Source organism: Eublepharis macularius, chromosome 15 (assembly GCF_028583425.1).
Source record: "Eublepharis macularius isolate TG4126 chromosome 15, MPM_Emac_v1.0, whole genome shotgun sequence".
NCBI lineage: Eukaryota > Metazoa > Chordata > Lepidosauria > Squamata > Eublepharidae > Eublepharis > Eublepharis macularius.
The window spans coordinates 30,959,616-31,103,469 of NC_072804.1; the positions used below are offsets into that span (position 1 = coordinate 30,959,616).

Sequence of the window (143,854 nt, forward strand, 5' to 3'; positions counted from 1 at the left end):
GCAGCGCCTGGCTCGCCTTGGTGGGGTGACGGCAGAGGCTGATGCAAGAAGGGCTCCATCTGGAAAAGTGGAGCTGGAACGAGGGGGGTGGTGAAGGGGGAAAGTAGGCCCGGAGGAAGAGAGCGAAGTTGCAATAGTTGCTAGCCCAGGACACATTTTATTAATTAGAATTTTAAAAAAAAAAAAGTGGTTCATACCTACCAACTTACTGGTTGTCCTGGTTGCAGTTCTCATTAGGCAAGCAAGATCCAAGTATCACTGATTTGAGCTGGAACCAAACTTGTACTCCTGGCCCATGCAAATAAAATGATCCCTATCAAATATGTACAGTCACATGTACTTTTATAATCCTCTGAAAGGAACCCATGGAAATAGTTTCAAGTGGGTAGCTGAGTTAGTCTGCAAGATGAGCAAGGTTTGAGTCCAGTAGCGGCTTAAAAACCAACAAGATTTTCCAAGGTACTAGTTTTTGAGAGTGATTTTTGAAAGTTTATACCTGGAGATCTGGTTGGTCTTTAAGGCCGTACTGGACTCAAACTTTGCTCATCAAAGAAACCCAGTGCAGAAAGGAACCAAGAGCTCTTCTGTTTTATCTGCAGATAGGTTAGGCTGAGACAGTGAGTAACTGACATATGATCACTGAACTGAGAGCCAGTGAGGTCTAGTGGCTAGAATGATGGACTAGGATCTAGGAGACCCAGGTTGGATTCCCTGCTCTGCCATGGAAGCTCGCTGGGTGACCTTGGGCCAGGCACTCGCTCTCCGCTTAACCTACCTTGCAGAGATGGTGTGAAGATAAAATGGAGAAAAGGAGAATGATATACGCCACTTTGGGGGGAAAGGCAAGGTCTAAATGAAGTAAAACAAGGTATGTTAGACCGAGAGAGTGAGTGACGGGCATGTGGTCATGATGTGAGTTTTATGGCAGAGCTCGAGATGAAAGAAAAATTAGGCTATGGCTAAAATGTCACAGATAGTCCATATCATTGCATTGGGCTGGACCCAATTAAAAATACTTTCCCCCCCCCTCCCACAATCTTGAACTCTAGAGGTTAGCTATACAAGCACTGTTGCCTGGAGAAAACCATCCTGCCCTTTAATATAGGCTTAATTGGATCTTTACTTAATGGGTTGTTACATCCATGCTATGAAAGGCTTCAACTGCCCATTTCCAACATTAAGTCTCTAGCCAAGGGACAAGATGGTTTCCTCCAGGCTGACTGGCAAGGGAACCCTTTCTACAAGTATTATATACAAAGCCCCAAGAGAGAGACGTTAACGCTGAAACAAGTTCTCTCATACTTTTCCGCCATCAAGTCACAGCCAACTAAGGTGACCTCATACAGTTTTCAAGACAAGAGGTGAAAGAGGTGGTTTGCCATTGCCTGCCTCTGGTGGTATCCCATCCAAGTACTAACCAGAGCTTTTAAAATGCCAAAAACTTTGGCTTGGTACCAGCCAGTTTCCAGAACGTGAGCAGCTGCAGGCACGTGACACTTGCATACCAAACTTACAGTTTCACCACACTTCCTCTGGCCAGGAGTTTCTATTTGATTCAAGGATATTTCCATCACCCAGTGATTGTTACTTGTATCTACGCAACAGCAACCTGGAGATGGCTGCTAATAATTGTGCAAACAGGAATATAAGAGGTACCACCTTTAACTCTTCAGTTAATAGACTTTCTAGTTAGTCATCCACTTTATATCAAAAATCTTAGGAGCAGTGAGAAAGAAGCAACTTTTCCCATTTATAAAAGCTTTCAAACAAGAAGGCAATTTATAGTTGCCAAACGGAGCCAGCATTACAAGTCCGTATTAATGAATATAATGTGATATGGTAGCATCCCCGATTCCTTGGTGGTGTCCCATCCAAGTACTAACCAGAGCTTACCTTGCTTAGCTTCCAAGATCTGATGAGATCTTGCGCTAGCCTGAGAAATCCAGGTCAGAGCATACATTCACCTAGCCTATTGTGGGGGGCAGAACTTTTTTTGCTCCTCAAATGTTTGCCTTTAAAAAAGCTTGACTGACGTTTGAACAAAACAGCTTCTGTAGCCATGTCCATCCCATGAGATCCACTTGCCTACCTCTGACCTAGAGTGTCCAGGGACCAATTCCCTCTTGAAATTGGCCCATTCCCCACCCTGAATTCAGTACGGAGAATTTTTAGACTGTTGCAATAGCTTTTCTTGTATTTGGCAAATTAGACTTTACCAGTATAACTCGGCACAAAACGGTTCTTTGCCGTTTTTATTCTGAAATACTTTTAAATACTTGCTTCCATTTGCAGTACTGTCACTCCTGAGTTATCAGAAATGTCATTTTGAGGTGACTCCAGAAAGATCCAGTCACATTCCATTGTCACGGAACAGGCTGCTGCCCACCATGGAGTCCTTGGGCCATCTTTGGTGTTCAGTGCTCTGCTTCTGTCACTGCATTAGTCATAGATTTGGTCCTAAACCTCCAAAGAAAACAACATGAGACTTAAACCACACCCTGTGCTCATTTGGAATTGTGTAGACTCTGTTTTTTCTGTATGGAAGACTTCCAATTTTCCTGGGTGGAGGAGGGACGCAAATGGGCCGCCACGCTGCCGGTGTGAGGTCCAATGACTTAATGTCTGGGATCAGCCTGTACATTGGGCCAAGCCTGGCAATTTCCCCTTGCTTCTCCTCCGTGCTGCAGGACGTGATGTTAGAAATATTTCTTGGAGCTGCTCCTGTAACCTATGAGACAAATTAACTTTTCCTAACACAAAGTAATCTACTTTTTACCCAATCACAGTTGAATTCAGTGGCAAAAGACCCACTTTTTTTGTAAGTAGACCATAGCTGTATAAAAACACCCAAGATGGCTTGCAATTCTATAGTAAAAACCATTAAAATGCAAATCAGAAATACAAAGCCATACAAATGCAGTGCAAAATACCTAAGTAACTGCCTTTAATGGAGTAGAATAGCGGTCCCTGATTTGTATAGCTTCCTTCAATCAGTTTATGGGGCAGATCAATCACCTCAGGCTTTCCTGGGATTCTTCTGTATTATTCTAGCGGAGAATTACAGAAAATATAGTTAAATACAGGCTTTGCTTCTAAGAAAGTGACATTTTATGTATTAGACGATTAGCATTGCAGCTGCCCCAGGCAGGGGTGTAATGTTTAGAATAGCATTATTAGGCTACAATCCTGTATGCTATTATTTAGAAGCAAGCCCCACTGAATGCAATATTTATTTAATTTATTTATAACCTGCCTTTCTCCCCAGTTAGGACCCAAAATGGCTTACCTTGTTCTCCTATCCTCTATTTTATCCTCCCAACAGCCCTATAAGGTAGTTTAGGCTGAGAATGTGTCACTGGCCCAGGGTCACCCATTGAGCTGCCATGGCAGAGTAGGATTTGAACCTGGGTCTCCCAAGATACACTCTAACCGCTTCATCATGCTGGCTTTTCTGAGTAAACATGTACAGGACAGGGGTATTAGGTAGCAAGCCTAAACAGGTATACTCAGAAGCAGGGCTTTTTTTCAGGGAGAACGCGGGGGAACGGAGTTCCAGAACCTCTTGAAAATGGTCACATGGCTAGTGGCCCCGCCCCCTGATCTCCAGACAGAGGGGAGTTTAGATTGACCTTGGGCAATCTAAACTCTCCTCTGTCTGGAGATCAGGGGGCGGGGCCACCAGCCATGTGACCATTTTCTCCGAGGGCAACCCACTGAGTTCCACCACCTCTTTTCCCAGAAAAAAAGCCCTGCTCAGAAGTAATACCCATTTCATTCAGTGGTACTTAATCTCAGGACAGTTTCTGAGCCACTGCATCTTTACTAAGTCCCATTGTATTCAAATAATGTTCCTCCCAAGTAAAAAAAATACACCAGATTGTTTTTTATTTAGTAATTTCAACAGGCACATGGGTGTGTATGTGCCATCATGTTGCAGTTGACTTACAGTGATCCCAGCAAGGGACTGTCAAGGCAAGTGAGAAACAAAGGTAATTTGCCACTCCCTTCTCTGCAGAGTTTTCCTTGGTGGTCCTCCATCCAAGCACCGACCCTGCTTAATTTCTGAGATCTGACAAGATCAGGCTATACCACGCGACTTGCCTCCCCAACAAGCACCTAGGACTTTGGCTAATATTCCCACTTATTTAAATTTAATGAAATCAATAACCTGCATTTTAATTGATCGATGTGCTTAACCTTCAGTAAATCAGCTTACAGCTGCAGAGTCTAGCATCTGCAATTTATTCAGCATGGTTAGGCAGATCATCTACTGTTGTTGATTTTATTGTGTTGATATGGGAAGGACGGTCTTTATAACAGTGGTTTCAAAATTTTATCACAGAATTTCGTTGTTGATTGCTAGCCTCAAGCATTTCCGGTGATGGTCTATACATTTTAAAAATAGATTAATACACGTAGCACTGTCAGTGCATAATACAAGGTATGCAGAAGAGATAGGTCCCTGCCCCAAGGAGCTTACAACAGAAGACAGCCGAGGAAGGGAAGGAGCTTGCCATGATCCTCTACAAGAGGGCTGCCAACAGGCCTAAAGAAAACTCTTCTGCCTCTTTAACAGAGGATGAATGGAGGTGTGTATTTATCAGGTGATATCTCTTTGCCATCAAAAGCCTCAGCTGCCCATTAAGCCTCTGCTAAATGGAACAGGACAGTTTTATTCAGGCCTGTTGGCATCTCTAGTTGGAATCCTGGATGAGGATGTGAGAGATCTGGGTTTGAATCCCTACTCTGCCATGAAGCTCACTGGGTAGCCTTGGGCTAGTCACTTTCTCAGCTTATCCAACCTCCCAAGGGTTGGGTAAAAGGGGGGACAGGGCTCATTTTGAGTGGGAATGCGCTGGAATGCAGTTCCGGCAGTTCCCCAAAGAGGTCATGTCAGGTGGCCCTAACCCACCTGACCCTCGGCCATTTTGGGCCCGTTTCAGCCTTGATTGGGGCCAAAACGGCCCAGATCAGGCCTCTTGACAGGTGGTGGGTCACTCTCCCACTCAGTTGTAGCCCAATCCTGACCATTTTGGGCCCCTTTTTGGCCATTTTCAGCCCCCTTTTGCCATTTTGGGCCCAATTTTGGCCCTGAGTGGCCAGGATTGGGACCAAAACAGCCAGGATAGGTGATGTGGGGGGGGGGGGCATATGAAAATCAGTTATGCTAATGACACACTTCTGGTGATGTCAAGGGGTGTGGCATATGCTAATGAACTTTTTCTACAGAATGACCCCGAGAGGGAGAAAGGTAAGAAAGGAGGGTGCGGGTCAGCAAGAGGGAACCAGGTGGTTAGCAGTGGGAAGGGCAGGATTTCGCTTCCTCTGCAAGTCCTCTTGTGCCTTACAACTTGTATTTTCATCCCTTATCAGCAGGCTTGGTCCAGAGGACTGACATGCCACTTTCGCTGAGAGCTGCTGAGAATTTCTTCCTCTGCTGAAAAAAACAGCTGTGTGTCCTGCTGGCATGCCGAGTGGCGATCCGCCAGCTCCCTTCTGGCCAGCTGTTTCCTTCTGACATCTGCTAAGCTCTTTTACACTTGTTTGCTGGGCTGACCTTTTCTTCTGTTTCAATAGGTTCTTTTTCCAGATTTTGAGCTCTAAGGCTGGGGCTTGGACAGACGAAAAGGGCAGCTAAAAAATCTTCCTGCATGAAACTCGCAAGATCAGGAACTTAGGGAGGTTCTAAAGTGCAATCTGACCCAGAGGGTAGAATGCAGACAACCAGTGGACCACTGGCCAGTTTCCGGCAGGCCACCTTGCCCCAATCTGGTTGCTGAGATTGTTGCAAAGGACATGGAGCCATGTGGACCTTAGCTTTATCCAGCAGATGCCTTATGTTCTTAACCAAGAGTTTAGAATCACTGGACACAAACTAGACATCCTTGGCATGGAACCCACGGGTGACATGGCACCCACAGATGTGTTTCTTGCCACCCACTTACTTATTTCGATATTTATATCCCAACTTCCCCACCAAAGCAGCTTACAAGATCTTTCTCCCCTCCTCCATTTTATCCTCACAACAACACTGTTGCTGAATAGTCCAAGGACACTCAGAAGCTCCCAAGGCAGAGTGGGAATTCGAACCTGGGTTTCCCAGATCCTAGTCCGCCACTACACAAAGCAGACAGCCAGTTCTGGCTTTCCTCCATCTCATTGGGACAGGAAGTACATCAGAAGAGGCATCATCTTTGTGTCTGCAGGGATCAACCATGGTCCCATGACAGCCATTTTGTGGCCGCACCCACTCAGTGCTCTCAAATTTTTAAAAGTACCTACAGCCTACAACAAGGCTGGTGACTGACCACCAGACCAAATGAAGATGCCCTGGATAGTCAGTAAAGTGCATATTGCAGGCTCTTGCAACTTCAATTTGCCTTGGGTCTGTGCAGGGAAAGGGGATTTAACCCTTCAACCTCTATTCCTTTCATTGTTTGAAATTGGATTCCCTACTACGTTTCTGTCACAAATAACGATGGCAAGCCTAGAAGCAATGTATTCACCATATTCCCATCACCTGCTGTGGGGTATCCCTGAATATCTCTTCAGGAAACATGGTCCAAGATCCACATCAAAGAATATCAAAGAGACTCTTACTTAGAATCATAGAATTGGAAAGGGTCTTATAGACCATCTGGTCCAACCCCCTGCCCAATACAGGAGCAGCCTGAAGCACCCCTGACAAGTATTTGTGAAGCCGCTCCTTGAAGACTGCCAGTGCGGAGGAACCCACCACATCCCTAGGCAGCCTAAGTAGACAACCCAAGCAGGGTTGCCAACTGACCTGGAACTAAATTTTATTTATGTCTTTTATAATCCGCCTTTCTCACTGCAACTCAAAGCAGATTACATAGTGTGAGATTAGTACAATCAATATCAAGGACATTTCTAGAAACAATGCCATAGGGTAAATAAATACAAGTTCACAAAGACACAGCATTAGCAAGAATCTCATACAGAGTTGAGGAAATGCTGAAACAGAGCTTAAGTTAGTCTAGGACTGACATTAGACGACATATAACTACCCAGTAGGATCATACTTGAAGCACAGGTAGCACATACTTAAAGCAACAGAAAGGATGCAAGGCAACATAATGGTGAAGTCTATGGTCCCTAACTCATTAGCAATGCATCTGAGACCCCCTCCCTACAATCCAGCCCTCCTATTTGAGTAAAAAGCTTTTTTGAATAATTCGGTTTTGTGTCTTTAGCAGAGAGCCAAGAGAGTGGGGGGCTCTACTGACCTTCTCAGGCAGACCGTTCCACAGGAGAGGGGCCACCACAGAGAAAGCCTGTGTACGGACTGCTGTTGATTTCACCCATGTGCAGGGTGGCACCCACAGGAGACCCTGTTCAGATGAGCAAAACTGTTGTGGAGGAAGTTAGGGAGGGAAGTGGTCCCATAGGTAGGCTGTGCTTTTCACAACAGCTTTGACCTTCAGAAAACAGGTGAATGTTTTTGTGAAACAGAGATAAGCCTCTTCCTGTTAATATCTGCTGCTCAGGCTGTCGATACAGACACAGAAGCAAAGGTGAGAGAGAGAGAAATTAGCCACCCTACTTCAGAGTATCACTGCACCATTGATCTGAAAGCAACCCTAAAGCAAAACCCAAGCACATTCATTCCTAAGCTCCTGCACTCCAGGGACAAAGCACTAAGGAAGAAACAAAATTGAATTGTGGCGGAAGGACCACTGAACAATCCACACCGTTCTTCTGAAGCCACATGGCTTTCCATAGAGGCTTTGATGCAGCCCTTGCTTTCCTTGGAGAACTGTACACTGCACAACCAAAAAAAGCTCACCCCAGGCGGAAATTTCCAAATTTGTGCGATTTAAAGGTGTAATACAAAAATACAAGGAACAAACGTAATGCCAGAAAGCAGTAATTATGCAATATTATAGTCAATGATGGCTGAGATAAATTTAATCCCCAATTTTTATGAAGGGGGCAACGATTCTAGTAGACATATAACAGCCGTAGTCCAACAAACTGTCCCGTTCCAATATATGTAGAACCGATTTAAAGCCACTTAGTCAAGATAGCGTCCCGGTCCGACGCTGGTAGGAGCCGCTGTAGAGGGAGCGGGAACAAATGAGTAAGGCGCAGGGCCAAGCACAAAAAACAAGCCGTCTCAATCCGACGCTTGCAAAAGCCGCTGTGAAGTGAGCGGGACGGAGAGCTGAGGCGAGAGCTGAGGCCGAGCAAAAGCCGGCCAATTTTTTCTCTTTTTCTCGTTTCAGACCCAGATATGTCTTTCATCAGGCCATAACATAGCATCAATTTCAATTGTGAACTCCTAGAAAATTATCCAACCATATGCGGAGTAATTATTGCATAATTACTGCTTTCTGGCATTACGTTTGTTCCTTGTATTTTTGTATTACACCTTTAAATCGCACAAATTTGGAAATTTCCGCCTGGGGTGAGCTTTTTTTGGTTGTGCAGTGTATGGTTGAATTGTGGTTAAGCTTTCTACCCCCTTTGCATTTGTTCCTTGGAGAACTGGGCAGGAAGAAACTTGTGCTTTTAAGGCCAGGCGACCAATTGTGCCAAAGCAACACAGAAAGATGCAGACACAAAGGAAGCATTGTTCGCAGCCTTCCTTGTCTGGGTCAGGTCCTTGCATCAAAGGCCGGAGTAGATCGAGGCTCACACAACAGGGCTGGTACAAGCCGAGCTGCTGCTCTAGCAAATTCACAGAGAAACGGGGGTAAAAAGGAAGACTTGCATGTTATTTTCTCACAAGGCAGGAACCAAAAATAATAAATTGGGAAAGGCAATATACGTATTTTTAATTAATACTTTAATCAGGGCAGGGCATTTGATGAGGACATAAAAATAAAAAGGCAACAAAGATAGTCATAATGACTCACCCTTAACTACAAGCCAGGCTCACAAAAGAAAACAACAGAACACAAATGGGTGTTACTCCTTCCCAACTAGTGTTACCAACCTCCAAGTGGGGCCTGGAGTTCTCCTGGAATTACAGCTGATCTCCAGATTTCGGAGATCAGTGCCCCCAGAGAAAATGGCAGCAACAGAGGTCGAAGTCATCACATCCCTGTTGAGTTCCTTCCCCAAACTCCAGGAATTTCCTGAGCTGGAGTTGGCCACCTTACCCAGTTCTCAGTAGTCCTGCAACTTGGGTAATGACGATGCTCTCTGATGGGTAAGGTTGCCAACCCCTAGATGGGGCCTGAAGTCCTCCTGGAATTTCAACTGATCTCCAGGCTACAGAGATCAGTTCCCCTGGAGGAAACGGCAGCTTCAGAGGGTGGGCTCTGTCACATCACCTTCCTGCTTAGCTCCCTTTCCTTCCTACATTCCACTCGCCCCAAACTCTGCCCCCAAAACTTCCAGGAATTTCTCAAGCTGGAATCCTCACCTCGACTGACAGGGCTTGAGACAGCTCTTTCACTTCTTACATACCACCCCCTAATCTGGAACACCTTCTTGTCAACAACGGGTCACCTAACAGAGATGACAGTTCAGACCCTGCAACAAACCCATACGCCAGCTCTGTCCCCCAAACCTGCACTTGTCTGCTTCTTCAAGACCTGAAAACCATAACCTAATGCCATTCCCCTCCCCTCCCTTTTCTTTCTTTTTTTAATATCCAGCCTGATGAAGAGTTCTGGAGAATTTGAAAGTTTGCATACTGTTTTGAGTCATTTTGGTTGGTCTTAATAAAAGTTATTGTGTGGCTTTTGTTACAGGACTTAAAAACTTCAGCCATACCCATTACTGCTCAACTGCCCATATGATCTCTGTCCTACTCTGCTGTCTAGAGAGGACAAACTGGTAGAAGAATAAATGAACACAAAAGGCCGTTCTGCGGCTGCTCTATGTGGGATCTGTTTACTCTTCAATAGGAGTGTGGCTCTAGCACCAAATTCAGAGTGATAAATGTTCAGATTCAGAATTTCCAAATATTCAGAATTCCATTAAAATCAACAGGAAACAGCTGTTTGCCACTACAAGGCAAACTGCTTTTTAAGACGTTTCCCTCATAAGTCCCTTGACTCATTCCGAGTGCCAGGGCCTATCCCAAAGAGCGGAGCCAATATGGCAAGGGCACAGCAATAGCCACAATTCACAGTTAGCATTGCCTGGGCAATGCCTGCAAACTTGGTATTCAGAACCCTGAATTCAAAGATCTAACAAACTGTATCCTTATGCCTAATATACCCAGGGTAGCTAGGTCCCCTGAGAGCCAAACCAGAGGATGGGGGGCATTGGGGGGGGCAGAAGGGTACATACATCATACACTCCTGCATCGCAGGAAAATGGCATTGTTTGGGGCATGATGTAGAAGCAAAAGGTAGCACTGATTCTATAAAAATCAGCCCCAAATGTAGTGTTTGGCCCCAAGTTTTAGAGAATCAGTTCCCAGCATGACCCATCACTTCTACATCACACAGGAAATGACATCATTTTCCAGCAATGTGGGAAATACTTAAATATTTAAATAAAAATCAAAGGCTTTTCTCCCTCCTTGGTAAAACCATAGCAACATGTAGTGCATTTTTGTTAAAAAATGGACTAATACTCATATGTTTGTGTCAATTTCCACTAATTTCCATTTCCCCTTCAAGACTTGGAAGAGCCTCGGAAAAGGCAGGTACCCTGTGCCAGCAAGTACTGTCATTAAAAAGGGGATGGCAACACCAGTTGGGGAATCTCAGCTCTCTGCCCCCCGCCCCCCAGCTCCTGCACACACACTCGGGGTGCCAGGCAGTCTGGGGCACCTGTTTCACTTTCATTTCCCAGGCAGCTCAGTGGCATTCTGACTCAATGAGATTTTGATGATCCAGAATTTTTCTGATGATTCAGAATTGTACATTTTAGATTCAGAGAGACTGTAAATATTTTTAAATGGTACTATTGTCTTTGATAGAATTGGCTTACATTGTGTAATCGATCTTGAGTCTCAGTGAGAAAGGCGGATGATAAATAATGTAAATAAATAAATAAATAGTCAATATTATTCCAAATATTTACAAATCCAAATTGCATATCCTTGCTTTGCAGCTGTTCATCTTTCATTGTTTTTAAATACAGGACCGTGTTTTTAAACTCACTTCTCAAGGCCTAATGTGGAAAGGAGCTTTGGCTCAGTGGTAGAGCATATGATTTGCATGCAAAAGGTCCCAGGTCCAATCCCAGACATCTAAAGTATTTGAGGTAGCAGGAGTGGAGAAAGGCTTTCGTCAGCCTGAAAGCTTGAAGGGCTTCAATAGAAGCTAGGTATATAATTTGACTACTTAAAAGGCCATTTCCAGTATTCATAAGTCACCCTGGCCTGTTTTGTAAAATGACTCCCCACTTTAGGCTTTGATTCAGCCTGGTCATTGATGGGGGATAATGGGCAGTTGGTTTTTCCAAGAATCTAGAAGGTGAGTCATAACCACTCACTAGGGTGGAGGCTGAAAACAGTTCCCCTGGCAGAGCAAGAAGGGCAGAAAGGAGCTGTTTGTGTGACACCTTATGGTCCAGCTGGTCCCCGGTCTGTGAGTAACAGGCAGATCTGAATTGCATGTTCTCCGCAACAACTATAAATCATTTTTAAAGTCTCACTTATTCTATGTTAAACATAAGAGCCCTCTTTTTTCTATTGTTCATGATTCTTAATCCATACATCCAGATATCATCAAATCATTATTATCTATTTCATGTAAAATGTCTATAAATGGTTTCCATTCAGCCAAAAATGTAGATAATGTCTTTTCTCTAATCAGTGAAGTCAGTTTTGCCATTGACGCAAACTCCAAAACTTTTATCCACCATTCCTCCATGGTAGGCAATGCTGGAGTTTTCCGTTTTTGTGCATACAAGCTCTTGCTGCCATGATCATATGTAAGAACAAAGTTCCAAAACTTTCCAACTGGCTGTCCATCATTCCAAACAAAAAAGTCTCTGGTTTCAAATGGATTTTAAACTTCAAAATTTTCTGAACCAATGTTTGTATCTGCAACCAGAAGCTTTCTTTGCTTTCTTACATGTCCAGCACATATGATAAAATGTCCCTTCTGGTTTAGCACATTTCCAACATACATTTGAAGCATCCTTGTACACTCTAGCCAATTTTTAGGGAGTCATATACCAACAATACATCATCTTAGAAATTATCCTTAATACTAGAGCTTAATTCAACCCTCTTGTCCACATATTTTCCCATTGCTCCATTAGTATGTCATGTCCATAATTTTTTGCCCATTTAATCATACATTCTTTTACTTGCTCTTCTTCTATCTCAAACACCAACAAAAGATCTTTCATTTTAGAAATAACATGTTCATCATTTGTACAGAGTGCAATTTTAAATTCAGTTTTAGATTGCTCAAAGTCATAGTATCTCTTGTCTAACTTAATCTCTCCAAGATTTGCATATAAGAAAACCATTGGCAAACATGTCCTTCTGCTACTAAATCCTCTCTTTAATTTTAGCTTGAGCTTGAGAAAACTCCAACAAATCACATTAAGTTAACCATTTAATTGGACCATTTGTTTTCTAAAATGAGCTTTTTGCGATGTTAACCAGAGGTATTTTCGAACAAAACCTAAATTTGTGTTTATTCCATACTCTCAAAAATGGCATGCCTGATGCAATGATTATTAAATTCTGCATTAACTTTTACCTTGTCATACCATAAGTATCCATGCCATCCAAATATTAGGTCATGCCCCAACAGTCTTATGTTTTTTAACAAAATCCATTCCTTCATCCAAACCAGTTAGCCGCAAAATATAATCTCAAATCTGGTAAACCCAAACCTCCTCTTTCCTTTGCCTCCTGCAGGACTTTAAATTTAACCCTTGGTTTTTTGCCTTACCATATAAATCTCAATATATCCTTCTGCCATTGTTTAAATGGTGCCTCGGTTGTCAAAACTGGAATTGTCTAAAATAGGAATAACATTCTAGGTAAAACATTCATTTTAATTGTAGCTATTCTTCCCAACAACCATAGTTAAATTTTATCCCATCTTAACATGACCCTTTTAAATTCATTCCAAGTCTTAATATAATTATTTTGGAATAACAAAGAGTTCATATTTGACAACGTGATACCCAAGTATTTTACCTTTTTCTCAATTTTAAACCCTGTTTTATTCTCCAATTTCATTTGATCCTGTATTTTCATATTTTAGTTAACACTTTGGTCTTCTGCTTATTGACCTTGAAACCAGCCACTGCACCAAATTCTTTTAATTTTGACATTAGGGTTTCAATTCCCTTTAGGGGATCCTCCAAAACCAGCACCAAATCATCTGCAAAGGCTCTTAGCTTGTAAGTCTCCTGTTTCACCTTTAGACCTCCAGTTCTCGTCTTGTCTTATATCCCTGTTCAGAACTTCAAGCACCAGTATAAATAACAAGGGTGACAATGGGCACCCTTTGTATTCCATATGATTTAGTTAACTCCCCATTAACCACCACTTGTGCTGAGTGGGATGTATAAATCAACTTGATCAATTTTATAAAATTATCTCTAAAGTCCGTATCTTCCAAAATCTTAAAACAGAAATGTCCAGTTCAAATTGTCAAAGGCCTTCTCAGCATCTAGAAAAATCAGAGCAGCTTGTTTTTCATTCTCTTTTTCCAAGTACTCTAAAATATCTAATACTATTCTTACACTGTCCTCAGCTGCCTCTTAGGTAGAAATCCACTTTGATCTTCATGAATAATGGCCTGGAAAATATTTTTTAAGTCTTCCAGCCAATATCATTGCAAATAGCTTATAGTCATATTGAATAATTATATTGGCCTATAATTTCTTGTCAGTGTCTGATTTTGTCCATCTTTTCGTATAAGTGTTATATTGGCTTCCTTCCACATCTCAGGCATTTTACCTCCCTCAGCATTTCCTAAGTACAAAATGCAAAAGTAACAGCGATATGTAAATATGTCTTTCAGGAAGTTCTTCAGTTCTTGATTCACTGTCTTTCTTCTAAACCTAAACTGAAAGTTGTTGAGTTTTAATATTCATTTAGTTTTTGCAAAGGTCCCTCTAATGACAACACTTTTGAGTGTGTAATAGTCTTGCTGCTGTTATCATATACAAAAATAGTATGCCATGTGTAGCTCCCAATTGTTTATCCATTAATCTGAGCAAAAAGACCTCCAGCTTTATTTAAACATTAGTCTTGAAAGTATTCTGAATAATTGAATGCATTTGTTTCCATTTTTTTGCTTTGTTACATGTCCACCACAGGTGATAAAATGTCCCCTCCAGTTGTTCACATTTCCAGCATCTATCTGAAGCATTCTTATACATTTTTGCTAATTTATCCTGTGACATATGCCATCTATACATCATTTTATACGTTTTCTTTCAAACCCATATTTAAAGGAAATTTAAGAACCTTCAACCACATATTCTCCCACTGTTCAAACTGTATATTATAACCAAAATTCTTTGCCCATTTTATCATACATACTTTTACCTGTTCTCAAGGCTTTTTTTCTGGGAAAAGAGGTGGTGGAACTCAGTGGGTTGCCCTCAGAAAAAATGGTCACATGGCTGGTGGCCCCGCCCCCTGATCTCCAAACAGAGGGGAGTTTAGATTGCCCTCTGCGCCGCTCAGCCTCCCACTGGAGGGTGGGACTAGCTGGCCTCCACCTGCACCTTCTAACCCTCCAAGGCTTGGGTGCTTCTCTCCCTTCTTCTTGAGTAGGTAGGGCTTCTCTCCCTCCCTCCTGTGTAGGTAGGTCCAGGCCCTGGGGGTCTGCTGGGGCGGCTGTCTCCTGACTGTCTCCTGTCCTCTCCTCCTGGCAAGTCTGGGGGCCGTGCTGCAGACCCCGGACATTAACCACTTATGTTTAAATATCATTTCTCTTCCTAAAAAAGCCTCCTGAGAGGAAATCCAAAGTGGAGTTTTAGGACACAACCAAAGTTTATATTTATTCCATACTCTTAGAATAGCCCATCTAACAATATGATTTTTAAAATACACATTAACTTTGTCATGCCACAAATATGCATGCCAACCAAATCTTAAATCATGACCTTCTAATTCCAATAACCTTTCGTTTCTCAACATTAACCATTTTTTCAGGCAGACAAAAGAACAAGCATCAAAGTATATGTTCAAACTAGGTAGGCCTAGGCCCCCTCTTTACTTCGCATCTTGTAATATTTTAAATTTAACATGTGGTTTCTTCCCTTTCCATATAAACTTAGATATATCCTTCTGCCATTGTTTGAATGGTGTATCAGGTGTCAATATTGATATTGTCTGAAACAAGAACAACATTCTAGGTAAATTATTCATTTTAATTACAGATATTCTCCCCAACAACGATGGTTGTAGCTTTCCCCATCTTAATACATTCTTAATATCCTTTCCTACCTTCTCATAGTTGTAAAACAGCATATAGTTCATACTTGACAATATAATACCCAGATACTTTACTTTTTTTCTATCTTAAAACCAGTTTTCCATCAAAAGAACTTGATCCTGTTGGTGGTAGAAAGTGCTGTTAAGTCATAGCTGACTTATGGCGAGCCCTATTGGGGGTTTCAAGGCAAGAAACTAACAGGTGGTTTGCCATTGCCTGCCTCTGTAACCATGTTCTTTGGAGGTCTCCCATCCAATTACTAACCAGGGCCAACTCTGCTTAGCTTCCAAAATTAGATAAGGTCAGGCTAGGCTATCCTAGTCAGGGCTAAAATATTCCAAATAGGAATAATTCAAAGGTTAGCTATAGAAATACTTTAAAAATCCATCCAAGCTTATGTTCCTTTTAAATGTGAAAATGTAGTTGTTTTTGTGTTGCTATGCAAGGAATCAGTGAAGATGACATAAGAATTAATTTGCCCTGTTTAAAAAAAAACAGGGGGAAGCTCTTATCCTATTGAGAAAAGGTACTTCCATTCACATAGTGGGCTAACAGCTCAATGAATGAAAAATTCATTAGACAGGCCTATGAATCTTTAATGGAAGTTCGAATCCCATTTTCCAGGAGTGAATGAGTGCCAGGGAAACAGGTGCTAATGTTGTGAACTTTAAAATGAAACGCTTCCTGCAGAGGGGCCCCCACCAGTGACTGTCACAGCAAGAAAGCATGTGAGAAAGTGGCTAGCAGGTTGGGGCAACTGTGCAGGTTCAGCAATAAGGCAAGGAAATCCTCTTATCATATAAGTGTGTAATGCCAAACAAACACCTCTGCTTTAAATTTAAAGCCATTAAAAGACAAAACCCATTGTAAATACAGAAAACCAGGAGCCTAGTTTCTAGTCTAGTCCCAAGTGTCTCCAGCTGACATTAAGAGGGTGCCTGAGATACACCACAAAAATGCTGAATCAATTAACATCTCAATTAACACCCACATCTCCAGAATGAATGCTCTTCCACAAAGTGAATCCTATGTATCTTCTAAGGATAGGACACTGTGGACATCAAACTATTGCAGCTTCAATCAAAGTTAACCTGTCCTAACTAAACATTATTTAGAAGTATTTAGTGTAAGGAGAGGACTGCATGTTTCCATCTTTCTTTGTTCCCCTGCTCAGCCCAAAGGCTTGAACAGAGCATATGTATTCTTTTATTCTTCTTTATTATATTTTGAATGTTTTAAGTCTGGTCTCCGGAAGCACTCCATGCCTATTTGGTCTTGCTGTCTGAAGTGTGGTGACAGGGAGGGGCAGAAGGTCAGCTCACTATCCTTGGGGCACAATAGCTTGAATGTGCAGAGTTGCAGTAGAATGCCTCTGTGGTCGTTTTTGGAGAGGGGCTGGAAGCACAGCACCTGGGCAGAGACTTTACACAGCAGCACAGGTAACTGAGCATGTATCACTCCATTTAGCAGATATTCTGAGAGTTGTTGATGGCAGCAGCTGGTACTGGGAAGCAAGGAGAAGCAAGGGGAAGGGGCAGCTGTGTAGTTTTTACAAGTTCCTGGAAGGCAAACCAGAAGAAACAGAGAAGGCCGTGCAAGTTCATTTCTTCAGATGGCAAAAACACCATATTGTACTCTATAGAGATGCACAATTATTTATACCTGGCTGCTCCAGCTATCCAGTTTGATTGCACTGAAAATTGCTAATTTATGAAGAACATAAATTAAAGGATTTTTCAAAGAGCCCTCCCTGGTAAAAAAATTTTTTCCTTGGCTCTTCCCCCCCCCCAACCTGCATTCATTCAAGGGCTCTGCGTTTTAAGTATTTACTTAAGTATTTGTACTTATGCAGCCTCCGCTTTAAAACTCACCACTCCAACCGTAATTCAGCTTTGGCTGGAATACAGCACAATTGGTAGTTTCCAATTAAGAAAATGGAGAAATAAAAGAGGGCTGGAATCCTGCTGGTTGTACTTACAAGGCAAGCCACAGCCATTCCCCCTAAAACTAGTCTTTGTGCATTCAAGGGTCTTTACGTGAAAGCATTCGGTCTTCATGAAGTTCATTCAATACAAGGAGAGTCACCTGCCTCCTAAAGGAAGTGGGAAGGGATTCATTGTACTGTCTGCCTGCTGGCTTCTGGGTGCTGTTGCTGTATGAGGTAGGCACTTTACTTATACATGCAGAGGGGGAACCATGTTTGTCTATTGTAGCAAAAACAACTCCAGTGGCGTTTTAAACATTGAATCCAGCACGAGCTTCCATGACTCAGAGCTCACTTCTTCAGATATTTATCAGAGGGAGAGCCAGTTTGGTGTAGTGGTTGAGTGCGGGACTCTAATCTGGAGAGCCGGGTTTGATTCCCCACTCCTCCACTTGAAGCCAGCTGGGTGACCTTGGGCTAGTCACAGTTCTCTGGAGCTCTCTCAGCCCCACCCACCTCACAGGGTGTTTTGTTGTGGGGATAATGATGACATACTTTGTAAACTGCTCTGAGTGGGCATTAAGTTGTCCTGAAGGGCGGTACATAGCCTAGGTCTTGATTCAGTCCAGGTGGATGCATTGTCCTGAGCTTCATTATCCATCACAGTTCAGCAATCTCTCTTTCTAATCTCTCTTTGAACTTCCTCTCTGGATAACCCCACCCTATCCAATCACACCTGCTATTGTCATTCAGCTTCTGTAATCACTTCCCAAGATACAAGGACAGATGGACTCACATTCTAGCTGTTATCTGAAGAAGTGAGCTTTGACTCAAGAAAGCTCATACCCTACCACAAATTTTGTTAGTCTTATAGGTGCTACTGGACTCTTGCTCTTTTCTACTGAGGGAGAGAAGAAATTGGGATTTGAAAGGCTGGGTGTTGTACTTTGTCAAAAATCTTTTCAATGTGATTCCCTGTAGAAAGGACAGGAATAGATTTGATTATTACACGTAATGGATGATGAGGTCCAAGGCTCCAGGCTCTGATGTCCTCTGGAACCTGAACAAAGGAAGGAACCCTTACTAAAATATGCCAAGATTTACATAGATGGCTTATCTAATAAAAAAAAAAGATTTTACTGTAGCAGCTCCCCAATGATATGCAATTTCCTTAAAGAAAGCCTCCCCCCCCCCCGAATCAGGAAGAGTACAGCATGTTGTTCTGCATCTCTAACATTCCTTACTTCAGTCCCAAACATCTCTGGACAAGAAGGATCCTGCAGAACACGACTGGAGGAGGAGAGAAGACAGAAAACCCTCCTTATGCTGGGCTTTGTGAAGATTGTGTCTCTATAAAGCTGTGTATATTTCGAAAGTGCTGTAGCAATTCTGATTTAGACAGGCCCCGTGGGCTAATGTGGTGGAATGACAACAAAAGAAGGGATTTCTTCTGTGCATCTGACCTCTTGCCATAAACTCAACAGATTCTTTTAGGCAAACAACACATTCCCAATAGGGGTTGTTGTGAAAGTTACTGAAATATCATGAAGCACTTTCTACAACACATCAACTATTCCTATGAGTTGTTTTCCCCTTGAGACTGCGTGTTTTGAGACTGCTGGCTTTGTTCACAAAGGCAGGATATACACACATATATACATACATTTTAGAAATGGGGGGGGGGGGTTGTTAAAAATAGCCCTTTTGCAACATCCCCAAGAACAGTTACACAAACCCAGGGCTTCCAACTTGGTCCCATCATGCCCTCTAGTGAATATTAGCTGCTGCTGGTTTTGCTGAAAAACTGTCCAATACCCACAGTGGGGGAGGCATAATTCCATAACCAGTGAAGCACAGCAACAGCTATTCACTAGGCTCAAAAATCTGAGCAAGAACATTTTTGGGAAGCTACTCAGCTGTGAAGATTCACAGGATAACAACAGTGTATTTCACTGGCTGCATGAAGGCCTCAAATTGTGGTTGGTGATTGTTCAACCACAGAATTGATGTATGGAATGTATATACCCTCCCCTGGGCTTGTACACTCTTCTAGTAGGGCAGTGACAGCCAGAATGGTGTAATTATTAGACCATCTTACATAGGCTGCAGCAGGGAGTCATGAACCCAGCTTTGGGCTTCCAACCACTCCTATGGCTGCCCCAACAGAAAAGAAGGCCAGCGTAGCTGGACCAGGCAACAGATGGCTCCTACACATCAGCGAGCAGTCCCTTTAAGGTTCTGCTGGCAGCAGCTGCAGCTGAAACAGACCAGCCAGACTCAAACAGGGAACAGGTGGGGGACGTCCACTGGGCACATGTGATTAAGTCTGGCCTATATAAGGGGCCAAACAGAAGGCCAGAGAAGAGGTTCCAGGTGTTTACCAGGCAGTGGAGGAGGAAATTGAGAAGCAAAGAGGAGGAACGGGGTGCAGTTAACCCTCCCCCTCTGTATCTGAGGCAGATGGGGATGACAAAACAGTTGTGGACCACCCAGATCACCAGAGAGTGTCAGACCCAGGTTTGAATCCCCGATCTACCATGGAAACCCTGGGCCAATCACACACACTCAGTCCAACGTACTTCATAGGAATGTGGAAACAGAAGGCAGGGTATTAATGAAGTAAGTAAGTGAATAAATAAATAAATATTCTATTTTTGTTTCTATCTTGTTTGCTAATGCTTGACCAGTGGGCAATTCCATCATTTTTTTCAATTAGGTTCCTCGTGAATGTACAACTGTGGCAAGTTTGAATCCCTGCTGTCAAAATACAAGAGATTGTACATAAGAGTTCATTTCCACCACACTTCTGTCACGCTGAATCTGCACAAACACACAGAAATAGAGTAAGTGTTCTAAGCGTGACACAGCCAGGAAAACATGGCAATGCTGGGTGACTGTGCATCATGTCCCAAGAGCTTCAAGTCTGGCATAGCAGAAATCAAAGTTCAAGAGGCCAGTTCCCGTTTTGAAACCAGAGCGAGGAAGAGGAGAAGGGAAGCATGTGATGCAGTGAAAAAAGGCCAGGGAAGAGGAAAGTGTTTTCAAACACTCCAACCTCATAAGTGATTTGAACCAAAGTGGCATGTTTCTAGACCTGACGTTTGCACAACAGAGCTTGAACACACAAGGCAGTTGTCCTGATACAGGGTTTGTGGTTGTTAGAGCCTCCGCAGTGTGCATGCACTTGTAATGGCTTTCCCATTGGGGAAGGGGATGCTGAGAGTACCAATGAATGCATCTGTGAAGATGTCCTCTTCATTATCAGGCTGTGCAGGAGCAGGGGCATCAGAATGCCTACTGAGCTCTGGATCACAGACAGTTGCTGCAAAAGGATCCTAAGTGGCAAGGAATAATACCTGTGCTCTGCATGGTTACCCGCTCTTCCTTTATGACTTTCACAAACAGGGTTGATTCCAATGTCCTGTTCATCTTAACAACGGGGCCTTCCTCTGTACAAAGAGGCAAACTCCACAAACTCTTTCATCTTGTCTAAAAGGACAGGAATAATGCAAATTTCTGCAAGCTGAGCAGATTGGTTACTAAAGATTAAGAGGGAGGCTGGTAACCTTTTTTTACCGTCAAGTTGCAGCAGACTTGTGGCGACTCCATAGAGCTTTCAAAGGCAAGAGATGTTCAGAGGTGGTATGCCATCGCCTGCCTCTGTGTAGCAACGCGAGACTTTCTTGGAGGTCTCCCATCCAAATACTAACCAGGGCTGACCCAGCTTAGCTTCTGAAACTTTGACAACATCGGGCTAGCATGGGCTATCCAAGTTAAGGAATAACTGAAGGTTACTACTGTTATCTCAATAAGTCACCAACACCCATTAAATTTAGAAATTTATTTGTTTAATCCACAAGCTTTATAATAGCTTTCGTTTTTAAAAAAACAAAAACAAAAAACCCCAGAGAGGACATGACAATATCCAAAGTTCAGGTCCTTCTGACTTTGAGAGATCACAGCTCTGAAAGTTACACACTATTCTGAAGGACCACAACAAGACAAGGAGAGGGGGAAAGAAAACTATGATTTGGGGCAACAACAACATTTCACAGAACAAAATTGTATGCAAAACTTTGCTGAGACTGGTGATCATGGGAAATGCTTTTAAAAAGGGGAGAGGAGAAGTAAGGTACAAATGAAATTCCAGTGTTCTAAATGAACCTGTTGCACTAGTGTGAACTCACTGTGTTCAGGCTTAAGTAGGTACCATCTCAAAACTTTAACCTTGGTCTTCAGCAGAGACAATGCAGGCAACTACAGAGAAATCTGGGTATTCACAACTGTTCTTGCTAGATTTTTTAAAAATGCATGAATAGTGGTTTGCCTTTGTACTGTGTACAAGACCAAAATGGCCTATGTCAGGAAGTCAGATTGCAAATGCTTAGGAAATTTCCCTGGTGGCAATCCAAGAAACTGAAGAGTTTGTCTGGGGGAACGGGGAGAAACACTGCATAAAAAAATTATAGTGAAATAGATGTCAACTGTCAAAGGATGTCACTAGTACACTGTGAATGCCTTTTTGTAATGAAGAACCATGCCCTTCTTTTTCTTTTAAACATGGTGAACTTCAACCTAAGCAATTATTACAACCAATGTTAAAGTCTAAAGCTCAAACACATTTAGCAATTTTGAAATTGAAGTCTGAGTACAAACCAAATACAATGTACATTAGATCAAACGCCTGCTTCAGCCTAAGAGGGCGGAGATGCTTGTGCCTTCCTCATCGACCTCAGGGCTTTCTCACGCAGATGTTTTTCCAAATCATCCAGGTTATCTTCTGCTTCGCTCTCAGTCTCCTGAAGACAACAGAAAGCCAGCAATTACTTCCGTCATCACAGAACGTGAACCTGAGATTCATCCGTCAGACTTTGCACGAAACACACAGCAAAACTCCTAGAGTTTAGACAAACAACGCCTAGCCACAAATTCTAAGTGGAAAATAAGCAGTCACAGTGAGCTTGGTATCCAGTGTGGTGTAGTAGTTAAGAGTGTCAGACTAGGATCTGGGAGACCCAGGTTCGAATCCCCCACTCTGTCATGGAAGCTCGCTGGGTGACCTTGGGCCAGTCACACACTTTCAGCCCCACCGAGCTCACAGGGTTGCTGTGTGGATAAAATGGAGAAGGAGAGATGTCACATAATCTACAGATGCTCAGAGTTCACAGCTATGAGCACATTCAAACAAAGATATTTACTGTATCATATGAACTTTGGCAATAAATTCCTAAAAGCAATTGAATCTATATACAAACAACCATGGGCCAAAATAAAAACAAATGGGATAACTTCAGACGCTATCAAACTGTCGAGGGGCACAAGACAGGGATGTCCCCTGTCGCCGATCCTATTTGCAATTGCGCTGGAGCCCCTAGCAGAATCAATAAGGCTAAACAACCAAATTCAAGGCATAAAAATTGGAAATGACACCTACAAATTGAGCTTATTTGCTGATGATATGCTTTTGTATATCACATACACATCTCTATCCCTATCAAATCTGCAAAACTCACTCAACACCTTTGGACAGATATCAGGATTAAGGATTAACCAATCCAAGTCTGTAATACTATCTCTAAATATTTCCAAACAGGAAAAAGGTCAAATTAAAAGGCAGTTCAGGTTTCAATGGTCCAACTCTCAAAGACCATACTTAGGAATCATTATCCCAAATAATCTAGATAGTTTAATTAAAGTCAATCATTTTCAAAAAGTTAAAGGAATTAAAGCTGATATTGATAAATGGAACAAATTAAATCTTTCCTGGTATGAAAGATACCATGTAATCAAATCCTTTATACTTCCTAAATTTATTTACTTGTTTTGGACGCTCCTAATCCATATTCCAACAAGTCCACTAAAAGAATGGCAATCTACCCTCAATAGGTTTCTATGGCAATATAAAAGGCCAAGAATTGCTTTTGATTTAATTAAAATGAAAAAAACAACAGGGAGGCTATAATTATCCAGACATTGTAATCTATAACGTAGCCTTGAGACTCTCTAACGCTATATATATACTTCACAATGGCACACAATCTGATTGGGTCAATATATTACAACCACTCCATCACCCATGGACTCTACAAGAAGTACTATGGCTTAATCGTACACATAGACCCAAAGAAATTCAAAATAATACTTTTCTCACAAGTATTATCGAGATATGGGATAAATATAAAAGTAAGTTAGTCCCAATTCTTTCTCATTACTCAACACTATCATCACACGAGAGATTTCCTAAAAGATTTCTCTCATTTAATCTACCAAAGAATCTGCGACTACATGACATAGTCACAAAAAAGGGTATCACTGAGAAAATAGAGCTAGAAGACAAATTACATCAAGCAATTCCATGGTATGCATATTTTCAGCTAACCCACTTCACAAATCAGATAAAAGCTAAAGATATAATGAGTAGTCAGAAAACAGACTTTGAGGAAACATTTTAGGGGCAGAAAAACTCACCCAGAAAGGATTAATTACTAAAATATATAACATTCTTATCCAAACAAATAATTTTAAAAACTTACTATCATACCCAAAATGGCAACAAGATTGTAATACCCTAGTATCAAATAAAGATTGGGAAATGATCTGGACTTCAAACCTACTCAAATCTTCCGTAATCACCACAAGAATACAGATTTACAAAATAATCCATCGATGGTACCTAACCCCACAAAACCTGTCCAGAATATCTCCAACCAAGTCTCCATTATGCTGGAAAAAATGCAGCAAAGAAGGACCATTTGCTCACTGTTGGTGGCAATGTGTCTACATAGAGGAATTTTGGAAAAAAGTACTACACCATATTACCTTAATAACAAACTATAAAATACCTCTTAAACCTGAGCTTATTTTCTTAGACCTATGGCGTAAACACTCGATACCACAAAAAAGGCGAGACTTGATCTCATCCCTTTCAGTAGCAGCTAAGACAGCTATAGCATCAAGATGAAAATCTCAATATCCACCTAACCTAAACACCTGGTTAATTAAGGTATGGGACCACCTGATAATGGAGAAGATATCTGACAAACTTGGTCAGGCAGAAAACTTTCCCAAGCAGTACAACTTCTTAGAAAAATGGTATCCATTTATAGACTCTCTTGCTAGTAATGACTTGCATCCTTTAAAAACCCATAGATGCAGAGGAGTTAGCCGTGTTAGTCTGTAGTAGCAAAATCAAAAAGAGTCCAGTAGCACCTTTAAGACTAACCAATTTTATTGTAGCATAAGCTTTCGAGAATCAAGTTCTCTTCGTCAGATGCCTGATACAGATACAGGCATCTGTATCAGGCATCTGACGAAGAGAACTTGATTCTCGAAAGCTTATGCTACAATAAAATTGGTTAGTCTTAAAGGTGCTACTGGACTCTTTTTGATTTAAAAACCCAGTATCACACATTCTTAAGCTCAGAACTTTAGTTAGAAACAAAACATACCAAATCAAATATCTAACCTTCTCTTAATATCAATTGTTCTTCAAATAATAATTTTATCTGACTAGACTTTATTTTTTGTCTACTTATAATATTTGACAGTGCTTAAGATGTAAGGTTTAATGCTTTTATGTCAACCATGATATTCAGTGTATCATATTTCCATGAATTGTATATATGTTTAAGTGTATGTTGTATGCTGTTTAGAATTAATTAAAGTTAAAAGTTAAAAAACAAAACAAAAATAAAGATATTTCTCTAAGATCTATACAGAAGGACGCAAGCTTCACATTTGATACAACAGCTTGTGTAATCTGATGCTTGGCATCTTAGCAACTTGTCACACCAAAAGCTCCACCAAACTCCTAAATCACTCTCGAGTTCTCACCTTTTTGGGATCTACATTTTTCTCTTGGTTTTCTGGTGCTGGCGCGGTAAATGCAGACATTGCAGCTGCTACTGCAGCTTTCTCCTTCTTATGCTTTTTGTGTTTCTTGTGCTTTTTATCCTTTTTATGCTTCTTATCCTTCTTCTTCTTCTTCTTCTTGCCACTGCCTTCCTGATCAGAGTTCTGTAAAGTCAAGCAGTTCATTTAGCTCTTGATTCACACACAATACTCAAGAGAACAAACCCAGTGAAAGCCACCAAGTCAAGAAAAACCAGCAGTTACCTCCTGCTATCACTTCCTGGGCAGAAGAGGCCCTCACCTTCAGAAGGCAGCTCTGCACTCAGCCAAGTTGAGGGTTAAGATACAACCTATTCCACATAACAGCTATTGTACAAACTTGTTCTGTACACCCTCCTCCAGACCTCACCCAGGAAGTCAAGCACATGGCATTCACATTTGAAACAAGGGCTGGGCCACCATAAAAGAGGGAGCCAGTTATAATAACGTAGCGATCAGGTAAGCACCGGAGATGGTCAACTGCTAGCTTAGCCTCAATCGGACCTACTTTCAGTCAGTGTATGATTTGAACCATCTGAGACGAGGACACAACACCAGCATTAGAAGGTAGTACGCACCCTGACAGGTGATGGACTTGGTGTAGGACTCTTCGCCTTCTTTGCAGGTGCTGGAGACCAGTGAGCAGAGGGTGACTGAGATCGAGCAGGAGACGGAGGGGGCTGATGTTTCTTGGGGGGTGGCTGCGGTGATCCTGACACAGACCTGGATGAAGATCCCCTTCTTGCAGAATGTGGACTTGGTGTGGAAGCCCTGAGAAAGACAACAGGACATTTTGTGAAAAAGCAGCCAGCTTAGCAGAAGGCAGGACCTCTGAACAAAAACTAACTGGATGTAATACCTTCATGTGGTTTATGGATCTTACATATAAAGAGCTGATGTAAGATTACAAACCGCTTTTGGGCTTATGTAAAAAGGCCATGCTGCCAGATATGCAATTCTAGCTGCGGACTCTGCATCCCTCTCTCCTCCTCCCAGCAGTTCAGAACTGCCCAGCAAGAAACTCTCAGTTTATTTATTTACATTATTTACAGTCTACCTTTCTCACTTAGACTCAAGGCAGGTTACACAGCCTTATGGTATATACAAATGCAAATTTGTAGAAATTTGAAAAAAGCAGAATCTTATTACAGAGCTGAAACAATGTTGAAACAGAACATAAGCAATTAAACCTGACATCCTGAACAATGCAGAAATTACCTGTTCCAACTCAGAATTGTGTATGTCCATTAAATGCACAAATATAACATTTTTGTTTAATTTTTATCCCTCTCCCTTCTTCCAAGGAGCAGCTGAAAAGGGATTACATGACTCTCATGCCCTTCATTTTATTCTCACAACAAACTTATACGTGGGTTAGGCTACGAGAAATGAGATGTCAGTCATCATCCAGGGAGAGCTTTAGGGCCAAGAGTAGATTAGAACCTAGGTCTCAACATTAGCACAAACACACTGTGCATGCAGATTGTTTTTAAAAGTTTTAATGCTGAAACTGAAGCCTCAAAAACTAGTTCTCTTTCAGTTCACATCGCTGTATCACCCAGACTGGTCATTTCAAATTAAAATTCATCTGCTATATTCAAACTGTCTCACTGAAATTTAACATTATAGCCAGTTTCTCCGTTTCAATGTAGTTGCTATAGATACTTCCACTGTGCCTAAAGGAGCCTCAAATATAAGGAGAAAGAGAGGGCCACTTCAATCACAGAGATAAAAAAGCAGTCAAGAAAGCCAATGGTGCAGGTAGGAAAAGTACATGCTTATTCAGAGTAATATTCCCTTATGTGTTTTGCCAAGAAGGCTTCTTCAGGGGAATCTCATTTGTCTTTCAATATTCCTTCAGTAAGATTAAAGTACAGAAGTGATGATTTCGCAAGAGAGCAGTTTGAAATACTGAAAGACAAAGTAAGATTCCCCTGAAGAAGCCTTCTTGGTAAAATGTATAAAGAATTTTAATCTGAATAAACCACTATTTTTCCTACTTGCACCACTGGCTTTTTGCCTACTTTTTTGCCTCACACAAAGCATGGGGAAATTGTTTGCATGATACCTGTCCTAAGGAGAACTTAAGTAACAAAATAATATAAATATTACTACACTGAAAAGTTGAGCACTATCACTCTGGGCACATTTTATGCTGCTGTTATATCCTGGCTTGTTTTAATGGTGATGGCCTGTTTTTTTAAATGCTTGTGCATTGATAGTTTTTGTTTGTATTAGCTGCAAGCTTCCTGAAGCAGGCCTCTGAAGAGATGGCATATAAATAAAATATATTGTGAAACTTCTTCACAAATATCAGGTATTATTTTTACACAAAATTTACTTGAGACCCTCTTAGTTCCCTCGGTGCACTAATTCCACCTGTGTTCTTAACCCCAGTCAGAGAACCTTACTTTTTCGACTTCTTGGGCTCTGGGGTCCTTGACACTCTCCTAATGGGCCTGGTACTTGGAGATGGAGACAGCCGCCGTGGAGGTGAAGGTGAAGGCCCCCTGCGTAGTGGTGGGGGACTTGCAGAGGGACGGGAAGGCCTGGGCCGTGGGGACGGTGAATGTCGTTTGTTCTGCAGTGGAGAGCGGGCTTCCCGGTTAGACCTGCTGGGAGGGGATCCTTTCCTATGCTTGGAAGATATGGATGGAGACCGTCTCTTGGGAGGTGGAGAGCTTCTTTGTTTGGGGGGTGGAGAGCGGGAGACTCTGAGCTTCGGCTGTGGAGAAGGAGATGCCCTTCGTTTGGGCGGGGGAGACGCTGTTCTTCGCTTTGGTGGTGGTGAAGGGGAGTATCTCCTTTGTATTGGAGGAGAGTATCTCCTGGGTGTGGGAGAGTGACGGCGAGGTGGTGGTGATGGAGACCTAAGCAATACAGGAAAATAACGAAGATGTGACATTTTCAAACACAAATACACAAAACAAAAGGGGGAGGAAGCAACATAACTTTATTTCACTGTAAGCATCACCAGATGTAAATAGATTAGGGAAGGCATGCACTGCTTGCCCACAACAGGTTGGATTCCGACTAAATTTTTCATCAGCTGAATTAAACTTTTCTGCCTTCCCTGTCCCACTGCAGCTCACTGATCTCCACAAAATGCTACTCCTGGGGAACAGGGGACCGTGAGAAACAAAAAACAAACAAAAAAAGGGGGGGGGGACTCTGCATCAGAAATGGCGAAATTAGCGAATTTAGTATGCATGGATCTGCCCAAATTGTTCTAAGTATCAGAGTACCTTCAACGGAAAACCATGTCTGCTAAACGACATGAATTCTTATGGCTACAATACAGTAAGTGTTACCTTCGACGTGGTAATGAAGGTGACCGGCGCCGCCTTGGAGGTGGGGCAGGAGAAGGAGAACGCCGTCTTCTGGCTGGTGGTGGTGAGGGACTTCGCCTCCTCCTACTAAACAGAGAAGAAAAAGCTCATCTTTCAAGTTCTATGAGTGACTGCAAAGAGTGCCATACTGCTAAGCAAGGCAATCTCATGCTGCCCACCAGCAGCAACTCTGTTACTCCAGGGTATGACCATCTCAGGGGGTTGGTACAGCTCTGCCACTGTTATGGTTCTGCATGGCACCCAGCAAGCCTTTAGAATGGACTTGTGAATTGCTATTTGCCTTGCTAGCTACACCATGGAAGAATCCCCTCACAAATGAACATGAAGCTGTAAAATGAAGTTGCGGAAACAGCCCAAACAAAATTACACTAAGAAACCCAACTACATAATGGACACAACTGCATTAGATTTAAGTCAATCTTGTCAAGGACAAGGGCAGACTTTGAACTAAAAGCCAACATGACCAGCTTGTTACCCTTAAACAGAACACTTCTGCCAGCCTGACAACCCAAGGTATAGAAATACACCACTATGCAACAGCTCCAGCAACTTAAAATCATGGACTGCTATGGACATATCAGCAGTGGAGCTCAAGGAATTCAATTAACTGATCTGTTGGGGATCAACAATAATAACCAGGCTAATGACCCCGCTCAGTTGAACCTTAGATACTAGCATGAAGCTTGAGGTCATCCTCAAGCTTTTCCTCATCCTCTTCAATTTCAAGGCACTCGTTACTTATTTTAAGCAGGAGAGTAATTCACAGTTATTTAGTAAAATCAAGAGAAGATTACCACAACAAGCTCTACAAGGAGCTGCCTTTGAAGAAAGTCCACCCTCCAAAGAGCACCTGGAAAATGACAACTGATTCAAAACATGGCCACCATAATGCTGACTGAGGCAAGACCACTCAGAACCTAACATTCAACAGTTCCCAACTGGGTTTATGGGCCAATTCAAGTGCTAGTTTTGACCTTTAAAAGCCTAACCAGTCTGGACCCTGGATACTTTTTAAAGCTACCACCACCAAATTGGGGCCCTGAAGCATATGGCTAGATATAGCAGGTGACTCTCAGGACAAGGCTTTCCACAGGAGAGAAATTATGGAACAACCTCTTGAGAGAGGTCTGCTTTGTTGCTTCTGTTAATCTTCTGACACCAAATCAAGGCTTCTGGGACATCCCAATATGGATTACTGCTGCTATCGACTAGTTCGGCATTGAATGGACTCAAGCACTTCCTTTTGCAGATATTTTAATTTGCATTTTATTTCATTAGAAACTTTCAGGGTGGTCCAACAGCTTTAGTTTTCCTCTATATAGCTGAGCTTTCTGTTTCCCAGATGAGATCCTTTGATCATCAAGCTTTACCTAAACTGTGCATGCTGGGAAAATCCCAACACCCTAAAAAGATCAAACATTATTCCAGGGTTGTAAAGAACTTACAGTACCCAGAAAATAACACCTTGCCCGAAACAGGATATATTAATGACAACATTATGCTCTGGCTTCGTTATTTGCACAAAAGGCACACAACTAATTTTGCAAAAATGCGCAGCTGTCTTTATACAGAATTAACACTGTTTTACAGATTGTCCAGATTACTCATGGCAGCACATTTTATGATCACAAGATATTTTATTTATGACTTCCACAGAGGCAACTGGCTACCTTCAGAAACCAGAATCTCTTTCCAAACTTCAGTTTCATGTATGTTTGGAAACCAGGTGTACAATTATGGCCTGTATCTGCTTATTCAGTTAACTATTTCTCTCTTCTCTTCTGGTAGACACAGCAGTGTTCAAAGATACTGATTGGGAGAGGGGTTAAGATCCCCCTCTTTTCCTCAGCCCCCCCGCTCCCGAGTATGTCCCCCTTTTCCACAAAGGGATGGCTGTGGTTAAATCAGTGACCAGTACACCCTTTCTATAACCTCTTAAAAACTTGTCCTAATTAACAGAGTCAACTACTAACTAACCTTTTAACAATTGGCGACTGCCACCTCTTTCCCATCTGCATCCTGACAGCAGTTGGAGAAAAAGAAAACAAGAGGTCAAACATCCCAAAGAGTTACTTGGAAGGATGAATTAAACAGGCAGAAAGTCACCAACGAATGTTTCTCAGCAACTGGATAATCTCTTTATGCTGGCTTGAGGAAAAGCCTCTCTGTATGAACCCTATTGACTGAAATCACCAAGTAACACGGAAGTGAACGGACAGGAACAGTGGAAACTTGGTGGTTAATAGGAAAGGGATAACTCAGCACATTCTACATTTGGAGCAGGCAGTCACTCCCTTCACTTTTACTTTGCATCAGCACAGTAAGGGAGTTCAGCAAAGATGCTGCAGTTACAGAAACTTGATAGTTATTAGCAAAACACAACCAATGCATACAAAATGGAAAGGTAATTACCGAGGGGAAGAATCTTTCTGCCATTTTCGTGGAGAGGGAGATGGGCTGCGGGAATGAGAGTGTCGCCTGCGCCTGCCCACTTCACCATTCTTTACGTTTGACTTTTTCGGCCGTTCCTCTTCAGAGGAAGAGGATGAACCAGAATCTGAAACAAAATGGAAGGCAGATGTTTAAATGCAGCAAAAATGGCAATCAATTCGCTGTATTTTAAAAAAATCTTTATAAAGCAGTTATTTTTGTGTTGTTGTGCTTGTCTCTCAAAGACTTGCAAGCCACTAGATGCGTGAGATAGAGGGGAGATTAGGATTTTCTCAAATTCTGTTACGAGCTCCCAAAATCAAAATATAGTAAGTTGCTTTAAGGAATAATTATGGGTAACTGCACATAATGCACACAACTATCTTTCTGTTGGCTAATTAACAGTTTGATAGCAAACGTCTACAGGCTACATTCAGACATGTTTCCTTTCTGGATGGATGGGGAAGGGTCATCTGCGTATAAAGGAGATATTTTATGGTCAACATAATCTAGGCCACACTGCACCACACACAATATGCTTTCAAACAGCCACTTAAATTGCTCTATTCACATAGAAGCTCATCAGAATCTAGATTCCAATATTTCCTGTGATCTCAAGAAAAAGCTAGCCTGCTAACTGCTGCTGCCTTGTGTAAAAGCAGTTTGTAAAATGACCTTCACCCAGAAACCAAGCCAGGTTCAGCCTGTATTCAATCAGCTGATTGGGTTCTGAAAAAAGTTCAGCAAACAGTTGTACACGCAAGCAATGCATGGCCAGTGGTGGGAGAAAGAAACAGTTAACAACATGTGAAATTAGTGGTGTCCTTATGTGATTCCACAGTGCAGCACTTTGCAAAAGAACACAATCCACATGGCAAACAGTGGCACTTAGTTTTTGCCTCTGAACATATATAAACAAATCAGGAAGAAGAAAAAACAAGATGAGAACCAATGGACCCAAAAACAGATCCACAAGGAAACAACTCTCTCTCCCCCCCAAAATTACCCTAAGACCCAACATCATCAAGCCATCAAAGAAGCGGAGTGCACAACTTCCAAAACACCAATAAACAAATATACAGCAAAGTGTGCGCTCACCTTCAACAACCATCACATAGCTCTCTAGGGCAGTGTACTCATATTTGAAGAGCTAGTTTTATAAATTACTAGACCTAAAGTACCTCTGCAAATTATATGCACTCCAGTAAGGATAGCTTTAGGGTGAAATACCTTACCCACAGATGTACTATATGGACAGATGAAGTCTGTCCTTATGTATTTATTTATTTATTTCAAATTTGTATTCCGCCCTCCCCGCAAGCGGGCTCTGGGCAGATACCAACATATTAAAAATACAATTAAAATACAATAAAAAGTTCATATTCATTAAAAACAACACATTTAAAACAAGATGGTAGATAGCCTTCACAGGGAGGGTTTTATATACCCCTTTTTTCCAGGCCTGCGGAGGCCCAGCCTCAGCCATATGCCTGGCGGAACAACTCTGTCTTGCAGGCCCGGCAAAAAAATAGTAAGTTCTGCCGGGCCCTGATTTCAGCAGACAGAGCATTCCACCAGGTGGGAGCCAGGACCGAAAAGGCCCTGGCTCTAGTCGAGGCTAGGCGGGCGTCCTTGGGGCCAGGGACCACCAACAGCTGTTTGTCCCCTGATCGGAGTGTCCTCTGGGGAATATATGGGGAGAGACAGTCCTGTAGATACACTGGTCCCAGTCCGCACAGGGCCTTATAGGTCAATACCAGAACCTTGAATCTGATCCGGTACTCCACTGGCAACCAATGCAGCTTGCGTAAGAATGGTGTTATATGCGCCTTATTTGGCACTCTTGAAATAACACGTGCCGCTTCATTTTGTACTAGCTGTAATCTCCAGGTCAGGCTCAAAGGCAGCCCCGCACAGAGTGAGTTACAGTAATCTAGCCTAGAGATGACCGTTGCTTGGATCACTATAGTTAAGTCACGGGTTGACAGGTAAGGGACAAGTTGCCTGGTCTGTCGCAGATGGTAAAAAGAGGACCTGACAACCGCTGTGACCTGTGCCTCCATTTTCAGGGAGGCATCCAAGATCACCCCCAGGGCTCTTAACCCTTGGAACTGTCACTAATGGTGCCCCATCGAGGGCCTGGAGCCGGAGTCCCGAACCTAATCCCCCGTGGCTCAAGTACAGGACCTCCGTCTTCGTCGGGTTCAGTTTCAGCCGACTCTGCTTCAACCAACCAGTCACGGCTGCAAAAGCATGTTCCTGTAGTAGACAGGACTTGTTTCTGCACCATGGAAGAATGAGCCAGTTACTCAGACAACCGAGGTCACCTGCTACCAAACCCCAACAAGTCTCCCCTTCCCCCACTACCAGTGAAACAATTCTCAGAGATTTTGTCCAGCTTGAAGATCTGCACCTTCCCCTCCTCCTGCATGTAGTCTCTTAAAAGACTATTGCTGCAGAGGAGAGCAATCTCTTAGGAGAGCTGTCTTTATTTTTTCATCCAACAGCACTCTCCCTCTCTAACAGTTGGGCTACTCATCCCTTGCTCCAGAACAGGACATCTAAAAGTCAAGCCATTTAAGTTCCTAACAATTCCAAAAAGCATGATGTGGTATCCAACACCAGACAGAATCTTACTGGCATGGCACATTAAGAAACCTGACGTACTTGAACTACAGGTCTGGATCGATGTTATTTAAAAACAGCTCATGTTAATAAAAAGATGTGTGTACGTGTGTGCGTGTCTGTGTTTTATTAAAAACAATATAAAGACTACAATCCTAAGCATGTTTGCTTGGGAGTAAGCCCCAGTGAATGAAATGGAACGTTTTCTAGCAGGCCTGTATGTATAGGATCAGGCTGCAAAGGCAAAAAAACTGTACCTGATGATGACTGCTGATTCTGCCTTCTGTACTGTCGTCTTTGTTGCACAGAATCTGCAGCTGCCATTTTGCCACCCTTGTCATCTTCTGAAAAGTATGTAAATTGAAAAAACATCATTGGAAAACTATATTAAGACCTGATCTCTTATCAGTAATACAGAAGGTAGCCTATGCTCACAGAGCAAGTTAATGATGTGTCTTCATGTAGCTTCTGTTTACTTCTGTTTACTTCAATTTCCAAAATAACAATGGGTTTCACTATTAAAAGCATGCAAGTTTTTTTTTTAATTCAATAAAACTCTTACCTGACTCTGAGAGTTCCACTTTTCTAGGCTTTGGTGCTGGTGAGGGAGATTCCCTTTTTTCAATACTTTTACGTTTGGGTGCTGCAAAAAACACAACAACAGAAAGAGTCAAGGAAAGCCTGGCTGTATTTTTCATCACTTAGGAAGTCCTTGCAGCATGCAGAAAGTTTTCATAATCCTCAAATGATTCAATGGGATCAGTCAGCAGCTTTTGACACGATCAACCATAGTGCAGAGAAAAGTTCCTGAAGAGGTTGGCAGATTTTGGTTCTGCCTCACCCTCATCTCCCAGGAATCATGCAGCAGAGTTTCATGGGGCTCTATTTTCCATGCTTTCCAGTATTTACATAGTGGAAGAGTTTTAAGTGATGTGTCTCAAGTATGCAATTCAAAATACTAGTTTTGAGCTTTAAAGCCTGAGATTACTTTTATTTTATTTATAATCCACCTTTCTCACCGAGATCCAAGGTGGATTACACAGTGCAAATGAAACACAATATAACCACAGCTAGGACGTTTACTGAGCAAAGTACAATAATGAACAACAGGTAGTTCAGTGAGCAGATATGGTGTGAGCTCACTATCAGGAAGACAAGTACTTTCTACAAAAGCCTTAGAGAGACCTTGCTCCAAGATGGAACACCCCCACCCTATGACATGAAGTGGAGGATGAGGGCTTAGGGCATTCCCTCCTCATTAAGATTCACTCTCCCTCCCAACTGTCTCTTTCTGTGCTTAGGCTCTAACAATGCAATCCTAAGAAGAGTTACGCCACTCTAAACCCCTAGATTTCAACACTGGAGTAACTCTTCTTAGGACTTTACTTTGTGAAGACCTGTGACTGAATCCCATTGATTCATTCTGCTAAAAGGATGCTTCCTTTTGGATTAAGGCTCCTTGTGCTAGTGGAAGTGCCTCTGCTAGCGGATCAGATCTACAGGATCTGATCCTTGGGTATTTGCTTTTGGCTGAGCTGTTTACTATGCTTTAATTATGACAGCGGACTCTTGTCAGGCGAAGTTAAACATTTAGTTTGCTGCTAATACTGGGAAAAAATTTGGAGTATTAGCACATTGAAGAGATTCTTCCTGTTAATATTCTTGGTTTGTAAAATTTTAACAGTTGTTGGATATTCTGGGATTTAAACATTTTGTAGTATGATCTTTTAATTATTTTTGACTGTTTCAATATGCTGCAAGCAACTCTGAATGTTAGGGGAAAAGGTAAAAATATTATAAATAAATAAAAAAACCTTGGATGTTTCTAATGGATGCTCATGCTCTGATAATCTGCAGCACAAGAAAACTCGTAATTGTGGAACAAGCACTTTGAAACTCAACATTTAGTGGAAAAATCTATTTATCTTCTCCATGCTCCACTTCTGAGATGGCTCCAGCCACAAGTTATAAACAGCTATAGAAAAACAGCAATTCTGCTGTCAAAGCAGTCTGAAGAGAACTCATCTGACTTCACCTGAGGTTCTGCTTGGAGAAACGGAGCCTCGGGTCTTTCTGATGCGAATCGGCGGTTGAGGGGTTGGAGATCTGCGTGGCTTTGGAGGTGGACTCGGTGGCGGGGATGGCCGGTGTCTGCGCCTAGGAGGACTTGCAGAAGGAGACAGTCTACGTGTTTTGCGAGGAGGGCTGGATACAACTCTCTTGGGTGGCTTTTTTGGTGGAGATCGTGAACGTGAAGAGGAAGAAGAGGAACTGCTTCCTGACAAAGATGCTGATGACCTCCTCCTCCTGCAAAATTCAAGTTCTCATTAAGTATGATTTGACCAAGCATAGTTAAGAAGTTCACACTGCCTTGTATCCTCACAAAGTTAACTGGCTTCTAACCATATTACTTTAGGGACTGTTTTAAGAAGACTGCCCCCCCACACCGCAAAAGTTTAGGAGAATAATTATTTTTGTATGCCTTATAGAGTTGTATTGTCGAAGGCTTTCACGGCTGGAGAACGATGGTTGTTGTGGATTTTCTGGGCTGTATAGCCGTGGGCATTGTAGTTCCTGATGTTTCGCCAGCAGCTGTGGCTGGCACCTTCAGAGGTGTAGCACCAAAAGACAGAGATCTCTCAGTGTCACTGAGAGACACTGAGAGATCTCTGTCTTTTGGTGCTACACCTCTGAAGATGCCAGCCACAGCTGCTGGCGAAACGTCAGGAACTACAATGCCAAGACCACGGCAATACAGCCCGGAAAACCCACAACAACCACCTTATAGAGTTGATTGTATTCTGTAGTTCCTCAACCAATATTTGTGATGGAAAATATTTCCAACTGTTAGAGGAGCAGAACAACCCAAATATGTCCTCTCCCATGGACTGAATAAATGGGTTACAAAATCCTCTAATTTATTAATTACTTCCTTATCTGGAGGAATTAACTTCATTTGGAGACAAGAAACCCACAAACGCACATCTTTTCATAAATAAAACTACTTATCAGCACTAAAAAAGTTAAAATTAGATGACATCTAGAACTATGTGGCTCAACTGTGGTCAGTTCGGTTGCCATTATATACCCCCCTGCACAGTTTAAGCAAAGAAGCCCCTGTGCAAGTAGTAACATTGTACTTATATGAAACTTTCAGCACTACCTTAAAATCAAGCCCAAGGATAGTCTCTCAGCATCCCTTTACAGCTCTCAGCAATAAATATTCAGCTCCAAAACCAATGGATGTGTACATTTCAGTAACGTTAAACAGCAATCTATAATCAGGGTATCAGGAAAGTGGGCCCATGTTAGTAAGGACGTTGGTTTACAAGCCGAATTTCAGGGAACCCCCTGGCATTCTCTTGAAGACAGCAGCAGATCCTCAACAAAAAGATCAACAACGGAGGACAATCTCCATTCACAGAGCCCCAGACAAGGCTTCACAGGGCCTGCACGAACTGCATTCTGTAGCACACATCCCAGAACTCTCACCACTGCACAATCATTGTGTGGTAGGCAAGTTAATGTGAGGAAAGTTTCCTGAGAACAGGAAGCTTGAAAGCTGCAGCAGTGGTATTAGAATCCTAGCCTACATGATTCTTAAAAAAAGGTTTCGTATAAAAGTGTAAGAGCACCTTAACGACAGAAGATATGAAACTGGGTCTGAGAAGGAAATAAGACATTTCAAGGGGGAAAAAATCAGTTCCCTCCCCAACCCCCAATTTTTGGGTCTTTCACATTAAATTTCAACAGTCAGCTATGCCAAATTCAATACCTGTCTTCAAGAGGGAGATTTTAAAAAGGTTAAATTTAATAGATCTGAATATTTTTGTCAAGACTGATCACCAGGGCTTGTTAATAATAAAAGGGAATGTTCATGGCTATGGGAAATAAAGAGGTGAGATTTTCTTTTAATTCTTGAAACAACATAACAGTAATTTTTTTCAGGATGCTTATTTCATGACCTTTAGTGTAAGCTCCTCTTAGAAATGAAGCCTCCAGGTACTCAAGTCATCTTATCTATCAGATTTCAAAATGGTTATGAACAGATTGGACTTATCCCATCCCACGCCCTCCCCATTTGGCTTTTGTGTCATTCTGCAATCAAAGCTTTATGAAAAGTAACAACAATTGATGCACACTTTCAAACCAAGTTAGAGTGTATCTTCCTCTCTTCCTCCTTGCAAAAGCATCTCAGCACTTTCAAATATTACTGTACCCTTTAAATGCTGGTGACTCTTGCTCCTAAATCAGGGATTCTTACCGCCTCACAGGAGATCTACTTCTTCTGTGCCTGGGTGGAGGTGGAATACGTCTTGGAGGAGATCTTCTTCGAGGAGAAGGGCGTCGTCTTGGACTGGGCCGTCTCCTTGGTGAGTAAGACCTGTCAATACAATTCATGAACAGTGAGATACTTCCTGACTGACAAAGTTGTTCAGGTAAAGACTTAGAAAACTCTCCAGAGGAAAAGATCCTATATTTGTGGGGCAGACAGCATTAAATTATGCGCGTCTGCTGCAAAACTTAGTGCCACAGAGGTAATTAGGGCCCAATACACAAGAACATGGAGCACAATTTGAGTTTGGTGTGATCCTGGACTACTCTGTTACCATCTCTGCCCAAACCACATAGACAGAAATCATGATACAGTTCCTTACTGTGCCAAGACCTTACAATGGTATCTCTGGAGGAACAAGACTAATGGATAACTAATGGATTGTGATCATAATGAAGAAAAACAAACACCTTCCAAGGAAATATGTTTATTAGGCTCCATGCATTTAGTTTTTGTTGCAAAACACTAGATGACTAAGGAAGATGACATATGCTCAAACAAAAGAAAAATTCTTCAAGATTCTCTAACCTGGATCGTGATCTATGACGCCTTCTTGGTCTTGAATGAGACTGAGAACGTGAACGAGATTTTGACCTTGACTTGGATCGGGATGGAGACCTCTGACGATTCTTTTCTTTTTCTTTCTCTTTCTCCTTCTTTGAAACTCTTTCTGGAGATGTTTCCTTAGTATCTGGCACAGGCTCAATTTTAGGTACTTTCAAGATATCACTGTGGAAATTAAAATTTTAAGGTTTAAAACTTTGTTAAAAAAGAATTCACACTAATAGGGCTGAGACAAGCACAACTTTACAGATACATTTGCAAGGTATCCTCAATTCCATCCTGTATCAGACAAAAACTCAAAGCAATGTTTGTATGTATGCGCCCTCGGGCCAACTGCCTACCGGAGGATTACAGCTAAAAACATCCTCTGCCAGTATTTGATTTCCATTTTCAATCCAAGGTTTTCAAAGTTCTCCAATGACATAAGAAAAAGTCTGGTAATCTTAAGCAAGCTAGGCAGATGCTATATTTACAAGTTTACATTTTTCAAATAATAGTCTTATTTTCCCAAAAGCTGATTACATTTGGGAACCAAAATGATAGAAGACGATTGCCATAAACACAACAAAGACTGTAACTACACAAACCCGGGGGGGGGGGCAGGGTTAGAGCCTATGAGCTTTTCTTCTGCTGAAAAAAGTGGGGGGTCCCCTTTGACTGCCAAAAATACTTGACTGGAGACCATGGGACCTGCATGGACAAAAATCAAAAGACAGCAGATGTTATAATGGGGGGAACTGGACTGAGGGAAATCAGGCAAGTCTGTTTGAAAAAGCTGACTGGATCCAATCAATGAAGTTGCCTTATACCAAGTCAGGCCACTGGTCTATTAAGGTCATTAATGTCTACTCTGACTGGCAACAGAGCTCCAGGGTCTCAGGCAGTGGCCTTTCACATTACCTTCAGCCTGATCCTTTAAACTGGAAGTGCAGGGGGCAGAACCCGGGACGCTCTACTGCCAAGTAGCTGCTCTACCACCATTAAGCAACAGCCCCTCTCAGTACCACATGCATTAAGCCTACCACTAAATAGCGTTTAAAAAGCTCCAAAAATAAGAGACAAGTCATACTGTGACAAATTGACTCCACACACACTAGAAAATGAGTTCCAGAGTTAATGGTAGTAAGGAAGCCAGAGATTTAAAAAAAAACCAAAATAAGAATACCTGGTAGATGTTGCCTCCTGGATCAATGTTTCCTTTACTTTGATTGAAGGCTCTGGCTCAGGTGTCTCTTCTTTCTTTTCTGGTGCAGGAGTAACACTACGACTCTTAGTTTTATGGTGGGGGGAGCGGGAATGGCTGCGTTTCCTCTCTTTCCTCACAGGGGAGGAGCGCCTTCGAGGGGAAGGAGATCTTGATTTGCGCCTACAACAGAATCAGTTTTTATTTCAGTTACTTAGCAGCAGTCTTCTGAATAGATGAGCATTTCAACTAAGCATGTCTGTCATCCTCTCCAAGCAACATTTTTGCTGATTCAGAAAGATACAATGGACTTATGGATCTCACGTTCAAGGCAAACTAAGTAAACTAAACTTTAGTGGTTAGAACATTACAATTTTGTCAAGGATTTTGCCATGTACATTTGAAAAGAGCAGCTCAAGTCTACAATAAGTCTACAAGTCTACAATAAATTGTACCACCTGAAAGATCCGTAACATGTAAGGGCAGCCTGACTGGATCAGACAAGAGATGAATTTAATCCAGCAGCTATTTTGCATAGGGACCAGGAAATACTGATGTTGCCCTCTAGCACTGGTATTCAGAAGTTGACTGTCTCTGGATGTGGAGATTCTTTTTAGTCACCATAGCTAGTAGCCGTTGATGGAACTCTCATCCATGACTCTGTCTACCCTCCCCCCCCTCTTTCTCTCGCTCTCACACACACACACACACACACACACACACACACACACACACACACACACACACACACACACACACACACACACCCCTTTACAGCCATCCAAACGTTCAGCCATCCTTGTATCAGCTGATAATGAAACTAACAAATTTAATTTGCTATACTATAAAGAAGTTTACAGTAAAAGTTTTGCTAACTGGCACCAATTTACCTGAAGAGTTCAATAAACCAAAAGCCGAGACACTTGGCCACCAGCCATGTAAATCTTTGTTAACTGGCAACTCCAGTTCCCATGAATGCTAGTTAACAAAGCCTTCACCGTATTTCTTTTTTCCCCACCCTGAATCTACCGCCTGTCGACTGGATGCCCTCAAATTCTAGTATTATGGGAGAGAAGAAAAAAGTTCTCCCTATCTGCTTTCTGCATGCCATGCACAATTTTATTAACTGTTCTTGAACCTCCTATTAGTCACTTTTCTAAACCAAAAAGTCCTGCACTTTTCAGGCTTTCCTCATAGGAAAGGCTCTCTGACCCCTTCACTATTTTGGTTTCAATGACTGCAAGCACAAGCAGGACTTATGCATGGCAATGCCCACTGCCAAAATTAAATACCTACCTTCTAGGGCTTCTGGAACGGTCCCTTTTTTCCCTGTTTTCTTTATCTTCTTTGTCTCTCTTATCTTTGTCTTCATCTTGTTTCTTCATGGAAGCCAATTTTTCCTGTTCAATCTGAAACAAGATCATTGTCTTAAACTAAAAAAAACACAGACTGCTGTAAATGTTGAATCTATACAAGGAACTTGCCCCTCCTCTGCCATCAAAATCTATCATTTAGGGTTTCAGTGCAGTTTAAAACACACAACTTGTGTATCCTATTTCATTATTCTTATCCAGATGTTGCAGATGGGGCAGCAGAAATAATGGCTTAACTAAAGGCTACCAACAATGAACTCTTGGCAGAAACAAGGCTTGGACCAGGGACTGCCTCATTTACAAGCTTAGCCTTAGTCACTACACTAGCTCAGATAATAAAATGTTAATTAGCCCCTAACATTAAAAAAGCACATGGGTGTGTACAAGAGACTATTTAAACCCAGTTGGGCTGGATCTTTTTGTCTCAAAAGCCTTATCTTGATTTTTGGCAATTTGTGCTATGAAATTAACCTTAAAGTGTAACTGAAGAGGTATTTTTTTGACACAGAGATCTCTGTCTTTTGATGCTACAACTCTGAAGATGCCAGCCACAGCTGCTGGCGAAACGTCAGAAACTACCACAGCTATACAGCCCGGAAAATCCACAACAACCATCATTCTCCGGCCGTGAAAGCCTTTGACTGTATTTTTTTTACTTCCTGCTGAGTATATTAGTGGGAGTCACTGTTGAAATGGACTGGTGAAGAGGTGTTGGGTTTGGATGTGGAAGACCCTACTGAATGCCCACCTCAGCTGTGAAATGTACCTTTGGTTAGTCACTCACTCACAAGCTAGTGTAGATTTGAACCGGAGGTGTGTGTGTTGGTGGCAGTTTTATTAATGTGTACATTCCCTCAAAAAGCACCCCCACCCCGAGATGTGAATGTTTGTAAAAAGAATTAGGGGTTGCAGTGGAAAAAATTCTGAGACATTTTCTCTTTTGGAATGCTTACACTGAACCATATTCTTGATTCTCACACTATTATAAGCAAATTAATCAGGCACAGATGACTGTACCTAATGGGAGATAGATTGTTCTTTTTCCCACTTCAGGCTAACAATCTGCCACAAATTACTAGTATGAGTACATGTGAGCAGACATTTTTGAGGGCTAACAGCAATTTTTCTACAACTGGAATGTAACCACGGACTTCCTGTCACGTGACTGAAAATACAGTCTCTGCTAAGATTTGCTGGAAATGTGCAGAGGACCCACATGTAAAGTACTCAGCTGTACTCCAGCAAAGCCATCAGTCTGACTACCTTATCATATGCATAACATCTATAGAACAACTTATCCAAAAAAACAAGCCATGTACTTTGATGTCATATGAATAAAACTGCATGGAAAAGTCAATTTTACAGAAGATCAGAAGGCAACTGGGCATACACACAAATTTTACTGTGACTCCTAAACCCATCTCCTCATTCAGGTAATATGACAGAGAACACACCAACCACATGAAACACTCCCCACTTCACCAAATCTTATGCTTCTAGGACTTGAAGATGAGAAGAGGGGGGCGGGAATAAACAATGACACACTACAAGATTCTGAAGAGTTCAGTTAATGGCATTTCAACTTGCTATGCCCCCAGAAGGCTGAATGATGCAATCTCCCCAGCCTAGTAGCGAGATACCACACAATCTTTAGAGCTAAACAAAAATGCCTTGGGTGGCGGAGAAACTGAAACGCAATGTTTGAGAATTACATCCAGCAACAGCTGATTAGTTCCCCCCACCACACACACACGTTTTACAACGTACATCAATTTTGTATATTGTATTACAAACCTGGGCTAAACAACTAGCCACAGAAAAGTCATTCAGCCTTATGATAAGAAATAATAGATTTTGTAATCATAGTTAACCTGTAATTTTCCCTATTCAGAATTCTCTCACACATGAGATCAGGACTTCATCCAGCAAACTGTACAAAGCTATTACAGAAATCACATTCCCACTGGCCATCATGAAAGTCTTACCTGTCTCTGTTTTATTTCTTCTTTCTTCAGCTCCAGGAAAGCAGATGGAATACCCGCAATGTTTTCTTGCGCACTTAGCAGTAATGGCCACAGCTCTCCCATGAACTCTCTAGCATTTTTCCCATTCAAGAATCCAGTCAGGTTGATTTGCATCATTTTGGAATCTGGATTCTGCAAAGAGATATATGACAGGAAGAAATACAGGTTATTTGAAAAAACAAACCCAGATAAACTCATTTTAATTTTGACTTAATCGCCTATCATGAGACTAGAGTATGTTATGCTCATTACTAGTTTTTAAAAACTCTCTACAATAGCTTGCTCAGTAATACAAGGCCTAACGGATTACCAATTCTCTCACCTTGCCATTACATTCAGAGTGGCCTGTTAATCCTTTGTGGATTTCATAAGTATTTTGGTCTGTGCAGCTGCTATAACTGAGGGCCAAAAATTTAGCATATCAACTGTTATGATGCTTCTATAATGTTTTGTAGTTATCTAAGCACTCTTCAATGTACTTTGGTTCAGCTGCTTTTGGTTCTGCTGCTACCATAATCCGTACAATGGACAGAAGATGCACATTTACTTAACATTACAGAATTTATCAAACTACAATGTACCTGGAAAGTCCTGCTGTGAAAACTGAACAAGAATTTATGCATGCATTTGTTTACTTTCATCAGCAAACTAGACTAAGCCTCCACTAACTAGTTTATGGAATGAAAGCTGCCATATTGGGATTTTTTTTACAGTTATGTAATGCCCACAAAGGATTAAGAGGTCGAGCGGCTCACAGTACATGTGGGCACTTAAATTCTAACATTGTTGTTCAAAGCAACAAGGTCCATATAACAAGCACAGCTCAACAGCACAAAGCAAGTACAGATTCCAGGTGTCTTCAGTTTCTTCTTGAACTTTGGGGGGGTTTTGGAATCGCCAAGTCCCCTGTAGAGAAAGATGTTCCCTTGGCTTGCTTCCGACTCCCTACTGCAACTCAACCACTTGAGTTTAATGTTATATCATTTATCTAAATTGCAAAAGACGAACAAGCAATAATGAGTACACAACCACAAAAAAGAAAAAAAGATTGTTTTTAAAAGTTCTTTAAGTTTTAAATCATGCTTTCTATGAAGGGGAATTTAAAAAATGCTTATTTTGGTTTTATTATAGTACTACATGTTAGCAAGGTACTTCCTAGTACAAACTCTATTCAGTTGATCCCTCAAAAGCTTACTTCCCCAGCTTGATTTCTATGCAAACATTTAAGTTTCAAATAACATTGGTTAAAAAAAAATAGAATCTTACGTTCAAATACAGCATAACCTTTTCCCCCTTTTAAACAGCAATACCTTTCTCAGTTGAAATGTCAACTGTTCAGTCAAATCATACAGATGAACTCTTTGGAAGGAAGATTGAGCATAAAGTATATTAGCACAAAAAGCATTTTTTTTTGCCAATAGTTCAGAGTAAACACTTCACTGTGTCTTGGGATGCAGTGTCAGACTGTGTAAAATAAATGAGAATCTACTATCATGAACTCAGCTATTTATGCAGTTCATGCTGTAATACTGGTAAATAATCAACTTAATTCCAATGGTGCAATCTAGCTCCATCATTGCCAAATGGGGTGGGGTTTTTTTGCCATTGATTTCAGTGGGAGATGGATCACAGCTTTAATTAACCTTTCCTTCTATATCAATCTGAAGGATGGTTTTACATCTTTCTGAAGAATATTAGCCCCCTCCCCAACTGAAGACAGCCATTTTTTTAACAAGCTGATCTTAACAATGCAAATTCTCCCCTGAAAGTCTCTTACCAATTTTAGAACTGCACCTCAATGCTCTTATATTTAAACCTAATCTACTTCACAACAATTTCAAGAGCAGTGTAAAGCTTTGCCCAATTGCTCTCTGCTGGATGCTTTGTCTGTCTTTGGTTCGGCCACTTTACACAACTCACCTCCAAACACACACTGCATCATCAAGGGAGTTGGTCAGAGCGACATTGGACACTCACTCTGCTGTGACCTAATAAGGTGATGGTGCTATACTTCAGACGCAAGGAATAACTTCCATTTTGGTTCAGGCCTTTTAAATCATAAATCACATCATCATTAGAAAATTGCTGTCAAAGTAGCTTAACACGTAACAGCAAAATCAACACAGTAAGTCTGATTTTTTTTCCACCTGAGCAGTTTTGCAAACGAATGCACCTTTCACTAAAACTGCCAACCTTAACAAAATGTTTTACAAAGTGAATTTATTCACAAACATACATTGTAACAACATCCCCACCAAATTTCATCAACTGTTTTCCATAGAGAAGTTTCACAGTTTCCAAAGAATTATGCAATACATTTACAAACATTTAGATAACTCCCACAGCAAAACCATTACCTTCACTTCCAACTGGTTGAATATAAATTCAATTACTACATCATCTTCAAATCCAAGGATTTCTGTTACTCTTTTTGTTATCCATGGCTTGATTACTTCCAGGTTTACTTTGCTCATGTCCACCTGTGCTCGTACGACAAGAAGTATTATATTTTATGAGTACCTGCATAGCTTTCCAATAAGATGTCAAATAGATCAGGTTATTTCCAGCTATGCTATACCCCCATATCTAAGTATACAAAGCAAGCATCGCTTGCAATCATATAACATGCTGAACAGTATCTGTTTTCTTTCCTGTCACTAGATGCCAATGGACTGCAATATGTTACTGCAGTGAAACATTTTCTATTTTTTAAAAAAGTGTATCTCCAGTGGGGTGAAAATGTTTAACCTCCTAAAGCGATGACCAGAATTCTCCTGAGAAAGCATGACTAAACTCAAAAGTTAAAAATGATTTCTTCTATAAAAGGCAATTATCAGATTTTTTTTGCCACTCTTCTGACATTTTTTCAGAAGACTGCTGTCACCTAGACAGAACTAGCTATAGCAAAATGAACGTATTTTTGTGTTTATTCACAAATCAAATTTGGCAGCAGAATTAAAACAGTTTTTCCTATTTCTAGTGCAATGAAACAAGATAACATTAACTTTTGGCTTCCCATATTAACAGCAGCCTAACACATTTGAATCCAATTACCTTCTGCAGCTTTTTAAAGAATTCAGTATGAACCTGAGTTTAGACAAACATTGCAGGATGCCACATTGGGCCCCGGATAATTTCCAAAAACAAAACTTGTGCAGTATCTTTTATTGAGACGAAAATGTCACAACACGGTTTGCGATGTTTTCTAGAACACTAGGTAGAGCTAAATGTTCAGTACAAAACACAAAGGGGACAGCACTGCAAAAAATAAGTTGTTTGAATATATAGCGGCAAAGTCTACATTAAACTTACTTTCTTTTCTAAGCATTCTGCAAATTTCAATTGCTTCAGAAGTTTCTTCTGCTTGTTGCTGAAGCGGTTGTCCTGTTCGGCGCTTGTTCCCTATAAAACAACAGAATTTAATTACAATGAAGCATATTTAAATGAGCTGTCATCACAAAGGTTATTTGCAACACTATCTTCCTACTTGGACTTAAGGAACAGTCTCAACATATTTCTTTGACAAATTGCATTGTTATTCAACAGTGCTGAAAGTGTTCCACTGGTCTGTATGGCTTATTGTCCTTCAGGAAACTATCCTGTATAACAGCTCATAATCAAATTTCAGATTGCTCCACTGACACCTCAATTACATAATAATCACTGCTGTTCACATAAAAGCTTAAAGGCATGTCTAGCAATGCTGAGAGCAATTAGTATGATACATATAGTTTGTACTATGTCAGTAAGTATTTCTGTTTCTTCTCATAAATGCAACAGGGCACCTGAAACAAAATTTTCTTTCAATACCACTTTAGAAATGTGGCAATACTGGCTCTTAATTGCAAGCGGTACATTTCACTTCACATTGGACAGTGAGGTATCAAATATTCATAAAATAAAATAAACAAATGGCACTAGCGAAGAGGGGGAAAACCCTGCTGTTGTCTTATCAAAGAACAAAGACTTGAATGTACTTCATTAAGGCAAATCCCATTACCATGGGGCGCCTTGATACTGGGTCTACTACATGTGGGGCCTTCTTAAAAGATATCCAGGTTATACATACACTATGATTACGGTTCAAAATATTTTAAATGTTCTTTCTCCAAACCAAAAGGATATGTAATCAAATAATCTCTTCACTTCATAGAATACATTTTCAAGAAACCTATGTTTTATTACACTTCCAACCAAAATTGGACCATTTCATCAAGCTATTTATTCTGTGTTTTTCTACTGTTCGTGCAAACAGCAAATATAAAAATAATGAATTAATGAGAAGCCCTAACAATATCTATGCACTGGTGATGGTGGAAAGTGCACCCAAGTCATAGCTGACCTTTGGCGACCCCCTACTGGGGCTTTCAAGGCAAGAGACTAACAGAAATGGCTTGCCATTGCCTGCCTCTGCAACCCTGGCCTTCTCTGAAGATATCCCATTCAATTACTAACCAAGGCTGACCCTGCTTAGCTTCCAAGATCTGATGAGATCAGGCTTGCCTGGGCTATCCAGGTAAGGGAATCTATGCACTGAAGGAGCTAAAATCAAAAATATGCTTTAATGTGTTTCTCTCAACTTTGTCTGCAAAACATACTGCAGACAAATATTTCACATTTATAATTTTGCTAATGGCAAAATGCCTTTAGGGTGCTGCTTTGGCAAAGTGTCACACCCCAGTGTCCATCCGGGTGCCATTCAACAATTCTACAAGGTCACAAAAGCCTCCAATCAAACTTTTTGTTAATAATTTGTGTTGGTTTAATGCTAACAGCTTATGACACCACCAAGTGCAGAAAATTTTGCATCCTGTCCCTAGACAGCTTTTGCCCCCACAATAGCTTATAAAGCCATGTCACACAATTTAGCACAACATATGTGCTGTATTGATCATCACAACAGAAATTATTAAATGGCATTTCAATGCCAGTCTCATAATGTAAGACATTTGTCACATTTCATGCAAACTATGTGCTGTTAGCAAAATTAGAACTTATCCTGCTGGGCAAAACAAGGATGTTGATCTCAAAATACTTGTATAATGGCCTCATGGCTTTTTAAACAATTGAGCAGGAGGGAAACAATCACTGTCAAGTTCTACATAGCATTAACTGATGAAAATAGATTTAAAAATTACTTAAATTACACAAATTCCTATAACAGCCCCTCTCAGCAGGTTTATAGAACTCCCCCACTAGTCCAGAGACTGTGGGATCTGGCGTACTGCGCCATACATTAAGCTTGCCTTCTAAGGATGACAAATGGACTACAGTAAAATGGGGATGGGTGGTGGTGCTCAGGTTCTAATTTGGACTTATCTGGGAGACTAACACACGAGTAGTCTGGAAAAATGTATCACATAAAACAGCAAAATCAAACTCCACAATCCTATTATGTGAGTGAGGGGGCAGATCTGTACAGAGAAGAACAGTGAACATAAAATTCTGGCTTACTAACTCCACTACATCTACACAACACTGATGACTTGTGAGTATTTTGCAGCACCAGAGTTATGCTACCTGTGTCATATGTGGCTGGCCACCCAGCAGGCAACAGGAAACATGTTCGATAGAATCTGTGGGCTTCTCATAAGTCCTTGTAAGAGCAGAAAGACTGCTATTGATGTTCAGCCACAGGAGAATGTTGAATATACATTCTAGGTTTCTGTTACAGAGAAGCTTCTATTGTGAGAGCTTATACACCAGTGTAGTGGTTGGTGCATCAGACCAGGATGTGGGAGACGCAGGTTTGTATCTTCACTCTACCATGGAAGCTGGCTAGGTAACCTTGGACCAGTGGCTCATTCTCAGCCTAAGCTATCTCACAGGGCTGTTGTGAGGATAAAATGGAGAACAATGGTAAGGTGCTCTGGATCCCCACTAGGGAGAAAGGTGGGGACCCTGCCCCTCCAAACAAAAAAAGGACAATTGTACAAAAAATGAACATTTGTACATTTTTGTCTACTTCCCAAGGAAATGAAATAGGTAAAAGGCAGCTCTCTTTTTACACATATGCACACCTGTTACTACTTGGATCTTAAAAATGGCCTTTTCCCAGTAGACAAGGAAGCCTGCATTATCACCATCCAGTTTGCCATTCTTGCAAAGAGTCACAGTTCTTATCTTGTCTACATCAGTGTTCAGCACAAGTATCTTACAGGCTTTTCGCTCTGCTTGCTTTTCATGCCATTTTGACCCATGCACCAGGTGTCATCTCCTCATCAGAGATATAGACGCAAGAGCACACGTGCACCTGCTAGCTGATGAGGCAGGCCCCAGTCCAACCCCAGCTCATACACTGCAAACTTACACCCAGTTTACCTGAGTGGCGTTTCCTTCCTGATTAAACATGTTCAGATATGATGGATGAACTTCCCACAGGAATCACTACAAATCGTAAACAAGTATACAGCAGTGCTGATCCATAGCAAAAAGCCCAAAACAACAGAACACCTTTTGTAAGTTGGAGAACTCAAAAGCTTGCACACTGTGTTATTTTTGTTGGTCTTGGCTTTTGTTTTTGGATTCCATCACACAGGATTCTTTTCTTTTTCTTTCTGGTAAAAGGGGGTGAGGAAAAAGAGGGGTATCCTGCATACGTGTATATGTCCATGCGAGGTGGGGGAGACACCCAGCAAATGTGTCCATTCCAGATGAGGTCAACTACGTGCATCCATAGGAGCAGAAACAAAACAGGAATCCATCAGTACCTTAAAGGACTAACAAAATCTGTTCTACAGAAATTTTTACACTTCAGAGATCACTTTATCAGATGCATTTTGGTACTTATCCTGTAGATATGCTCCTACTGGGTAGTTCAACGTTGCTAAAGATGTCAAGTTAATTACCTGGGTTTTAATTCAGAAAGGTTTCATCTATGTGTTTGGCTTTATGTCAGTTTTCAAATTTGCTGCTACCATACTCTACTGTATCTCTTTTCATCGAATGTCCTGTTAATCATATTATATCTTTGCTCTGTGAATAAGCTAGCTATTAATTGCATTGTATTCCCTAGCAGTATGTAATCCGCCTTGGAAATCAGTGAGAAAGGAGAACTATTACTATGATTATTATGATATAAAAAAACTGTGAAAGGACTTTATATAGGCACAAACTGTTAGCCTATGAAGGGCTTCTGTTTTATTATCCAACAGACATGCAGACGTGTGGTGGGGCAGGGAGGGAGGAAGTGAGCTGCTGAGATTCATTTGGGGAACAGGCCGACTCTCCTGCCGCTTTCCCCTTTAGCTGCAGTTCGACGAAGGAGTCCGGAGAATGATCAGAAACACGAGAAAGAACAGACAAGAAACAGGAGAGAAGGTGAGAGAAAAAGAGGGGGAAGGAGAAAGAAGGGGAGATTTCCCCCCTCCCCCACTTCGGTTTCTGCCGCGCGCTGGAAAAGAGCCGCCATTTTCTCCGCGCCTCACAGGGTCGGATATGTGGGAGGGGAAAGAAGGGGAAGAACCGGCTGGGCTGAGGTGAGGCGTAGTAAGAGAAGGTCCTCATCTCCCCCGCTCACGCACTCATCTCCCCCTCATATTCCCCCGGCTGTTCCCTCCCTCAGGAAAGTGGCACTTACGCGGAAGAATCCCGCGTCCATCTTGACTCCTCCTGCCTGGCCGCAGAGAGCGCTGCTCCGTATCCCGGCATGCACCTCGCGACAGGGACAGGAAAGGCAGTGTGCGCATGCGCCAGTGGCGTCGTCCTCGCGTCGTCTCGGCCTTTCGCCTCACCGCGCGCGGAAGGATGTGGGAGACACGATGCTTGAGTTGAGGGGTTGGGATCGCGGTCAGGACCAACCAATGGCGAGTGTTTATTATTTTTACGTATCACGTTTTAACCAATCGTCGGGAGGAGGTGGGGGGAAGCGCAAGCCAATCAAAACGACGCCCAGACGGTAAACGGCTCGAAGAGCATTTGCGTGAGTGCGTCATGACGCGCTAGGGTGGCGGTTAGGTGCTCGCGAGAGGGAGAAGTAGCAGGGGGGAGAGGATGGTGCGCGAAGTGTGTGGACGCTTACGGAGGAAGTAGTCCTATTGGGGTGTGTGGCACATTTACCTCTGAGTAACTTGTAAACGTAATATTATATAACTCCCTTAGGCTGGCAGATAGGATTATAAAGTCTGAAAAATTTCAGCCCGTTTTATAGCATCATCTGACTACTTTATTGCGTTAGTTGCAATTTGGTAATCTTTCTTCCGCCTCTTTGGGAAAGGCGGGCAATAAATGAAGTAAATCATAGATCAGTCTGGCTCGAGGACTGCAGCCTTGTGCACGTTGACTTGGGAGCAAGCTGAAGTGCGTTGGGGTTTACTTCTGAGTGAACGTAGACGGGGTGGAGGAAGGGGCTGTAGGGCTGAGTTAAGCTTTTCCTGCGCTAGAGCAGTTGAGGTCGCAAACAAGAGGCAGTTGTATTGGATAGAGGTTTACTGTGAAAGGAAGGAAGAAAGTATATCGGGGGGAGTTGGGCTGATCCCAAACCAGGGTCAAATCTGCAAATATACTCACTACCTTGAATTTCTCACAGGGAGGGTGAAATAAAAATAGAGTGTTAAATGTTATTGTGTGTACAACTATCTTTATATGAACATATTGGGGAAGTGTTTATGAAGTTGTGATTTAGAATTTCTTTTTCATGTTTACAGTAATAATTATTTTATGCGACATTGGAGGGCAGTCTTACATCTGTAAGTTTTGTAGGAAAGGGAGTTACAAGAAGTTCAGGTTTCCTCAGTCCTGTTTGCCAAAGAGACTCATTCAGATTTGGCAGATATTTATGATCAGTGGGCATTGAACAAATCAAGGTTTCGCCCCCAGTCTATTCTAGCATTTCTCATTAGTGTTGATAGGCAGATTTTTAAATCAACGCTAGAGGGAGCTGCATAGTTGCATATACCAATAAAAAGCAACACTGCCCTAAATGTGAAATAATTAGTATGTTAGGACTTCTGAACAGAATATCCTATTGAAACATTGGTGGTGGCCATCTTTTAAATAGATTTCCAAATCTGTGCTGAAGATTAGGGTGGAATAGTGATTAGACAGTAGAAGTAGGAAATAAGAGACTCAAGTTCAAATCTTCACCCTGCCATGGGAGGGGTGACCTTGGGCCACTGTCAGCCTAACCCACCTTACAGGGATGTCGTGAGGATAAAATAGAGGTAGGGAGAACCACATATGTCATTCCAAGCTCCTTGGAGGAAGGGTAGGAAACAAATTTGTGAGAATACTGATATTCTGCTGCTCTTCTGAGTATTATTCCCTACTATGCCACCTGCCTCACGATTCAGGAAAGTGGGCAAGCGCTTACCTAGCGGGGCTTGTGGATGGTAAACAGTTCTCATCTCTTGAACTGCTGCTGCAAGTGGAACAGGTAAACTGCAAACCTCTCTGAGGTGCAGGCCTCATGCCAGGGATGGAAATAAATGTGGCTCTTTTGGTTGATGGTAATTGCAAATATGGCTCTCCACAAGCTGCAGAATACCTCTGTGCTAGAAAATAAGCAGCATAGCCTCACAATTATTATAACAGACTTACTGTGAAAGAGGTTGTGGAGACCTGGAACTCACTTGGTCAGATAATGGTTCATTTGTATACCGATCTGGATAGATTAAGTGCCCACCCAGAGGAGTGAACAAAGTCAGTGTTACGATCCCCAACAATACAGATGGGGCTGAGGAGTGGCTTGCCCAAGGCCGCCTGGTGCGTTCATGGCAGAAATGAGATTCAAACCGGAAAAGTGCTGTATCTCAACAACAACCACTATGCTAGTGATCTCATCTGCACATTCAGGCAGGGAAAGGCAGCAGCTTAGCAGAAAAGCATCTTGTTTGCAAATAGAAAGTCCCAAGTTCAATGCCCAGCATCTTCAGTTTAAAAACCACAAATAAGATGAGAGTACAGATTTAGACCTCCAAGAAGCACTGCTAGGCACAGCTGATGGTAAATAAATCATTTGTCTTAGTGTAAGGCAGCCTTAGTACATAAAAAAAATACTTTCTTGCTCCAAAACATGAATTCTGAAAAGCCATGCATGTTGGCATTGGACCAGATCTGACACCGGTTCTGCTTTTTTAGTTCTGGCTATTTTTTTTTTTTTTTACAAAGAACTGCAAAATATTTTGTATAATTGCCAAGAGTGTTTGAAAAATAAAATTCTAGGCAAATTAACATCATGGTTTTGTTTTTGCCTTGGCAAAAACAAAAGTAAGATATAGTCTGATATTGAATAGCACAAATTAAATGATTTATATTTATGAACAGTTTAAAAAAACACTTTCCTCTAAGTTATAGAAAAGCAGCAGTTGCTGTTTGCTACCTTGCACTTGATTTCTCTCGTTACTAAAACAAAGATGCGAGAAACCAACCTGAAGAAATAAATACAGTTGCTTCTATGCCGAGACTCCACCTGCAGTCTACCAACTGAAGAGGTACAGTGGGGCAAGAGGACACACCAAGATTTAACAATGTGCAGACTTGAGCCACAATGAAATGAATGTGGCAATGAAATGGATGTGGAATGTGGCAAAGGCTTGGTTAACCATGTGCAGAGTCACACCCCTGGTTGCCAACTGGTCAGTTTTCCACTGGAATAACAAGGCAAAGGAATTTGCTATAGCACACTTTTAAGGCTTTTACACGGCAGGAGGCCTGCAGCCAATTTTAACTTCCATTTTCAGTTACTTTTTCTGTGCCTTCTGTAAACACGCAACAGCTACCTTTGGCTGACTTTGTTGCTTCCCTTAGGATGTTTCCTCAACTGTATGAAGAGGCTTTGCATTGTAGATGAGTTAGTATTTTCTATTGGTTCTGCCTTTTGATTGCAGTCTTTGACAGTAATTACCCCACTTAGCTCCACTCTGTGAACTAATTAGTCCTGCCTTTGGGTGGAACCTGGGCTTTACCCATGGCTAGTTTTGTGGCTTTCAAGAATTCACAATTCTGTCTTCCATCCCCAGAATCTGTTTCATGCCTGTACTTGTAGGCTTCTCAGCTGGGAATTAAAGAAACAAGCACCTCTTCATTCCCTTTGTGTTGTTGATCCTCCACAAGTAAGGAAAGTTAGAGGCACAAAGTGGCTGCTGTGTGGATAATGGCTGCCATGTGGGCAGGACTGGAAAACTCAACTTTCCCTAGCCATATGGCAGCCATCCCAGCATTGCTGTGACCTCTCAAAACTTCATGAGCAAAGCATGTTTTGCAAAGACTGGGGGAAAGCCTAGGAACGCACCACAATGCTGTGGGGATGCAGATGCTTCTCAACACCTTTGAACCAAGGGCAAATAACGTGGAAATGGCCTTCGATACAGGAAAGTAGATTTGGGTTGAACATCAGGTGAAATTTCCTAATGGTAAATCAAAGAAGTTTAAACAGTGGAATCAGTAACCTAGGAGGGTGACAGCCTCTCCGCTGCTGGAGATCTTCAGGCAGAGTTCTGGGCAGCCATCCATTAGAAACAACACAGCTGTGGATTTCCTGCACCGAGCATTAGATAGCTTTACAACTCTAGGACTCCCTATACAAGAAGAATATATTCCCTGCACACAGAAAATCAACGTGTCAGGGATAAGGATTCAGTCTATTACCTTGACGTGTTGGCTGAAGGTCGAGACCAGGAAACACTACAACACTTGGATTTCATTTAATGTATTAATTGGCCCTTGGTGGAGGAGAGGCACTGAGGACAGACTTAGGATCATTACTTCACCCCTCATTAAAGAGAGGAACAAGAGCTGTTGTTTCCATACACTGTTCTTGCTAGCAGCTATGGACTACCCATTGAAATCAAGAGTTCATTTTTGCTCTCGTGGCTGCTGATCTCCCCTGATCTGGCAAAAACTGTGGCTGCTTGTGGAAGTGGTTGATTGGTTTATGTCCCACCTCTCTTCTGTGACAGAACTCAAGATGGCAGACAAGCACTCCTCCAACCTGCTTAAGCTCCATAAGGTTGCCTGGTTCAATGCCTATCTGCTTTCCAAAGATTGCTGCAGCTGCTGTGAAGGGTGAACGTGATGGCACCTGCCTTTTTTCTGAGAATGTGGGATAACAAACTAGCAGGGGGAACCGGTCTTCAACACACTAGTACAAAAACCCAAAAGAGAAGGGCCAAGGAAAGTATGGACATTTAATTATTTTAAGAAAATATTCACACCCTGCCTTTTCGTTGCACTCAAGGAAGCTTACGATTCTAATTTTTAAAAAAATATGAAGTTCAATAAAACCTCAATGAATCTCCCTCCACAAAGAAGTACCTGCAGCTGGTGGTACAAAAAATACCTGCCACACCACTGTGTTCATACATTAATACCTACACCTGAGGAAGGTAACAGAACTATCCAGAGTTTCTTTATGATGTTTTAATGTTTTGTGTTCATATCGACCATCCATTACGATGTGCATTTTTGTACCATCATTTGCAATACCTGTTCATTTTTTCCTTGGTGCTTCTCTGGGTTTTCTATAATAAAAATGGCCACCAATGGGCTGCTGCAAATGTGGGCAGACAGGACTCCTCCCCTCTTCAGCTCTTTAGCGTTCCCAGACAGCAGGGGATGGCTCCTATCTACCATTCTGAGAGATGTATGAACTGAACCAAAGCAGAAGTAAAATTAAACTACGGAATAGTATTTCTGGACCCAACAGCAGGGATAACTGTTAGCTACCCCTTTGTCATAGCAGCTGCAGTCAGAAAACTGCCCCTTTTGTGACTGGGTGCCATACCCTGGTGTTCTCTCAGCAGTTCTGAGGTGCTCAATCTCCTCTCTTCTTGAAAAGTAGAAGAAAAGAAAGAAGCCTAGTGAGCCAGTCACAGAAAATGGACCGTTGCTAACGCTCCTCCTGCATTGATGATTCAGGTCTTTCTAGAGCTTGTAGGCCCAAATTTCCCTCTTGTTCGTCATTCTAGCAGGCCCCACAGTGCCTCATGATCTCCTGTTCTGCACGTGGATGTCCATAGGGATGAATGTCACTGTTGTAGGGCGGCCCGTGCCACTGCTGTTCTGTCCCGATGTGGAAGGGATTGTGGCTTTTGCGTTCTTGGGTTCCAGCTCTCGTTGCGTCCTCATGCGTCTACAAAAGAGCACAGCAAATATGTTATGGCAAGACTCACTATTCTTGTCTGGCAAGTGAGGCATTCACGTCAATTTTCCTTGTCTGCAGACTGTAACCCTGGATGAGAAAGAGACCTGCTGGATCATCTGATCTCCAGCTGTTATCATCCCTTGCTCAACCGTACCATTTCAGGACACTCAACCAGCAGTAGGGTTGGGGGTGAGGATGATGATAACAACAACAACATTCAATTTATATACCGCCCTTCAGGACAACCTAATGCCCACTCAGAGCAGATTACAAAGTATGTTATCATTATCCCCACAACAAAACACCCTGTGAGGTGGGTGGGGCTGAGAGAGCTCCAGAGCGTTGTGACTATCCCAAGGTCACCCAGCTGGCTTCAAGTGGAGGAGTGGGGAATCAAACCCAGCTCTCCAGATTAGAGTCCCATGCTCTTAACCACTACACCAAACTGGAGGACATGGGGGACACACACTGTTGGCTGTGTTTCTACATTACTTCCAGGCGAAACCTGCAAGTGGCATAGGGTAGCTCTAGGAATCACCAAGAACTCTGTGGTAAAACCACAGAGTTTCCAGTGATTTCTAGAGCTATCCTACATCAACTTCTTGGTTTTCCCTGGAAGTGACCTAGCAATACGGCCAATGTTAACTTTTTTCCTCCTCCTGCTGGGCAACTAGAGCTATTGTTGGGAGGCCTGGTAGTGCTAATCCATCTAAAGCAGTTTAATCCAGCAACAGGACTTTGTTCCCACAGCACTCCGGACAACATCAAAACAGTAGGCTCAGAGGAGAGAAATGATTTAAACAATGACTTCTCACACCAGCATTGCCTCTGCCGGGAGTCGGGAAGTCATTGTATTAGTGGCCCTGTCCATACGGAGTTACCAGACTGATGTAGGAAGCAGCTATACTCCTACTGAGAGAACATAACAATGGGCCCACATATACATCACAAGGCAGCTGATCATATGTGTAGACTCTGAGCTCTGGGACTCCACCCTGCTTCCTATTCATTAACTCTCTTAATGCATATTTTTGTCCCAGAAAATAGAACCCGTAGGATGATCTCACAAAAGGAAAAAATGCAGAGTGGGGTTGCGCAAGTAAGCCATCTCATGCTAAATTTAGTTTTCAGCCAGTCACATGGGAACACTCACCCACCCGCACCATACACAATTTGCTGCTTGTTCAACAAAACTGGAGCTTGAAGGCAACATCCCTTGCTGGACTTACCTATTGTACATTTTCAACAGGAGCAGAACCACCGTGAATATCACTATCACACCGACAACAATGGCTGCCACAATAGCTCCAGAACCTAAGGCAAGGAAAGGAAGAAAACCAGGAAAAAATTATGACAATAATATGCAAGCTGTGTTGAACCAATCCTCCACAGGTTAATAAAAAGCTTCTCTCAAGGACCAAGAATCAACACACCTCGCTCACCTAAGACCTTGGGCATCCCTGGTTGGATTTGTGAACAATAGCCCCCTTCTCTCCTTCTGTACCACAAACAACTTCTGAAAGATTCCCCCTCCCCCCCGTTTCATAAATAGCTTGTCCTGTAGCACAAGAGGCTGCAGCTTGAGAAACACCAACTCAACACCTGCTTCAGCTTGCTGCACCAGAAATGCACGTCTCCGGATCCTTGCCAAGGACTCTTCTGTTTGGAAGGAAAACCAGCTCCCTTCTTTCTAAATCTTCCCTTTTGGAAACTGTTGCTAAGACAGAATCACAGTCCAAAGTCAACCCCTGCTGTTGCTTCACAAGCTGGCCAACCCTTACCTGCTCGAGATTTACATCTTTGGTCCCTCCCATCTTTAGAGAAGCAGCAAAATACCACTAGCCCCTTTATTCTCTCTGAAGTTCCTCTGTTATCAAACACTGCAGTGGGAGTTGGCCCCAAGAGGCAAGACTACACCTCTACAAGCTCACAAGCAAAGCACTGAAGGAATGCGGCCAATCCCCGTTGCTTGGTAAAAAATAACACAGAAATTTTATTTCATCAAAATATACCCTCTTTGCTTTTCTATTTATAAATAAAACTCAAGGCAACCCAATCAACAAGAACAACTTCCAAGCAACAAAAGATTAGAATGGGGTCCTCCAACCCTGTTGAACCCTGCGGGTACTTAAAGAAGTTGGAGGGTAGATGGAGGGCACCACCACAAAATGGCTACCTCTGAGGGCAGGGCCAATCATAAAATATTAGGTGATTCTAAGCCAAGTATCCTCCTATGATGGAGGCAGCTGTTTCCAAATGGGTGCTCCCTGTAGACAAAAGCGGATGTTTCCTGGGTTCTTCTGAAGTACTTCCTGCTTCTATGGGGTAGGGGAAAGTCAGGAGTGGATTTTTACTTTGGGAAAGAAGCAAGCAGGCGCCAGGAAAGACATTCTCAAGCATCATTCTCAAGCACTTTAGAGATGACTGGATTAGAACAAGAACAACAAACATTAGAAAGCTTTTGAAATAAGAATAATAATAAAAATCTTAAGTTTCCACAAGGTGGCTGATTAGTCTTTTAATCTTGTAATTAGTAATTCACAGTCTGGGGGCCATAGCTGACAAGGCCCTGTCCTACATACCCACCAGCTTTAATTCAGCTATCTCTGGCACACAGAGCAGGGCACCAGAAGCCCATTTCAAACCATAGGCAGGTTCCAATGGACAGAGGCATTCCTTCAAGTCCACTGTCAGGTTTCTCAACAATAAACAGAACTGTTTGCCCATTCCTGGAACATCTACCACCCAAAATGCCAGCCCCAGGTTTCTCTTACTTTGATAAAGAATATGTTCTTGAGACTTTGTGGACACGTTTTTCCAAGACAGGAAATCATCAGTCATGGGGTTTGGCGTCGTCATCTTGATCCCAGCTGGATGGAGCAAAGGAACAAGTACTTTTAGAACAACACAAGAGGGAAATTTGGGGGTGGGGGGGTGAGAACCTACTTGCTTAGAATATTTATCAGAATATTTATTCCCTGTTTTTCTCCCCCAAACTGGCATGCAACAGTACAAAAATATACAATAAAAGTGCAACAGGAAAAAAGTACTACCTTGGACAGGTCCTGTAACTGATGGGCCAGCTTGCTCAGGGGCACGGGGCACAAAGCAGGGGCTAAAAACCCAGGACCAAGAACCCTTTGGCTCCTGCCTTTTGGTTTGCATTTATGGCAACACCTGAGCTTTCTACCTGGAAACAAGATACAGCAAGGCCATACGTTGGGTTAATGAACAAATTCTAAAGAGAAGGAAGGTGAACCAGGATGTTTATAGAAAGTAAATCCTGAGCTCTTTGGCGAAACGGTGGAATGAAAATGTAGCAGATAGAAAGGAAATAACATTTAATTTGAAAGGATTTTTTTTCCTTTTTAACCCTGCACACAACAAATCGCGTGACACCAGAAACATGGCTGTCATTAAAATGTCTGTTTGTGAACCCGCAGCAAAAATAAAGTCTCTCTCAAACAAAAACCGTCTTGCGGGCCCTCCTAAAAGCTGGAAGAGACAGGGTCCTCCAAATTCTCTCCAGGAACTTGTTCCACAAGGAGGTAGCAACGAGAGGAAAAAGCTCTTGAGCAGATCAAGCAAAAGTGTGACGTGTGCAACCTACGGATAAGGGAGCAGCTAAAATAAAACAGGTTTGCTGTTTTATTTTGTCCAGGATAGCCCGATCTTGTCAGCTCTCAGAAGCTAAGCAGAATCGCCCCTAGTTAGTACTTGGATGGGACTTCTAGTACCATAGAAGTCCAGGGTCACTATACAAAGGCAGGCAATGGCAAACCACCCCTGACTGTCTCTTGCCTTGAAAACTCTCTGGGTGGTCACCATAAGTCAGCTGCAACTTAATGGCAAAAAAACCCCCACCAGCCTAACAGTGCCATCCTAAGCAGAGTTACACCCTGCTCTCATTACGTATCCTGCACTCTGCCGACAAGCAACTCCTGGTGGTCCCTGGCCTGGACAATATCTGTTTGGCCTCAACGAGGGCCAGGGCTTTTTCTGCCCTGGCCCAGTGGAACGCTTTCCCGCTGGAGATCCGGGCCCTGCAGGACCTGTCACAGTTCCGCAGGGCCTGTAAAACAGAGATGTTCTGCTGGGCCTTTGGCTGAGGACCAGCAGGTGTCCCCCCTTTTCCACCTAAGATCACCACTTTTCCCGGGACTGCCCTCAGCCATGTGCTGTGCTCATATGTATGCCTATATACGGACTCCTGACTGTTTATTTAAGTAGCCTATTGATAAGGCACCTGAACTATTTTAATGACTGTTTTAAGATTGTTATTGATTTTATAGTTTTATGATTAATTTATTGTATTTTATGGATGTTGTGAGCCGCCCTGAGCCCATTCGTGGGGAGAGCGGGGTATAAATCAAATAAATAAATAAAGCCCACTGATTTCAATGAACTTAGAAGTGTGTAACTCTTATTAGGGCAGAGGAGTTGTTCAGCTGAGCTAGGGAACAGTCTTATGCAGGACTATAGCCCTCCTTTGGGTATATGAAACTGACCAATCTAAAGGCAGAACCTGACAGATTCCCTCATTTTTACATCTGCATGGTGGCCTAACACCAAAATCTGAAAAGGAAAGTAGAGGTTAAAGGGTGAGCTGAAGAAGAGTTTCCTTTTCCTTGCTTTGAGAACAGTTTTCTTCAGCTCATGTGGTTCAACCTTTGCAAGCTGAGCACTGATTATTACTGGCAAAGAAGGATTGTGTTATCTTTTGCTAGCGACGTCACGGTCTCTACCCAATAGGTCCCTCTGACATATACGCTACACATCCCAGTGTAAGTCATGCTGCACATGTTAAAGAAAGTGGGCTACAGACTTAAAAAAAAATAAAATCAGGAATTCAGAGGGATCAATAGATCATGGCAACAGATCCTTATAATATTATTGCATGTGGCAATCTAAAGTCTGAAAAACCTGTGCATTAGTGTGGGGAAGAAATGGCAGTTTCAGGAAATGGCTCAGGTGAGCATAAGACCTTAAATAACACACCCCTTCCTATCCACATGGCACACGAATGCACTCTGCAATCTTTCAAAAAAAAATTCCCAAGTCTGGGAAAGAGCAGCAATGCAGGGGAACTCCCAGATAGTGGATAATGAGAGGACAATGTCATGATGTGATTGTTCCACACACACACACCCAAAACCCCTGCTTCGGTTTGGTCACCAAAGCAAAACAAACCTGCATCCAGCTCTGTCCATTTGCAGCCACATTGTTCAGTTTTTCAGTCTGGTCCCCGCCACAGAGTTCTGCAAAATATCCCGTTTGTGAAAGCATCAAGTCCACCGTGCTATATGAGAAGGGAGCTTGGCTCTCCTTTACCAGTGAAGAGGACCACCCGGAGTTTTCTCAAGGGTTAAATGCTCTCAGGCACCATGTCCTCCCACTGAATGCCCTCCTGGGCAGACTTTCAGCCACCTGCTCCCTCTTACCGGTTCAGGGAAAGCACCCATCTCCTAGCTAAGTTCCTCAGAGGCCATGAGCAAAACCATCAGGCACCTGGGGGCTTTTTTGGGTGGGAGGAGGGCACGCTCTGCTTGTCTAAGTTCTATAAGGCCAGTGATCAAAGCACAGCAGCTGCCAATCACTTTGAATCCAGCCCCGTCAGGAAAGTTCTATAATTGGAGTTTTAAATAAAACCCTAACACGGGAAATTCAGACAGCGGCAAGCCGCCCACAGGAATGTTGGCTGCTCCCTGGCTTTTGCCCCCAAGTTTTCAATATTCTGAATTACAAGGCTGTTTTGTGCCAAAATGGTCTCGGACAAAAACAAGGAGAAGAAAATAATTCAGCCTCAGAATCCATAGTAGGTTATTCTCCCACAAGTCAATGGCTTCTTTGTGTAGCCAAAGCTAAGTTACTTTTGTAATATGATCAACTGCTGTGGTCAGGGATCCTTCTTTCCCCTACTCCTTTGAAAGAAAGGGGAAAAAATCCGAATCTCCAAAGCTCTCCCTTCCTGCTCCTCCCCTCCTACCTACCCTTCATTATTTTTCTAGCAAGTTTGTGGTTCACAGGATTCAACCTGTCAGCACTGTGTCTTGTTTTTAAATGACCATTTCTACTTAAAGCAGGTTCTGTCATCGCTGCACAGTCCCCCAGTTCTAGCCCTAACAAGGCCGCTGCTGAACAGCTCGTTCCGCTTCACAAGAAAATCAACACATGGGACTCAGTCGAGGGGAGCACGTTCTCTTTTCCAAAGGATGGCAAGGAGGAGTTCACAGGAAAAGGATGGGCAAATATTATTTTCCAGCATGCTCCTAAGGGCCTGGCTACACAAGCCAGATAGAGCCTCCATGTTCAAAGGCAAAGAGTCCAGTAGCACCTTTAAGACTAACCAACTTTATTGCAGCATAAGCTTTCGAGATACATCTGACAAAGAGAGCTGTGGCTCTCGAAAGCTTATGCTAAAGTTGGTTAGTCTTAAAGGTGCTACTGGACTCTACTATTTTGCAACTACAGACTAACACGGCCAACTCTTCTGTTTCTTCAGAGTACCAGTTACTGTCCAGAGGGTTGGGCAGAACAAGAAGGGCTTCTGTTTTCATGCCCTAGAAGCTGACCATGGGTGGAAAACAGGAAGAAAAACTAGAAGAGTGTTTTTGTTCTCATCCAGTAAGTCTCTTCTTATGTTCCTAAACCACACTCTAGTTGCCTTTAAGAAATACTCTCATCACGATTATTTTTAAAAGCAGAAAAGTCACTTTAGGAGGGCAAGATTGGGAAGGAGGACTATCAAGCACTCCTTTCCACCATTTCTCCACCTCTGTCCTCCCAAGCCGTTTCTCCTGTAAAGTAAGAACTCAAGATGGTAATGCTACATGCATTTGGATGCAACAGGTACTTGCCCCTCCAACTTAAGTAAGTTACAGCAGGAGTGGGCAGATCTCCATTGTTTGTTTAGTAGGGTTCCAAGATCCACCAGTTGGACAAGCTACAAAATGGCTCCTCTTAGGGGGTGGAGTATGCTTACTATTTGCTTGCTTAAGGTGGGCAAATCTCCAGGTAATATTCTCAGTTGCTCACCACTGCTCCAAGCAGTGGTAGGAGAAAAATAAATAAAAATAAGGCCTCCAGCACATCACTTCCAGACAATGGTAGCTCCAGGAATTGCTGGAAACTCTATGGTAAAACTACATAGTTTTACCACAGAAATCTGCAATTCCTAGAACTACCCGTTGTCACTTCTGTGTTACATTGATGTGCTGGTGACACATCCTACCACTAGCAATCCTAGAGTAGATCTAGTTACCAAATGGCCTCCCAGAGGGCAGAGCCATTGACTATCATTGGCTATCCCTCACAAGCCGTATAGCAGGATACCTGTCTGTAAAAATACAAATTTACCTCTTGAGTTACTACACACCAAGGATTCCAACCTCATACCATTAAAATAATGCTACGTACACAAAGACCTGCTTGCAAGGCTGCCAAGTCGACTCCCATTCTATAGATGGGGACCACTGAGGCCGAAAGGTGTGACGAACATTTCCAACATACAATTCCAACATGTAACTCCCACCAACAGTCTTATTCATAACAGTACTAGAGGGGCCATTGCAGAGCGGCAGAAAGACAGAAAATACTTTGTTCTGAGGACAGCCCTAGGAGGTGTGAGAATACCCTAGGAAACTGGATGGAGAAAGTAGACCAAGACATTGAATTTCCAAGGAGCAGTGTGCATTGAGAACTCCCTGTGGCCCCCGAATCAAGAGATCTGCCTGCACTCAGCAGTGGTGGTCTTCGAGATTCTGGGCCCTGGGCAAGAGTCCAGGACAGGGCCTTAGAACTGCCGCCACTCCACCCCAGACCTCCCTGAAAGGCCAAGCAAGGTGGCCGTTGCTCCATGTGAGGTGGATTGGAGGTGTTGCCAGAAGCTGGTTGCCCAGACCTCTGACAGAGTGGGCACAAGTGGCAGCTGCTGAGCCGTCTGGCCAATCCCCAAACAGGCCAGGTATGAGTGGCAGAAGTGGGAGCCTGCTTTTTACTTCTTCCTTGCCTCCATCAGGAGTGGGTGGAGCCATGGGAAGTCACCTCCATTGCCAATTGACTAAGACTGCCCCTGAGATCATGATCTAGCTGTTGCCTGCTTCCTAAATGCAGAACCAAAGCCCCCAACCAGCGGACACGCAGAGCCCAGAGGTTGCCAGCTCCAGGTTGGGAAATTCCTGGAAATTTGAGGGGAGAAGGGCAGGGGCTGGGGTGGGACCTCAGCAGAGTAAAATGCTGTTGAGTCTGCCCTCCAAAGCAGCCATTTTCTCCAGGGGAACCAATCTCTGTGGCCTGGGGATCATTTGAAATCCTAGGAAATCTCCAGCCACCACTTGGAGGTTGGCAACAAGTCCCCCCCCCCAATAGTTTTCTACCAAAAATCTGTTTTGTACGATCAGTTCCCAGAAGTGGTCACTCGCATGCAACATTCATCAGAGAAGATGCTTCCCCCACCCCCCAACACAGCTGTAATGCCTGGAGCAGGTTCCAGTTTGGCAGAATCTCTGGCAGGTCCCCTGAGGTCTGATTTAAACAGGCAAACGCAAAATCTGTGGGACTTGGCATTGGGATAGGCCAAGTTTTTTCTCCTTGCCCACTTAATGTTTCAACTGGGCCTCAGATTCTTGACCTCAGTTCTAATAACAATTATCATCACAGTTGGGGGGCAGGGGTCCACTTACCTCAGGGCTGCTGTTTTCAGTAGATTATTTTATTTTATTCCCTTCATTTAATGCCACGCCCCCCCCCCCGCCTTTCTTCCCGCTGGGAACTCAAAGCAGTTTGCATCGCTCCCCTTTCCTACATTTTATCCTCACCACAACCTGTGAGGCAGGCTGGGAGTGTGTGACAGGCCCAATGTCAACCAGCGAGCTTCCACGGCAGTGTGGGGATTTGAACCAGGATCTCCCAGATCCTAGGTCAATATTATCACCACTACAGCACATTGGCATAAAACACACACCAGCCCTTAGATTGGATGTTGCGGTTCAGCTGGCTAAGCTGAAAGACTGGCTACCAGCCAGGATTTACAAAAACGAATCAGTTCCAGTGAACACCCCCTCCCTTCTTTTTATTCATGCCTTACATAAAGAGGCTTTTCTCCCGTCCTCTCTCAATCTGCACAGCACCTGCTTGTCTTTCTTGCAACAGGAACCTGACTCTCAGACTTACAACTTTATGAAGGAGTGGGTGGGGAAACAGCACACGGCCACTTCTGATTTCTCTGCGCCCAACACCAGGGTGCTGTCTGGTCTCCCAGGTGATCACCAGGAAGCAAGATAGTTTGATGCTGGGCTGACTCCCCTCTTTTCTCAGACTTGTCAATTTGAGCAGAATTTCCAGGATGGCGAAAGAGAAGAGGGCCAAGAGAAGCTCTCTCTCTCTCTCTCTCTCTCTCTCTCTCTCTCTCTCTCTCACACACACACACACACACACACACACACACACACACACACACACACACACACACACACACACAAATGCATGTAGAGCACCACAGGTTATTGCCAAAATCAGCATCTGAGTGTACGGAAACCAGCCACGGGCTGGTTGGGTGTGCATGCACATGGACGGATAGATAGGCATGCCCTTAGTCTGAATCTATCAAAAACAAACCCATTAGGGTGTTCATAAAACTCATCGAGTCCAGCCCCATGGCCCAAATCCACTTTCCTGTACATCTTTAGGGCTGTCCTTGCGTGCTGCCTGAAATGAATCCTGGGCAAGACTCTTTGCAAATGAAATGGTGGAGCCTTGCAGAGGAGCAGTCTCTGTTCTCAATGGCTCCCGTTCAGTTCAGTGGGACTGTGACAAGGAAGAGCACCAGCATACGGGCCGAACCTCTTTGCCTCCAGCCCCTGTGAGTTTCCCACGCTCATTTCTTAGCTTTTTCCAACTGGAGTAAACAGCTGACATTCCCTCCTCTAGGAACCAGAGTGCTGTGCTCAGAATCACCACTGTGGCAGAGGCTGAACACCACATGGGGGAGAGAAGAAAACACATGGAGCTGCCTTATACTGAATCAGACCATCGGTCCATCAAGGTCAGTATTGTCTACTCAGACTGGCAGCAGCTCTTTCTCATCACCTACTGCCTGGTCCTTTTTAACTAGAGAAGCTGGGATCCGAACTTGGGACTTTCTACCTGCAAAGCAGAATCACTCACAGCTCCTCTCTTCTTGCTCCATTATCTTTTCCTCCTGTTCTTCTCCCAAGGAGTTCAGCTTGGCAAAGAGAGTGTTCTTTTTCCGCATGCTATCCTAATTATTATAACCCTGTCAAGATAAGTGCCATTGAGAGACAGTGACCAATCCAAAACAGCTGGCCCAACCACTAGGCAATCATTTTGAGAGGTGCCAAAAAGATGAGAGAAGCTTCCTCGGCTGGCTTGAAAGGGCACTTGGTGCCAACTGGCATCTACAGTTTCTTATCTATTCACTCTGTTCTTCTACAAGTGACATGAAGAAACCTGGAGGGCTTTGGAAGAACTTAACTGTTTATTTTTACATTGTTCATTTTGAATGCCCAGTAAGTAAGACGCTCATTCTAGACTTCTCGCATTTCTCTCTACTGAACAGGGAGGGTTCCAAAGTACCTTAAGGCCAGCACTGTGATCCAAAGTTATCCCATTAACTTCAGGGTAGGGATGTGCGTTTCGGCATTCAGAATGCCGAAAGAATGCCGAAACAAAAGTGTTTCGGCTTCTTTCGGGGAATGCCGAAACGTTTCGGGGAATGCCGAAACGTTTCGGGTAGCCGAAAGAAAAAAGCCGAAACGTTTCGGGATTCTTTCGGCTTTCTTTCGGCTTTTCTATGGGAAAATGCCTCCGTCTTCCAGGACGTCTGGAGGAGGCATTTTCCCACCGAATAAGCCCAAAATTGGTGGGGACCTTCCTCTAACCCTTCTCTAACAACCACCCAAGTTTCAGACAGATTGGACTTTGGGGGGCCATGTTATGGCCCCCCAAAGCAGGTCCCCCCATCCTCCCATAAGAAAGCGAAGGAGCAGCATATTGTTAGCATGCTGCTGCTGATCTTTCTTCATTATTTCCTATGGGGAAAAAATGAAGAGGCAGGCTTCCTTTGCCAGGGGTGGCATTTTGCATGCAAAATGCCCCCCAGCCCTCAGGGGCCCTTCTCCCACCCCTCCTCCCACCCCCCACCAAGGCTCAGCCTGCTCCCACTTGGGGGGGCCATTTCATGGCCTCCCCAAGTAGGTGCTCTAATCTCTACCACTGACAGCTGGGGGAGGCTTGTGTTGCCAGGGGTGGCATTTTGCATGCAAAATGCCCCCCAACCCTCTGGGGCCCTTCTCCCACCCCTCCTCCCACCCCCCACCAAGGCTCAGCCTGCTCCCACTTGGGGGGGCATTTCATGGCCTCCCCAAGTAGGTGCTCTGCTCTCATCTCTACCACTGACAGCTGGGGGAGGCTTGTGTTGCCAGGGGTGGCATTTTGCATGCAAAATGCCCCCCAGCCCTCTGGGGCCCTTCTCCCACCCTTCCTCCCACCCCCCACCAAGGCTCAGACTGCTCCCACTTGGGGGGGCCATTTCATGGCCTCCCCAAGTAGGTCCTCTCAGCCCCTAAAGTCCACCCCTTACAGCCCCACACAAACCCAATTCCCCCCCAGCTGCCACACACAGACCCAAATCCCCACATTAGCCCCTCACAGACCCAAATCCACCCCCACCTGCCCCACACCCATAACCCCAGGAACAGGCTGGCAAAGGCCAGCCCTCTCCCTTTGTTCCCTATGCTGGGAACTTCTAAACTCTCTTTCCCTGGGCAATTCTGCACAGCCCAGGGGTGCCACAATGGTGGGCACACTTCTGAGTGCCAGCTGGTCCCTGTGAAAGAGCACCTGAACCACAGACACCCTCCCTCAAATTCCCCCACCACCTACAGAGATGGCTGGCCAGCCAGCCCCATTGTTCCCTATGATGGGAACCAACTGCACAACAAAGAATAAAACAAGAACAACACAAAATAAAGTTTTAAAAAAATTATATTCTCCCTTCCAAAGTACAAGTAGGCAAAGCATTATGACACATTACACCAGCAGTCCCCCACACAGAAAAATTAAAACAAAACTCACTTAACATCAGAGAATCACAAAGCATGATTCCTGTCAAAAACACTTTATTTCTTGAACAGCTTTAGGTTACACAGCAGGGGGGAACACCAAAGGGCATGGCAGCACTATCTTACACAAAAATAACACAACTCACTTCACATCAGAGAATCACAAAGCACAATTCCTGTTAAAAACACTTTATTTCTTGAACAGCTTTAGGTTACACAGCAGGGGGGAACACCAAAGGGCATGGCAGCACTATCTTACACAAAAATAACACAACTCACTTAACATCAGAGAATCACAAAAACACAATTCCTGGCAAAAACACTTTATTTCTTGAACAGCTTTAGGTTACACAGTAGGAGGGCACAACAGGGCATGATAGCAATGTACTGCAAAAAATAATACAACCCACTTCACCGTTTTTGACAGCAATTGTGTTTGTGTGATTCTCTGATGTGAAGTGAGTTGTGTTATTTTTGTGTAGTACACTGCTTTCCTGCTCTGTGGTGCCTTCCTAAAGCAGTTACAGAAATAAAGTGCTTTTGACAGCAATTTTTTGGGGTGATTCTTTAATGTGAAGCGAGTTGTGTTATTTTTGTGTAAGATAGTGCTGCCATGCCCTTTGGTGTTCCCCCCTGCTGTGTAACCTAAAGCTGTTCAAGAAATAAAGTGTTTTTGACAGGAATCATGCTTTGTGATTCTCTGATGTTAAGTGAGTTTTGTTTTAATTTTTCTGTGTGGGGGACTGCTGGTGTAATGTGTCATAATGCTTTGCCTACTTGTACTTTGGAAGGGAGAATATAATTTTTTTAAAACTTTATTTTGTGTTGTTCTTGTTTTATTCTTTGTTGTGCAGTTGGTTCCCATCATAGGGAACAATGGGGCTGGCTGGCCAGCCATCTCTGTAGGTGGTGGGGGAATTTGAGGGAGGGTGTCTGTGGTTCAGGTGCTCTTTCACAGGGACCAGCTGGCACTCAGAAGTGTGCCCACCATTGTGGCACCCCTGGGCTGTGCAGAATTGCCCAGGGAAAGAGAGTTTAGAAGTTCCCAGCATAGGGAACAAAGGGAGAGGGCTGGCCTTTGCCAGCCTGTTCCTGGGGTTATGGGTGTAGGGCAGGTGGGGGTGGATTTGGGTCTGTGAGGGGCTAATGTGGGGATTTGGGTCTGTGTGTGGCAGCTGGGGGGGAATTGGGTTTGTGTGGGGCTGTAAGGGGTGGACTTTAGGGGCTGAGAGGACCTACTTGGGGAGGCCATGAAATGGCCCCCCCAAGTGGGAGCAGTCTGAGCCTTGGTGGGGGGTGGGAGGAAGGGTGGGAGAAGGGCCCCAGAGGGCTGGGGGGCATTTTGCATGCAAAATGCCACCCCTGGCAACACAAGCCTCCCCCAGCTGTCAGTGGTAGAGATGAGAGCAGAGCATCTACTTGGGGAGGCCATGAAATGCCCCCCCAAGTGGGAGCAGGCTGAGCCTTGGTGGGGGGTGGGAGGAGGGGTGGGAGAAGGGCCCCAGAGGGTTGGGGGGCATTTTGCATGCAAAATGCCACCCCTGGCAACACAAGCCTCCCCCAGCTGTCAGTGGTAGAGATTAGAGCACCTACTTGGGGAGGCCATGAAATGGCCCCCCCAAGTGGGAGCAGGCTGAGCCTTGGTGGGGGGTGGGAGGAGGGGTGGGAGAAGGGCCCCTGAGGGTAGGGGGGCATTTTGCATGCAAAATGCCACCCCTGGCAAAGGAAGCCTGCCTCTTCATTTTTTCCCCATAGGAAATAATGAAGAAAGATCAGCAGCAGCATGCTAACAATATGCTGCTCCTTCGCTTTCTTATGGGAGGATGGGGGGACCTGCTTTGGGGGGCCATAACATGGCCCCCCAAAGTCCAATCTGTCTGAAACTTGGGTGGTTGTTAGAGAAGGGTTAGAGGAAGGTCCCCACCAATTTTGGGCTTATTAGGTGGGAAAATGCCTCCTCCAGGCGTCCTGAAAGACGGAGGCATTTTCCCAAAAAAAAAAACCCGAAAGAATGCCGAAAGAATGCCGAAAGAATCCCGAATCCCGAATCCCGAAAGAGATTCTTGTTTCGGCTTTCGGCTTTAACGGTAGAGAATCTTGTTTCGGGTAATCCCGAAACAAGAAAGCCGAAAGTTTTTTCCTTGCACACCCCTACTTCAGGGCAGAGTAGAGATTTGAACTCAGGTCTGCCTAGGCTGACGTACTAACCACATCATCTGTCTATGAAAGCATTCAGAGACATCAGATAAACACAAAAATGCTACTCTCTGGGACTCCTTTAAATTCAAAGGAATAACTGGTTACAAAACACAAGATACAGAAGTGCTTTCTCCTATCTGTTTCCAGTTTCCCGGGGAGCATACCATAGGTGAGAGATACAATCCTAGAAATTTCCATGTAGATGGAATGAAAAACAAAAATTACAGCTAAAAATATGTTCCCTGCTTAAAACAAGAAACGGAGGTACTAATGGGGGGGAAACTCCAAGAGAAACTGCAGCCCAGGGCTTTATAGAAGAGAAAATGAGATGTCTTTCCTCATCACCCAACTCCCTGACCAGGAGGGTCCCACTCAAAGGTCTCAGCCTGCAAGAGACCTGCAATTCCGTCTTCTGACCTGTTGTCCTGGTGACGCAGTAAATAGATGTTTGAATTCCAGATTTCTTGGTTCAAATATGACAGCACCTTGCCCAGGCATTTAATACTCCACTAGACTGGAGTGCTCTGGTAGTATAATTCCTGAGGCATCTTTTGGTCTACTCTTCCATTAGAGTTGGACACTTTATCTATCAAAAACAGTGGGAGAAATCAAGCCAGGCCAGACCCTAGAGATGAGCCAAAAATCTGTCTAGCTGGTTAGAAGCGCAGGTGAGGAAGGCCTAGAATTTACCAGCTTGTCAGACTCAAATATGAGTTACATGTGCCAACGTTACCAACCTTCACAAGGGGAACGAATGCAAAAGACAGTTACAGGAAGCTTTTCTGTGAGAACGGTTTGAGAATTACTGCCCAGAGAGGACAGGAATTGTGGCCTTGTGCTCCGACAGGGAATGTGTTGTTCACCTCAAGTTCACACATGCCTCTGGTTTGCTTCACAGTTACATACTTGTGTTCTTGAGGACAAGGTGTAACTTGCTGTACCTAAGGGCCTTGCTTGATAAACGTTCTTCAAACATACAAATCTTCAACTGTAACTTATGTTTCTCATGTTAGGGAAAACATCAACTCTGAAAGGGTATTTGAAGTCAGAGAAACGGGGAGGGGGGAGGGCCCTCCCTCCCATGTCATTTTCCCATCCTTAAATACCCCTTCACTCTTCCCACTGCAATCGGTTGGCTTACATTGCATTCTAGATCTTATTGGGGCCTGGGCAAGATGTCCTTCAGTAAGTCTCTGCTCTATACTTGGCATGTGCCCCCTCCTTTGCACACACATCCACACAACACTGGAGGAGGGAGTGAAGCCCCATACTCTCACACTCAAACAATCAATCAAAAGAGTTTATTGTCTATAGCCATAGGCTGTAACAATTCACCAAACATTGACTAATAAACAATTAAATCCATTATCACACTTTGTATAGGTTACTAAAATTAATTAAAACAATATGGTATGCCAAACTATCCCAGGAGTCACGAATAGAGATGGGCACGATCCGCATTACGATCGGAAAAAACCCACGATAATGGCGATCGCGACCTGGTGGATCGTGATCATCCATGGCCAACAATCCAGCGATCGGGAGAGGCCTGGATCAGGGTGTCCGGGCTCGGATCGGGGATTCAGACACTCAGGCGCCAGCAATCTATTCCCCTGGCAACGGAGCCAGGGAAATGCCTGAGCTGTGTTTGCCCTCCTTTTGTCGCTCTGGAAACCCGAATGGAAGCCCAGCTTTCCTTGATCAGCAGGGCTTCCTTCCAACCACGGAGCAGCAAAGCAGTCACCAGTTTGGAGAAGACACCCAGGGGAGGGAGGGGGAAGGGGGTGTTCTGTAGCCATGGGCACTCCAATCTCATCCCTGCAAACCCTGATAGGCAGCTCTGACGGCCAAACACAGACGGCCAAACACAAACACAGATGCCGCCGGCATCACCCACCGTTCCTGTATCGCTGGGAACAGCGGGGCGCCCCTCCGCTTTTGCCTCCACGATCCATGATCCGCAGATCGAGAACGGGAGATGATCGGTGTGGATCGTTTATTTGGGATCGTTGCCGGCCCCGATCCACGATAAGCTGGATTGTTAATTTTTTTTGGATCGTGGCCATCTCTAGTCACGAAACAGCCTCATTCAGTACCACCTTAGATCTTATCTTTTGTCTCACACTCATTTAAGGCCCAGCATTGGCAGGGTTGGAAAGGAGCTGCTGGAACTTAGAAAGGCCCCTTAAAGAGTCGAGCTCCATTCCTTCCTGCAGGTCCCATTCCCCCACTCCCAACAAACGAAGATCACACGGTAGCAGCCCACAAGCCATATTTCTCTTCTGCAGCATCTCTGGTCAGCTTGATATAGTGAGTTGAGTGTCAGCCTAGCTTCTGAGAGACCCATTTCAAATCCCCACAGCAGCCCTCTAGATGACCATGGGGCAAGTCATTTTTTCTCATCCCAACACACTCAAAGGCTGTTGGCATGAGAATGAAAGGGGGGGGGGGAGTTAACAATGAGGCAAGCTGCTTTGGCTCTCCACTAGAGACAAAAGTGGGGTATGAATATCTACATGAAACATCAGTAAAGAGTCCAGTAGCACCTTTAAGACTAACCAACTTTATTGAGGCATAAGCTTTCGAGAACCACAGCTGTCTTTGTCAGATGCGAAGACAGCTGTGGTTCTCAAAAACTTACACTACAATAAAGTTGGTTAGTCTTAAAGATGCTACTGGACTCTTTAATATTTTGCAACGACAGACTAACACAGCTAACTCCTCTGGATCTATGAAACATCAGCAAAGCAAAACCTTCCAAAGACCCCACTGTGCAAATGGGTAAGATTGGCAGCTACCTGTATCCAAGCATTCCCCGGGATGGCCTCCACCTTCTGGAATGGCCTCACTGTAAGTTTATCATTGTGTGTATAACAGATGGGGTTGCCAGCTCCAGGTTGGGAAATGCCTGGATATCTGATGGTGAAGCCCGGAGAGGGCAGGCAGGGGCCTTAGCAGGGAATAATGCCACCAAGCCCACCTTCCAAAGCAGCCATTTTTTCCAGGGGAACTGACCTCTGTAGTATGGAGATTAATTGAAATTCCAGGAACTCTCCAGACCTCACCTGGAGGTTTGCAACCCCTTTTTTTAGTAAAGAGAATAGGGTTATAGTTTTAACAGCTGCAAAAATGTCCGTCGACTTTCATTGCAGTGTTTATTGTATTATTATACTGCTTTTACAGCATCGTTCTTGGATTTTTGTAATCCGATTTTAATGTGTTGTTGGTATGCTTTATGCTGTTCTTATTACAAACAAGCAGTCAGCAGTTGGCCCTCTGCCAGGCATGGCAACACGGGATTCTGGCAATGTGTTCTCGAGGTGTACAGAGGTGTAGCATGGCGTATGCCACCCTGGTGCCTCACAGACAAGGTCATCAAGCTAAAATTGCACAAGCAAGTCAAACATACATTTGAAAGACACTCGAAAGCTGTACGCATGTGTACCAGAGACCTGCCATTCACTCAAGGCTCCCTATCCAAAGATACAAATGTATGTAAAATTAAAACCCAGCTGCAACCTTTCTCAGAAAATGGCCACCTTCAAAATAAACCGTCCCTCCCTGCCCAATCAAAATTATTTTTTCAGAATGCCAAAATTCAGTTTCCACTATAAAAACATTAGCAAAATTCAGGTGTCTACTTGCAAGGTCCAACCCAAACACATTGCTTGGGCAAGAAAACTCTGTCCTGAGGTGTGAGATCGGCACACATCTAACATGTATATAGTAAGGGGAGGGGAGTGGTGCAGCTTTCAGGATAAGAACATTCTGGAAGAAACCAGACCACTGGAGGCAGATATCCAACCTGGTCTTATTTGTGCCCTGTGATGGAAATGCTGAACAAGTGGAATTTGGAGCCCTGTTCCCAAAATACAGTGGACCACATACCTCGTGCATGTGTGAATGCTCATCGATTTGTAAGAAAGAAATGTTTACTTTGCATTTGAAACTGAGGACAAGTACCTGAATAAATGTGAAATTTATATTACGTGTTCAGTTCTACATGCATTGAATGTAGCATGAGAATTTCTCAATGAACGTATTTTTTTTAAAAAAATCAAGTGCACACAGAATATGGATTGTACATGAGTTCACTGTGACATGAACAGAGCTTCTGTCTCTCATTTTGCAACTGTTAATGTCACAGACAGAAAATTTAGGCGTGGGAGGCCCACATTGAAATCGGCACAGCCTTGTATATACACTTATTCATCTTCAAGAAACCCAGTGCCTTTCCCCCACCTGGCTCTATTCTCCACAAGCTGTTCATTTCTGCACAGCTTTCTCAGAGGGAAACAATTTCCGTCTCCCTAGTTATTGCAATGAAGCACCTCGCCAAGGTAGTGAAGGAGGAGACACTGACCGGAAATTCTCCTCTCTCCAATTTTCTTGTATGACTCACACCAAGGTATACCCCAAGTTAAAAGAGCCAACCCAGATCAAATTCCACATCAAGTGGCATCAGGGAGGAGTTATGTACATCTGCAAACAGATACATGAAACTGGTTTTCAACTGGCTGCACTGAATGTATACAAGCACCGTACTAATCCTTCTCTCACCGAAGCTCCAAGTAGTTTCTGAGGCTTTTTCTTAGAGAGGAGGGAGATTATAGTGAAGGCTTCAAAAGGAAAAAAATTAAATAGTGGGAGGCTATTTACTCTCCTAAATCATGAATCATGGATTCTCTCTCTCTCTCCCCCCCCCCCCCGTCTCCTGGGAGCACTGCTAGTCAGCAGAGGGCCCAACTAAGAAGCAAGAAAGAAATGTCTGATTCCAGATTAGAGATGGGCACGAACTGAAATATGAACCAAAATTAAGCATGAACCAGGCCGGTTCGTGGTTCGCAAACCACAGTTCGTCAGATCCCATTTCTGACAAACTGCCACGAACTTTTGGTTCATTTTGGTTCGGTTTTTGGTTCGTCACTGCAGACCGCCTGGTGCCAATCAATCAGTTTCCTAGGCAACAGGAGATGGACTTCCTGAAGACCTTCTGCTGACCCGGAAGTGAACTTCTGCTGGCCCGGAAGTGATGATTTTCTGACCTGGATGTGATGCTTTCAGGAACCAAACGAACCGGTTCACGAACCAGTGGCAGGTTCATGAAAGTTCGTGGTTCGTGATATTTGACGAACCATGAACTGCATGGTTCGGTTTTTTTCCGGTTCGTGCCCATCTCTATTCCAGATGAGTAGCTGTATTAGTCTGTTTCTGCAAAATAAAACAAGAGTCCCGTTAAAAACTTAACAACTTTTATTCCAGCACAACCTTCTGTAAGTCAAGGCCAACATTAATGCAACTTTATATCCACTATGGATGTATACTTCACACATCTGATGAAGTGAATAGTGACTCACTAAACTTGTTCAAGGAATACATTTTATTAGTCTGTAAGATACCACAGGACTCCTGCTTGGTTTCGATTGAGAAATACTTTTATTTATATTTATTTTATTTACTTCATTTACTTCTCCCCAATGGGGACCCAAAGCGACTTGCATCCATTTATCTTCACAACAATTCTGTGAGGTAAGTTAGGCTGAGGGTGTGTGACTGTCCCAAGGTCATCCAGCCAGCTTCCATGGCAGAACAGGGAATCACATCTGAGTCTCTTAATACGAGTAACTAGCACAGGATTTAATCATTTGTTAAGTGGAGGAGTAAACTTTTCAGGCTATATTTCTTTTTAGATTTTGTATGGAACATATGTGTGTTCTTCTGCATGAACTTTAACTACAGGTGTCACGTTTACCCTAACCTTCCTCCAAGGCATCCAGAGTTCTCCTTTCCTCCAGTCCTCACAATAATCCTGCAAGGTAGGCTAGGTTGAGAGAGAGAGAGAGAGAGAGAGAGAGAGAGAGAGCGCATGAGCAACTCAAGGCCACTCAATAAGCTTCATGGCCAAGTAGGGGTTTAAATCCAGCTGTGTTCTGATGTGAGGTGGCTTGGCATAGCAGATAGGAGCATGAGCTGTTCTGGGTTCAAATCTCACCCACGCCACTGACTCACCAGGTAGCCACTCTCTCTTGGTGTCAATATTCAATCAACAAAATGGGGATACTAATTCTCCATAGGAAGATAAATGCTAAGTCTTACTACTGTGCTGTTAGCGTGCACATTCCCTTACCTCCCAACGATTAGTTGCTGCTAACAAGGAGGTAGAGCATGCAAATCACATCAGGACACAGGTAAGTTTTCCTTGATGTTAAGAAGGGGCTTTTCTGTAGTACCCTTGCATTTGATGTACGATATCATTTCAGCCTCAGAATTAGAGCATCAAATATTTTTCACCATTATCGAAATTGAAGAAATCAGAACAATGGACTCTATGCTGCCTCAAAGATAAAGGAAGTTGTTAGGAAGCCTCCTTTTTTTAAAAAAAGTTATTTACAGCTCAAGTGTCACCCCCCCCCAAAGATAAAGTCACTTCCTAAAACCACTTTCTATAGTACTTCCTCAATTAAAAAAAACACTGCATGGTGAATATAATAGCTCCCTGGTTTAGTTGCCAAAAAGCAGACACTTTCACACCCATATCGTATTACTTTCCTTACCCAAAAGGTAAGGAAAGTACACAACATTGCCAAATGCAGGTTCCATTCCTTCCAGGCAAGACTTAAAGGCATATGCTAAGCACCTCTATGAACCTGCACATACACTGTTTGCATAAATTGTTCATGTACCACTCTCATACATCCACATGTGCACATGGTTTTTATTTGGCACACCTTTACCACTGCCTTTCCTCTAAGGAGCTCCTGGCAGTGTACATGACCTACCTTCTCCTGCATTTATGCCCGCAGCAACCCTTTAAGGCAAGCTAGGATGAAAGAGAATTACCAACCTGAGGTCACCCAGGAAGTTTCATGAGAAGCAGTGATTTGAACTCGGGTCTGCCCAGTTAAGGATACCAACGGGCTTGGGGGGAAGTGCCCTGCCCTATTAACAGAGGTTAAAGACATGGAAATGGGCAGTGAGTGCTTTTCATGGCATAAAGGTCAATAACATACCCTGGTGAGTAACACCTCATTTAAGGGGGCAGGACATTTTTTCTCCAGGCAGGTGGCAATAGGATTGCCAGCTCTGACTTGGGAAATTCCTAGAGATGGGGGGGAGGCAGAATTTGGGGAGGGAGCTTAATAGGGATGTAATACCACAGAGTCCACCACTATCCTTCCAAAGCTGCCATTTTCTCCAAGCGAACCGAACTGTGTAGCCTGAAATTCAGTCAGAATTCCAAGAGTACACCAGGCCCCATCTGGAGGAAGGCAACACTAGTTGGCAACCGTATCCCTGGCCCTAATCCTCTAACCACTAAACAACACTGGCTCTCTACCCACCAATCAATAATTAACAACATTCGATAATAATAACATTCGATTTATATACTGCCCTTCAGGACAACTTAACGCCCACTCAGAGTGGTTTACAAAGTATGTTATTATTATCCCCACAACAATCACCCTGTAAGGTGAGTGGGGCTGAGAGAGCTCTGAGAGTGCTGTGACTGACTCAAGGTCATCCAGCTGGCTTCAAGTGGAGGAGTGGGGAATCAAACCTGGCTCTCCAGATTAGAGTCCTGCTGCTCTTAACCACTACACCAAACTGGCTTTGAGATTATAGAGACATCATGCAGCACAGTTTATTACTACCTAGGCAAAGCCACTGGTGTTAAATCAAGGGAGTCTCTTGCAAATAGTATCTTATGATACCACCCTTCCCTTTTAAGCACCTTCTCTTCCCATCTGAGGCTACACTTCTGAGTTAAAGACATCACTATGTTGTAATCTCTCTCTGTTTGAGGTGCTGAACCTTCCAACTGGCTGAGCCACTGGGATAGTTCAGAGTGTTCAGTGGTTCAGGCAACAAAAGGATTTACAGTCCAGTTTCTGGGAGGGAAGGGTAAACTGTCAGTTTGGCTGGGCTTAAGACCTCACACAAAGTATGCCTACAGACTAGTAGAAGAGCCTCAGACAGTGGCCTTCAAGCCACGGATTGGGACTAGGGTTGCCACTCTTCAAGTGGTGGCTGGAGATCTTCCAGAATTACAACTAATCTCCAGGCCACAGAGATCCGTTCCTCTGGAGAAAAGGGCTGCTTTGGAGGGTGGACTCTACGGAATTATGCCCAGCTGACATCTCGTCCCTCCCCAAAGCTCACCTTCTCCAGGCTCCACCGCCAAAATCTCCAAGAATTTCCCTCCACTGCCACCACCACCTCACTCCCACCACACACTCCTTCAACACATCACAGACATTCATAACCTGAAGCCTCCCTCCCCATGGATAATGTCATAACTTTGGGTCACTCGGCTTTCCATCATGTGTTTACAACTTGTTGGATCCCCCACAGCCCTCTAGGAGGGTTCTGTTTTTGGCAAAGCTGTAGGTGTCTGGTACTAAGTAGAGGAGAAACAAAGAGATAGGAAATCCAGAGGACAGGAGGCTGAAGGAAGACCTAATGATTGGGAATGAGGAACTTGAAGGAGGGTTAGGTAGAGGATAAAGCATCCAGAAAGATACAGAGAAGAAAGGGGATTAAGGGAAGAAGCAGTAATGGGAGGGAGGGCTTGAAGAAATATCACAGCACTTAAAATCAAGAAAAAGAGAGCGGAAAGGGGGACCAGTATAGTAAACACCGTGTTTATCTCTCTGCAGTATTTCTTAAAGTCACTGGGATTAAAAATGCTTTCAGTAACAAGCTGTGGAAGGAACCTTTTGTGGTTGTAACAATCTGTGCAAGATAAGGACAGGGAGGGGGAAAGGAGCTGATAAGCAAATGCAAGAGATTGTTTCAGAGCTTTGAGTTCATTCTTCTTGCTTATTAGCAGCAGTTATGTGTATAAAAACAAAACCAAAAGCTCAAATGCAACCTTGTTGGCTGCAAAAAATAACTAAAAATGAAGTTATTAAGAACTGGATTAGTGCATAGATGCAGAGGAGTTAGCCGTACTAGTCTGTAGTAGCAAAAACAAAAAGAGTCCAGTAGCACCTTTAAGACTAACCAACTTTATTGTAGCATAAGCTTTCGAGAGTCACAGTTCTCTTCGTCAGATGCATTAGTGCACGGATTAGTGCAGGAGCCCTTGCTCCCGATGGGAGAGGAACCCCTGCTCATTGATACTAAGTATGAGAAGATGTAGAAAGGGGAACAGGGGAAAACAGGCACTTTGTATATGCTCAGAGTAGGTTTCCCAACCTCCAAGAGAGACCTGGAGATCTCCTGAAAATTACAAGTGATCTCTAGACAGAGGCCAAATGACAACATGCTCTTCCCTCACAGAAGCAAGACTGCAAACTCTTTAGTCCCTTGCTCAGTCTGTGCTACCAAACTAGCTCAAGCAATCGGCATCAAAGGCTTGTTTGCCACAATACAATATAGATTCTATACATTCACATAGCACCTAGTTCAGATTTTGCCTCACCGCTTTGGGCAAGCCACCATTTCTCAGCTTTACTCCCTGCATTTACAATATGGGACCCTGCAAGAACGTTCCTGCACATCTCTCCTCTTGCACAATGTGTGAAACTGAACTGTTCAGGTGGGCTTTTGCATAATGGAAACAGAGGTGGAAAAACGGGATTCTGCAGGAAAAGCACTTTCTATGAAGGCAATGAAGTTGTCATTTTAATTGGCTGTGCAATTTTTAGACAGCTTTCTTTAACCTCCCTTATTACTGTTTCGATTTCATTGTTCTTTAATATGTGTGATCTAGTTCTGTTGCATCGTTCACTGTATGCATTATACTGTCTTTACTGCATTGTTTCTTATTATTCTGTAATTCAGTTCGAGTCTCAATGAGAGAGGAGGATGACAAAGTAAGTAAATAAATATTGTCCTACCTTACAGAGCTATTGTAAGAATTACTGGACATAAGCAAAGCTCTTCAAAACTCTCTCAAAGCATGAGATATATACTTAGGGGTCATTTCGTAGAAAAAGAGCTGGAGGAACTCATTAGTATAACTCAGTAGCATAACTCATTAGCATATGCCACTCCCCTTGACAGCACTAAAAGTGTGTCATTAGCATAACTGATTTGCATATGCCACACCCCCTGACATCACCTATCCTGGCTGTTTTGGACCTAATCCTGGCTATTCAAGACCAAAATTGGGCCCAAAATGGCAAAAAGGGGCTGAAAATAGCCGAAAAGGGGCCCAAAATGGTCAGGATCAGGCCACTGCTGAACAGGAGAGTGATCCACCACCTGTCAAGAGGCCCGATCCAGGCTGTTTTGGCCCCAATCCAGGACGAAAGGGGCCCAAAATGGCTGAGTCAGGTGGGCAGGGCCACCTGACGTGACTTCTTTAGGGAACGGTCAGAACTGCGTTCCTGCGCATTTCCCCTTGAAATGAGCCCTGTATATACTAAATGTAATTAATTACCCCCTTGTACCAGTGACTTCACTTTCCTTTCATGCTTTGATCTCCCTATAAAGAAAATGCTTTTCTGATTCAAACTGTAGCCATGTTTGAAACTTTGGTTCAGGAAAAAAGGCCTCAGAAGGTTTACAGAGCTTGCTAGCAGCTTCAGTACACAGCGACCTTGGAGATAAGAGTTAGCTCGTTAGCAGAGCCTCCATGGTACAGCCTTGAGCCAATTAACATTCCTGAACACTAAGCGAATCTCACACCTGTGGGAAAGAGGTTGGGATCAAAGCTGCAGATTGGTTTCACTTCTGCCCACTCATGTGCTCACCCTATCAATGATGACATCAATCATTGGGGACCTGATTGGCTAACATGCCTGAGCCAATTAGGTCCCTAAACCCATAAAACATGTTAGCAACAAAGAGAAGGAAGTCTAAGGGCCAAGCTACAAGTGACAAATGACACTTGAACAGCAAGTGAACAGACTCACGTGTATTCCTCCCTGTTCACTTGCGCTCCACTTGATCACTACAGGAGGAACAGGGAGGAATACACGTGAGTCTGTTCACTTGCCGTTCAAGTGTCATTCGTCACTTGTAGCTTGGCTCTAAGTCAAGAAGTCTAGTCAAGTCTCCTGTAGGATGGCTGGCCCTCTGCAACCATCTTTTTGGCTGCCGTCATGGATATGAACAACTAAAGTCCTGTCTCTCTCTATGCAAGAGACTGTTATTTGCACCTGTGCCTAACTTGTGTTTTGCTTTCTGGAACTACTTGGTATGTATAGTTAGAGCTTAAAAGCTAAAGTTTTATTATTTTTATTCCCACGGTCTGTCTTGTCTGTTTGAATATCTTTGCACCTTAAATAAATAATTATAATTTTTATCTTGTATGGTTCTTGATTCTGAAACCTCAAAAAGCTAAACCAGTGTCTTGATCCTTATTCAAGAAAACTCTGCTTGCAAGTCACCCTTGCAAGGTAGACCTTCTGTTTAGTTCCCTGACAAGCCTGGAAATTTGCTCCTGTGCCTTGGGATAGACTAAAAGAACTGGTGGAAGTTATTGAGGGTAACGTGAGAGTAGTTGCAGATTGGTAATTTTGTAAAGTTCTGTTTAACGAAGACATGGAGCTCTGTGTGTGCTCTCCCCTGCCTTGGGCAGGAGTGGCGGACCCCTGAGCTCTTTGACACTCCCACCAATATAATTTGATTCACACCTCTGCTCCCCCTCCCATGCATGTTTATTTATAAGACCCCCACAAACTTATTCCCACATGCAAAAGCATTGGATTGCAGACTCAACCCCTATGCTACACCAGTTAGCTGAAGATTTTCCTGATGTCACCTCATTATATCATGACTTTTCTTGAGACACAGTGCATGGAGCACATCATTTTAAATCTAATTTTGTCAAAATGGAAAAGCCATGATGCTGGGACATCATGCATTGGCTGGAGCCAGCAACAGTTGTGGACCCTGTGCTAGGCACAACCAGGGCTTTTTTTCAGCTGGAACACAGTGGAACAGAGTTCCGGAACCTCTTGAAAATGGTCACATGGCTGGTGGCCCCGCCCCCTGATCTCCAGACAGAGGGGAGCTTAGATTGCCTCACATGACCATTTTCTCTGAGGGCAACCCACTGAGTTCCACCACCTCTTTTCCCAGAAAAAAAGCCCTGGGCACAACCTTGTCCCATCCATGTGGCCTGGAAGAAATTCTTGTTCAACACAAACCTTAGGGAGTTGCATACTCAGCTTAAGGTGTCCGAGTTGGTAAAGTGCAACCAGCAAAGCAATCAGAATGTTAACTGGTGTTACAAATGCCTCTCTTCTGCATGAAGAAATGACAGATGTCCATAGCATACCTCCACAGAACTAGCACAATGGAGTGCTAGAGTGTTGGACTAGTACCTGGGAGACCTGGGTTCGAGTCTGTACTATGCCATGGAAGCTCACTAAGTGTCCTTGGACCAGTTGATCTCTCTTAGCCTAGCATATTTCAGGGGGTTTTCTTATGGTATAGATTAAATGGAAGAGGGGGAAATCATCTTGTAAGATGCTCTGGGCTCAACTTTAAAGCCTGGGTGGCTTTAACAGTCATTCCCAAGGCATCCTGGGAACTATATGCAGAGCTAGAAATATCTAACAGGGAATTCACACCCACACACCCCCACGTCAAACTACAACTCCCAGTTTAAATTACTATAAAGCCAATGTAAGTTTGCAACAAAAATATGCCCTAGTTTAGCAGATCCTGCTTTTAAACTTGTTGTAGTTTTCAGGACCCGCTTGTACAGCCATTCCACAGTACTTTCTTCTTTTACCACATTAAAATGAAAGAGCCGCTAATCAGTCAACAAAGAGCAAGTTTACATTTTGTTGGTATTTTTAGTATTCACAAATATAGATCGTTACTGAGCCACAGCCTGTATCTCATGGCCATTTTGCACATTCTGCCCAAGCAAACCCCGATGCTCCCAGGTGTGTTTAGCTCCAATGATTCCACATCAATAGTCACAATATTTACCAACATTAACCATTCCAAGATATCGCTATGCTTTGGTGCTACTCAGATTTAACATTTTACCATCTGCACTGATGACAGGAAGATACAAAAATATTCCAGCTTATTGTAGATGTTGTCCCTGCTCTGATGATTTGATTGAATCCCTGGCTCATGTACTGTAGCACTGTAGATTTTATTGTCAAAGCAGCATCGAGAGCAATCGCCTTTCTGAACAAGTACTCAGACAGAGCAGCATCAGGCCCCTCCATGTTTCATGCTCAAAACACTGGAAGTTTGCAGCACTGGGAGGAAGGGGCTAGTGAGGGCACAGTCTTGAAACGGCCATTCCAGAGTCAAGGACTAATACCACTGGACAGAGTATGAAGGGCAAGAAGACAATACAGTATTTTCAAAATGTCTTAAATCTCTTTATGGTTGAAAAGTCAATTCTCATGCTAAATAAACAAATACATTAACATGTCAAAAGCAGATGTCCTGCAAGAATATCAGTAATAGCACTGGACAATAATAGAAACTGCAAACCAGCATGGCGTAGCGGTTAGAGCAGGGCTTTTTTTCAGCTGGAACGCAGTGGAAAGGAGTTCCAGCACCTCTTGAAAATGGTCACATGGCCAGTGGCCCCGCCTCCTGATCTCCAGACATAGGGGAGTCTGGAGATCAGGGGGCGGGGCCACCGACCATGTGACCATTTTCACCAAGGGCGATTTAAACTTTAAAAAAACTCCCCACTTGTTCCAGCTGACCAAAACTAATGTCATTGTGCGGTCCTGAGTCCCACCACTGAGTTCCACCACCTCTTTTCCCAGAAAAAAAGCCCTGGGTTAGAGTGTGGGACCAAGATCGGGAAGACCTAGGATTGGTTCCCTGCTCTGCGATGGAAGCTTGCTGAGTGGTGATTTTGGGCCAGTCACACACACAGCCTTTCAGCCTAACCTACCACAGAGGGGTTTTGTGAGGATAAAATGGAGGAGAAGAGAATAATATGAGCTGCTTTATGTTACCATTGGGGAGAAAGGAGAGTATAAATAAAGTAAATAAAAATAGAACAAGGCCTTCAACTTGTCCTCTTACATTTGGGGAACATGAGCAGGCAGGGGGAAGACAGGAAAACATCTCTCCCTTCCTCTGCCTATATCGGACTCCCTGATGGAAATGCCTCCTATTAGTGGAGATTTACCACAAGACTGGATCAACTGTGTTTCCCACCTTGGGACAAAGACAACGTAAAAATATTTTAATCAAAACACACACACACAGTGGCCAATCCAGTGCAGTCAAAGACCCCCACTGAAGTTGCCCCTGAGCAAGTGGAATCTGGAGGTTCCATTTAGCCAAAACAGCAAATAGCCACTGAAGGACATTTCCTTCAACAGCCCCCTTTAAAGTCATCTAATCAAGCCTGATCTCGTCAGATCTCAGAGGCTAAGTAGGGTCGGCCTTGGCTAGTAATTGGATGGGAGACCTCCAAAGACCAGGGCTGCAGAGGCAGGTAATGGCAAACTACCTCTGTTAGTATCTTGCCATGAAAACCTCACCAGGGGTTGCCATACATCAGCTATGACTTGACTGCACTGTCTACCATCAATCTCAGGCCAGTTTGGCAAGGGATCTTGATGGTGTTTTGCCGTCTTCTAGGCATGGAGTAAGGGTTCCTGGGCGTGTGTGTGGAGGCGGGGGAGAGATGTATTTGTGAATTTTCTGCATTGTGCAGGGGATTGGACTAGGTGACCCTAGAGGTCCCTTCCAACCCTATGATTCTAATCTTACAGCCAACACTGCCTGCCATGGGAGCAACTTCCACTAAGTTTATTTCGAGTGAATTCCCTGTCTTGTATTTAGCACCCACCAATCTGCTCAGGTGACCCTGAGTTCTAGCATTAGGGGAGGGAAAGCTCTCTTCACTTATTTACTCCAACCTATGCACAGTTTTATAAACCTCTCATATTATCCCTCTAGACATCTTTTTTCTAAGGTAACATCCCCATTCTTTAGCATCTCTTCACAGGGAAGGAGTTCCTTGATCATTTTGCTTTAATACATGTTTTCAACCGTATGATATCCTTTTTTGAGATGGGAGGTTGGCAAGCACCAGAACTGTACAGAATATTCCAAATGTGGACTCAGTCACCAACCACCACCTTTCCACTGCTATATTTCAGCATCAAGAAACATGGGATTAAATCTACACAGCTGTTCCTATCATAGGACAGTGGTTAAAGTGCCAGACTATGATGCAGCAGACCCAGGTTCGAGTCTCCACTTGGCCATGGAAGCTTTGTGGGTGTCCTTGGGCAAGTCGCACACTCTACCTAATCTACCTCACAGGACTGCTGTGAGGATAAAAATGGAGGAGGAGAACTACATATGCCTCCCTGAGTTCTTTAGAAGAAGGGCAGGATAAAAATGTACTAAATAAATTCATTGTGGCGTTTACACTGCAATCCTAAACAGATCCTAAATCAATGGATTTAGGAGGGCATAACTCTGTTTTAAGATTGTACTGTAGATTGCCAGCTGTCCTGGGGTAGGGGGAGGGAGAGCGATCTGTTTCTTTTTATTGAACAAAGGTCTGAAATATAGAAATCAGCTAACAAATTTTCATGGCAGAGCAGCTAACTTGGGATCATTTGCTAATTGCTGTAACTTAACTATTAGAGGGACTGTATATTATGTCTGTATTAAGTATATCCTTTTGTCTGTCCTGAATTAAGTACTGGCAAAGTTTTTTTGGCACCAGAAACAGGAAATCTAATCCGTGCCACTTTGTGTTAAAATACGCATGAATAAGAGAGTCTGGCACCAGTTTGTTTGGTGAGTAGCATAAATGAAGTGTGAAAGTCAGAACACAACAGTTTGCTCTGTAAGGATAACAAAAATGGGCCGCCTCACAAGGCGGCCATCCCACACAGTAAGATCTGTGCAAATATGTTCACTCAAAAAAGCTAATGGAAGAAGGCAAGGAGAGCTGTCAAATTCCCTTATAAATGTCTGCCAGACACAATCTCAGTTTGGATAATGGTTGCCAGAAATCTGGAGAGATGTCAACAGATGTACTTTACTGATACATATTTTTTGGAATCATTCATGGCCACCCCATCTCTCCACCTCACAAAACTAAAGAGCACCAAAAATCTGCACACACACCCCTAGCAGGACTGCTGACAGTTCAGCCTCTATCCCTAAATCAAACCACACAATCCAGAAAGCAGCTGATGTCCACATATAATGACCTTGTACTCCCACCGGGAAAATATTTCCAGGTAGTGCATTTCACTTTTTTTAAAAAAAGAGGTGCTGGTACCAATTTCCACCAATTCTCCCCTCAGGACTTGGAAGAGCCCCCTCCCCCAAAGTGCCATCGCTCAGTACCGGTGCATACCACCACAAAAAAGCCCTGGTTCCAGGTATCTCCAAGAAGTGAGCCAAGCTGCATGTCTCTCCTCTCAGACTCATGGGTTCCAAGAACCCCCAGAGGTTCTTATTTCCAAATTACTTTAGTTGCACTTCTCCGGTATCTTCATCCAAGAAACAGGTCTTTAAAAACATCATCCTAAAATGGCCAAGACTCTGACCTGGATAGCCTAGGTGATCCTGATCTTGTCAGATCTCAGAAGCTAAGCAGGGTCAGCCTTGGTTAGTGATTGGATGGGAGACCGCCAGTGAAGACCAGGGTTGCCAAGGCAGGCAATAGCAAACCATCTCTGTTAGTCTCTTGCCATGAAAACCTCACCAGGGGTCACCATAACTCAGCTATGACTTGAGGGCACTCTCCACCACCAAGGCTGCTCAGACACAGGAACCTGCATATCAGAGGCAGCCCACTGACCTATCAAGGTCGCTATCATTTACTCTGCCTGGCAGTGGCTCTCCAGTATCTCAGGCAGAGATCTATTCCCATCAACCTACTTCCTGATGCTTTTAAAGGGAGATTCCAGGGACAGAACCTGAGACCTCCCGCGTGCAAAGTGGGTGCTCTGCCACTGAGCCACAAAGGAAAGAGGGGGGTTGTTCTCTCTTGTAGACTGTCCTGTTGTGCTTTCAGCTGCAGCTAAACACACACTAAGTATAAAGTCCGGGACAACTGCCCCCATTGGCACCAACAGCTGGGCACGGAACGGCTTCATTCAGTGAAGCTTTTCCTGGCAAGGAAATAAAGCAGAAGGAGAAGCCTTGCTTTTATCACTCGACCGTCAAAAGCAAAGAAGAGCATGCCAGAAGAGGGCAACATTTCAAAGGTTTCCCAGGAGACTTTCTTTGAGCCGACTCTGAAAACACAGAAGGAAGCAGTATAGTAATAAGGGAGAGGGTGCCTCTGAGCTTGTGCAGAAGCTCCGCGGCTATAATCCCTCTGCGGGATTAGGAGCTTCCAAACCCTTTGTCTCTCTGCATGCATCTTTAACAAAAGAATATAAGCAACAACGTTACAGCTCTGGCACACGTTAGCGATAGTTGCGCGCGTTAACTTCTGGCACCAGGGAGGAAGGTGGGAAGGCTCTGCCTTAAGGGAAGGGTCGCATGTGGCTACGCATGGAGTACATGAAAGTAAAGGACTTTTGTGTTCAAGGGGGTTTATGCCTATGTAACTGGCACAAATGCCTGCCTGGGAGTAAGTACCCACTTTAACCGGGATTAAGTTCCCCAAAGAGAAGTTTACTCCCAAGTAAGTGTGGAGCGGGCTGCAGCCTAAGGAATCCGCGCTGTTTGCGAACTCCACCGGGCTCCGCTGAACTTACCCCGCACTAAGCCCGGCGCCTGCAAGCGAGGCCACCCGGGCTCGGGAAGGAGGAAGCCCCCGCCACGTTCAAGAGGACGCCGCTGCCTTACCCGGGAGGAAGCCCAAGCACACACACGGGAGAGGAGCGGGCTGCAATCCCGCTTGACTTGGGAGTAAAGCGCTCGCTACAGTCGGCGGGGTTCCTCTTGTTCGACTTCCCCCGGAGGGGAGGGTCCTGGCTCGGCTGCTGTGACTCTCCCGCCCCCCTCTAGGCACCCACCTGCTGGGGGGAGAGGGGAGGCCGGCCGGGGGCGCTCGGCTCAGCGCGGGCTGCTCCGGGCGGGCTGCTCCATGCCAGCTTCGCCTCCGCCGCCGCTTCCTTCCTCGCCTGCCTTTGCGCAGCCGGCTACTCCCTGGCGCAGGTGATCCAGCCGGCGGGGACTGGCCCGGGGCCAGGCAGGCCACCGGCTTGGCCCTCCCTTCCCTTCCCTTCCCCGCCCCGGCCGTGGGCGCAGAGAGGGAACGCGATGCAGCGGCCTCTCCCTTGCTTAGCCGTCGCTCAAAGGTAGGAGGAAAACTTCCCAGGTTGGCATTCCCCCGGGCTCTGCTGTTCGGTTCCCAGGGCGCAGGGAAGGGCTGGCAGAGTGCATTCCGCCAAAAGAGCTTTGCCAACCTCCAGGTCGGGCCTGGCGCTTTCTCAGAATTAGAACTGATCCCCAAGCAAGAGATCAGTTCCCCTGGAGAAAAGGGCTGCGTTGGGACGCACACACGATGGTTGCACCCCAGATCTCCAGGGATTTCCCAACCTGGAGTTGGCAATGCTACTCCAAACAGTTATCTTTGGGGCTGTCTCATGTCACAAAAAAGGACGGAATGCATGGGTTGAAATGTGTGTGTGGCAGTGGCACCCCGCGTTCCAACTGCGTGGATTTTATAACGGAATGGGCACCGCACCAGGTGGTCGCCGTAGCTAAGTCAGCTATGACTTGAAGGCGCTCTCCATCACCCTGGGCATGTTTACATTGTTTTACAGGTGCATTTTTGAGGGGCCTGGTACAAATTTGTTAAAGGACTCACACACTAGAGATCTCTTACATGTCCTTTGACACCTTAAAATCCATCTGTTTCAGTGGAATGCCTAACTGGTTGAAAGACAAGTGATTAGCCAACCCAGAAATCTTTAATTGATTGACGGGCTAAAGAGAAAAAAAATCTCAGGCTAGCTGAAGCAGCCGGGCTTGGTGGGAGCTGATAGCCACAGGGGTGAATAGCAGAGCCCATTCATGCTAGGGACACAACATCATCTGGTTGCATTCAGGCATTGCTTTTAACCATTAACATGGGACATGCACAGATCTAGGTTGCTGCCAAATTCACAATAAAGGGATTGTCACATTTTTATTCATCTAGTATGTCTAAACCTCTGCTATTTGTGGTTTCTGTCTTGACAGGAACTTTTCACCACTTTGGATAGATACATTCCCAGTTGCATAATTTTGTGTTGGAAAGTAAAGGATTGGAATACCTTTGACGGTGCCAAAAAGCAAAAGTTTGAGGAGATTTCCATATTGTGTAGTGATTCTAATGAGTATATCTTTCGTGATTTTTTTCCTGTAGACTTAAATACTATTGGATGGAATCCAAATTTATGCAGAAGCCCCATATGTATCCGAAATACCATAACCATAAACATGATACAGTGTGGAGGTAAGGTGTGCAAAAATGTGCCATTGCATTTTAATTTCCATGATCCAGGCTAGCCTGATCTTGGAACCTAAGCTGGGTCAGCCCTGATTAGTACTTGGATGGCAGAGCTCCAAGGAAATCCAGATGGCAAACCATCTCTGTTCACCCCTTGCCTTGAAAACCTCAGTGTGTGGGGGGGGGATCTTATAGGGAGGACAACAATAATATTGTTACTTACTGTAAAACTGGGTAACTAAAACCAATGTAATTTTTTTTCTAGAAATCACAACAAATGCATGAAGTTCAGCCTCTACAAAACAGTCAACCTCTTTACGATCAATATTTATGTAAATGAATTCTTGCCAGATTGCAGGTAATAACTGTTCATTTGTATACAGCTCTTCTGGACAGATTAGTGCTCACTCAAAGTGGTGAACAACATCAAAGTTATTATCCCCACAATACAGCTGGGGAACTGTGGCTGAGAGGAGTGGCTTACCCAAGGCCACCTGCTGAGCTCATGGAAGCAGTGGGATTTGAACTAGCAAAGTGCTGCACCAGGGGTCAATTACTAAACCACTATGCTACACGAATAAAGTTTCTAGTTTTTTCTTCTGGGAGGGGGAGGGCATTGTGTGGGCTCCTGAAACTCGAATCATCCTGCATTCAGCGCATGCAATTCAAGTGATTTTTTTTAAAAAAGATCTCCCCGATCGCAAGGTGTAGGGTGCAAGAGGGTGGAGACAAACATGGGATGTTTCTAAGCAAACCTGCCTCGTATGCCTTCATTCCACTCCACCTCAATTCTAATTCAGTCTTTGATTTTTTTTAATAGGACACAATTATCCATGAAACCACATGCATTGCAAAATAACTACCACAGAAGATGCTATCTTTCTCCTGTATCTGGTGAAGGAAACAAATGTTGTAAGTGAACATTGGTGAAATCTTTTGTAATATCCAGCCTACTGCCAGAGAGACTACTAGGGTACTCAAGAATTCACACTCTATGAGGCCAGCAAAGAACATTACACATTCTATTCCCAGGTATGCATCAATGCAAACATGTAACAAACTGCTGAATTACATGACCTGAGTAGGTGACATTCGCGAGCGGCATGGAGGGCAATCTAAACTCCCCTCTGTCTGGAGATCAGGGGGCGGGGCCAACAGCCATGTGACCATTTTCAAGAGGTTCCGGAACTCTGTTCCACCGTGTTCCTGCTGGAAAAAAGCCCCCCATTCGCATATTTTGTAATGGCTGCTTCTTGCTTTCACATGGGCGGGGGGAGAATAGCTCAACCTTGTGCTGTTTTCCCAGTTGGAAATTCACCCCCTCCTTGGCTGCTTTAAGACCTGATAGGGAAAGCAGACAAACACAGTAATGGCTGGTAACCTAAACTAGCTTGTTTGCCATGTCAGTGCTATTGTGGAATAAGTGGTGATGGTGGTCGGGAGATAGCCAGCAGACCAGAGGAAGTAGGCAAGGATCATTTCCTAATACGAATGGTGTGCTGATAACCTTAATCACATAGCCCTGTATTCTAAATTCCAGATGTGTGTTGGCTGGTTGAGATTGCATGGTAGTGAAACAAATACACTTTCACATGCTCAGAAGCACACTCTTCACTACCACTCATGTTTTTAACACCAGATTCCTGGTTTGACCTTCAGCTCAAATTGTTCTTTAAAATTGTTTCAAGGGTGGCATTCTGCCCATCCCCGCATCCGCCTCCTGCTACGCAGATTGGAAATGTACTCTTAAGAGACCAAAACCTGAGATGCTCACAACTTCGCTAATGATGTGGCATATCAAAAGCAGAAGAGATTTACATTAAAGGACTTCCAAGGGGGAAGTCCAATGGTCTGTCTGCATTCCTGAGTAGAACGAGGAGAACTGAATTGAAGAAAAAAAGAAGCATTCTAGCTTTTCTTGATTTTAATTGCAATTGTTGAGAAGTTAAAATGCTGCATCTGTTATCAAAGAATGACTTCTTTGGCACTCTCTTGGGGCTCTTAGCGATGTCAGATGCTTCTCAAGGATTATGTTCTGGAAAAATGGAAGTTTGGATTAGGTAGCTGTGTACGCCTACTCTTTTCTTTTCTTGTAACCCTCGCCTTTTCACTTACTGGGAATTTTCCTTTGTGTTCTCTAACACAGCAGAAGAAGAGAAGTCTGTTTGGATCCTGAGGCACCTTAGATCAAGGTAGCTGTCAAAGGATTCTGGAAAAGGTACGGACAGAAAACGTCGAGGGGGGTTGAATGACATCAGAATGGCTTCAGATGAGAAAGACCGACAAATGTCCTTCAGGGCTACCAGATGGTGCACAGTGATTTGGGGGAGAGATTTTAATTAGTCTTAGGACTGCTGCTTGTTTAGGAAGGAAATTCTTGGATCTTGTCCATAAAAGTGTATTTCTGGATGTTCCAGTTAATGGCATTGGGTGAAACTAAAGACAACAAGTGAAGTAATGGGGCTTCAGCTGAACATCAAAAAAACAAAGATCATGACCAACACTAACAAACGAGTCCATATCAAGATAAACAATGATGAGATCGACGTGGTTGACAACTTTGTCTTCCTGGGTTCACAAATCAATAACAGGGGTGACTGGACACCTGAAGTAAAGCGGTGAATCACACTTGGACGCTCAGCAATTGTCAGCATGGATTCAATCTGGAAATGCAAAGATGTCACAATAAGCACCAAGCACCGACTGGTCACAGCCATTGTGTTTCCTATAACAACCTACGGATGTGAGACATGGACCTTAACAAAAATGGACAGGAGAAAAATTGACTCATTCAAACTGTGGTGTTGGAGACGACTCCTGAGGATCCCTTGGACAGCAAAAGTAACAAACCAAGCTGTCTTGGAACGCATAAAACCTGACATGTCTCTGGAGGGGAAGATTACAAAGCAGATGCTCAGCTATTTCGGGCATGTAATGCGGGCCAACTCACTAGAAACATCAATGATGCTAGGAATGGTGAGTGGAATGAGGAAGAGAGGAAGACCAAAAACCCGCTGGCTGGATACCATCATGAAAGACACTGGACTGAACATGAAGGAATTGAAAGAAGCAGTCAGAGACAGAAAGGCCTGGAGGGATACGATCTACAGAGTAGCCAAGGATCGGACACGATTAAAAGGCTAGGATTGGATTGGATAGGTTCTTTTAGCTCTGGAAGTATACTCTCAGTAGATATAGGCAAACTCAAAATGATACTGGAGTGCCTTGATCTATTTTTTCCCAGTAAGCAGATATATGGAGAGGTCTCATAATTAATTAATTAATTAATTGACTTCATTTAGATCCTTCCTCCCTTGTGGGGACTCGAAGCAGTTTATGTCATTCTTCCCTCCGTCATTTTATCCTCCCAAAAACTTGTGAGGTAGGCTAGGCGGAGAGTATGAGACTAGTCCAAAGTTAGCCAGGAAGCTTCCAAGGCAGAGTGGAAATTCAGAGCTGGGTCTTCCAGATCCTACTCTGGCACTTTAACCATGATGCCGTGCTAGCACTGCAGAAGAAAGGCTGTTTAACTCTTGTCACCCTTCCTAGCCCATTTTCTAATTGTGCACATGCAAAATAAGAGAGAGCAGAAATGCAAGGATAATAGCCAGACCTAGTGCTTAGCAAGCATACCTGCTACAGATACCAAAAGATCAATTCAAAATTACCAGTAACTTTTGATCAAGGTTGGATGAATGACATCTTGGGTTTGCCGTACAAAGTGCATAGCGCAGAAAGAGCCGATGTTAATGAGGCCTTGCAGTTTCTAATATTTTTCATGTGTAGAATTTATTCTGTTAACTTGCAGTATAAAGAAAGCAACTAGTCATGAAGGAAGCAGTGGAACATGGATGAGCAGATGTGTTGGTTACTTCCAAGAAGGAAGAAATTAACAGGCAGCCTGCAGAAGGAAGATCTGGAAAATCAATCTTGCATTTCCTGGCTTCGACAGTAGCGCTGCTGTTTGGAACGCTGTCTGCTATTTATTGTTGCACCTTGTTTTTATACATTTGTTTAATATATTTATTCCTGATTCTCAAGTGTGTCTGTCTGTTCGGATGCTGTTAATGCTGTTAGCACAGCAGCATAGTATGCAGAGAAACTGATGTATTGCTGGGTATACATGGGAAAGAGAAAACAAACTTACACTCAGAGCCTTAATTGAGGTTTAGAAAAAAAATTAGAGTGCTTTATTGTAGGAATTCCATATTGGATAGGAAAGAGAAGAATTCTGTAGCTAGCTGTCTAGTCTAAGGATGCCAGTGGGTGGCAAGACAGGAGATCATGCATCCATGGAGAAGAGAAGAGGAGATTGTGACCAAGAGAGGAACATGAGGTGTCATGAGGAGGAAGTCCTGAGAATGGCAACCGACACATCAAACATGATGGTGCCAGGGTAGTAAAGAGCAAAGGGTAAACTGACCTCTCTATCTGACTCTCTGGTTTGTCCCCTTCTGAAATCAGAAATAGGGACAGCTTTAGTCTTTCTCTTCTAACAAAGACCCCCTGGGTAAATCAAAAAACAGAAAATGTACATCACAGCGTCCAGATGCCAGACAGTTCAATTCCAGCGGCCATCCAACCAACTTGTTAAAAAAAAAGGTAAATAAACAAAATCAGAGCGCTTTGAGCAGTTTGCCTCCCACAGCTTGAAACAGTGAAGCTGCCTGTGTGAGTGGAAAAGGAGATTTCTGAACAGCTTCTATAGTTTCACAGATCCAGAGGAGTTAGCCATGTTAGTCTGTAGTCGCAAAATAATAAAGAGTCTGGTAGCACCTTTAAGACTAACCAACTTTATTGTAGCATAAACTTTCGAGAACTACAGTTCTCTTCGTCAGATGCATCACAAAGTTTCACAAAGCGTATTACCCACCACTTTTTACATTCCCCTCCCCCCTCTTGGCTAATTGTTTGACAATGTGTCAAATCATTCCTAGTCGTATTTACCCGTCAGTCCTGAGCTGTGTTTATAAATCTGATTCTAAGTCCTGTGGTTAGGATTGTCAGGAGGCAGAACAAGAGAAGGACCACAAGATTAAATTCAGCCTGAGATTGTGTGCATGGTCTCTCAGGAGTGTCTGTGAAATCTGAGTGTCTGATCAGCGAAGGAGCATTTTTGCAATTTGAAGGAAGCGAATTCTGGAGGAAGCCCTTACAGCGAGTATCTCCAAGGAAGCTCTCTGAAGAATCCCATTTTAAGAGCCAGAACTCTGCCCTTGGTCCTCCGCAGGTCCTGTAGTCCACCTTTGGCAACTTTTTCTCTTTCTCACTCTGCGTTGGCAGGACACCTGTTATTCAGCCTCCTGGCTCAAGGACATCAGAGAGAAGTCCAGTTGTGCGATTGTGATCAGGCTGGTTGGGAACAAGAGAAATTCTGTTACCATTAATTAAGATCCTTTCCTGCCTTTGGACAAGGGCTTGACTCATGATTGATGGTAACGACAAAGTAGATGATTTTGCCCAGTGCTCCATAATGTTTTGATAGCTTTCTGCTCCTGTTTTCATCACTGCGCAAGTTGTTCCCCAGGGCCAAGTTGACTACAGGGATTTATTTATTTAGTACATTTTTATTCTGCCCTTACTCCAAGGAGCTCAGGACGACGTATGTGGTTCACACTTCTTCCAATATATCGATCTTGTGAGTAGATAAGGATGAGAGAGAATGGAGCTGGCTACCCCAGAATAAATTCCATGTTCAAATATAAACCTAGCTTTGCTTTCGAAGCCAACTCCTGTTTCTGTAGGACTAACAACTATGGCCAGTGCATTCTTGTCCAGGTATCTTCATCACATTGAGACAACTACGTAGCGCATAGTGGTTAAGTGGCTGGAATGCAAATCAGCACTCTGCTAGTTTGACTCCCACTCCAGCCAGGAACTCTGCAGGTGGCCCTGGGTAAGCCATTCCTGTCAGCCCCAGTTCCCCAGCTATATTGTGGGGATAATAACTGTGACTTGTTCACCTCTCTGAGTGTGGCACTAATATGTCCAGAAGGGCAGTATATAAGCACCCTGTTATTATTTCCAGTGGTGTTTTTTTGGTGGTAAACACAACATTCAAGTTTAGAGCTCATCCCCCCGTGGAGAAGCACACCTCCTCCCTCCACATAACCAAAGCAAGAACTTCCCATGAAAAACACCCACGCTTTTCTTAGTGATTGTCTCTTAGCCCTGGTGGAATGCTCTTCCAGTAGAGATCTGGGCCCTGAGGGATTTGTTACAGTTCCGAAGGGTCTGTAAGACAGAGATGTTCTGCTGGGCCTATGGTTGAGGTGTTGGCGATTCATCTCTCTTAACTGACTGCCCATGCCCTACACCCCGCCACCCTGGATATGCCTGGCAATTCTACATCGTAGCTGGCACCTATGGTTCTATTACAACCTTCATGGAGCATAATGCCAGACGCCATATTTTACTGATTTTTTCCTGTAATTTGATTACCTGTGTTTTAAACTATTTTAATTTCTTTTACTATTGTTGTAACCTGCCCTGAGCCTGCTTGTGGGGAGGGCTGGATATAAATGTAATGAGAGAGAGATAAAAAGAGACATGCACCACCCACTCAGCACATTGCTTTCAAATTATAAACTATGCATGTCAACTCACCCTCTCCCACAGACTGAAAATTAGTTTTTCTCTGCATCCCAAAGATTTGCTGCAGTCTGGGACCAGCGATTCCAGTGAAAGACAGAAGAATCTCTACTTAGGATTGCACTGTGAGGCAGCATAGAGACCAAAAATATTTCCCAAGATGTAAGCTTCCAAAAGCCAAAGTGCCCTTCCTCTTTTATGGCTCTTCAGACTGCATGTGTGTGACAGTGTGGAAAGGTTTGATCAATACAGCAGAGCAGCTGAAAAACAGACCTTCTCCGCCCACTCACTTAACTCTTTACTTTTCAATCACTACCTTTAAACCTATCACCGGCAAGCCTGTGGTGCTGGAGTAGGGTTGCCAGACTCCAGGTAGTGGCTGGAGATCTCCCGGAATTAAAACTGGTCTCCAGGCCACAGAGATCAGTTCACCAGAAGAAAATGGCTACTTGGGGGGTGGACTCTATGGAATTATGCCGTGCCAAGGTCCTTTCCCTCCCCAAACCCCACTTTCTCCAGGTTTCAAGCCCCCCGCCCCGATCTCCAGGAATTTCCCAACTTGGAGCTGGCAACCCTATGCTGGAGTCGCGCTGAATCATACCCCAGAGTCTTCAGAATGGTGCTGAGTATGTCCAGCTGGATTCCTGTCACAGTCATAATATTGTGGGATCTCTTCTGTTAGGCGTAGGTTCATGTCTGAAGATACGAGTTTGTAGGTCTAGGTTAATGAGGGGGGTGGGGAAAGGGCATTCTGCAAGTGGCTTTTCCTGACAAATGTGTCTATTCTAGATAGGAGTGAAAAGTGCTATATTAATTAAAAATTGTATTGATTTGTAATCCAGGCAAAATACACACCAAGAATATACTAATGTTTACAACATTAAAATGCTCTGTTTACCTCCTGTTTACCGCAGTTATAGATGAATTTATTGTGGCATAACTCTGGCTTTAGAAATACTGTATGGTGTTGTATTCTGTGTGTGTGTGTTTTTGACAAATTAAAGAAAGACTGCACTGTATCAAGCATTCATTACTCACATCTGGATGGAAATGGGACACAGTGAAATAAACGCCAGGAGTTTATGTTTCACCAATTTTATCTACTTCCAGCAGAGTGGAAGGATTGGGCCTGTTTTTGCGACCTTGTGTGATATACAGAATTTGTAATTTAGAAAAAAAAAGTCACTACTTAATTTACGCAGCGAGCAGGGTTCGAACCTGCGCGGGGAGACCCCATTGGATTTCAAGTCCAACGCCTTAACCACTCGGCCATCGCTGCTATCCAATCGCATAAGGCAAAACAAACTATTTAACAGAACAGAAAGATCTATCCACGCCTACTTTTACTTGCCAATCCGGGCATTGACACCCAATCAGAAAACGGCACGCCTCTGCTTCTCCAATCCGAACCGCGAAAAGGCGGGGTTCAGTGTTACCGTTTACATAATAAGTTTCCCTCGCCGCGGAGTCTCTGAGGGCGCAGTAGAAGCAAGTGAGCGGCGGTGGTTGGCGCGCCTTCTTCCCCACAGTCGTGCACCTCAGCCTCCCTTCAGTTCTCCTTTGCGAAAACGACCGCGTCGAGCTATGAGAAGTCTTTTCTAATTGCGCCTTTGTAACGACTCCTTCGCCTCACGCAATTTCCTTCTTAGTCGCGCAGTTAAATTTAAACACTGTTCATAAAAGGGCGGGACGGAGACAAGGCATTTAGACAAAGGTTGCCAACGCGTGGAAGAAAGCTCTGGGAGCTGTGGGTGGCTGTGTTTATCTATAGCAAGTACTCGGGACACCAGTTTCTCCACACAAGTGCTACATCTGGCATAATTTCCCTCTCTTGCCCTTGTCAATTAGCCCGCCATCATCATCATGACAATCTTTTGCCATCTTCTGGGCATGGAGCAAAGGTGCGGGGTGGGTGAATTTCCTGCATTGTGCAGGCGGTTGGACTAGATGACTCTAGATGTACCTTCCAGCCCTATGATTCTATCAATTTCGAGTGTTTGTGTATAAAATATTTTCTTAAAATCAGTATTTTGCTAGACTAGAATCATGGCAGCAACTATAAAAATACAATAAACACCTTTATTATACTGCCTTCCCACTCAAAACAGGCCTAAAACTAAAAATTCCTCAAATGAGCATAGGATGCTTTTAGACAGCCTCTTTTTCTGCTCTACTCATTTTTTCTTTCATCCTGACAATTGCTCTCTCTGGCCACTCAGACCTCACCTTTTCCCTCAGTCCTTTATTATAACTTACCCACCCTGCATTTTTTCCTGCCACATATATTAATCTTTCCACAGGCAGCCTGCTTAGAGTCGCCAGGTCCAGGCCGGGAAATTCCTGGAGATTTGGGGGTAGAGCCTGGAGATGGTGGGGTTTGGGGAGGGAAAGGATCATAGTGGGGTATAATTCCATACAGTCCAGTCCACCCTCTAAAGCAGCCATTTTCTCCAGGGGAACTGGTCTTTGTCACCTGGAGATCAGTTGTAATTCTGGGAGATCTCCAGCCACCACCTGGAGGCTGGAAATACCAAGGGCAACCCCGGTGCAAAGGTATGGAAAACGACAAACCAGGGCTCGAACAATCAAAAGCCAAAGTAAAATCAAAGTATAATCCAATTTCACATATGTGAAATTGGATTATACTTTCGCTTTTGATTGTTCGAGCCCTGGTTTGTTGTTTTCCATACCTTTGCACCGGGGTTGCACCGGGGTTGCCGGGATATCCCTGGAGATCTGGGAGTGGGGCTTGTGGAGGGCAGGGATCTCTGCGAGGTACACTGTCATAGAGGCCATCCTTCAAAGTAGCCATTCCACATACACATATGTAGTTAAACCATATGGTATGGTTGTTCCTTTCTGGGGATGTATAAAGAACAGGTACAAGACAATTTACACAACAGACTCTGGTTGTTCAACAGTGGATTTGATACCATCATTTTAAACTTTGGCAGTCAAGCATTCAGATTATTTAAATAACATATAATGTAGACAAAACGATTTCTGGAACAGCAAAGTTATCAGATTACAAGAACGACATTGTCATTGTAATATTCTATTACCAGCCTTACATTTGATATCTTTGTACAGATACATGATTCGGATCATTGTTTTAAGACTTTTAGAGAGATTTAAATCAAAGAAACAAGCTTTCTGAAGTGCAAACGTTCTTCAGCAATCAAAATCAAAACAATAACAAAATTCTGAATCTGACAGAATATGCTTTAGAGCCCATTGTAAAACCTTTGAGGTGGAGATGATGATAATGGAGAAACAGTACTTCTCCACTCCCGTTGTGTCAGCTGAATTGCATCCAACACCATTATTTGGATTAATTCAGCAATGTGACTATTCCTAAAATTGATTCTATAAATGTTCATCATAAATTGGCATTTGACTGTGATGTTTACACAATTATTTGCTGGCGCAGTCTCTCAGATCTGTGCTGACGCTAATCAGTAATCAGGCATTAAGGGCACCTTCAGGTCTGTCTAATCACAGTTCCTTGGATCAGTTCAGTTTCATTTCCCAGAGCCATGTTGATCCTGGGGAGTGTGAAAACCCCCACCTCTAGATTAGACCTTTGCTGTTTATAAAATCTTGTGCTGAGGTACCAAGACTTCTGTTCTGATCAGAAAACTCGAATGATTCTTTACTGGAGGGTTTTCTTTTTCTGAAGAAGTGGTTATCATCAGACCTTCTGCAGATAACCAGATATTAGCCGACAATGGACCTGTGTGTAATTTGCCTTTTCTGGGAGAAATTATTGAATAGATAAAGGCAGAATTTAGGGCTTACATTGATAACATATTTGCTGACTCTTTTAAATCAGGGTTTAGGCTTGGCTTCAGGCTAGAGACAGCTTTCGCTATGCTGGTAGATGATCTTCATATCCAAATGGATATAGGGAATTGATAAAGGGAATATGATCTAAGGGTGGATTGATGACAGTCCCTTTGTCATGAACAGATCACTATCTGTTTTAGACTAACAGTGATACCAAAACTCTGCAGGGGTGGGACATCTATTCAAATGATCTGTCCCCAGAGCTAGAGGAACCCAAATGATTTTTTGATAGCTCATGGGAATTTTCCTGTTGATATGATTGCTACTTCTGTTAATGCCCTGGTTGACCTCTGAAGTGAGGAAATGACCTGGGCTGTTGACAATTCAAACTCTGATTTCAAGTATTTTTTAGTTTGACCCTTACAGAGAAGCACCAAATGCCTAAGAGAGGCTAGTTGGTATGCTCAGAAGCACATCCTCATCCTGGTATGTTTCTCTTCCTATTGGCTGAGACTAGGGTTGCCAGCCTCCAGGTAGCAGCTGGAGATACCCTGGTATTGCAACTGGTCTCCAGGCCACAGAGATCAGTTCACCTGGAGAAAATGGCTACTTTGGGGGGCAGACTCTATGGAGTTATGCCATGCCAAGGTCCGTTCCCTCCCCAAACCCCACTTTCTCCAGGTTTCTCCAGGTTTCACCCCCAAGATCTCCAGGAATTTCCCAACTTGGAGCTGCCAACCCTAGCTGAGACTGGACTTTGACCTTACGAGCAGCATTATGTTATACCAATCCAAAAAGGTTTCCCATCTTTTCATTATCTTTGTACAGCATACCAAGAAAACTGACAGTCCAAGGCAACTTAAAGGCCTCAAGGCCCTCTCCCCCACATTTTTTGTAAAAAGGTTTAATATGGTACAAGTAAAAACCTCTGTGTTTGCAAACAAGTATGATGTTTTAATATGCTATAATATATTCTGATATTCATTTATTGTTATTGGTTAAAACATTTGTATCAATTATACGGTTTGTAAATGGTAATACATTCTAGAACTTTGTCCTTCAGCTTTGTTGTGTGGTGTTTTCAGTCCTGCCTTACACCCTAAAATGCCAGACTGTCCCCCCAGGGCCTCCCAATCCTCTATGCAAAGGGTGAAATGGGACTCTGTCACCAGGTTAAAGAGACAGCGTCCAGGGCTTGCTTGGCGGAGGGCCTTGGGATATTGCTGGCAGCCTGTGGACTGTAGTGATTTGCGCTGGGACTGTGCTTCTTGTTCATAGCCTAATGAGGTTGGCAGAAAGGTGAATAAGTGATGGGATTTTTTGATGAAAGAGAATTTAATCTCTATATCAATCTAATGAATACACAGAGACTAAGAAAAAAATTAAAGTCTGAAAGTAGGGCTATCACGACTACTTCGGAGTATATTAAGCATAAATTACAACAACAGTTCTCTGTTTCTAGACATAACATCTGTAAAAAAGTTTGATAATACTAAAAGGTAGCTGGGAAATAAACCAGTACATTTAGAGAGGTGCTTAGCAGAGCTAGAGGAAATAAAGGGGAAACTGGGTCAACAAAGAAATTAGATTTGATTCAGCAATCACAGAAGGAAAATAATGACAGTGTTAAGAAGTTATCAGAAGATAATGTGCAGCTTAGAGAAGAATTAAATAAAAATGGGAAATATATAGATAAATAAAGAAGCAGACGATATAATTTGAAAATCAGAAGGAAGTACATGACATACTTATCAAAACACTCCCAACCAAACCCACTTCACAGGGTTGTCGCGAGGATAAAATGGAGGAGAGAACAATGTGAGCCACCTCGGCGCCCCCCCCCCCCCCGCCCCAGAGAGAAAAGTGGGGTATAAAGTAAGTAAAATAAAATTGTGTGAAAGATAAGTTGTTAAAGGCTATAAGACAACAATATAAAATAGAAATTGAAAATCAAGAAATAGTTTCAAGCAAATTTGCCAGCTCCAATGCTCTCTAAGAGGCACAAAACTGATTTTTTTTGACAATTCAAGTAAGCCAAAGAAATATCCATCGTATGGAAAGTTAATGATGACTCAATGGTAAACAGTATACAGTAAGAAATAAATAAGATAATAAATCAGATGCAGAAGGAATAAATCAGATGCTGAAGAATTTTTACGAAAATTAGAATTCCAAAATGTTGAAATTGAAACATTTGCTATACAGAATGAGAAAACTGTTGCTGAATTATATTATTTAATATCTAAATATTCTGTAGAAACCCAGGTGGTAAGAAGCAGTTTAGATCAAAGTCCTTTTCTCACTAGGGAAACAAACTCCACAAATAGTCTCTGCTCTTAGTCATTTGAATTACTTACCTAGGAAAGAATCAATCTCTATTGGTTACAGGGTGACATAGCATAAATTAGGATGATATCTTTAGAATGTGTTTATTAAAGTTGCCTTTTTATCACGTTTTCAATTTGCTTAAGCATTAAATAGGGAATAGTTAAAATTTTCAGAAGAAGAACATTCGCCTGTGTTTTATAAATTATAGCAAAGCTTTTGACTGTGTGGATCATGAAAAGCTATGGTGTTAAAAGAAATGGGTGTACCACAACATCTGATTGTGTCGATGCGCAATCTGTACTCTGGACAAGAGGCTACTTTTAGGACAGAATATGGGGAAACAGAATGGTTTCCAGTTGGCAAAGTTGTCAGAGAAGGATGCATTTTATCTCTGCATCTATTCAACCTATATGCAGAACATATCACAAAGAAAGATTGATTAGATTTAGAAGTGGAGTGAAAATTGATGAAAGGAACATTAACAATTTGAAATATGCTGATGACACCACATTACTGACAGAAAATAGTAAAGACTTGAAACAGCTACTGATAAAGTTTAAAGGAGAAAGTGCCAAAGCAGGATTACAGCTGAACATTAACAAGACAAAATAATAACTACTAAGGAATTACACAATTTTACAGTTGACGATGACAATAAAGAAATTGAAATTGTTAAAGATTTTTTATTCCTTGGCTCAATCATCAACTGAAAGGGAGACTGCAACCAAGAAATCAGAAGGAGATGGTGACTTGGAAGGGCACCTATGAAGGAATTAGAAAAGATCATTAAGGATAAAAATGTGTAATCAAGATTACTATGTATGGATATGAAGAAAGCTGACAGGAAGAAAATCGATTAATTTGAAACACGGTGCTGGAGGAGGGTTGTACAGAAACCAATGGCCAAAAAGACAAATAAGTGGGTCCTAGATCAAATTAGGCCCAAATTCTCTCTAGAAGATAAAATGATAAAACTGAGGCCATTACACTTTGGTCACATCATGAGAAGTCAAGACTCACAGAAAAAGATAGTAATGCTGTTTTTCCAAACCTCCTCTATGAAGCATTTTTATACAAACCAGGAAAAAAACCCTTTTCAATATCAGCTTCCTCACCACTAAACTTGGGTAATTCTCCAGAATTAGGTTTTCTGATAGCCTTGAATCAGAGCAGGATCTAGCAGGTGCTCAGTCTTATCATAGACCCATCTGTCACTTCCAGTCTTTTGCTCACTTATTGTTGCCTCACTTTGTGATTAGCAGATCCCAGATCATGAACATCTGTACTATAAATATCGGACCCAAATCCCAATACTTTGCAGCAGTTTTTCTAGCTACTACTGGTGTGGCGCCCTGACCTGGACAGCCCAGATAAGACTGATCTCATCAGATATCAAAAGCTAAGCAGGGCTGGCCTTGGTAGTAATTGGATGGGAGACCTCCAACAGAGACGAGGGTTCAGAGGCAGGCAATGGCAAACCACCTCTGATAGTCTCTTGCCATGAAAACCCCACCGTGGGACACAAGAAGTCAATTATGACTTGAGGGCATTCTTTATCACTGCCATCCTGTGTGGCACAGGTTCCTTGAAGACACAAGCTAGTCTCCGGCTCTGCACTCCAGTCTTTTGCTCTTCACATCAGGACCTTACAAGATTTCCACACTCTACGGGACAGATTGTATGCTCTCATTCCACCACCCTTTTGTTTTCCCATTTATAGACAGGTAGTTGTTGGAGAAAGATTTTTAGTTTGCTGTTTTGGAATCTCTTTCTTTTCTTGTAATTTGTCTTATGTTATCTCAATAAAGCCCCTTTTCATTTTAAGAGTGCTTATTCTTCCTCATTATCTTGAATCCTCTGCTGGATCCAGACCTTGGTATACATGGGATAAAGATCCCCAAATATTGTTTTAAATACCCTGCATGATTGTTCTGGCCCAGCGAGGCCCAGAACAAGCATCTGGGTCACCTTGGTCACCTTTGCTGGTGACAGGGCCTCCACGCATATAGAAATTTGGGTAACAGTTCTCAGGGTGGGTCCCCAGCTACATGCACCCTCACCTGGCCTGGGGGGGGGTGCTCTTCCTGCTGCAGTCCCAGCACCTACTGTTCAAAATCAGGGTACAAGTTTCAACCACTCTGCACATGCCCTAAAAACAGATGGGGGTCTGATAGGAGGGAAGCTGCCCCGGCAGATGCCTGCCTGGAAGTTGCCACCCTCTGGCAGGAAGCCCTGCTGAGCTAGCTAGGCCAATCTTGTATGTGGAGGCCAGAGGCACTTTCCCCGGGAAGAGCTCACACCTACACAGTCTTTGCCTGTTAGTGCTCTGAACCCCCCGGCTAGATACTGTATGGAAGTGGGAGCTGCAGACCTTGCCTAGAGTCGCAGACCACTTTCACTATGAAGCAGATATGGGGGAGCTTCTGCAGTAGTTCTGTTCTCTCTCCCCTGACAGGGACCCTATCTATGCCCTCCTTTCTTCTTCCAGTGTTCTGGATCTGTCCACATGCTCCCAAATCCGTTTGGTTCTCTTCTCCATGAAATGCTGGTCGTTTTGCTGTTGCCTCCACGGACTTCTATCCTTGAGACTGGTAACAGTCGCCTTCTCTGAAACTGCTTTCTCCTCTTTCTCCTTTCTTTCTCTTAGAGCAGAACCACAAGTGACAAAAGGCACAGATTGGACACTTGTTAGCTTCCCTCAAGTTTTGATGGGAAATGTAGGCATCCTGGTCTCGCAGCTTCGCTCTCTGACTGCTGTCCAATGGACTTTTCAACTGTCACTTGTCCAACATTCCGCCAAGCTGCCTACATTTCCCATCAAAACTTGAGGGAAGCTGGCAAGTGTCCAACCTGTGCCTTTTGTCACTTGTGGTTCTGCTCTCAGTTAGCTTTGTATGTATGCCATGTGTGATTTATTCATTTGCCCTTTTGAAAAAATCTTTCTGGTTGAATATCTGTCTGGCTTATTTTGAGAGTTCTCTTACGGAATAATCCCTGTAAATATAGGTGGAGAATCCAAGTACCTCCTCTCACTTTGTCTCCTTTAAGTTAATTTCACCCAACTAATTAGGAGATTGTCTATTTGGGTAACTGTCTGTGGATGTAGATATGATTTTACTGGATAGTTTCTGCATTGTTTAACAAGTGCCATCAAATTACTTACATTTTATTTTTGCAATGTTTCATCATTGTATTCCAGTATTTGAACTGTATGATTGTTTTCAAGTTTCTGCTATATGTACTGAAGTTCTAATTGTATTGTTACAGCTGTTGATCACAAGAACTTACACTGTGTAGTCCGTCTTGATTCTCAATAAAAAAGGAAAACTATAAATCATATCTATATATATAAAGACAAGTGTCCTGACTGACTCACCAACACCCAGCCCAAACTCCCAGACCTAGAAACATGAAATTTGGAGAGAATGTTTCATGACGTAAACACCCACTAAGAAGGGATTTTAAGAAATTCATCCCGTAAGGGGGTCAAAAGGGGTAAAATGTGTTTTCCCAAAGGGATACAGCTTCCCTGTGTGGCTGGCAGGCTGCTGCTTGCTTGCACCCTCACTCACTGCCAGCTCAGCCACTCTTCCCTGATTGGGCCAGCCTTTCAAGGTTTCAAGATCATTTGCGTATGTGGGCTGATTGGGGCTCACAACATTCCACACCTCATCCCACCCAGAGACAGTTGGAACACAGAGGTCATTTGTGTATGTGGTCTGATTGGTCCTTACCCCCAACATTCTGAACAGTATGCAGTTGCTATTGGAAGTCATTGAATGTGTCCTGAGGTAAAATGCTTCTCCCAGTCTTCCCCTAAAAGTTCACTAGCGTTGCCAACTAAAACAAACAAACACAAACCAAAAAATGTTGCATACTCATAAGTATTATAACTGAATTTAAAGTAGTTAAATATCATAGCGAAGCATGGGTATCAAGCTAGTAAAAATTAAAAATTACTTATCTTGATGGACCAAGGGTCTGACTCAGTAGAAAACAGCTTTGTGTGACTCAGTCCCTGCAAACTGGGGATCAAGAAGCCTCTGGTTTTAATTTCTCCTTAACCACTAACTCATCAGGTAGCCTTAGATAGGGTGTTCCTCAGCCTCAGGTCCCCATCCATCATATGGGGGGGGGAACAATACTGTCCTACCTCACAAGGTGGTTGTTACACAAATCATTGTCATAGTCAGAGGTAGACTGATGGCTCTGCAGAACCTTAATTGGAAATTCTGTATTGCTTTGTCACGTATTTCTTTTACACTCCATAAGATTTCTGTTTTGCTTGCCCTCTCAGCAACCCTGGGAGTGGAACTAGATTTATTCTTGTTTTAGATTGGCCAGCTGAAGCTTTACCAGTTCACAGATCTTGAACTGAGATGCTTATTGAAAGCCAATGTGGCGTAATGGCTAGACTGGTAGACTAGGACTGTGGAGACCTGAGTTCAAATTCCTATGCAGCCAAGAAGTTACCTTGCTGCACTTAGGGCTGGTCTGTTTCTTACCTCCCTCACGGGGCAGTTGTGATAATAAAATGTAGGAGGGAGAGAACATTATGCTCTTCCTGGTGGAACAGAAATGAGACAGATTTTCTAGATCAGTCATTTCTTAGGTCATGCTGATTCAACGTTCAGTTGACTATGCCAGCAGGTTCTTTTCAAGCAAGAACCTTGCAGGGTATGGATAAGAAGATACGGCTTGTTTAGAAAACAGTGAATATTCAAATGCAGTGGGGGCAGATGTTTTCAGCCTGTGGGAAGAACAATTGCATCAGCAGAGAGTACCTCACCCTACTGAAAGGTGCCAAGGGAAGGCAGGCCTTCTCACAGTGGTATGGATATCCCAAAACAACAGGTAGAACCTGGTACATCTAACAGTGCCATCCATCTTATGCAGTTTCTCTAGTATAAGCCCACTGAAATCAAAGGCATTAGGCTGGGATAACTCTTTCTATGACTGTGCTGTTAATGCCACTCCCTTAATTCTGGGGAAGGTACACTTTTGGGTTGCTAATGCTTTGGGTCTTTTGCTATGGAGTAAAGTACTAGTAGCAACACGAACGATTTCAATAAATAAAGCAGCAGGTGCTGTTTTCACCCAGACTTAAACACCAGTGCGTACACGCACACACACCCAAATTAAACACAACAGCACAGGCAGGATCTGAACCGGCAAGAGATGGTATTGAAGACGGGGGCAGGGGTGCAGTTTACATGGTGCTGGCTGTATTTTGTCAAGTTAGAATCTTCCTTTCCTGAAAATACAAGCTACATAAATCAGACTGCATGTAAGTTATAAAAATCAGTTCCTCATTTCCAGCTACGTATTTGGAACACTAGGGTTACCTAGGCAAATGCTCTTCTGTATTGTGCAATAAAATGGGTGTCTGCCTGCCACCTACGCCTTTCTCTGTGTTCTAAAAACATGGCAGGGGAGTGCCTAGAAGCAGAGTTTCAGTTCAGCCCAAGAGTCCACATCTGTATTGGAAAGTAGATCTGTGATTTGGGGAGGTGTTGTGGCTCAATGGCAGAGCACCTGCTGTGTAGGCAGAGGTCCCAGGTTCAATCTCTGACATCTCAAGTAGAAAGTGATGGCAAAAGCCTCACTGCTAACAGTCCAGGCAGACAAGACTGACTGTGACAGACCACAGGTCTGACAATGTAGAAGGCAGTTTCATGTGTGCCAATCAATGGACTCTAACTGGGAAGGAAGCTTCCATGGAACTCAGCAATGTACTTCTGAATACACATATACTGGATCAGCTTGAAAATCCACTCCACTGCAATCCTGTATTTTTATGGGAGTAAGTCTGAAAGAACTCAGTGGGACTTTCTTGTGAATAAAGATACGTGAGATCCACCTGTAAGAGCGACTGGGCTCTGCAGGCGAAACTTGTGCATGTTTATTCAGAAGAAAGTGCTAAAATAGGGGTACCCCTTGCATTAGTACAACTGCTTTACATCTATGTAGCTGCGATTGCAGTGATCTCCTGTCCATTCTTTCCAACACAACAGAAACTTCCAAGACAGCAACAGTCAAAGAGCTTCATTTCACACATGCTCTCTCTCTCTCTCTCGGTTGCGGGTCCTGGGGTTGTATTTCCTCACTTGGCCCTTCTTCTAGTCCAGCCCCAAACTCTATCCACTCCTTCTAAGGCCCAGCTCAAGCAGGGTGGGCTAGCTTCTTAGCCCACCCTGGCTCTGCCCAGATCTTTCCACAACCTGAATGCAGCCCCATCTCCTCCTGCCGGACTCCAGATCCAGACCTCAGCTGGCTGGCGCACAGCAAGATACAACCCAGCAGTCTGAAGTGGGGGGGGGCTCCTTTGCCCCACCCTTCAGAGCCCAGTTCCTTCAGGGCATTGGGTTCAACCTCCCATTCACCATCCTGGAGTGCCAGACTCCCTTATTCCTGGGGAACAGGGTGCCCTGTGGGGGTCCCTCCAGGCCGCTCCCCCACAATAGCATTTCTGAGTTTTATATATACATTATCTCAGTAATCTTAACCCATTTTGATGGGTTCAGTTGAGCCTGGCTGACTCAGGCAAGAGCTTAGGAGTTTTACTGGATCCAGTGCTACTGCTAGAGAAGCAAGTAAATGCAGCTGCAAACAAGGCCTTCTCCCAACTCAGATAGCCTGGAAGATGGCCCCCTACCTTGACATGGCCAATCTGGCCACTTGGATTCACGGCACAGTAACATCAAGGCTAGACTACTATAATGCACTCTACATGGGCCTCCCCTCAAAGCTGACTTGGAGACTCCGTCTAGTGCAGAATGCTGCAGCTTGTTTACTCTCAGGATATGCATGCTCCATCTAGCTCTCATACACATAGCAACTTCGTTAGCTTCCCATCAATTACCAGGCTCAATTCAGTCCCATTTAAAGCCCTTCATGGCTTTGGCCCTTCATATCTGTGCAACCATGGCAGCTTTGCTCGTCTGGACAGGGCCTGCTGCAGATACCTTGCAGTTGGGCAAAATCAACAGCTGCCTGCATGTGTACTTTCTCTATAATGCTTTCCTTCCCCCGCCCCCGCCTGAGGTCAGGAAAGCTCCCACTCTCCTGGCTTTCTGCAAACTATGCAAGCCTGAATTATTCAGGAGGGCTTTCTACTCAGATTATAGGACTGTGTCATAAGAAGTAGCTCAGAGAGGTGCATTGGTAGGGACAATATTACTCTGTTGGGAACTGCCAGCGGATGTAGACATGCACCTATTGGGGAGTGTCCTCATTACGAAACATGCTATGTAGATGAGCAAGGCTAATTTTTTCAGAAATCTTTTCAGAAAGATTTCATCTCTATGCTTGGCTTTATGCTTGTTTTTGCTACCAAACCCTATTCTATCTCTTTCCCTGATTGTCTTCACTGTTGTTCATTATCGCACCTTGCTCAGTGAATGTCCTAGCTGTTCGATTATATTGTATTCTCATTCACACTGTGTACTCTGCCTTGGATCTCAGCAAGAAAGGTGGACTATAAACCAACAGCAGCAGCAGCAGCTTCTCCTTTAGAGGGGGTGGGGCAGGATTAAGACTGTCTGAATTGCCTGTGGCTGCCTCATGAACTCATTACATTTGTACCTTCAGGGAACGGGGCTGCAAGCCCTGGGCTAATAACTAAGGCCCTATGGCTCAAGCTGCCGGGCACAGGCAAGCTTAAATACCCATAGCAGAAACCATAGCAGACTGTTTCCAAGGTTCTCCAAACCAGCTAAAAAAAGTGCCCCCCCATCTTACATGCAGAAGGCAGCAACTGAAAGTGCTGTTCACACAAAAGAATGGGGCCAGTGGTTAAAGAGGTCTATGCCAGTCTTAAGGAAGCTTGGCAGAAAGTAGCTTCAGGCGGATAGCCATATTAGCATGCAGCAGTAGCAGAACAAAATTTGAGTCCTTTAGCACCTTAAAGGCCAAGGGCATTTTCCAGGGTATAAGCATTTGTGAGTCAAAGCTCACTTTTATCAGATACAAATAAGAACGAAGATCCCTCATTGTACTTCTGCATCATGTCTCGAACAGGCTCTTCTTTGTAACATCCCTTCCACCTTCTGAATGTAAGCTGATGGATCCTCTTTTGTACCTGATGAAGTGAGCTTTGACTCACAAAAGCTTATACCCTAGAAAATGTTGTTGGTCTTGAAGGTGCCACTGGACCCAGACTTGGAGGAAAGTAGTTGAAGTGCATACTTTTAAGAGTCCGTGTGCATAGCTTTGGGTTCAGGGGTGACATGGTTGAGGATGGGAAGACAGGAAGTTCTTGGAGACTGGACTCAGTAGCCAGGTTGCCTACCCCTACTTGATAGCTGCCAGATGAGCAGGATAAATTAGCATTTTTAATTTGAGAAGGGTTGCAGGTAAATGCCCCCCTAACGAGTTACTCCCTTCTAAGCCCATTTAGTTTAGTGTAAATCTATTTAGCATTGTGCTGTAAATGACATAATTCTACAGGAAACAAGTTTTTAAGTTACTGAATTTTTAATTTAGTTTTCTTAGTTGCCTCTCTAGAAATTTACTCAAAGCAGCTAGTACTATCATTGAACAGGAACTGAAGCATTCTCTCTGCCTATTTATTTTATGAGGAGGAAAAAATGACACTATAGAACATGCAGTTTCTTGTGAAAGTGGGAAGCCAGATCAGCCCTTTAAATTAAGAACAGGATTAGAGAAGAAAAGAGTTGCACTTACCGTAACTGCTGTTCATTGACGTCTTCTGTGCAGGCACACATGGGACTGCACATGCGCAGGCCTACCAATCGGTAGTTTTTTTAAAGCTTAAAGTCTGCTAGGGGGCGCTTGCCTCCCTGGTGCGCATGCGCAGCTTTTCCTGCCAAAACAGCACTGGGAGGCAGTGCCCCCAACCCTCCAGTTTCTCCTGAGCTTCCAGTCCCCTAAGGTAAGTATTGAAGAGCACAGCAGGGTAGGAGGGAGGGTATGTGTGCCTGCACAGAAGACATCAATGAACAGCAGTTATGGTAAGTGCAACTCTGTTTTCATTGTCCATCTTTAGGAAGTACGCCATAGGAGCGGGCTGTCTGGCGGTCCTTCCTCTTCTTTTTTTTTTAAAGTATTTTTATTCAATTTTAGAACTGTAACAATAATCAAACAACAAACCAATATAATACATTGCATTTACAAATGTTAACACAGTGCTTCAATGGTTGTTGTGGGTTTTCCGGGCTGTATTGCCGTGGTCTTGGCATTGTAGTTCCTGACGTTTCGCCAGCAGCTGTGGCTGGCATCTTCAGAGGTGTAGCACCAAAAGACAGAGATCTCTCAGTGTCACAGTGTGGAAAAGATGTTGGCAGGTCATTTGTATCTACTCAGGAGGGATGGGGTTGAGCTGAGTCATCCTGTAAGAGTTTCCCAGGGTGTGGAATGCTAATGGCGGGAGGCTTCACTGTATCCTGAGGAGGTTCTTTTGCATATGGATTGGTGCTTGATGTGCTAATTTTCACAAGCATAAGCAAAATTCACAAGCATAAGCAAAACTTCAACAGGAAAGAAGAAACCTTAAGAATGAACAGAGCATGGTTTCCAGTTCTGAAAAACACCAGGCTAACAAAACACTCTATACTCGACAATAGCCCTGCAGAGAAGATTAGCACATCAAGCACCAATCCATATGCAAAAGAACCTCCTCAGGATACAGTGAAGCCTCCCTCCATTAGCATTCCACAGCCTGGGAAACTCTTACAGGATGACTCAGCCCAACCCCAACCCTCCTGAGTAGATACAAATGACCTGCCAACATCTTTTCCACACTGTGACACTGAGAGATCTCTGTCTTTTGGTGCTACACCTCTGAAGATGCCAGCCACAGCTGCTGGTGAAACGTCAGGAACTACAATGCCAAGACCACGGCAATACAGCCCGGAAAACCCACAACAACCATCGTTCTCCGGCCGTGAAAGCCTTCGACAATACAGTGCTTCAACTTTAATAACAATGAGTGGTGTGAAGAGGGAGGTTGGGTCCTTCCTCTTCTGAGAGAGGTAATCATCAGTCTTAGCTGAGAATAAGGTTGTCCCTTCAAACGGAAGATTTTCGATTTTACTTTTTGTTTCTAAAGGCAGGGTCATAGTACAAAGCCATGCATGCCGTTTTAACACCACAGAGATTGCCAGAGCCGTAGCAGAAGTGTCAGCGGATTTACGCCCCACGTTAATCTGTTGTTTAGAAAGCTTCAAGGCTTCTTCCTGAATGACCTTGGCTAATGTCTTCTGATCCTTAGGAAGTTTCTCAATGAACAATGACAAACAGTTCCATAGGAAAATCCGATAGGCTCCCATAATGGCCGTGTAGTTTGCAATTTTTACATTAAGAGCTGCTGAAGAGTACATCTTCCTGCCTAGGGAATCAAGTTTCCTGCTCTCCTTGTCGGCAACAGCAATATGGGCGCCTTGTCTCTGGCTGTGCATGCGCACTGGGGAGGCAAGCGCCCCATAGCGTACTTTAAGCTTTAAAAAACCTACTGATTGGCAGGTCAGCATGTGTGCAGTTCCATGTGGGACTGCACAGCAGTCGGACAATGAACCATTAATCAAAGCATTTAAAGAAGCATGTCTGCAGAACTGTACCTCAAACAGAATACATGTGCTGTGGTTTAATATCTGCATCCTGCAAAGACAACATCACAGCCTGAAATACGAATGTTTTGAAAAAGGAGATGCTCGTGCGTGTTTGTCATCACACTCATTTATGGATGCAGTTGACTGAAACAGGAAGACTACTGTATTTATCCAAAAGGAACATGACCCTGAAGGTAAGACGGTCCCCCTAAAAAAAGGTTACACACAAATGGTTTTTTTTTTAATTTACAGTACATAACTGTAATGTGTATGCTAATACAAGGCAGCCCCCTCTTTTTCTTGACATCACATGTAAGGGAAAAAATCCTAGTCTCTCTTTCAAGTAAACAGAGTACTTAAACAGTAAAATACTTCTGCACCCAGAGGCAAACTAGCAATAAAATGGGAATGGCAAGTTAGCATACGCTAGGGCAGTGGGCCAAGGGCTATTGTACCTTGTCTTCCATCTTTGATATCTGACTGCTGATTTTTTCCCTTTTGGAAGGTTACCTTCTAGGCTTGAAGTTCTACTAGGAGGAAAAACAGCAAAGGAGAGGCAGTTTGGGGATCAAAACCATGAACAGAGGTGTCTGTGCAGCACCTTGCCCTAATGAATATTAGGGGGGTTCACAACAACCTGACTGGCACAAAAAATAACATCCAGTCTGGACTGAAAGCATACCACTTCCCAAGCCTGCAACTTTATTTTGCAATGCAAACAAGAGTTGAAAAGTAGAAAGAAATAGAAGTTCTTTCGGGAGCAGGCGGGGGGGGGGGGGGCGCGGTTCAAGCATCAGTGCATCTGCCTTGTGAACGTTTTGCTACATTTCACTTTTTAAAAAATCATAAAATATGTTCAACATAATGGAATTTAATGCAACGGTAATAAGTAATCTTTCATCTGGTTTAATTTTGTTCTTCAAAAAGAAACAGTAAAATAATGTAGTACCCAATTAAATTGCATATACAATTTTTTTAAATGTAGTTTATGGGATTAGCTAGCCCACTCATCTTCAATCCAAAAGCTACAACAATAACAAATTAAAACAAAAATGCCCCTATCCAATCAAGAAGCAACGGTCACACAGATGGGTTTTGCATACATTTTCCTCCAGGCTGAAAGTCCATCCTCCCAGAATATCCAAATCCAGCCTTATCCATTTCCCTTCAAGAGGTCTGTTGCAAGGAGCAAAGCAACAGCCCAAAAGATGGTGATGAATGATGACCTGTATTCATTCTTCATCAAGTGGTAATGTGCCAGTTGGCATGTGGTGGAGAGTGCCCTCAAGTCATAGCTGACTTATGGCGACCCCCTGGGGGAGTTTTCTGGCAAGAGACTAATAGAGGTGGTTTGCCATTGCCTCCCCTGCAACCTTGGTAAACAAAAACAGGGTTTATATGGCCAACTTTATAACAGATGGATAGAGTACGAACATGAATTCCTGCTGGCTCATGCAACTCTTTCCCTCCACCCCGACCTATCAATGTGCATAAGGTTTGCTCACTTCCTTATACAATCTTTTGAAGTCAGGAATACTTCTGCCCTCTTAACTTCACCTCCTCAGTCCCTTCCTGATACATTTCACAGGCCAGCTGGTTGGAGACAAAAAATCTAAATGGCACCCTCTCACATGCTAATTTATATGCAGCATAACCCATCAGGGAGATCGCTTGCAATTTTGAAACAGGAGTTTCAGCGAAGATTACATGGAACTGCCTCATCCTTTGTGCATCTGCCACCAACACTATTTCAGAGAGAGAAAACAAGGCCATAAATGGGAAAACATTTTATTAGTCCTCTTTAAAAACAGTTGACGGTCAGCTGTTGTAACACCAAGTCATTACATGCATCTCTTTGTGCCTTGACCATTTTTATTCTAACATCACAATACTCTCAAAGCACGATGGTTCTGACCCACCAATAGTGTTTATTCTATTTATTTATAAAATTGATACCCAGCCTTTCTGCCCTCATAAAGGCCACCTAGTCTCAGAGGGCCATTCTTAGGTTGTATTGGGGTAGGGCAATTTACTCCTGTTTCAGCCACTGATCCTTAAAGCATTGTGATGGCCAGTGCCTTGGGCACAGCTGCTGGTCTCTGTTTTTCCTCCCCTCGCCACCAGCAACTGAGGCAGCTCCTTTCACATAATCCAATTTGGCACAAGGGCTGCCTTTCTCTTGCTTTAGGGGAGGGGTTCTTAACCAGCAGTCTGTGGATAGATTTCAGGGGGGGGTCTATGAACTTGGATGAGAATTTTTTTTTTTATATAATTGGTTTCTTTTGTAATCCTATGTATTTTATTTTATGAGAAGGGGTCCATAGGCTTCATGAGACTGTCAAAGGGGTCCATGAAGAAAAAAAAATCTTGCTTTAGAGGGAAGCAGGTGGCCTAGAATTTTGACAAGAATTTGGAAATTAATTTTTGACATTTGTTAACAGATGATCTCACTGCTGTATGCAATCCTGAAGCAGACAGATCACAGACATCACAAAGGCTGGTGGCAAACCTGCTTTGATAATACTGTTGTAAAGAACAAAAAGGCTGAAAATTGTTGCTTTGTATGTATAATTTGAGTTCCTTCCCATTATTAATATATCACATTTGGATCCAAGAAGTTCAAAGACAGTACACATCAGTGTTAATCCATTTCATTAGCATAATAAACCAGGTTAGACTGAAAGAGTATAATTGGCCCAAGGCCCACTGTGAGCTTCTTTGCTGATGGTGATTTCAAGCATGTCATCTTAGTCAAGATCGAACACTCAAATAACTGTATTCTGACAAATGAGTACACTCTCAAAACCTGGTTTTGAGCAAAGAGTCTATATCTACAAAGAAGAAAGCCTTGATGTTTAAATATAAATGATTCAGTGACAAATAAATAGGAAGGTTCAGGGTTTGGCTGGCCTTAGCAGCCACTTAGCTGTGGTCAACACACTCTTTTTTTGCCAAATGTAAAACCCAAGAGGAAGGGGGGGCCAGCTTTTCACTTTGTGTCAAGTTTGTAAGGCCCACATAAGCAAAACATTTCTTGCTGCTGAGTGTCACCAAAGTGCAGGGATGGGAGGGTGGAAAATTCCCTCCCCTCCACAATTAAATTCTCTTCATATGATACACTGGGGTTCTTTCTCCCATGGCAATGTTCACTGTGATTTTATAGACAAAATGGTGACATTAAAAAAATTATAGGAGATAACTGGTAAAAATATTCTAGCACTTCAGCTGCTGTTGCCACCTGCCCTCCAATCCTGTAACAGTAAAATATTAGCTGCTGAAACAGACAGATTCCCAAAATGTCAGAATCTGAAACCTTAAGATGCTATTTTGTTGAAAAATGTTGGAAAGGAAAAAAATTACTTCATACGAGGAATACTGGCCTTGGTTCTTGACAAACCAAGACAGCTGGAGCATCAGCACTTTTCTTGAACCAGCATGGGAAAGGACAGCCTTGGGACAAATATATCTTCCCAGGAAGGGAGAAGATAGAGAACATGGAGAGCTAGGGGGATATAAGAATGGACCAAGCAACAAGGTGGCAATCTGAGCAGAGGCATACTGGAGTCTGCTGCTGGCCAGAGCTGACTGCAAGGCAAGTAGTAGTAAACTGGAAATTTCAAGAAGGCCCAGTTGTCACAAGGAAGAACGAAGCCCCCTGCAACAGCTGAGCAAATCAGAACACCAGCATGCCGTAAGTCACCTTTAGGACACAGAGGGATACAGTCTGAGAGTTGGAAAAGGTCTTGTAGGCCTTCTAGCTCAACTCCCTGCTGAAAGCAGAAAGCTCATGCATTCTTGACAGATGGCTTTGGCTAGCCTCTGCTTAAAGACCTCCAGAGAAGGAGAGCCCATCCATTTCCCTAGGTAAATGGTTCCACTGTCCAACCGCTCTCACTGGTAAGAAGTTCAATCAATATATCTAATTCTCAAGGTGGCCAAGTCTGTGACTATTTAAATCTGAAGACTGAAGTTGTGAACAGACAAAACCAGGCTTTCTACAAAACTGAAGAAACACCCCAAGTTTGCAGAAAAATCTGAAATTAAAAAAAAAAATCGATGGGTTAAACCAACCCCCTCAAAGAACAGAAACTGCACCTGTAGCTTTAAGAAACAAATACCCTCAGTGGCTGTTGCTAGGCAACCACAACAGTATTGCCAGCCTTCAAGCCTTGGTTTTCGTCAATAAAAGGGCAGGGTCTTTTCGACTTTTAAGGGAAGACCAGCAGCAACCACTAGGCAACTTGCTACCATGCAACTTGCATGACTTACCCAGGACTGGCTGCTTGCTACAGTTCAACAGCAGCCATGAATGCCATTGTGATGTAGTGGTTAGAGACTCAGGTGCAAATCACCACTCTACCATGGAAGTTCACTGGGTGAGCTTGGGCCAATTACACTCTCTCAGCCTAAGTGTTGTTGTGAGGAAGAACTGGAGGAGAGGAGAATGATCCTCACTGTAGAGAAATGTTAGGTATAAATGAGTAAATAAATATAGCTGAAGATAGGAAGCAGATAAAAGGTTGACTGGTTGGTGGGTGGAAGGGAGAGAAAGGAACCTGGAAAGGTGAGGATATGTGGGTTGCCGGAAGTGAAAAAAGAAATAGTGTGTGGGGGGGAATGAGATACTTCCTGAAAGACCTTGTGGATCCCTCCCACACACACACAGGTCAAGATTTATTCTCCTGCAACTTAATCAGATTAGTTCTACAGGAAACAGTCTCCGCGCTCCTGCAAGAAACATTAATACATTCAAATGTATTTGAAATATTTTCCCAGCCCTGTGTGAGGTTTTGCCATAGTTACTTCTACACAATGGGGCTGTGCAAGCAGTGGGAGGCAAGTGCTGAGATTGCGCTTCAAGGGGTTGCCAGAAGCTGTATAGACAAGGGCCCCCTGTTATGCTGCCTTGTTCCTGCTGGTGGTGTACATAAAATAAATATACTCCATTTGGAACAGCTACAGCCTAAGAAAAGTTAGGAAACAATTACAAAAGAGGGAGTTGGCCTCCAATATGCAGCTTCCTAGCTTGCGTTTCAGTTCTCACCATTACAGTGAACACAATGCCAGCTTTTTACAGTCCCATTTGTGTTTTTGCCTCATATTAATCCACAGAAGTACCTTGAAATTCAACACACAGACACACCCACTATGGCATTTCTAAGGAAAAACAAAAGCACGGAACAATCCTGTTGGTAAATTTGCTTCTTCCACCCCAAACCAACTTGAGATTTCTCTACATGATAACAATGTACATGGTACATTATGTTTTATCAATATATTACTTTGAACAATGGATAATGCTGGATAATGCTATACATCAGCGCACACAAAAATATACATGAGAGACTCGCGTACAAAACCATGTGGCAACCACTACAAAGATGGCAGCATCCAAGTTCCTTTCAGCCTTTTTACACATCAAGAAAATGGTAATACGCACACTCCAAAATGGCATCCTCCTAGTCTAGTGTGCTAGGACTCAGAATCCCAAAGGATTTGCTACATGTTGGGAGTTAAAACCTTAAAGTGCTCTTCAGAACGCTGGCATCTACAGTCTTTTTGATGCAAAGTGACTGCATGTCTGTCACTGCTAGACATTATGCAGCAACACAAACATGATTTCCATCCACTGCTGCTGTTAAATCGCCTCAGCTCAAAAGTGCATCCCACCCCCTACCTCTAGTGCACATTCAAAAGTTTTTGTTTCACTCAGCAATGTGGGTGGTGGATCAGGGCGCCTTGTCTGCACAATCTTCTGTTTGGAATTTTTAATTTCATCCTCCTCTTCTGTTTCACTTTCACACACATGAACAACCACGCTGGGTGTGGATTCTGTTCCTGCATGGAGCTCGTACTTCTCCCCTAGGTGCAGAACAAATCACAACATTACAATACTAGTAGACTGAAGAGCACAGTATCGTAAGTATAATGCTTTTTTAAAAAAGCACTTATTTGTTATGATGCATTTGGAAAATGACAAAGCATGCACACATGGGAGGCTTCCACACTGAGGTTTTGCATTGCACCCCTCCCCCAATTGCAGCAACTTCCACACAACATCATCATACAGCTGCCCTCCTTTTGGATTTTCTCCTGCTTCACTCCCATGTTTTCTTATACCTGCTTGCCTAGATTATACTTGAAAGAAGTTTAGAATATACACTGAGAGGAAGGTGTGGATTTTCACACCTCCCTGACTGAATCCTTTCCCTTATATGAGCCTCCACCACCACCAACGGTAGCCTTTTTACTAGCTTTTCTTATTTAATTGGTAATAGAGGCATCTATAGCAAAATTACAAGTAACAAAATATTTCCTCGCAATTTTTTAAAAAATCTGACAAGAAGCACTCCAGCACTGGTTTGGGTGATGGGAAAAGCTGGGCACAAGGAGGTAATGCACAGAGAACCCCCTGCCCCCCCCTCCCGTGAAGCAGCAATGAGGGGAGCACAAAGACCCCTTTTTTCCAAGGCATAGTTTTCATGAAGTGCTTCCCTGAATTTGGGAAAGTTCAGAAATGCACCCAAAATAGAACAAAGCAAGTTCAGAGCATCTCAGAATATATGCAAGTCCTAGAAGGGACTTTTTCCAACTAAAGTGTTAGTCCCTCCATCCCAAAGTAATTTCAGTCATAACACCAGCTACATTTAGAGAATCTAGCTATATATCACAGCAAGATGCACCCTAAATATACCCAAGGTATCTACATTTCCCTAGATAATCCCTACCATGAGAAGTTTAACAAAACATAACACATCTTGTAAAGGTTCCAGTAGCACTACACTCTGGAATCTGCCATCATTACATGTAGTGTTTACCAGAATAAAAGTTTCTGGAGCATTCTGAGAGGGTACTCCAAGAAGTCAAGAGTCTGATGCCATCAGGATCACAACATGGCTTCCTGGACAAAACTGGCAAAAGAGCTTCTAGTTACTGAATTTAATTATAATCTAAAGGCATATTCATTATGGTACACAGCAAATGGGAAGAATCAGAGGTGGCAGGAAGTGAAAATACCGTTTCTGGACTGTTAACACACTGTTACATTTTCTTTGAGGGAGTAAGAAACCACTTCCCCTCCACATACAACACATCCATTCAATCTTCAGTCTCACAAACACATATAAAAAGAAACTTCAAGTTTTTCTTCGGGGGGGGGGGGGCGGCGGCGGCGGGGGGAATGTCTTTTCAATTTGTGCATGCTAAAGAACAAATCAGTAGAGTTTATGCAAACTGGTAAATTTGAGCTATTACATATTCTACGTACAGCCCTTTATCACCGCCTTAAAAGCAAATCCAACCCAACCCTATATTATCCATGAGGATTGAGAGGGAGAAGTGAGAGAACTTTTAAAGTTCTTCTAAGTAGGTTAGGTGTCTGGGAACAACTCTTACTGATTCTCTTGGCTGCTGATTATCCTGGCTGCATGCCTGTGGATTTACAAGCCTGCTTGACCACTTTTGTTAAACAAAGAGACAGAAGAAATAGAGCAGAAATCTGGAAAGTGTTCCATACCAGGCCCCAATTTAGAAACAGCGCAGAGCAAGTCATAGTTTATCATAGGTGTGGCATCTTCACTCTGCTTCCATCCTACAGGTGGAGAGGCAGGCGGTGAGATCAGAAACTGTTTGACAGGTTGTGGGGGCAAGAGGTAAGATTTGTCTCCCACTTCACTGGGCATCTGAACCTGGAAAAAAGCAAATGCAGCCACAATAATATTATAAGGCTATAATTTTCAGATATCTCTTCTGAGCAGCAAGAAGAATATTCTCCCAAGGTGGATTTTTGATGACCTAGCATCTCATCCTGTCACCTTCAGAACTAATAAAACTGTTTCACTAACTAGAAAAGGCATATGGACATGAAATGCAGAATTTCTTCCCATTCACTTATTATAGTTAAACATTGACAATGTACTTGGCACTGGACCTTTAAACAAAAACTAATTTGAGTGCAGAATGGTTTTCAATTCTTACATTGGTTCATTCTTCCAAAAGCTCTATGGAGTAACTTGTGGTCATTTGTTTTCATTTTACAGGTAGTGTTATATGATTCAGCAAGTAGTTTTAGGCAATAGCTAAGTTACAATTAGTTTTTATTTAATAAATTTTTATCCCACCCTTCCTCCAAGTAGTTCAGAGTAGTATGCAAGGTTCCCTCTCCCAATCTTATCCCTCCCTCCAACACACCCCTTGTGAAATAGATTAGCCGAAGAGCTAGCAACTATCTCAAGGTCACACAATAAGCTTCATGGCACAGTAAAATTTGAATCCAAGTTTCCTTAATCCTAGTCCCACAATAACTATTATATCATTTTAAGGGACAAACGAGAGCCAGATTCACATGACCTAGGCCATAATTACATTTAGAGCTGTAATTTACAAGAGTGGAGAAAAAGGACAGAATGTGGTATAGCGTACACCCATTGGATTGCAGAGACTCTTAGTGAGGAAGACTGAATACAATATCCAATGATAGAGTTACACAGACTCAGTGCCTTCCATCAAGAGGGACTAAAACCCACATCTAGCAAAACTAGTCTCAAATTATGCAAAATAGTTTTTAAAAATGCAGAATTATGCAAAGTAAGAAACGAAACATGTTTGGATAATGTATGTTGGCCATAGTTCCTCTCTCTTTGCTGCAGTTTTGATTATCTGGACACTTTTTAAAAAACATTAAGTATGCACAATTCTGACTACATTCATTGGGTTATACCACAGTAAGACTTCTAAGAAGAACATGCAGGCTCTGTTTATACAACCTTCTATCAAGGAAGTTTTTCCTCCCCAAGTTACCAAGTGTAGCTAAACTACACGAGACACCTGACATGTGCCAGGTTCTCTCACAAGTTTACCTGGGAAGTGTAGTCGAGCCTCTTCCCCAAGCTCCCAGAGGAAAACCCAAGTGGAGAAGAGTTTTTGCAAGAGTGTCTTGTTTTGCAAGAGACACTCTTGCAAAAATCCGCTCCATTCGGGTTTTCCTCTGGGAGCTCAGGGGACAGGCCTGACTACACTTCCCAGGTAAACTTGTGACAACCCAACACATGTCAGCGTCTCATGTAGTTTAGCTCTTAGAATAGGTTGTTCTAAAACATACACAAACTATGTGTAGCAAGCTTACATTCATTTTTGCAATTAAAAATGGGATTCAGGCAACCTGCAAGAAAAGTCTCTCTGAGCCACAGAAAGCTGCAGGAGAGAGCAGAGTTTGCCATTACAGGTATGCATTGCTACTGGAAGAAAAGATATTTTAATTTCTTTTACAGTTTTTTTAATTAGCAAAAGACATGTTTACAGATTAGCAAACAGCTTTTCTTTCCATAGATTATGGGCTGTTTGCTCTAGGAGAAAGGAGGATGCCAACATACCTGAGCAAAATACAGCTTCAACTTTTTCCCACTGAAGTCAGTCTCATGTAGTTCTATCCTTGCTCTTGCTGCTGCTTCCGGATTGCTAAAGTTTATTCTTACTCTTCTAAAGCTTTTAAATAGCTGGAATGTAGCATGATCATCATAGACTGAGAAAAGAGCTTCAAATCTTTCCTAAAGGTAAAAAAGAGAGCATTTTTTCCTGTTAAGCTTTTCCAAACCTTACTACATCCAGCTATCAATGAGTAGCATCTTTTGGTAGAGCTCTACTGAGAAGCTGTAATGAGCATCAGCAGAAAGAGAAAAAGGCAAAAGCTTCCAATTAATGTAAATACTAATTTCTTTTTGAATTCTATATAGACATACATATAAAGTTGCAGATATTATTATTGTTACTTACAGTCCACCTTTATCACTGATACTCAAGGTGGTTTACACAGTAAGTCAATATGATCAACAAGCTAGGACATCCAGTAAACAATGCAATAGGGTTAAGAGTGCAAAAACTGAAAACAAGCAGAAATCTGATACATATCTGAAAAACAATGCTGAAACAAAGCCTAACCATTTAAACACAACATGTTAAATGATGCTGAAATTACCTAGTAGGAGCAAACTTACAGCAAGAGATAGAACACAACAGTATGGTTTACAATCCGTATCCCTTTAGCAAAGCATCTTTCTGAACCTTTTCATTACAGTTTCATTACCTGTGTAAAAAAGCCTTCCTGAAGAATTCAGTTTTACATAGTTTGCAGAAAGCCAGAAGGCCCTGTTCAAATGAATGAATGAAGCTGTTGTGGGGGAGAGGTAGTACGGCAGAATGTCTTTGTGTGTGATAGCCAATACCTTGAATTAAGCCTGGTAACTGATGGGCACCCAAGGAAGTGACTGCAGAATGGGAGTGACATGCATGTTCCACCTAGCTTCTGATAATAACAGAGCTGTGGCATTCTGCACCAACTGGAGTCTCTGAGTTGACTTTGAGGGGAGACCTATGTAGAGTGCAGTATAATAGTCTAGTCTTGATGTTACTGTGATATGGATCCAGGTGGCCTGATCAGCCATGTCAAGGTAGTGGACCATCTTTGGGCTACACTGAGTTGGAAGAAAACATTTTTGCAGCTACATTATCTTGCTTCTCTAGAGGCAACGTTAGATCCAGTATAACCTCTAAGCCCTTAAGCTAGGCAAGAGTCAGCTGAACCCCACTGAAAGTGAGCACCACAATATTCTTCAAGATCTCCACCAGCATCACTTCCATTTTGTCTGGACTAAGTTTCAGGTTTTTCGTTTTCAGCTATTTGACCACAGCAGTCAGACAGTGGCTTAAAGTAAATGTACAAATTAGTGTCTTCCATTACCAGCTACCAATATTTTAGGCTAAGTTATTACATCCTGCCACATAAGATGGTGTGATGGTAGAGAGTGCTGTCAAGTCATAGTCAAGGCAACCCCTGCTGGGGTTTTCAAGGCAAGAGACTGAGAGAGGCTCTTCGTTGTTGCCTGCCTCTGCACAACGACCGTGGTCTTCACTGGAGATCTCCCATCCAATTAATAACCAAGGCTCACTTCGCTTCCGAGCTCTGATGAGATTGGGCTTTCCTGGCTATCCAGGTTAGAGCACATAAGAAAGAGAGCTTTAGAATTCCCATTTTAAAACATCTGAAAATCAACTCCCCGCAAACAACAGAACATGTACCCTCGAAAGCCACAGCATTAATCCCTACACTGAGTTATCATTCATAACGCATCCACTAATTTAAAGTCGAGTGACCTTGTTTTAACTCACAAGAATCCTGTGAAGTAGCTCTCCTTGCTCTTAAGAAAATTAATAAGGCACGAAAACCAAACGACAGTGACTTTCAATTAGAGATGTAAAACATTAAACAGAAAGAATTCATTTAGTTTATATATTGCTGTAAATGTTTAAATGTTTTCCAAAGCTTTGAAAACTGACAGAGGGTTACCTGTGCCTGTAGAACACCTGCTGTCCAATGCTGGCCTTACTGTTAATCATCTGTTCACAAGATGGACACCAGAGCACATTAGCATGTTAATTTTTGTTAGCAAAAATCAGTAGCAGAGCTGTTAATATGTAAAAATATGTACGTGGGGCTTGAGAGACTGGGATACTGTTTAAACGCTAAGTTTTTAATAGTTTAAACAGCTGCTGTATTACACAAAATTTACATCCTACTTCTACGTTAATCCGCAAATGACATGGCTTAGTACAGATCTGAATGCAGATGTTTAAGGAATAAGGAAAAAGCTGTGTTCAGATTATCACAAACAAACCAGCTTGTTTGTTTTTTATAGCTACAAACAAAGCTAACTGTGGACTCATGCACTCTCTCCCTCTTCCTCTTTTTGCCAAGGCTGATGATGGAAGTTTCAATTGACTCCAATCCATTACGACATCCAAATATGGATGCCTTTCTTTCCCAGGATTAACAGTGCAATCCTAAACAGAGTTACTCCAGTCTAAGACCATTGATTTCAATGAGCTTAGACTGGAGTAACTCTGTTTAGGATTGCCCTGTTAATTGTGGTTTACAGTTCTGGTTACTGAGAAGGAAAGATGCCCACATGCAGGTATCTTGAGAAACTGGAGCTAGTTGAGAAAAGAATGGTGGGAGAGTATCATCTCAACATTTAATTATATACCTGTCATGAACAAACTCCAGTTTGTTTGTGGTGTCTGAATTGAGTTGAACTCTGTTGGACCACATTAGTTCTCTCAATGAGTGCCTGCCTTGGGATTCACTTACTCCATGAGCAAGAAAGTAATTATAGCTAGTTCTATTCCCATTGTAACATTTCTGCTTTCAGTCCATTCACATATTGCAGTAGTTCTCAGCAACATTATTTCCCACGTGTATTAGTTTTTCTGGTTTAGAATTGATCGCTGATGGTTCTTTACAAGTGCCAGAGAAGAAAAAGGATGCAGCATTCAATAACAGTTTAAACTATTTTCTCTTGTATGCCATTAAAGGTATTTGAATTGAATTGAACTATTTTCTCTGGACATGTGCGTACCTGCCTTAAAACTCCGGCACTCTCTCAAACTGTTGGCTCACCTGAAAAATTAAATGGTACTAGTGGACTTCTACAAATAACCAAGCTGCATTTTACACTTCTCTGTTGCTCTAGTAGTCAAGCCCTTCTAACTCTAGGGGCACAACCAGAAGTAATGTCCAAATGAGAATACAGGACTAATCCTTTCAGGTTAGTATTTTGACATGCCCACTGAACTACACTCTACTTAAATTTGATAAAAGGAACTGGGCAGGTGGTAAAAAATATACCCATTTAGAGCAAAACCTACGACACATTACATGATTTGATCTGCAAGTTGTTCTGTCACCTCTGAACATGTGTCTTCTATGCACCCCTTTCCTTAGCTTTTCTATAGGGCATATGCCAGCATAATGCTTGATATTCATTGTAACTGAGGTGGGATGCTGAACAAGTAAATATTCCATGAAACCAAGAATGATTGTGCCTAAGTAGCATCCTATCTTTTGGTTATAATCTAGGGCTGTCTTATAGCAATGGTAGGAGTGATAGCCGCTTGCTCCCACCTTGCAAAAATCAGGATTTTATAGACAACACAATCCTTGCCTAAGAGCAGACACTCTCTGCTCCATAATTTTCCATTAACAGCTTGTGCACAGCTTCACCTACAGGTCAGGTGCTGCAGCTGCAGGCATTTCTGAGCAGGAACATGGGAGTTCAGGAGGAAGCATGAGCTTTAAGTAAATACACCAGCAGTAGCCACAGTAGCACTGGTCACAAGTACTCAAGAGTTTGGATACCTCTAGCACCCATGATCTAGGAATACCCTACTAGTATGCAGGGCCGCTAAGAACTCTGTGAAAAACCATGATCAACGTTCGAATTAACCATTCCTCAGTTCAAAATGCTCAGCACAGGGAGATGCAAGCCCAGATCTCCTATGTAAACATGTAGCTTGACTTCAAGTATAGGGCAACTACCCAAGGTCCCTTGCTGAGGATCCCTAGCCTGCCCTGCAGCCAGCAGCCCCAATTGCTGCCCTGATGAAGGCAAGGCAACTCCAGACTCCTTACTGCCCTACAGCTGATTGTTGCTGCCTGAGACTTAAGCACTCCGATCAACTGTAGAGTGGTGGGATCCCTACCACCACCCTACGACTGATTGCCAACCTCTGCCCTGAAGTTGCCACCATAATTCTAGAGGCCTTGGAGTTGTGGTAGGAGCAGCTTCACTCTGGCAGCAAGTGGCTGGGGGCAAGCCTCAGGCCAACTTTTAGCTTGTTATTCTGGACACATGGAATGCCGCTGAGTTCAGAACCAAGACGTGCATTGTTCCTACTGAGCCTACTTTTGCAACATACTTCAAGTCTCCTCCAATATCTGAGATTTGGTGATATTCAAGCATAGCAGAAGCCATTGCTAGATTACCAATGACCCAATATGTGTCATAAAAACAGGATACAGGGGAAAGCTCAAAATAACTAAAACCAAACAGACAAGTCTTAGCATGACAAAGCCCTTTAAAGCCAATAAACTTTAACTCAGTCCAAAAATCTGCTAGCATGTTTAGTTTTGTGATCTGGACAACTCATTTGGTTCTTCTAACTGCTTTTAGAACAAGCAACATGGAATTATGCAAGACTGAAGCAAAACAGCCTATCAAGTGAAGTGCTATCTCTAGCGTTTACTACACACCTCAACAGAAATATGCACTTTAAGTATATGGATTAGGATAATTTACCATCACTGGAAGTGAACTTTTTAAAGGAGAGGGTTAAACTACTGTTCCCCTCCGGCCAAGTCTGTCTGTCATGTCATTTCCTCAACACTTCCTAGCAGTAATAGGAATATCCTACGTTATAAAAGGGGAGCCGTATGGCTACGACTCATCTCTTATCCCCACACAGGTGCACTCGCACGTCTCTCCATGGAGATGAAAGGTGAATCATCGACAACACAGTTTGCTGAACAGGCCCTGCGCAGGCCGCTGCCAGGGCTGGAAGGCCCAGCATGGTGGAGCAGCCAAGACCCTCACCGGGCTCCCTGCTGCATCAAGTAGGGTTGCCAGACCCTGCTCCCAGCCTCCACCCCCACTTACCTGGCAGATGGGGAAAGGTGGGGGACTGCGCCTCCTGGTACATTCTCTGGTGCCATGGCACTCTCCTACATGCTGTGGTAGGCCACTCCAGGGCCCTTTCTGCGCGCACGCACACGCACGCGCACGCGCACGCACGCGCACACGCGCACACACACACCGTGTTCCTGGGTACGCAGCCGCCCAATCCAACCCAAATTTGGCCAAACTGGGCAGCTGCAGAGCCCAGGAGCTGGAGCTCCACCATCCTTTCCGCCCCTCCCCTCCCCAGCCCGTAGCTGCCCAGATTCGGTGGCTGCAGAGTTCAGGAGTGCTCCACCACCCTTTCCGCCCCCCACTCTCCTGGCCTGCAGCTGCCCAATCCGGCCCAAATGGGGGGTCAGATTGGGTGGCTGAAGAGCAGAGAAGCACTCCAGAGCCTATTGTGCCCCCACCCCAGCAGCACTTCCAGGCTCCGCAGCAGCCCGATTCAGCCCAAATCGGGCTGATTCAGCCTGCTGTGGAGTGCAGCCAAATCAGTTTTCTAGAGTCCATTGTATTTTTCCCCACAACAGGCTTTGTTGCTAGTTATTACATAATTTCCCCTCATCTAGCCAAAGGCTATTAAGCTACTTGAAAATGTATATGCATATCCAATTTACAACAGCACGCTGTCAACCCTACACACAGTCTATTCACTTCATAGGTTTTGCAACAGCAGTGAAAAGAAAACCCAAAAAGAACACACTATGCTGAGTTACAAACAAAAAAAAGAGTGGGGAGTGAAAGGACATTTTAGCTTTCTCTCACCATCTCGTGGTATATTTTTGAGCTCTGAAATCTAAAAAAAATGCACCTATAACACATGCCCTTGCTGCAACCACTGAGGCAAGTAAACTCTAATCTGTGGATGCCCGGGGCTACTTGCTGCCCAAAATAAAGCATATTCTCTCTCTCATAACCCTTTTATGCCTTAGTACTCTAACAAAACAGGCCCCTCCAAGGTCAGGGTGCAGAAACTATGAAATGAAATCAGAGAGAAATGTCTGCAACTAGAGAAAAAGAAAGCTCATCATACAGCATTACACTGTCTCCGGCCAGACTTACTTGAGGTGACCTTGCGTAGGAGAGGTGTGATTTTGTTAAGTCACCATGTTTTTCAGAACACTGAGAAACAAATCCTGGCAAGCAGCCATATGAATAAGCCAGGCTTATTGTATAACATATTAGGCAATTACTGAAACGAGATAATAATGATTACGGGAAATAAAACCAAAATAATTGGTCCTGATATTTTACAGTGAAACATCCCAGGATGATCTTCTGCCGCTGTTGTTTCACACAGTGAGCCACAACTACAGAAGTCTTGACTAGGAAGTAAAATAAGCTCTCTGCAGAAAGCAGAGCAAATAGAGAGAAGTATCTCCACGCTGGATTAGGTCAGCAGGCCTCAGATGCATGCCTCATGAACTTCAAGCCGCAGGAAACGGCTGCTTTAAAAGAATGCAAGAGTGGAAATGGCAAGGCAGACCTACACACAAACAGAATATCTTGTTTACTATTTTATTCGTGTTTGTTTAAAAGAGGTTGTAAATACAGATTATGAACATACTTTTCTCATGTGGTAGAAAAGCAATTTAGGTTCAATACTGGGACAACAGATCGACTTAATGGGATTTTTATCCCACTCAGTCCCATGGGCTATGAAAAGACTATAAAATTAAAACATATACAAACAAAAAGTGAAACAAGAGCTACTGCACTCAACCCATATACTCTCCCCACTCCCAATCCTCTTGGTCGGAAGGCAAGACTCTACAAGTCTGGGACTGGAGCTTTCAACATTTTTCTTTAATAAAGCTGTATGAAAGAGGTCACCAAAAGACTGCAGTATTTGGTGGTGGGACTGTAGTCTTTTCCCAACAGAAATCCCCAGCCCAGTGCTGCAGTAATGAATCCACTGGGTAAGATGAGGCTGCAGATGCTATTAATACCAATGGAAAGAGATGCGGAATTTCAGACACGTATCTCTAAAGTTTTATCTAATTCAGTCCTAACGGCCTCCCCTCGCCCCCAGACTCCAACTGAGGCTGCTGTCACACGGTGACAATTCTCCATGGAGCTCATTTGCAACAGCGATGGAGTATCCATGCAGCAGTTTTCCTCACACTTTGCTTGTCTTGCCCGGGGCGGAGAATATGGTGCAGAAGGTGGGGGACCTGCCCAAATGTGACATACAGACACGTGGGCTTTCCCAAAAGATCCTATCAAACCAGTTTTGAGAAAGAATAGAGCAAAGTTGGAGAACATTTGGATAGTGGATGATTAGCGGATATCATGCAGATGCTTCAAAAGGACCTTCCACCCAAAATACCATGCTTCAGTTTGCATACTAAATTGGAGCAAAACCTCCATGTTGAAGCAATATACCATTCCACTGAATCATAAGCATTCAACTGATGCTTTGACAGTATGTCAAAGATGACTACTATGGCCATTACATCTCACACTCAAATAAATTCCTTGTCCCCCTGGATAGGAAGCATTATACATCCCCCTTTCAACTTCTTCTGTAATATCTTATGAATGAAATCCTTCAACACTCCAAAGCAAGATCTCTTCTCTACCATTACACCATCTCTTTTATTCCCCCCCCCCTCACCCATCATCGTTTTCTTCTTATATAGGTTGGTGGGGCATAGGACGGTTCCTTATATTGTATTAAATACAATAGTTGAAATCACTACAGACAGTTCTACAAGAAACCAAACAACAGTGTTACAGAGATGTTGCATAAAGAAAGGGAAATCTGTCGTACATGAATTCATTAGCAGCAGCGATTTTATCTAAAGACTAAAAAATTAATAGTACACTAAGTTAAAATATGGATGAATATTATCTAACATATTGCACAAACGTAAAACACTCGTATTAATCCAATACTTAAATGTCATGTTAACTCATCTATTAATAACTGGAAAAGAGTCACTTGAATAATAATTTTGAATTGCATCATCCAAGATTATATCTCAGTCTTGTAGCAATCTCTGAATGGTATAACAGCGTTGCACTTACCTGTAACTATTGTTCATCTAGGTCTTCATGCAGGCACACACTGAGACTGCGCAGGCCAGCCGCAGGCCAGCCACTGGAATGATTCTTACAAGCTCTCAATCGCTGGGGGCGCTCCTCTCCAGCAACATGTCTGTGCAGAGTGTTCCCGCCGAGTGCGGTGTCGCTGGGCGGAGTTACCCCTCATTCCTCAGTTCCACCTAAGCCGCTGTGAACATCAGAGAGTCTCACAGAGGGGTAGGAGGGAGGGAATGTGTGCCTGCATGAAGACCTAGACAAACAAAAGTTACAGGTACGTGCAACACTGTTGTCGGATCCAACGGAACCGTATTCGAAGTTGGTGGTAGCACTGCTCCCGGATCCGGTGAGAAGGCTGGTTGGCAGTCTGCAGCTGGGCTTAGTACCTCCTTGTCCCTCTGGAAAAAAGGGGTTGGTGGAGGTGAGGGGGTTGATGGTTGGTGAAGTACTTCCTCCTCTATAATGTGTGACAGGGTGGAAGACGAGGAGTGGTGATGACAGTGGGAAGGCGTTGAAGCCAACTTTTGGAGATGTTTTGTCTTTGCCTTCTTAGGTGGAGGTTCCAATATAGCGCGATCATCTATTAGGGTATGGCACTTTTTCAGTTCTGATCTGTCCTTTGTCTGCCCGCTCTTGAAAGGAGCCACAGACTCCGGAGTTGGAGCAGGTGTGTCAGGCTCAGGCGTGAGCCACCCCTCACATGTCTCTTTCTGCCATGGTGGCGCTCACCCGCCACCTGCCTGACTTTTGCTTCTTGGCCTTTGGGTCTATTCTACCACTGTTGGCCCACTAGCCCCTCTTAGCTGCAGGAATACTGTCTCCTGAACGTCTCAGAAGCGGGGTGATTGGGCCCTGGGTACTCCCCAGGTGCCCCTCTACAACCCTGAGTAGACTGATCTCTACTCCAGGAACAAACCTCCTGCTTCTACACTCTCCTCTCCACTCTCCTCTCAACCTCCACCCTCCCTCCCCCACTTGTGGGTGGACCTCACTTTTATCCCCTCACCATTCCCAGGCACCACCTCCTAGCCCCACCCCCAACAGCTTAGCTGCTGCCCTGGCTGCCTTATGTAGCCACAGCTGTGCCTGTTTGGCTCCCAGCCTCTCTTGGCCCTTTTCCATCCCCTCTAGCCTGTCCGCTGGGTTGCTGGGCTGTAGTTCTTCCTGTGCCTGCCACTGGGTTGGGGTGCGGCCCTGGGCCCCCAGCACTGCCCGTGATCTGCTGCCTGTGGTGGCACGGGCTGGCTGTCTCTGCTCCCTGTGTCCTCTTCTTCCAGCTAGGCTGGGCTGCTCTAAGGGCCTGGCTGGGAAGCTGGCAGTGGCTAGGACTCAGGAGCTGCCATCTAGCCTGCCTCCTGCCGACGAGGACTTGTCAACACCTGGGCCCTCTTTGGCGTTCCAGTTCTCTGTTGGTGCCTTTGCTGCCTGTCTCCTCCTTGCTGCTGCTTGTTTCCTCCTTGCTGGGTGAGTGCCAAGGGTGGCAAGGCTAGATGGTGGGGCTGCCAGTCTGGGTTCTGGGGGTGTGGCTCTGGGAGGGTTCTCAAGTCTGGCCTGGTCGCCGGACAAAGTGCTGGAACCAATGGTCAGCTCCGCTTCGGATCCGATGAACCCGATTTCGGTTTGGACGGGATAGGGTCGGACCACACCTTCGAATCTTGCTTGGCAGATGGGAGTGCAGCCGGCCTTTCAGATTCCGTGAGGGACATCTCCCATAAGACCTCTTTCAAGTGTGCCACACAATCATTTCTTACCTTCGTAGTAAAGCATTTGCAATGTTGACAGCCTCCTACATTGTGGCCCTCGCCCAAGCAAAGCGGGCAGAGATTGTGTTTATCGGAGTGCGGCATTTTCGTGTTGCAACATGAACACTTTTTAAACAAGTTTTTTTGTGACAAGGTAGACATTCTGAGATCTTCGTCGACAGCAAAGTGAAAGATAAGAGAAAGATCTAACAGAGATAGCGAGACAGACAGAAAGAACCTTCCTTAATGGTGGCAAGAAAGGAACGCAGAGAAGAGGGGTAGCTCCGCCCAGCAACACTGCACTCAGTGGGAACACTCCATGCAGGTGTGTTGCTGGGGAGGAGTGCCTCCTAGAGTTTGAGAACTTGTAAGAATCGTTCCAATGGCTGGCCTGCACCTGCGTAGTCCCAATGTGGGCTTGCACTGAAGACCGAAGATGAACTGTATCATATGGTAAGCTGTTTAACTCCAATATAGTGATGAGGGACTTCCCATTTTTTAATAGGGTTACTGGACATCACCAGCTGCACCCGCCAATATTATATGTGACAAAAGCATCTGAAGACAGTGACCAAGACTGGGGCACTCCGTTGAATAGAGTATGTAATATATAAATACTTTCTATCAACTGGTATACTATATTTTATATGTAAAACAAATGAAACATCCAGCATACATTCTTACTAAAAGGATTTCGTTTCACACGGTACTTATACAAGCAGAAGATAAAATACATGTTCTATAAGCAGTACATAATATAAAAACTGGAATCCAAGTTCCTTTAGAAAACACATTCAGCCTCACATATAGCTGTCATGGAAACATGCCTACCTACGCATGATCTACCTTGCTTGATTTTATTGTCATGACAATGAAAATAGTGGTATTTTATTTGTCTGCTGGAATAAAAAGAACATGAAAAACAAGATGGGGAAAGAATTTCATTTTACTATGCAGAAGCTCTCAATTTCAGCTGTTGCCAAAAGAAACACTATTTGCTTACGTGAAGCTTCAAAATTTGCTATCCAAACTGCAATCTTTAAGCACCTACAGTGACTCAGAGAAAGACAATTGCAATGAACACAGCAACAGAGTTGTTTAAATCCCAGTACTGTGTAGAGTTCAAATCTATCTATATTTACAGTAGTATGGTGACTGACACCTTGTAACACTGCCTGGGCATCACTGTGACGCATTGCAAAGAACTGCAAAGGGGTTGCCGTGTTAATCTGTTATAGCAAAATAAAACAAAAGTCCAGGAAGTTCTCAAAACAGACGTGAACTCTGACTGATGAAAGCTCATACTGAAACATGTGGTCAGTCCTTAAGGCACCACTGGACTTCTGTTTTATATTGCAAACAATGTCATTCATTACTTTAAACCATGGTTACATTTTTGATTTTCATAGCAACCTTTTATCAATCAACATTATCTCCTTGTTTCTCTGCATATCTCCTTACCTTTTGTTCTTGAACTTCAAATACTGCTTCATGAACACTACAAGCAAAGAGTGAGGTAGGCAGGTCGCTCAAGTCCATCATCTCTTCCAAGTCATCTTCATTTTCTCCAAAAATCATCTCCTCCTCCTCTTCTAGGTCGCTGCTGTAAAGGTCCAACTGGCTGTCACTCCAGGCCTTCATTGTCTCTCTAATCATCGCCCACTCAAAGCAACTTTCTGTTCTCTGTATTCCAGGATTGTGACAACAGCTTTTCTAGAGGAGAAAAAAGGCATGTCAAGGAGCAGGTTTACTAAAAATTTCCCATTACATCTGGTTTTAAAGATTATTTATTATATGTGCAAAAAATAAATACCTGTGTAAATTGCCTCTTTTACCAGCACCATAAGGGCAATTTTAGTTCAAGACTTCAAGCACATGGAATCATGTTTGGCTATGAATGATAATCATCATAAACCAATCAATACTTTATAATGAAGGACCAGAATTAAATAAATGCTACTTAAAATTCTTATGCAGTGAGGGTCTTTGGCAGGTCTCCAAAAATTAAAGCAACAACAGGAGGGGAGAACTACAGAGCCCACCCACTGCTCCACACACTCTTAATTACTCTGGACTTTGCTTCCACTAAGATGCTGTAGCCATAATGAACAGAAGAGCTCTCATACAGAGGAGACAGAAAAGTAACATAAGGAGCACAGGGGAGATACACCTAGATTCAGAAGCAAGTAAGACAATGGAAAAAGAGCTGAGGAGAAACAATACAAATTAAATACAACAGTAGAAAATGTTCTCCCCTAAAACCATGGCAAGGGGCGAGGAATTTTATGAGGAACAGAGATGAAGGTAAAGCAGTAAATGATCAGCTGGAATCATTCCTGGTTGCTTGCAATTTTTGGGATGGGGGATTTTGGCATCACCATTATCTTATATGAATACTTGTAGACAAAATCTCAAAATTGGCTTGAGAGCAGAACGCAGTCCATTACGAATACCATGTCAAAGCAGAAACTTTGGTGTTAATTAGGTCTTACTCACAGGCTTATATAAAGGCATCAGAAAGCAGGCACCCTTTTCTGCAGGGATTTAAATTAAATCAATTTTAATGTATCTGAAAAAGAAGTATTTAAACTACTGATTTTAAATCAAGCTTTACATTTTGAAATGCACATAATTCCTGAATGACCAGTGGTTGATATAACAATTGAACATAATCATTTACAACTAAATAAAGCCTTTATACCACATGGACGGGGGGGGGGGGGGGGGGGAGGAATCCAAATTGTTTGAACACACAGTATACAAGTTCTTTGCAGCATAGAATTGTATCTGCTTTCAGTCTGGCTCTGTCTGTATGCACTGACTAAGCAAAATCACTTCATTGAAGGCTGAAATATAAGTAAATGTGCCTATCTAACACATTTTTATCCCTCTCTTCCTCCAAGGAGCTCAAGGCAGAGTATATGGGTCTCCTTTTTCCATTTTATTTTCTTAACAACCCTGTGAGGTGGGTTAAGCTAACAGAGTGATTGGCCCAAATTCAACCAGCCGCCAGGTCCTAGGCCAGCAATCTAACCACCAAATCATACAGAACTGGATGCACGGTCCAGAATCAGAACATCATTACCAGGCAAAATATCCATATGAGACAGCAAACAGACAACCATACTATTTGATTGGTAGGTAGAAGATCAGTTGAGAACGGAAACATGACTGCACTGCTCGGATAGCTGGAGGACATAAAAGTACAAGATCATCTGCATGATGGACTCCATGGATGATACTAGCAAGATTCAAGACAGCATCTCCTGGACCCTAAGATCTGAGATAGCTCTAACCTAGACACAGTGATCTGTGCTCTTGTTGTCATCAACATGCTTACTGCTGTAATGTGCTCTATGTAGGTCTGCCAAAGATGGGCTGGAAGTTTCAAACAGCCTAGATGCAGCAGGAGAATTGCTAGCTGGTGTGGACTACAAACAGCACATCATTCCAAAACTGAAAGATCTTCACTAGCTGACTGTTCATTATCTGTCCCAATTCAAGCTGCTTAAGAGTACTTAAAAGACTACAGGACCTGCCTGGACACTGTATATCTTAGGCTCTTCTTCATATCATTTCCTCTGCCATCCCTACCTTCTGAGCTGAGTAGCCACAAGGGACAACAGAGCCTTTCCAGTAATTGCCCCAACTTTGGAATTCTTTCCCCTTCTTCCTACCTTCAGCAATGTCTGGCACTAGACCAAGCTGGTTTTATCTCGTTGATTGCTGTTTGGTGTGTTCTCCTCCTTTTGTTCTCTTATGTTGGTTCTCTCATGTTGTTAATTATGGCTGATTTAGTTGCTGCTATATGTTTATTATTCATTTTGGAATTTGTTGTTGTATTTTAGGGTTTGAGGGAGTCCATCATCTTTAGGATGAAAGATTATTTTTATTTTGAGCATTTTGGTAGCAGGTTGTACAAAATATCTTAATTCCCCCCCCCCCCTAATACAATTGCTATTTAGAAATTATCTGCACCTTGAAATGGGAATTTGGGATTACAAAAGTTTTAATAGTAAACTAAAAGATTTACAACTGTCAAAAGATGACCAGGGCTTTTTTTCTGGGAAAAGAGGTGGTGGAACTCCGTGGAGGAACTCAAGACTGCACAATAATGTCACTTTGGGTCAGCTGGAACAATGGGGGAGTTTTTAAAAGTTTAAATTGCCCTTGGCGAAAATGGTCACATGGCCCGTGACCCCGCCCCCTGATCTCCAGACAGAGGGGAGTTTAGATTGCCCTCCGTGCTGCTCAGCATCGTGGAGTGCAATCTAAACTCCCCTCTGTCTGGAGATCAGGGGGCGAGGCCACCGGCCAGGTGACCATTTTTAAGAGATGCCGGAACTCCGTTCCACTGCGTTCCCACTGAAAAAAAGCCCTGGTACACACTGTTGTAATATTAGAAAAGAGTCCTGTAGCACCTATAATACTAACAAAATTTGTGGGAGGGTATGAGCTTTCGTGAGCCACAACTCACTTCTTTAGATACTGTTGTAATATGTGTTTATCTGTTCAGTAAAGAAAATCCTTTACAATTGAATTGGGTATCATCAGCATAATAAAGGGCATTTACACTAACATTCTGCAATTTCAAAGAAAATTTCAAAGAAATCAATTGGATTTCAAAGAAATCAATTTCATACATAAATATATATATTTATCAACTTTTACAGCATGCACGGTCAAAAGGCATTTAAATCCTCAGAAGTCACACCAGCTAGCATATATTCCGTACAACTAAAAAATTCAGTGTAAAGATATATATCCCAAAGAACACATAAATAAATAAATAATTTTGTTCAGTTCGTTACTTCAGACAAGTACAGTATGTAAAGCCAGGGAGATTTCCCTTACTCTTACTCTTACATGTACATGCATATGTGCATACAACACACACAGCTGCTTTACACACAATACGCCCCAACCTTGCTAACCCCTTTCAACACAAACATGACTCTCCCCCTTCATTTTCCTGACTTCATTTTAATCTGGTACTGTTCCTTCTGCCCTGCCCATTAGGAGGTAGGCTTGTGCATAGGACACGGGGCTGAGCATCTGCCCCTCTCCCTTTTGCATGCAACATAAGCCTAGGTTTTCCCAAAGGCACAAGAGTTTGGTGTGAGCCAGAAGGCTCTGGTCAATCTGGCCTGCTGCCAGAACCAGCATGAGCCCAGGACAACTTGATAATATACCAAACTGTGTTGCTGCATATTGCATGTAAACTGTAAGTAGGAAAAGCAAGGTATTCATTTAAATAAGCAAGAAAACAGCAAAATATATTCATCATCAGTACACGGTGAAATAGGAAAGTGTCAGGGAGAGAAAGGATCAGGAGGATTCAATGTTATGCAATAAAAATCAATCAAAACTATTCAGAAATGAAAAAAGATGGCCATTCCTCGAGCCATTAAAATCCGAACAGATTATTCAATTTGTAAGACAAATCCAAAATGATACTACAAACCTGATGGTTTAACAGAGTCCCAAGAATTTCAGCGAGGAAAAGAAGCAGCAGGCAAAAAAAAAAAAAAATTACAATTACTGTCGATCAGGAGCAGCATTCTTCTCCTTGACCACTAATCAGAATAGTCTGATTAGCAATAGTAATTTCAGATGAATAAAAGAAGGGGATAAGATCTGATTGTTCAAAATCTTTCAATGTAAGAGTCCCTAAATATAGCATTGCTTTTTCTTTACATTATGGAGAGGGGCACAATAAAGGAGGAGGAACACCCAAAGAAACTGATTTGATTAAAGGATCAGTGCTATGCCAATCGAGTGTCCTAGAATAAAATCTCTTAACAGATTTTCTTAACAGAAAATGCTGGTTTAAGTAATATATGATGGAATTAAATATTTTGTGTTAGCTCACAAAAAGGAGGCTATACCTCCACAGTTATAGTACAGAACTCTGGCTCCCACTTTTATAGAATGGTGAACTGAGATGACATAAGTAACCTCAAATGACCTCTTCTTTAATTTTTCCAACTATAAAACAGTAGATTCACAACTGCATGGTTCTTCAAAAGAACCACTATACCCATAACAGGATACCAGTTGGTTCAAAATCCTTTAGTCACATTTTCAGATTATAAGAAAATAGACTGGTTCATGAGACTGACATTTTATGGTGAATTTATCTCTTTGCCCATAATAATTTTGCAGCAAAGAAACTGGAAATTGACAGAAGTACCTAACGTTCAAAAATGAATACAAAATTGTGGGGAAACTGCCTCAATAGAAAAATTAAATGCAATGATATATGTAAAAGAATTTTGAAATGAAACTGCTTGAGCTTTTAAGATTTTGGGCTCAAAACCATAAAGGAAAGAGAGCTTTTCCTAATACTTTTGATTACTTTTCACTAACTAGATCATTTTTTAAAAATTAGCATGTTCTTAATAGTATGCATGTGTGCAGGCAGTGTGAACACATATTGATTTCAAAGATATAATACTCCTGTAAATTCTTTATTATGCTGTATGATAACCAAAAACACAGACTCCTGCAGTTAATGGCTTATACAGCAGGGCTTAAATTACTTATTTAATTGTATTTTTAAATTAATAGAGCTAATCAAATAAGCAACAATCACTTCAGTACATTTGGGGCCAGAGTGTATAGGGCCACATTTTAATTCATAATCAAGTAGAACAAAAATTGCAAGTGACTGCGATGACCCATGGGGGAAACATCCAAACACAGTACTATAATACCATTTTTTATTAGGATCATCCAAAACGTCACAAAACACGTATCAAGCTTAAACACCCAAATCATGTACAGCCTAATATTTAGTGTTTGAAGCAATGAAGGAGATTTTTTAAAAAACTATTTGATACGGGACCTGGTTAGCTGCTGTGTTTATGGTGAAAGATTAACTGAACAGAATCTATTACTGTCAAACAAGTAACACAAATATGTTTGGCAATTGTCAAATACTTTCTCACAGTTGATGTCCTTATTTGCTTTACTGGTGGTAAAAGCTGTTTGCCCCCCAAAACACTGGAACACAATGAGGAAATAGCTAAGGTGTAAGGGAGGAAATGCAGGCAATTCCTAGCAGAAGAGGTTTGCAAATTTAATTAACCAGCACTTGTCTGGAATCATGAACGTTCATAATTCTAGGAGGCCAGATTTGTAAACTGACGCACAGAAAGATCTCCAAAGTTAATTGCTATGGCACTGATGGAAATTTACTCAACTGCAATGACATATACTTCGATACGTAAATGCAGATAGCTTGATGTTAAAGACTGCATACCATTTTCCACTCTAAAGCAAGCATTGCATACTGAAGGAAGATACCTAGGGATGAAACAGTATTTTTTGAAATGCCTGTAACACACTGATTGTATTTATATATGCATGACACACTTCGGCAAGGTGAGACTCCCCCCCCCCCTTTAAATCAATGACGCAATTACATGTTCCGACTGAGGGGCCAACTACACCCCTTCTTCCCCAATGAAAGTACTAACCCTCTACCTCCTCAACATCCTTTTGGTATGAGAAGACCCTCTCATCTATACAGGGGCAGAAATGACAATAGATCCCTAGAAGAGTTAAGACAATAAGCAACATAGATTGGAAATTAGCTGCAGACAATAACGTATCAAAGGATGACATGTACACACGGCAGGGAAGGGGCTGGGGGGCTGGAAGAAATTACAGTCTTCTGAAAATCAGGTGAAGAAAGACTGGCTCAGCAAAAAACAAGGTTAGAAAGAAATAATAATTAATAGTAACAGTACAAATGTAAGGGAACAAATGCTACAGAGAAAAGGTGAGGTATGGAGAGAACAGATCTGCAAATGGGAGTAATTTAAGAGCAGAGGAGAAAAGCATAGTTGATACCTTGTGGAACTGACAGCAGAGAAACACACAAGAATAAGGGTGACAGAGGAGAAATTGGGGGGAAAAGGCAGGGAAGGAAGTAGGAATAAGTCTTGGAAAGAGAAGCAAGAGGCATTGCCTACACATTAATTTTAAGAAGCAAAAGGTAAGGGACAGGTCATTGCAAGGCACGGTCAGTAAAAGGAGAATGGGTGATGGTGAGATGGAGAAATGGAGAATCCAGGGAAGGAAACAAGATGTCCTGGGTCGGGGGGGGGGGGGGAGACAGACCACACTTTCTTGCAATGGCTCAATGGAGCAATAAAGAGATTTGACATGGTGAGGTAGAGCTCCACAGGAGTAACAGCAATATTGGGGTAAAAGACTGACAAAAGGAAAGTTAAGGGCAGAATGAGCAAGAAGAGAAGCAGAATGGGGTGGGACAACAGGAATGAGAGGTGCTGAGAGGTTAGCAGAAGTCTCTGGGCATAAGAATTGTTTTTTGGATATCATCTTAGATGGAGAGGAACAGTCAGTGGCTAGTCTCAAGTGCAATCCCTAGCACACTGAGTTAAAGGGTCTCAGGTAGAAGGTGAGAGGAAAGAATTTCCTGTGTTCCTGATCCTGAGTTTATTTATTTACTTCATATATACACTCCATCTTTCTCCCCAATAGGAACCTCTTCATCTTCTCCATTTTATTCATGCAGCAACTCTATGAGGTCGATTAGGCTGAGTGTGTGTGTGATTGGCCCAAGGTCAACCAGCAAGCTTCCACAGAAGAATTGGGATTTGAACCTTCCAAACCCAAGCCCGACACTCTAATCACTACAGCACAATGTCTCCCTGAAGACTTGCTGCCAAACAATAACCAAGGCGGCGCTAGATACACTCAAAATAAGATAGGTACTTGTGTTCAAATGTTCATCTAGCCCAGCATCCTTTTGCCAATAGCAGCCAACCAGATGCCTCTGAACACAAGACGCTGCCTTATACTGAGCCAGACAATTGGTCTACCAAGACCAGTATTGCCTGTTCTGGCTGGCAGCAGCTCACCAGTATCTCAGGTGGAGGACTTTCCCATCACCTACTACCTCATCCAGAGACCCAGAGATTAAAACCTTGGGTCTTCTTCATGTAAAGCACTTAGCCACCATCCCACCCCTCTGTGAAACTCCTAAGCAGAACATAAAGGTAGAAAGCCATCTTTTCCCCTTCATATACGTTTTAATTATCTTCTTCTTACTGCTATGGGCCTGACCTGGCTAGCCCAGGTGAACCTGATATCTTCAGATCTCAGAAACTAAGCAGGGTCCGCCTTGGTTATTAATTGGATGGGAGACCTCCAACAAAGACCAGGGCTGCAGAGGAAGGCAATGGCAAATCACTTCCGTTAGTCTCTTGCCATGAAAACCCTATCAGGGCTTGCCATAAGTCAACTCTGACTTGAGGGCACTCTCCACCACCACTGCTATGGGATCTAGAGCAGAATTTGGGAGACCCAGGTTTGGAGACTTAATGGCCATAGGTGGTCACTGGGTGACCTTGGGGGAGTCCCTCTTTCTTAGCCTCTTACCTCACAGGGTTGTTGTTGCAAGGATAAAATGGAGAACTGGACAATGGCAATGTAAGCCGCTTTGGCCCACCATTGGAGAGAAAAGTGGACTATAAATAAATAAATGTCTTCAGCATCTAGTCCACACTGCCCTTGTCCACAGAGGTCCCATTGGCACAGCAGCAGGCGTCTCCAGACTGAAAAGAAAACCCTCACAGCATTTCTGCTGCCATCCCTGAAAGACCTTTAAGTGACTGTAGCTAAGGGAGAGGCCAACCCCAGAATACGCCCCCCCTCAAGAATACGTCTCTCCTTTAGGCTGGGCTTTTTTCCTCTGTGTGGCCATAACAGTTTTGTGCCACAGTAATACTGCCAGTCAAGAACATGTGTGATAAATCATGATCCAAAAGGAAGCAAGGGGGGATATAAAAAGGAAGGCAACAGGTTCATGAAAAGCATTGGGGAGAGGGGTGGAAGGGCGAAGAAGAAAAGCCTGAAAAAGGGAAACGAAGAAGGGAGTCGGTTGGAGGAGGAGGTAAAAGAGAAGGGGGGGGGGGAGGATCCAAGGCAATCAAGGGGCGAGTGGGGAAGAGGGCAGGGAAGGACAAGCTTGGAAGGGGGGGAGGGGCACCGAATCCGGTTCTTTCCCGCTCACTCACCGCGTCCTCCTCCGAATCAGAGCCTCCGCAGCCACTCCTCTCACAAATTAATCTTATATATTAAAAATAAGAAGAGGGGGAAACAGAGCCCACCAAAGCACCGCAAGCGCCGCTACGGACGACGACGATGCTGCTGGTGCCGCCTCCTCTGACGAGACACGCCTAAGGACCCCCCCCCCTTCTCACCCTTGACTGAGCGACAAATTCGACACCCCCCCTCCAGTGCGCGCGCTTCCTCATGAGAGCTTGCGAGTACGCGCGTGCGCACTTCTCGCTCCCGCTCTGCCTTGGCACCCACTAGGAGTGAGTGACCCGGATGGAGGAGATGGGGGGGGGGGAATAGAGTAGTGAAGCAGTTCTCCCCTCCTCGGGGTGTTGGTGGAATCGGTCACGTGGTGAAGAAAAGCGCCCCCCCCCCCAGTTTAAGGTCCTTTCTGAGGGGATCAAGAGTTGAAAGGCTGAGCGTGTGCGATTGGTCCAGTGAACTTCCAGGGCAGAGGGGAGATTTGAACCTGGGTCTCCCAGATCCTAGTCAGACACTCTAACTACTACAGATGTAATAGATCAAAATAACAAAAGAACCCGACAACCATTTCCTTCACACACACAACTAATACATTTCTTCATTCAGACCCTTTGGCACCAAGGTTTCCAATGTGAAGATCCAGAACGTCTCCCTTTTCCTCAGAAGTTGAAACTCTTGTGAAGAATATACTTGCAGTTTTTCTATGACCCAGAACTTACCTTCCTTTTCAGAGTGTCCCAAAGTGCGTGCGTGTGTTCTTTTGCTGTTCATGGACTGTAACCCCTACAGCACACTGCCTTTCATGAGTATGTAGAAAAGAGCAAGAGTCCAGTAGCACCTGTAAGACTAACAAAATTTGAGCTGGGTATGAGCAAGGCTCATTTCGAGGAGGAACGCACAGGAACGCAGTTCCGGAAGTTCCCCAAAGAGGTCATGTGTCAGGTGGCCCCACCCACCTGACTCTCGGCCATTTTGGGTTCATTACAGCCTGGATTGGGGCCCAAACGGCCTGGATCGGGCCTCTGACGGGTGGTGGATCATGCTCCTGTTCAGCAGCGGGCTGATCCTGACCATTTTGGCCCCCTTTTGAGCCATTTTCAGCCCCTTTTTGCCATTTTGGGCCCAACTTCCGCCCTGAATGGCCAGGATTGGGTTCAAAACAGCCAGAATAAGTGGTGTCAGTGGTGTGTGACATATGCAAATCAGTTATGCTAATGACACACTTCCGGTGATGGCAAGAGTCATGGTATATGCTAATGAGTTATGCTAATGAGTTCCTCCAGCTCTTTTTCTACGAAATGACCCCTGGGTATGAGTGTTCGGAAGTGAGCTGTGACTCATGAAAGCTCATACCCTAACCCTACCATAAATTCTGTTAGTCTTATAGGTGCTACTGGACTCTTGCTCTTTTCTACTGCTACAGACAGATTAACATGGTTACCCATCTTGATCTACTTTCACGGGTATGGTATGTAGGCTGAGACTAACCTTTGGTAAA

At 43.4% G+C, this 143,854-nt stretch overlaps 3 protein-coding genes and 1 non-coding gene across 10 annotated transcripts; all 4 read right to left on the reverse strand.

The window, feature by feature from the left end:
* Nucleotides 1–21,097: 21,097 nt before the first annotated feature.
* SRRM1 (serine and arginine repetitive matrix 1) lies at nucleotides 21,098–50,693 on the reverse strand. Of its 6 annotated transcripts, none has more exons than XM_054998700.1 (18): nucleotides 50,626–50,693; nucleotides 46,359–46,448; nucleotides 45,404–45,526; nucleotides 43,008–43,178; nucleotides 40,946–41,058; nucleotides 39,632–39,832; nucleotides 38,431–38,631; nucleotides 37,831–37,950; nucleotides 35,602–35,873; nucleotides 34,129–34,209; nucleotides 33,824–33,910; nucleotides 30,924–31,068; nucleotides 30,489–30,530; nucleotides 28,473–28,577; nucleotides 27,573–28,031; nucleotides 25,740–25,932; nucleotides 25,105–25,287; nucleotides 21,098–22,070 (listed from the first exon to the last, which is right to left on the reverse strand). In XM_054998700.1, the coding sequence occupies exons 1-18, from the start codon at nucleotides 50,644–50,646 to the stop codon at nucleotides 21,966–21,968; spliced, it is 2,712 nt and encodes a 903-aa protein (XP_054854675.1). In that variant the 5' UTR covers nucleotides 50,647–50,693; the 3' UTR covers nucleotides 21,098–21,965. The 6 variants fall into 6 exon arrangements, with proteins under 6 accessions (XP_054854675.1, XP_054854676.1, XP_054854681.1 ...); XM_054998702.1 differs by having other exon boundaries at nucleotides 21,978–22,377; XM_054998701.1 differs by lacking the exon at nucleotides 30,489–30,530.
* Nucleotides 50,694–54,673: 3,980 nt separating this feature from the next.
* On the reverse strand, nucleotides 54,674–88,407 carry NCMAP (non-compact myelin associated protein). Its single transcript, XM_054999538.1, has 4 exons — nucleotides 88,295–88,407; nucleotides 58,902–58,997; nucleotides 57,357–57,441; nucleotides 54,674–56,115 (listed from the first exon to the last, which is right to left on the reverse strand). Exons 2-4 carry the CDS (start codon nucleotides 58,984–58,986, stop codon nucleotides 55,968–55,970), a joined length of 318 nt encoding a protein of 105 aa, XP_054855513.1. The 5' UTR covers nucleotides 58,987–58,997; nucleotides 88,295–88,407; the 3' UTR covers nucleotides 54,674–55,967.
* A 9,096-nt stretch (nucleotides 88,408–97,503) lies between these two features.
* TRNAS-UGA (transfer RNA serine (anticodon UGA)) lies at nucleotides 97,504–97,585 on the reverse strand. Its single transcript has one exon. It is a non-coding gene; the product is annotated as a tRNA-Ser (tRNA).
* Nucleotides 97,586–114,760: 17,175 nt separating this feature from the next.
* RCAN3 (RCAN family member 3) lies at nucleotides 114,761–142,447 on the reverse strand. 2 transcript variants are annotated; one of them, XM_054999952.1, is made up of 5 exons: nucleotides 142,332–142,447; nucleotides 133,744–133,990; nucleotides 122,360–122,533; nucleotides 120,505–120,676; nucleotides 114,761–118,850 (listed from the first exon to the last, which is right to left on the reverse strand). In XM_054999952.1, the coding sequence occupies exons 2-5, from the start codon at nucleotides 133,936–133,938 to the stop codon at nucleotides 118,642–118,644; spliced, it is 750 nt and encodes a 249-aa protein (XP_054855927.1). In that variant the 5' UTR covers nucleotides 133,939–133,990; nucleotides 142,332–142,447; the 3' UTR covers nucleotides 114,761–118,641. The 2 variants fall into 2 exon arrangements, with proteins under 2 accessions (XP_054855927.1, XP_054855926.1); XM_054999951.1 differs by having other exon boundaries at nucleotides 133,744–133,995.
* Between the last annotated feature and the right edge of the window lie 1,407 nt (nucleotides 142,448–143,854).

Bases quoted from the DNA above. Each gene is read 5' to 3' on its own strand.
- SRRM1 (XM_054998700.1), bottom strand. From the start codon at position 50,646: ATGGACGCGGGATTCTTCCGC. The intron at 25,288-25,739 runs GTGCGTACTACC...TTGACTTTACAG, and splicing joins CAAGTCCATCACCTGTCAGG to AACTCTGATCAGGAAGGCAG. The intron at 22,071-25,104 runs GTGAGAACTCGA...TGTTGTCTTCAG, and splicing joins AAAATGTAGATCCCAAAAAG to GAGACTGAGAGCGAAGCAGA.
- NCMAP (XM_054999538.1), bottom strand. From the start codon at position 58,986: ATGACGACGCCAAACCCCATGACTGATGATTTCCTGTCTTGGAAAAAC. The intron at 57,442-58,901 runs GTAAGAGAAACC...TCCTTGCCTTAG, and splicing joins AGAACATATTCTTTATCAAA to GTTCTGGAGCTATTGTGGCA. The intron at 56,116-57,356 runs GTAAGTCCAGCA...GCTCTTTTGTAG, and splicing joins CTGTTGAAAATGTACAATAG to ACGCATGAGGACGCAACGAG.
- RCAN3 (XM_054999952.1), bottom strand. From the start codon at position 133,938: ATGATTAGAGAGACAATGAAGGCCTGGAGTGACAGCCAGTTGGACCTT. The intron at 122,534-133,743 runs GTAAGGAGATAT...TTTTACCTTTAG, and splicing joins TTGAAGTTCAAGAACAAAAG to GAAAGATTTGAAGCTCTTTT. The intron at 120,677-122,359 runs GTATGTTGGCAT...GCTTTTTTCCAG, and splicing joins TGAAGCTGTATTTTGCTCAG to GTTCAGATGCCCAGTGAAGT.